The sequence below is a fragment of the Tetrao urogallus genome (assembly GCF_951394365.1).
Source record: "Tetrao urogallus genome assembly, chromosome: 1".
In the NCBI taxonomy this organism is placed as follows: domain Eukaryota; kingdom Metazoa; phylum Chordata; class Aves; order Galliformes; family Phasianidae; genus Tetrao; species Tetrao urogallus.
This window is the reverse complement of record NC_136813.1, coordinates 59232838-59374776: the sequence shown is the minus strand read 5'-3', so window position 1 is coordinate 59374776 and position 141939 is coordinate 59232838. Positions and strand designations below refer to the sequence as shown.

Sequence of the window (141939 nt, the reverse complement as noted above, 5' to 3'; positions counted from 1 at the left end):
TTCTTCTTCACTGTGTGAACTTTTTACAGAGTGAAAGAAGGAAGTGGTTGGCTAAGTCACTTTTTTTTTTCTTTCTTTTTCCCTTTATCACAACTACCAGTAATAACCATGGGGAAAACATGCAAACAGTGAGTATACAGTGTAAAGCTATATAAGGGAGAAGGCTGCTTATTGCGAGCCTGCTGTCAGCGAGGCTACACCCTGTCTGTAAGTGTTCACCCGCTTGTGTTTCTGTCTGTCTCTGCTTGCTGCTTGAATGCAAGCCAAAAGTTTGGCGACATGTTATGTGGTCTTCTAGTTACTTGCAGGGAAAATCTTATGAGCAGGGGCCACGCACAGAACAGTGATATATGCAGTTAGGAAGAGGATAAGTGATAATTTATCCTGCTGGGTTGTATCACTGCTAAAAGCAAACAGCACCGATACAGAGCTGTAATGGAACCCTTCATTGCTCTTGAAATGTGTACCGGTGTTCTCGGTAGTCTTTCAGCTGCTGCTCATCTGGAGGGTTTTTAGGGAAGGCATTTTGTGCTCACCCATGCTTACAGAAGAGAAGATTCAGGGTTGGTTTGCAGATGCACCCCACTGCTCATAGCTTTGGGCAACTACACTGTTATTGGTCATTGGGCTGGGAAAGACGATGTGTTTTGGAAAGACCACCACAGAGTGACTGAAAGTGTGCAACACTCAAAGTGTGATTACGTGGGAGGAAGGGATCAGTCCCAGCTGGTGCAGAAGTTGTCACCTCTGGTGCGATTTGAGGCCGTTCTTTATGTTCAAATTCAGTTGTTCTGCCAGAGAAGCAAACCTCCTCAGCTGGGGCATCAGTGCTTTTTTGGCATATTTGCTCTAATATAGGAGTCCTAGGTATGTTTGTCGTATGCTTTAAAATGTTCTGAAAAATCTGTATGAGGTTGTATTTTTTCTTTGCTCTGCTGAATCCAAAAATAATGTTTTTAGCGTTAAAGAGTGAGTGTTTCCAGTTTACATTATTCATAATTTTTAGGATGAGTTCTGTTTCTTTTGTACTGTGAACTTCTTTTCCTGTATGGAGTTTTTTTTGCAGGGATGCAGAGTATAGATACTAATAACTATGAAACCAAAAAGTGTCTCTCTGTGTGTATATATATATCTATATATACACTAAGATCTTTTGAGTGACTGAAAATTGCACCATACCTATATTTCTTATGTCTTCACGTGCATTCAGTTGTGTTTTCCTAGACACAAGCTGTGTCTTACATTCCTATATTGCGTAGGAGTATCTTATATTCTTACATTGTAAAAGAGTATATTAGTTTTTACTTTTGAAATCATTAACCTCTGGCCTCTTAAAGGTGACAATTTTGGTACATTACTAAGTGATAACGTCTAACAACCACTGCTTTCTACCTTTTTTGGAAATGCTGGTCAGAGCAGAAGACCTCTTTCTATGTGTTATTTTGACAGGCTGAGGGAACTGGGCTTGTTCAGCCTGGAGAAAGGAAGGCTGTGGGGTGACCTCATTGCAGCCTTTCAGTACCTAAAAAGAGCCTACAAATAGGAGGGGAATCAACTCTTTGGAAGGGTAGATAACAGCAGGACAAGGGGAAATGGTTTGAAGTTGAGGGAGGGAAGATTTAGGTTGGATGTCAAGGGGAAGTTCTTTACAGAGAGAGTGGTGAGGTGCTGGAACAGGCTGCCCAGAGAGGCTGTGGATGCCCCATCCTTGGAGGTGTTCAAGGCCAGGTTGGATGGGGTCCCGGGCAGCCTGGTCTAGTATTGAATGTGGAAGTTGGTGGCCCTGCCTGTGGCAGGGAAGTTGGAGCTTGATAATCCTTGAGGTCTCTTCCAACCCAAGCCATTCTATGATTCTATGATCATTTCTAGTGCTACTAATGCAGAAAAAAGAAAGTTTCAAATCTTCATGGAAGCCTAAACTTGCAAGTTGATTCAAGGAGTTGCTCTCCGGGCTGCATTCTTCACTTTCCACCACTTTATGGTTCTGCTTTCTTCTTTCCTCTTTCCTCTTTTCTTCTTCCCTCTTCTTGAGGCTCTGCTCAGCCTTTCATAGCATGTACCTGGGGACTTTTCATTGTTTAGTAAGCCAGCTGCCTTACGGGAGCTTTAACCCCATTTTCTGGGATGTTTTATCCCATTACAATGCATAAGATATTCTGTATATATCTATAGTGGTAAAATGCAAGTGGAAGACAACTTCCTTAAAAATAACGCTCCTCAGGTTATCCTCATGCATCATAAAGAAACAAAGCAGCTAAATCTAAAAAGTTTATTTCTTATTGGATTCGAAAATCTCTTTTGGGAAGAGGCTTTTAATGGCAAGACAGTAAAACCTCTCAAGAAATGCAGATTGGGAATTGCTTGTGTGCCTTACCTGTATTTTCCCATGTGTCCCAGACTTTTAAAAGCAGTTAAAATTCTGAATGTGCTGGCTTTATACCCTCAGCTCCCCGTTTGTTTTGGGTTTTTTTTAACATGTTTATCCCGTGGAGTTCAGTGACAATGTTAGTAATCCTATCTATCTTAACAGTTCAACTGCTTTCCACCTTGACTATCACTCTTCATAATAGGCTTATTTACAAATAGCAAGGAGATCTGGTTTGTGCTGTGTCATATTTTCTTCTTTGCATGCCTGCTCATGCAGTGGTCACCAACTGATACAATTCTAGTAATAATACTAACCATCATTTTCAGCTGCTGGTCTGTCAGTCCTTTCACTTCTCAGCTTGGCTGCTGACTGAATTACTGAAGCACGTTTTGATCCCTCTGCAGCTCTTCCTGGATGCAGAGAGGAATAATGGGACTGAGCAGTAAGGCAGCATTTTCCCAGCAGAGGGAGGTGTTGTAAAGCTCAGCCTCAAGCTGGATTCTGCTTGCCGGAGACAGATGTGTGCTTTACAGCTGAATTTTATGCATTCGTTGGGCAGAAGGTCATGGGGTGCAGAGTCTGGAGGAGGCAGCCAAAAGAACTTGGTTTGTGTCCAGATCAACTGAAGATTTTTTCCCACGCTCACTCTTATATTTTTATATTATTATTCTTGAAATAACATTTGCTGAAAGCTCGATGGCGAGGTGCTGTTGGTATGGCCGGAGCAGGGGCAAGGAGGGCTGCCCATCCTCACCACAGCACCCATGGGTGGCCACCTCACCGGTCCACTGCCCCCTCAAATCCCAAAGTGCTTTGTTGGATTGAGTGAGCCCCTGCTTGTGTGGGTGTTGAGTGCATCACCGTGCAGCTTTTTGCTTTACTTTTTTATGGCAGGGAAGTAGTAGTAGTTTAAAAAGACAGCAGCTACTGGCAAATGGCAGCTCTTGCACTTTTAGACTGTGTAATGGATGTAAATCCAAGTAGGGCTTTGCAGTGGATGAAGTGCCCCACACTTAGTGCAATCCACACATTAAATATGCATACATCAGGCTTGATTGATTGCTAAGTGGAGCAGGGTAAGAAACATCTGAGCAGATGTTGGAGTCCCATTAGACACAAGGAAGGAAGCATGTAATTAGGCAATTATTTAGCTCCTTGAATCAACAGTTTAGGCTCCCACAAAGCTTTGAAATTTTCTTTTCAAGGTTCAAGCGCTTAGATCTGTGGCTTGATTTCTCTCTGCTCGTTTCCTTTTATCTTTATCTTCTCCAGCGCTGGCCCAAGGCATGGGGCAGGATTCTTTGGCACCCAGAGCCATATGCTATATGGACAGCAAACCAGGAGCACAGCTGCTTCTCGTGTCAGTGGGAAGGCTCTCCAAGGAAAAGCATGGAAAAGCGAGCAGTTATTGTTTGTTTGTTTTTGTAATTTTATTTTTAATCTTGACTTTCAAGAGTGTTTTCCTTCCAGACCTTGTGAGAAACAGCCGAAAACCAACACTTTGGATGCATCCCTCTTGAGAAACTCATCCCAGTGATAAGCTGGGTCAGCAATGGGGGATGGAGAAACAATGTGGGTGGAGAAATCTGCACTCCTTTCCGCCCCCACTGCTGCCACCTTTTAACTGTGTGTGCTCTGGAGGCATTTGTATACTCTCCTTGCAATGCTCTTTGGATTTATTTTTTTTGACCTTTTGTGCTGCCCTGTAAACAGCTTTTCCTATCGCTTCGAAAATCTTCAAACTAAATTTGATTGAAATTGGGTGGTCTGTTCAAAGTTAAAAATGCAAGGATGTGCCACTGGAGTGGAAAATAAAGATCAGTAACATTGATAAAGGCTTCCCTGTGTGGAATGAGAATGCTGAAACCTTGTCTTCCCTACTTTCTGTAGTTAATGTGCATTCTCTACGCATAAGAACTCATCAAGTAATGTGCTGAATTAGAAGTATTTGGTGTTTTGGGGTTTTGTTATTATTATTATTATTACTATATCTACATCATGGGCTTTAGCGTCATGAATTATCCTTCTCAGCACAGTGAAATATAACCAGTCTTAACTTGTCTTAAATGATTTTAAAATTGCAAAGTTCTTCTGAATACCCACAAAACAGTAGTATTTCCCCAGCATTTTGAGCACTTTTCTAAACACTTGCAAGGAATAGCAGTTGCAAAACACTTTTCAGGTGCAAGATATCAGTGACATTCAGATGTGACATATCAAGATAAATGCTTTGTAGGGGTTAAGTGAAAACTCAAGCATGACCCTTTTACCACATAATGTGGGATGGATGAAGGACTGCGTCATTTCTGTTTAGGTTTTGTCTTTTGCTGCTTAGACACAGGTGAATATTTCCCTTTAACAAAACACTGAGAGTATGGTTTTCATCATGACCTCATTGGGGCCTTCCAATACTTGAAGGGAGCATGTGAACAGGAGGGGGAATGGCTGTTTATGAGGGTGGATAGTGATAGGACAAGGGGGAATGGTCTTAAACTGAGACAGGGGAGGTTTAGCTTAGATATTAGGAGGAAGTTTTTCACACAGAGGGTGGTGACACACTGGAACAGGTTGCCCAAGGAGGCTGTGGATGCCCCATCCCTGGAGGCATTCAAGGCCAGGCTGGAGGTGGCTCTGGGCAGCCTGGTCTGCTGGTTGGTGACCCTGCACATAGCAGGGGGGTTGAAACCAGATGATCATTGTGGTCCTTTTCAACCCAGGCCATTCTATGATTCTATGATTATGAACCAGACGGTAAGCAGAACTTTTTCTTTGGAGGAAGGAGGAAGGCTGGTTGCTTGAGCGAAGAAGCATGCACTGAAATTTGAAGGATGAATCTTCAAAGTACAGAACATAAAAGGAGGCAATGTATTGTCGGTAGCAAGAGGAGCGGTGGTAACTTGGCCTGTCCTCAAAAATTCCCCTGGAATGTGAAAGATCCAAGTAGCCCCCTCCTATGCAGGAGGAATGTAAGAACGTAATCTCTTAGAATAGAATTATAAACAGAAGGTAGAGGCTGAAAGGCTGGAGAAGGAAGGGGGGCAGTAGGCACTTGCCTGGGGAATTTTTCCTGCAGAGCTGTCTCCAGCTGTGTTGCTTTCGGGAAATGTTTCAGCAAGTTAGTGGGCAAAAGGCATTTGCATTCTCCAACACCTCACTGGAAACCATCTTTACAATGTGTATTTGAAATGGAACTTTGCATTTGAGCAACTTCAGACTTGAAGCCTCCTTTCCCATGAGGATTGCTGCGGGATCCCACAGGGCAGAAAAGGAATCCCACTGGGATTTCTTCCTAATAGATAGATAGCTTGTCTGTGATCTTCTCCTCTTGTCTCCAGGAAGAAAGTCTTTTCTAAAGCAGCTTACACCCCCACTGAGGTGTGCTGTAGAAGCCAGCAAAAAATGCATGCTGCAGAGTTAGTTGACAGCCAGCTCTGTTGTAAAAAACAACCATCTTGCCTTGCTTTAGATTGGAGTGGATTGGATCCCCGGTGGCTTTGTAAAGAGCAATTCTGTTAATTTTTGATGGGCTTATCTCATAATACAAAAGCACACGTTTTAGATTGTTACTGTTTAAAATTAATTGTTTGAACAAAGAGGTATCATTGCTACGCTGGTACTTAAACAAAACCCGTTGATAATGATTAGAGGTTGCTGTGCTGTGGGCGTCTGCCACCTCCATCCTGAGCCCATCACAGCGTTCACATTGCATCAACCCACTGACTGACTGCAGGGAGCAGTCATTTAGCTGAGCTCATCCTATTGTGCACTGAGAAATGATTTGAAGCACTTTGTTTGAATCTGGAATGCAGCGTGTTTAGGCAGATATTGCGACCGGTCTCTCTCATTTTTCTGAGGACAGGAGTATGGCTGTGGAGCTCTTGTTGACATTTCAATGTGTGCAGCCTTTAAACATCATATAAATCACTCTGAATCTCTCCAACCATCATCTGTTTGGCATGTTATGGGATTCCACAGTAATTTCTCTTTTTCCATCTTGCAGTGTTTTAGATTATATTTTGATGACACTCTAGGCTGAAGCACATTCATAATATTATACAGGATTACTGTGCTTCTGTTCTGTCTGGAAATCTTGACATAACTGATAAGGAGGGACTTACTCATTAGTACATATTTTAGACTGCCCTCTGTGACAAGGATTACAATAATGCTCTCTTCTATGTATTCCACTGCAAAGTAAACACTTGAACAATAATCTCTGAAATTCACACCAAATAGATCGTTTCCTTTCCTAGACCAAGTGTTAGGTTTCTCTGCTTTTATTAAATGTGAATTCTTCAAAAAAAAAAAAAAAAAAAGACAATAAAAGACAACAAAAAAAAGCCTCATCCCTTTGCATCACAGAAGTGAGAACTGTGAATTCAGGGTTTGTTTGTGCCGTGAATAAAATCAGAGCAGCGTGAATGTTTTGTCAGTAGCAATGAGGTTTTCTTCAAAAGACTTTCCAGTTCAAATGAAGACTTCCATTACTAATTGAGAAGAGACACACAGCTTGCAAATATCTGCTGGCCATCTTCCTGTCCCACAGGAAACCTTCAGCGGTTTCATTCCTGCTTTGCAACCAACACAGGGACGCTCCATCACTGCAGAATGTGACAAAAGACAGGGGGTTGTGTTCTGGTAGCTGAGAGTAGGGGGGGGGGAAAGGTCATTTTCTGACCAGCACAGTGTCACTGTGCTTCCAGAAGAGTATTTCAGTGCTGATTTCTGAAGTTACCTTGCTGCTGTTTGCTGAATGAATCTCTGTATGAGAGTGTGCTTATGTGCTTGAGTAGCTCCGCATTTTTATAGTGCTTATAAGTTTCTTTGTGTCATAAATTACAGCGGGGAAGAGTTCCTAGCTCCTTGGGGCCCCATGGATTTTCTTTTTTCGCCCCTTTTTTGCTCGATGCTGCCTGGGCTGTGCCATTGGCACCGCACACACCGGAGCTCTCGTGTCGCAACGTGAGCAAAGCAGCGGGGCACCGGGCAGCCTGTGGCGGCCATCCCCGAGGTGTGATCGAGCGATAAAGGAAACGTGGTGCCCTGCAGGAGGGTGTGTACCTATGAGGAACAGGAAGCCAGAGGCGGCTGCCTGCCTGCAGAGGTTCGCGGCTCCGGCAGCGCAGGTGTGCAGACGCCGAGCCTCTTCTCTCCGGGCGTCTTGGCAAGCAGGCTCATCTGGAGGGGAGGAAGACAACCCAAAGCCAAAACACCCCCCCAACAACAACACAAAAGCTCTAGGTAGAGAAATATGACAGCCCTGCAGCTGAAGGAGCTGTCACAGTCAGGTCTGTACAGGAGGAGACGGGATCGCCCGGATAGCGTGGGGCTGCCTGTGTCGCAGGAGGAGAAGCTGAGGTGAGTGCGGAACCAGGGGCAGGGCCGGGGCTGCCAGCAGGCGCAATGCCGGCACGACTATGCTGCACGTGTGCAGTCCTGAAGCACAGGAGGACGTAGCAAGAGGGATATAGGAAGCATGCAGGGACCATGTGGCAGCGTGACTGCCTTCTGCGTGTGGGATGGGTAGCTGCCAGCTGATGGTGGCACCTCTGCCTCCTCTTTGCCAAGCCAGCAGCTTGCCACAGCCTTGCAGCTTTGCTGATTTAGGATTGGTTTTTTTTTGCCATCCAGAGCAAGGGCAGTTGAGCCCCCCAGGCCAGGGATGGAATACTAGGGAAAGTCAGGCTGTCCCCCAGGTCACAGAGGTGTTCTTCGGGGATGGGGCTGAAGGTACAGAATGCAGCCGAGCCACTGGGCCCAGCCATAGGGAGGGAGGGCAAGCAGCAGTTGGTGGCTGTGGCCATCTTCCTGGTGCTATGGCCTCCTGAGCCTGTGTGGGGTTTTCTAAGAGCCTCTGCTCAGAGCAGAAGGAGAAGGGGGTTGTATGTAACATGAGCAAGTGCAGATACACATGCGAAATGTAAAAATGCTGAATTTATTTTTTCTCAGTATGCTTAGCGTACAAGCAACCTGTTTCCACGTCAGGCTCCCCGGAAAATATTCTTGTGTAAATGCTAACAGAAGCGTCGTTGGAGAGGAAGCACTTCCTACGCCCCACTGCCTTTTCTTTGGTTTTATTTTTAGAGTATTTTTCATTGTGGATATTTGTGCATTGCATTGGAGGAGTGTGTAACTTATGTAGGTTTTGTTACTGCACTTTCATTACCAATTCCAGAGAGACAGGCATTCAGAGATTTGTTCTTTTTTTTGTTAGGTGTGCTTAACATCCATTTTGAGTATTAATTCCAAATGAATTTCTTAGATGGGCTTTTAATAGCACTGATTGATAGTATACTCATATGATTACAGAATAATCACACTTAGTAGATAAAGATGCGCACAGACTCTTGGCTATATTTTGTTTAGTTTCCTTTATGCAACACTAGCTGTGAGGAAGAATATATCTTATTAGGGAAGTGAAAACTGCTTTTTACAGCTTATGAAAATAAGCCATGGTGTTTCTCTTGCATACAGCAGCCTGCTCTATGCACACAAAGGTGGGACCCGTTTGTGGGTGGGAATGTGTTGCCTGCACCAGTATGAATCTGAGTGGTTTGATCCTTTCCTGAGCCTCTTCCGGTTCAAGACAAGCAATATGAGACAAGGATTGATCTTGCAAAATAAAATGCAAGCAGAGGAAATGGCAAATCGGGCTACTGGTGAATCAGGTCAGGGCAGAGCACTTGCAGAGGACTGGAGCCCTATTGTGCTTGTCTCTATCTTGAGCAGTGGGTGCTTAGTCAAAGTAGACCTTGCTCCCTCCTAACCTGTTTTTTGTTCTATTTCAGTCCGTGTTGCCAGGTAGCCTTATTTTATGATTTCTGCTGCATTCTCCTCAACAGAAGGCTGTGCTATTGTAACTATAAAATAATGCCATAACAACAGGGCCAGGAGCAATTGGAGTGAAGAGAAATAGTCCTTTGATTTTCTAACACTGGAAAACTCTGGCTTTTATCATGTGCTCCTCCCTCCCCAGCGACAAGGATGCCTGTCCTTAGCACGTGTTTTGGGAGTATCTAGAGTCCACAAGAAAGACAAGAGGTTTCTTTCATGTCTGCTAAATATAGCTTGCCATCCTCATTGGCTTTGTCATGCCCTCCTGTATTTTCTCCCTGCAGCTCTTTCTTCTGTCTCCTTTGAATATTGTGTGAACATGAATCCAGATGTTCTACATAATATCAGCCCTCAGGAGCAGAGTACTGTAAACTTCTTTCTCAGTTAAACTACTGTATTTTTCTAATCCTGGGCCAAAAATGTACTTGACTTGGTCATTTCCTTAGGGTTTCCCATACTTAGGGTGCTGTGCTCTTGCACTGGGCTGGAAAGCAATGTGCTCAATCTCCTAAACATGTACAGTGCTTATGTATTACATTTCCAATAACCTAAGTTTCTTGAAACAGTTTTCTTTACAGCATAAAAATAGGTTTCCATGTCAACATAATTTCATGCTAGGCTGTGTGCTGTGAGATTCTGAGCTCCATAACAGGAAGCTGATCCTCAGCATCTGTGTCCATTCATGTTGCTTCAGCCAAAGGTTTGACCCCATCATTGTCTCTCAGATCTGCTATTTAGTTTATGATGAGTCAGTCTCTGAGCACATTTCCCTCAGTCTTTTCCAGGAAGGACCATGGCGGTATCGCTGGGCTCTTACCGTTAAGTTCTGTAGTTTACACTAGAAGGCTGAAAAATACATTTTTACACTTCACAGAGTCTTTCCAACCATGTGCTGAACGTAGGTGCCAGATCATCTCGAGGGGCATTCACGCAGTGTTGGATATCTGTGGGTCCTGAGGGGGCTGGGGAGCCCCAATCAACCCTGTGGAGGAGAGTGAGGCCATTTCAAGGAAAGCCACTGACAGCCATAAATAGCAGCTCCCAGATCAGTGAGGTAGGGCAGGGCAGATCTCTGAGAGATGGAACAGACACAAAACTTATTGAACTGTGTGCAAGCTGGGAAATCAGCTGCTTTTTAAATTATTATTGATACATTTTCTGAATTGAGGGATAGGCTTATTCTATTCCAGCTATATTAATTTGGTAAATTAAAATAAAAGACATCGCTGATAAATCTTGTCTTGCTCTGTCATTAGAAATGGTGTTCAAAAAATTCCCTAACTGTGCTGAGGTACTCTTTCTTTTCTCAGCAAACAGGATGCAAAGGAAATTGTAAGCATACATTTATCATTAATCATTAGGAGTCACTTAACAGAAGCAGCATGTTCACTATTTTTGCATGTCCCACTTCTATTCTCATGCTCTTTGCAAAATACATAATGATTCCTCTGAAAAAAATGATGCTGTATTCCACAGTGGAATTCAAGGCATTGGGAAAAGCAGGGGCAGTTCTCTTTTTAATACTTACGCTTGTAATAAGTTTCATCAAATTCAAATACAATTGAAAGTGTAAATGACTTTAGAAGAGCTTAGTCTCGTGTTTTTACCAGTGAAATTCAGCGTTAGCTGCAAATAATCTTTGGCAAGCTTCACTCAGTGATTGTTAGTTACCCAAACAGTTCACTGTTCTGTTCTCCTATGCAGAAAGCTCAATAGATACTCTCTACATTAGCAGCGTTAAAGTTTCTGCCCCTTTGTGCTCTACCACTGAAGCTGATGGGTATATCTGTGCAAGTAGGTTGCTGTTTCTGAATTGGCAACTCTGTCTTCCTGCTAGGGCAGTTCAGCCTCCTGCCCTCCTGCACACATTGGCTCCAGGCACGTGGACGTGCCCCAAAATTTCATGCACAAAGGCTGCCTCGCAGATGAAATGGGAAACATAAGCACATTCTTACACCCCACTCAGCCTTGGGGGGATAAACTCTGTGCTGCAAAGCTCACAGAGAATAAAAGTAGGTGAGAATAAAAAGAAATACATGAATACTCCCCCCAGCTGCCAGATAATGGCAGTGTGGTAGGGCCAAGTGTCTCCCTTGCCTTTTGAGATTCTAGGAGTTGTGCAAGCTCAGTAGTCTCCTCAGCCTGCCATCAAGAGCCTATATGTAACAGACAGCAAATTGGTGCAGGTGTTTCAGCCACATGTCGTGCTCAATGACCTCCTGTCCCTGAAGTCAGAAAGAACAGATCTGTAATTGGAAACCTGCTTAATTTAATTTGCACTGACAACATTTCTTAATAGCATCACAAATGTTAACATTTACTTAACCTCTTTCTGCAGAGTAAAGAACTGGCTGGAAGGCTGAGCCCAGAGAGTGGTGGTGAATGGTCTTAAATGCAGATGGTGATCAGTCACAAATGATGTTCCCCTAGGGTTGATATTGGGGCTGGTCCAATTATATGTTTATTGGTGATCTGGACAAGGAGATTGAGTGTGATTTCAGTGAGTTTGCCAAGCTGGGGGGAAGCAGTGATCTGCCTGGGGTTAGGAAGACCCTTCAGAGGAAACTGGACAGGTTGGATCTGTGGACTGAGACCAATTGGATGAAGTTCAACAAGTCCCAGTGGTGGGTCTTGCATTTTGGTCCCAACAACCCCAGGCATTGCTACACGCTTGGGGCAGAGTGGCTAGAATGCTGTGCGGAGGAGAAGGGTCTGGGGGTGTTAGTTGACAGCTGGCTGATTATGAGCCAGCAGTGTGCCCAGGTGACCAAGAAGGCCAGTGGCATCCTGGCTTGTATCAGAATTAGTGTTGTCAGCTAGAGCATGGAGGTGATTGTCCTCAGCTCTGGTGAGGCTGCACCTCAGGTACTATGTTCAGTTCTGGGCCTCTCACTGCAAGAAAGACAGTGAGGCCATGAAGTGTGTCCAGAGAAGGGCAACAGAGCTGTGGAGAGTCTGGAACACAAGTCTTATGGGGAGCAGCTGAGGGAACTGAAATTGTTTAGTCTGGAGAAGAGGAGGCTCAGAGAGATCTCATTGGTCTCTATAATGACCTGAAAGGAAATTGTGGCACAGTGGGGGTCAGCATCTTTGCCTAGGGAACAGTGATAGAATGAGAAGTGTTGAGTTCAGATGCATTTCTTCTCAGAAGGAGTGGGGAGGCAGTGGTGCAGGCTGCCCAAGGAGGGGGTGCAGTCACCATCCCTGGAGGTGTTTAGGAACCGTGTGGATGTGGCACTGAGGGATGTGGTCAGTGAGCATGGAGGGGGTGGGCTGGTGGTTGGACTGGATGATGTTAGAGGTCCTTTCCAACCTTACTGATTCTATCATTCAGTTCAGCTTCCTCGTAGTGCCAGTATTAGTGAATAAAGCAGTAATATTTCAGTATGTTGTTAAAAAAAAAAAAAAAAAAGAAAAAAGAAAAAAAAAATCCAATTTGTTAAATCATCAAAAGCTTGAAAATAAATGTTCAGTCGCAAACAAAAAAAATGCAGTTCATCACTGTGATGGCTAGAAACTCTGTTGGAGTAATACAATTGGGACCTGAAAATATCAATCTGAAGCAGATGCTTTGGAAATCCTGATTAAAAAAACGCTTTGGCTCATCCACTAGATGTTCTAATTGAAAAGAGTACTTGTCCATGTAAATGGTAGCATTGAGTTTTTACTGCTATTAATTATAGTAACTTCCATCCAGCAAAAATGTGTTTCACGGTTCCATTTTAATACTTCCACACTTAGAGCTTGTGAGATATCCAAATGACTAGAGGCCGTGCTTTTCATTTGTGCTTTTCATTTCATTACTTTAGGGGTTAAAATAACGCACACCAAACACACCCTATTTCTCTTGCCTTCTTGCTCACCCCTTGTCTTTCAGATTGCATAATAACTCCAACGCAGTTTTGCTTGACTTGCTCACCGTGACTATAACCTCCTGAGACTCCAAATGACTGGAGGTAAATGCCTGCGTGACAGAAACTACAGCATGCTGCTCCTACGTTTGCTTCATTGTAACAGTCAGCAATTTCCGCAAATTTGTTGAGCTTCAGTGATGATAGCAACTAGGATCTTTGTTGCTCTGAGAGCATTATCTGGGGAAGTATAAATTGTAGTTTTTGGGGTTTTTTTTTTTTTGCATTTGATTTCATCTGTTTTGATAGCATCTTATCAAACATTCTTTCCAGAAAATATAACGTGATTGCTCATTGTTCTTCATTGTAATTTAGTTCTCCTTCGAATGAAGTCCGTCACACTGGACTGAATTTACGCATGGAAATACTCTGCAGAGGAGAGGCTAAATTGTGAAAGCTAATATGTAGACGTCACAATCTATTAAATAGGCAGTCTGCAGGCGCTGGGGAGAACAAGCTTGGAAAGGGTGTAGTACAGGGTTTCTCTCCTGTTTTTCTCTTCCGGTGTCTCTCAGCTGTTCCACATGCCAGGCTGACGGGTGTCCTCGAGGGACCCATGTGCTGTTCCATGATGCTCTCCAGATGCAGAAGCAGCTCTAACAGTGCCCAAGTGCAGGAGACAGAGAAGAGAGCGGGCCTTTTATGGGGCTTCCCTGGGTGGTAATCCCAGCTCGCAGCCAGCAGTGGCTCCAGGGCTCCCCAGACACTCTGTGACATTCTCTGATGCTTTTCCATCTCCTAGCTCCTCCACTCTCAACTTGCACCCAGGAATCTCAGGGTGCTTCCCAAATGCAAGCGATGCTCTGAATTTTGGTGTGCGTTATCCAGTGCCACAGTGCACGTCATTCATTTTTTGTTTGCTCATTTTGTCATAGGAGGTGCAGGCAGTGGGCATTTTTCATCTTTGTATCTGCCATCTTTGTAGAAAGTTCTGGCCTTACGTAGCTCTTGACAGCATTCTGAAGTAATGATTTCATACATATTGTCCTGTGAGCAGTGGTTTCAGATGATGCTGCTCAGCTGTTCCATGAGACTGTATGTTGCTTTGAGATTCATCCTTATATATGAACAAGATGAAGCGTCATAACATTGACAGGAGCCAACGAAAGGGACTTGCTTCATGATTTTTGTGATACTTCCTTGTAGTTTTCCTGCTTTTTCTGCATGCTCTGGTTGTGATAGAGCTAGAAGAAAATTAATTAAAAGTTTTTAGCTATTAGCCTCATAAAAAATAAAAAGAAAGTAACTAATTGGCAGAAAGCCAGCGATACCTGGCAGTATTTCTCAGTTGTGCCTTTCTAAATAAAAGATCCAAGAGATTCAGCTCTTTCAGCAAGGAATGTATGGATGAAGGTGAAGCTGTTGTCTTTTCTAGCCAGTAAAGTCCATGCACACTGTGCTCTTAAACTCTGTTCCTATGCAACTAATAGAAAAATGATACCCACTTGGAGTAGTGACTCAAAACTGCCCTTGCTTATTCTGCTCTTCTTCCGTACGGAAAGTTTGCATTTCAAGCTTTTTGTTTCATGTGATGTTCAGCTTTTGGTATGTTATTTTGCACATTCTTCCTTGATGGCTTCAAAGATGAAGCATACATTATGTTTCTAATATCTTTAATAAGCTGTTCCTTACATGTCATCTTCTTTTCATAAGGTGCATGCCAGCACTGCAGCCTTGGTATAGCTCCGGTAGCAACCTAGCTGCAAGTTAGGAATTTTGCCTGAAGTGTACAAGCAGTTGCTTACTTTTAGACAGCATTCCCTTTTTAAGCTAATCCTCACACTATACCCACACCTTCAGTGTTACGTAGCAAAGAGGAAGGAGGTTTGGTAGGGCTTGAGCCCCCTGATTGAAAGCAAAAAGCCCTGCCTGCACTCTCCGTTCCCTTCTATTCTGCTGAGCAGATTGCCCAGTGAACCCCAGCTTCGCTCCCTCAGATAAGCCTGGTAAATGTGAATTTCTTCCATTTTTCCTCACGAAGTTGCTTCTGGTATCACAAGCGTGTATTGGATTCATTCAGTCCTGCTTCACTCACTTAGGATCCGTCAACTGTTGGGGTGAAAATTTAATTAAAAATTTTTTTTTTAATCTTGCAACTAAGCGTTTGGATTGGAAAATGTTTGGCAAGTGTTGCTATTCAGTAACTGTTACTGGAATTCCTTTGTGCTTACTTGAAGTGTGTGAGACCCATACCCAATAGCTAATAAAATACAGGATGAAGACCCTTGCTTTGCGTTACACAGAATTTTGTGACTGTCGTAATGGAGTATAAGGGTACTGCTATTTTGGATTAGCTTTATTTCTCAATACATGATTCATGCATGACTCTTAGGAACACAAATTGCTTCAGATTATTCTCTTTCATCTGTTGAATGTTAGTGCCAGTGCTTAATTTTGCTGTAATAACTGAAGATGGCTTAGCTGCCTTCCCTCTTGCTGGTTTTAAAGCTGGATGAAACTGCAGTGAACATGTGAAGAAAAAAATGGGAAACCAAACCCCAGAATGACTCACAATTGCAATTTAATTTGTGAGTGAAGCGAATTAAAAGAGGCAGAGCTGAAAAGACGTTTCCTTTACCACGTGCTGCCTTCTACCCCAAACAAATTGTTTAATTCAGGAAGTGAAAAACTTCATCGTTACAAACCTGAGACTAGAAAAGCAGACTTAGTGAAGGTGAAAAAGTTCTTCTGAAGGTGCAGATTAGTGGCAGTATTGAGAAGGATCTGGGAGACGAGCAAGTGCTGTCCCTCAGCACCCAGGCTGAAGGTCAGTCCTTAGCACGTTGTCTCCAGTGCAGACATTGCTATAATAAGAGCATCATTTACAGCCAAAAAGTCTGCTGCTGGCTGTCATTTCAGCCCTATAAGGAACTTCGTGGACATCGTGGAAGTCTTTCCTGGCAGGCTGGATGTTACTTTTAGTCAAGGAATTAATTATAGCTCTTGGGTGAGCTGTTCAGGTCAGAGGGCTCGGTTTGTGAAAGCATTGGTACCAGCCGGTGCAGGTGGACAGTGAGGGCAGGAACAAAGATTGATATCTCCCTTTACTTGAAGGATTCAGGGATGTGTTTGTAGTGAATTTCAGTAGCAGGGGACATGAACTGAATATTAGTGCCAGGAAAATGTTATTTTTGAGAGATTTCCTAAGGTTTGAAATGTCAGGAGATGCAAAGATCAACCTTGTACATTTTTGTGTATTTGGACTTTGAATTTGTTCCTTAAGCAAGGGAGGAGGAGCACACGAACACTTAATTGTAATTTGGTTGCAATTGTCTGACTGCTCTCAATTCTCTTTCACTTTGCTTTCTACTGCTTTGATTTCCAAAGGTTTAAGTGTTATCCTGCCCAAACGCTTTCAAATGTTAGAAGTATATGAAGTTGGTGTTCTGATGTTTACATTCAAATAGAAATATTCTTTCAAGCTTACTGGGCCTGATATTGTCTCCTTGTTGATGAAAATTCATTTTAGAGTGGGTTTCTTTTTTATTATTCTTTCGTTAGGCAAGAGGATAGAAATTATATTATATGAAATGCATTGTTGTAAATGCATCTTTAAAATTTATTGAGTTGGAAGAGTTTGGGTACAGTACATTTAGCCCAGAGAAGTACCCATACAGTTAACTACACAGTAGGCATATGGTAAAAATGACTGTGATCGGATGCCATGTCTCTTGTAGCACAGATTTTCTAGTGCACCTGTGTAACACTTGGCCTTTTTGTTTTGTTTTTATCTCTGTATAAGATGCAAAAATAGTAGCAACGGAAGAAATGGCCCTTTCAAAAAGGATCAAATATCTGTCCTCATTAGAAATCATTTTACACAAATCGTGGCTTCATTTGGTAATGTTTGCAATTAGCAGGAAGACAATACCGTAGGCTGTTTTTTTTTTGTTTGGTTGGTTTTTTTTTGTTTTTAATATTTAATGCAACAGAAAATTACTACAACTAAATATTGCTCTCCCTTTCTATGAACCCTGTTAGAGACTAATTTCTCACTGTGCTTGTATGGCTGATGAAAAAAGCTGTGTGGGAAGGTGCTGCATACCTGATTACTCCAGTCGTGTTCATTTCCTTATGAAGAGATGGAATGTGAACCTTCTCCACTTGCAGAGACCAAAGCATATTTTGGACATGTTTATACTGGAATACGTTTATACTGAAGTATTTGCAACAGATAGAGTTGTCTTTTTGTTTGCCCTGCTTAAACTCCCACCACAGAAGCTTAATCATGCTTTCTGTGGCTAATGCCAAATGATGAAACTTTCAGGACCGCTTGGAATTCACCTGGTTTTTATTGCAGTGGTTTCAAGGTGGTTTTCCATCCTTTTCAACAGAAGCAGAGCAGTGCTGGGCACATGAAAAGCCTACATATTGTGTACATCTTCATTATGGAAAAGATTTACTCCTTATTTCCAATTGCTTGTAGAGATGAACAATTACAACAGGCAGAACCCGGGAGTGTTTTCAATGTCAGTAAAGACCAATTAGCACTTAAAAGGTCAGTGCAGAAATCAGCACGTGGCACTCCAGATTCATGCTGGTTTAATGGCAAAGCTTCTCCTCTAGTTGTTCTGCATTTTGCATGCTACAGTTAAAGTGAAATCACCCCTACCTCTGTGGGAAAGGGAGGGCTGTGTTCTGTTTGCTTATCCATCCCGACGGGGTGCTTGGCTTCCTGAAAGCAGTGGTGATGCAGCAGGTTTGCTCTCAGCCGGCAGCGTTATTTCGGGGCACCGGGCAGACTGCCAAGCAGCAGCTGCCTTTGCCAAGCACCTTGTTTGGAGCAGTGACTGCTGAGCACTTCTATTTGGGGAATGGAGCAAGGCACTCGGCAGGGCTCGCAGCCTCCCAGCCTTCTCTGTAAGAGTCCCTGTCCACTGGCACCAGTGGGCAGCCAGGAAAGTTCTCCTGAGAAAGCAGTTTTTCCTGGTGGGAGCGGAGAAACCACAGAGAGGCACATTTGATTTTCCTACTGTTTTTCACAGCGGCAGTGGTATGCTTCCCCTCCTCTCTGCCTTTTTCTCTCGTTGTCACCTCAGCCATCAGCTTTGGCATCTGCAGAGACCCCCATGTACCAATAGGAGCCACTCTGTCACCTTCCTCCCTACTTACCTCCTCCAATTCAACACTGACCTTCTCCTTGCTCTCCCTACCAAGGCAAGTAGGTCTTGATGCAGCTCTGGGGAATGTCAGCAGCCCCTCCTGGCCTGATGACTCCTCACTCCCTGGTCCATGGCACCTTAGGGTTACGCTGAGCTACTGGTGAAGATACAAAAGGTCTTAGCCTGGTGTAGATCATAGCAGCAAAGTGACAAAAAAAAAAAAAAGAGAGAAGGATGATCAGCTACTCTGCATTTGTGGATTACCAGACTATCCCTGTAGAAATTGTGTTTTGTTTTGGTAGCCGGAAGGCCCTTTTTAAGCTTCCTGGCAAGCTTTTTTATTCCCTCACAGGGAAGGAGTCAGGAGTAACTCCGTTAGCAGCAGTGCCAGAGGTCTGCAGAACAAGTCTGCTCGTGCCAGCAGGCACCTCAGTGAGCACAGAAGAAATGGGTGCTACAGTAGGAGGAGAAGCCTTTCTCTCCAGCACTGCTTCCTGCAGCGGTGCTCCAGCAAGGACATCATGGCCTGTAGCTATGACCCAAGCACTGCTTCCTCTAGAGCTTGTCCCACAGCAGATAAATATAGGGCTTGAGCTCCAGCCTCCTTGGCCTGTTAAAACCTGCAGCTCTCAGTGATTCTGAGATGGATAATCAGACCTGCAGGTGCATAAACACACAGGTCGTGCTTCCTTGGCCCCACCTGCCGTGATGTCTTCTGACACACAGGAACAGCCTTGCTTGGAAGCCACCAAGGGGGGTTAAAGGAAGACCCCTGAGCAAACCCATTTCTGAAATCTGGCTTATTTGGTTTTGCTTTCCAGAAGAAAATCTGTAGCATTGCATTGGCCAGGCCATGGGAAGACAGCGATTTGTGAGCACAGGTTTGTGCTGAGAGCAGCATGTCCTCTGCTGGGCACTCAGTTACTCCAGCCAGTGCTGAGGCATGTGGTCCAGAGCTCACTCAAGGCTCAAGAGTGAATTTCTTAGTTTTTTTAGGTGCTGGAAATGTATGAACAAGTAGTAGCCTTGACTGGGATTTCTGACACATCCTTTGTTATCTTCTATTTCTGATTTCTCTGCTTGTTCCCTCTAGCCTTCTTCCTGTCCTTTTGCACTTTCTTTTGCTCCCTGAAACTTCTCTGGATACCAGCATGCTGTGTGTCACGAGCACAAAATGCATGTGCCTTTGCTGCCTGATCGGTTGCTAACAAAGCTGTGTTCATTTCATGCAAAAGGTAGTTACCCAGGACTGTTTTCCAGAAGCCCTTTTTGGTTTTGTTTGATGTTACATGTTCCTGGAAGCTGCCTGTCCCAAGCAAGGTGGAGCTTGCAGGAGGACAAACCTGCAAGTGGTGATACCATTCCCAGAAAGGAATGCAAGATAGATTTTTGAAGAGAGTGTAACTATAAAATAATTGCAACATTGGGAGGATTTTCTGTGGTGAAGGAATGATTAATTTTCACTCTTGCTTCTTTCTTCCTGGTCTTGCTTTCTTACTTCAGCATTTGAATATATGGGGCATCCTTGTGTTAGGTGATTGTTCTGAACACAGCACAGTGCTGAAAATCGAGCTCCATTTCAGTTCCTTCATCTGCTGCCTGTTATAGCATACTTGCCACTTCAGTTAACAGCCTGTGAGGCAAAACAGAAAACAAACTGTCCCTCTGTATCTATGCTTTCTGTGAAGTGCTGACAAGAAGGAAGATGCCTGTAGATAAATGCAATGTATATGACTTAGAAGATATAAGTGGAGCATTAAAGGGCATTTTTACAGTGTAATTATTATATCCAAGCATGAAACAATATTTACCTAATGACAGAAGCCTCCTCTTCATGCTGGTTAGCTCATGACAAAGCGGTGTTGGAATCCGCCTCCATCCCCTCAGCAGACAGGAGCTGTGGACAGGTTTGCTGAGGTTCATGTTGGCTCACATAGGTTGCTCACAAAACAGCTCTCCGGGCCCAAGAGGATTTCTCCATCAGCAGCCAGCAGCAAAGCCCCTTTCCAGCATCTGGGTGTGCATGACAGCCCGGTGCTGGAATGTGCTCCTCCGCAGCCCAGCTTTTAACTTGAAGCTCTGGCAGGGCGCTGGGTAGCTCTGGCTCAATGACACAGAGCTGCTGAAAGTCAGTCACTTCGTTTAGGAACAAGGGGAAGCCCGGCACATTGTTCTGCTGCCTTTGCCTCCAGCTCCCTCGCGATATAAGCACAGAATATATATACCCGTGATAGCAGCTAGAGAAACATGGACTTCCACCATAGAGGTCACCCCTACGCGATACCAGAGGATGAAGAGATCGCTCACAGGGTCTCTCACAATGCCTACAACTCGGCGGGAAATGAAGGCGAGAAACCAGTGTCGAAACTGCAGCGTAGGCACAGTGACATTAAACTCTACAAAGAGTTTTGTGACTTCTACGCAAAATTGTAAGTCCGCGCTGTTCAGCTCTGGGCTGTAACTGCAGTGACATTACTGGCATACCGTCGCTGTGTTTTTTACCGTCTGGGCTCTGTAAGCCATACTCTAAGGCAGCCTTTACCACAGTTCTGTGCTTGATACGTTGCCAGTTGTAATCATCAACTAAAATTTGAGCTGGTGCCGTGAACTTAATCAGTAATTGCGTCAGAAGTTTTTATTGGGGTTTGAAGCAGGGTTGGTATTTGCCAAGTAGTCTCTGACTTCAGATTGTTTGCTTGTTTTGGGCAAACGTGCAGACTCTTTCACTAATGGAGGACTGTTGCATGCATCACTGTTTTTACATACGTGTTTTTACTTGGATTACATTTTTTCTCTGACAGCACTTAGCATTAAATAACTTATAAGTTTAACATCCTTAATAATCAGGAACTGGTGAGGTGATGGTGAGGCTCATGGTTTATGTTGCGATTACTGCTCATTCAGATTAACTCAGGATGGGTGAAGTGTCTGGCTTTTTTCCCCCTGCAGAAAACATCTGTAATCCGTGTAGCCCATTGGCTAACTGTATGCTTAACTACACTTTATACATACAATCACTGCCGCTTCTCAATATGTTGATCTCTTAAGTGTGAAATAGACTGTTCCTCAGTCTGACCTCCTTCATGAAATTTGGCCACTCACTGTTTTGCTGTAAGGACAGTGAGTATTTTGATGGCAGAGTTGTCTTCTGCAAAGTGCTCCTGAGAGAGAAAAAAAAGATACAGCTAATAATAACTGGTCGGATGTGACCTTGTGTAGGGCTCTTCTGTGGTACAGTGTAAGCAATAGATAAAGCACATTCTTTTTGGAGCTATGTGGTAGGTGTATACTTGCTAACTCGAATGTTGTGCAAGGACTGAATTCAATTCCTGTCAAGCCTGAAGGGAGCCAAGAGGTGTTATCCGCTCAGAGGGCAAGTCTTGGCATCTTACACAGGACCCAGCGCTCCACACTGGCAAATGCAGCAGGAGATATCCAAATCTGTGCCTGTATGTAAAATAATGTCCCAGTAATTGTCCAGACAGTGCTTTTGTCAGTTGTGGTCAGATTGTATGAAACTAGACCATTGTCCTGTATTTGCTCTCTGCTATCAAGTGATATTAGGGCAGAGAAATAACCCTGAAAGGCATAGCTTTGAGAACCCAAGTATTAGTAAGAAGGCACTTGCAAAGGACAAATAAGTGACCCTTTTTTGGTACTAGAGCCTTAAGTGTAAGACAGCTGTACTGACCGTTGCATAAGTGAACACAATCCTAATGAAGTTGCAATCCCCCTGATATTTCCACACTCATTCTATGGTCACATGCCTTTGAGAAGTAATCAAGATTGCTTTTTGAGCTTTTCTTTTTTTTTTTTCATCACCAGTTTGTGTTGCCCTGTACCTGAGTCGTGATGGAGCACCCCAGCTCTGCAGCTAGAGCATTCCCACCTTCTCCTTGTCCTTGGTCTGGTGCTGGGGTGCTATGATCTGCTTTTATGGAGATGAACCCTAACAAACCAACCAAAAATCCTATGACTTTATTATTTCTACAAGTTGTATATGGCTTGAAGTGATTTTACAGATTTGATTGTTTACCTGCTGTGGTTTTCAGTAATCTGCCAGACAAAATATTTTAAACTCTTCCACATTGCTTGCTTATAGCTTTTGAATTAATGTTGTTATATGCTCATATTCTATAATTCTCATATTCTAGAATTATGAATTATTTCAGAATTAACATTTATATTTTCTAGTGTGAAGTCCTCAATTATTGCTAACATTTGCCCTTATTTTCTGTAATTCAAATGTGTTCGATGACTTTTATATTAGTTCTTTGAATTACCTGCCTTTTCTCATCATAAAGAGACAGCAAATTCATCTGTGACAATAATCAGTAGTTATTAGAGCACATTGTGGGGTTGTTATTTCCAAAGTGTTTGGAGCCAGAGGGAAACAACAGTTTTATTTCTAAGGGAGCACCACAAGTCATTGAGTTCACGGAAAAGTTTTCAGTGGGCAGCCTAGCATAAGGCTGATGCCATTGGCTTTGGAAACAAATAGAGAGCCAGAATCAGTTGTACTGCCTTTGGGGCTCATTTTCTTTCTGTTTCTTGTTTCTGTACAGCAACATGGCAAACGCACTCGCAAATGCCATCTGTGAGCGCTGCAGAGGGGGCTTTGCACCAGCAGAGAAAATTGTCAACAGCAATGGTGAGCTGTACCACGAGCAGTGCTTCGTGTGTGCCCAGTGCTTCCAGCAGTTTCCTGAAGGGCTCTTCTATGAGGTAAGCTGGGAGAAGTAACTACAGACTAATCGATACTTTAGCAAGTGTTGTTGAAGAAATGGAGTTCCAAAAGATTATGCCTGTTCCAAAAGATTATGATTCTGTGATTCTGTGATTCCACTCATGGACTGTGTTCCTTTTGTGTTCTTGCTTATTTTGCACTGATTCGCATCCTCTCTTTTCACAGCAGCAATACTTCTCCATTGCTGATTGATTTTAAGATATTATAAAGCTCTGATGATTTTTTTTTTGGGATGAGAGGTGAAGATCCCCATACAAAGTGCTGTTGTTTGATTTAAATGTAATGAAATGGATTGGTGCACTGATAGTCAGGACACCCTGTTGCTGACATGGCTGGGGTAGACAGGGTCCTCAGCTGCTAAATAGGGATGCTTGGATGTGCCACAGGGTTTCAGAGAGAATCCCCCTGAAAAGGAAGCCCGTGCCAGTATTGTAGGGTGCTTGTGCCAGCCAGCTTGCAGGGTTGATTTGGCATTTGGCGTAGTGGTAGCGGCTGCCAGTGTGTGTGGTGGAAGAGAAGGGAATAGACAAGAAAAACACACAGGGGTTTAAAACAAAAATGTAAAATTATTTGCTTTGTGCCATATGTTCTCCAATATTTTGACAAAACTAAGGCCAAAATTAATCATGCCAGGTTAGAGTTTTAGTTCAAAAACATATGTATAACTGTCCCCCAGAGTGTGTGTTTGAGTTACCATTTTCATATGAAAAACCTTAACCTTTTCAGCTTCTAGTTCTCTGCTCCACAACCAATTGCTCTACACTGCTGAGCCTGTAAGACTCTGCCTGGTATAGGGGAGAAGAAAGAAGAAATGTTTATGTGCCTGTTTGAAGTATATCAGTGTGTATAACCTTGTTTAAGTGTGTAACTTAGTGTTATTAGGGCTGAGAAAAGAACTCTTGGAGATTTCTCTCCCTGTGCGTGTTTTTTTTTTCCTTAAAATCTATAGACTGTATATTGTATCAGAAATACAGGAAAAACATTCTTCTTAGAAGAGAGTCATCAAAGGGAAATCCCAGCATCCTGCAGTCTTTAGGAGGTTTATTGCTGAGTGAGTGAGTGAGTGAGTGAGGCCTGCACAGCTTCTGAAATACTGTTTGTAGAGATGACCTGTAAGCCAGTGTGCTGAGATTGAGGTGTGTTGACAGCCAAAATCAGATGATACCTGAGTCAGGTAAACCCAGCATTTAATATACCCCACTCACCTTTCTTTAACCCTAGGTGTAAGGAAGGGTAGATCATGGGAGACAGGGTTTTATCATTATTATTACCTGAAGCTTGTGGATGGCTAGCTGAGGTTCAAACAGATTAAAGGCAGAGTTCTCAAAATTGTCAAATGTTTAGTTGCTTCTGAAAATCCTGTTCTAACCCACTTCACATGCAGTGCCATCATTGTGTCAGGAGCACATTTCATTTTTCACAGTGGTGTTTTTAATTGTACTGTATGGTTTGGAGAAGGAGACTGGGCGAGGAGTGTTAATTGGAAAAGGAGGCTGGCAAAGGGGATTCCTGGTCTTGCTTTCTCTCACCTTGCTTGAGGATCAAAAGGTTTCTCAGTGCAGTAGAGATAGTGTTGAACGATTTGTGGCAAAATGAACCAGCAGTGGTCCATGACACATCAAAAGGTGGGCTGCAAAACAGTAGCAGTTAAGGAAAGACAAAACAAAACACCCCTTAGATACTTACACCTTGCATTATTATTGTTAGTATTCTATGAGTTGCTCCCTGCTTGCAGGCAGGGTGAAGAGTCTGCCGTGACATGTTAAGACCTGAGTCAAATATGAAATGATACATACGTTTTAAAAGTAAAATATCTGTTGATAAAACTGTCTTAAAAGAATAAAATGTATTTTCTCTAAATAATGAGCACTTTGTTCATCATTTTTCTGACTCTCAAATAACAGTGGGACAATCCACGGACCTCTTTCAGAAAGTGGAATGGTCTTTTGAGGCAACCTGTACCTCCTAGAGCACAGATAGAGGTGGGCTGCAATGGAAAGAAAGTCTTAGGTTAGCACCTGGTCTAGGAATGTTACAACCTTTCTGTTGCTCATCAATGACCATAGCTGTGTGACCTATTTGGCAGGGGCAAGCAATCTGATGGTTTTTAGTTACATTGTTAACATTTGTATTCGTTAAGTCAGAAGTGAACACTCAGTGGTTGTTTTGGGAATAAAAGAAGGCTGGTGTACTTATTAGATATGTTTTTGTTTAAATTGCTAATTATTTTTTTTTCAGGTTAGGTTGAGGTTTGCAGTGACTTTGTTCTTGAGAAATGTTACACAGAAAGTGGAAAGTTTAAGTTAAAAAAAAGTGATTATCAAGACTAAGAGAATACCCAAAGACTTATGTGTGGCTTGAACTTCAGGCCATTTTTCTGCCTCAAGTCCTTCTAATGTCTACCACAAGGTCTTGCAGTTTCTCCCTACATCAGCAAGTCTATCTGCTGCTGTTGAAGAGAGGTACTTTCCAGTCTCTGTAAGTGCTCTGACAAGCATCAGAAGATGGTTCATAAATATTACCCAGCCTTCCACCCACATTTATATTGGCGCTTGTGCTTGATGTCTTCTACAGAGTGAATATCCACACTGTGCTAGCCCCTGTGCCTTTTGGGCAGGTTAGAAATGTTTGACAGAGTCCTCTGCACTCTCCAGATATTCCATGCTGCCTTCACAGCTTTCACTTAGCACTGAAGTGGTCCTGAGATTGCAGTGGAAACCTTGGCACAGTTTTTGTGTTGCTCATGGAGAAGTGGAGGCAAGCTTGCTCTTCTTTCATGCAGTGTGGTTTAGCACCTCAGCATGTGAGTTGGGAATATACCAGCTGAGAGCCTTTAGGGGAGAGAGAGGAACAGGAACAGCCCTAAGCAGATAAAGGATAAGCTTAGGTTGGCCAATGGTCAGGAGATGGCTGGCAATGAGTAACTGAGGTGATCTGTTATCTCTGTGAGGAAATAGTGACTGAAGAGGGCAGTCGCTCACTCTACTCAGTGCTAGTGCGGTCTCACTTAGATTACTGTGTGCAGTTTTGGGCACACAGCATAAAATGGACATAAAACTATTAGAGAGTATCCAAAGAAGGGTTACAGAGATGGGGAAGGGTCTGTAGGGCAAGATGTGTGAGGAGCAGCTGAGACCCCTTGGTTTCTTAAGCCCAGAGCAGAGGAGACTGAGGGGGAGTGGGCATAGAACAGGCTGCCCAGGGCAGTGGTCACGGCCCCGAGCTGCCAGAGTTCAAGGAACGTTTGGACAGCACTCTAAAACAAAGGGTCTGATTTTTGGGTGGTCCTGTGTGGAGCCAGGAGATGGACTTAGTGATCCTTGTGGGCCCCTCTCAATTCCAATTGTGGTTGGACTAGATGATCTTGCAGGTCGTTTCCAACCTTGCGATTCTATGATTCTATGATTCAGGATATTCTATGGTTCTAAGGAAGAAAAGATATCTTCCTTGGACTGGCTTAATGAACGCTTTAAAAAGATGCATGTGGGGATGTGGACAGGTCATGTGTTTTTCTGAGCAGGTTCCCCGTGGGTAAACACATGCATTGTTGTTAGCCCTGCATTAGATGATGTTTATTCTGTGCCCAGTTCAGCTAAGCTAGAGTTTCTTGGAAAAGACTTGGGGAGTTTAAATATTCTTCCTGTGCCTATCGCAAGCATTGCAGAGTTTCCCCAGTTAGTCATTAAACCGCTTATCACATTTGCACTCAAGTGCTGCCATAAGTTTTCATGCTCTGCTCCACCGTGGTGAGGCAGAACCGGTTAGGCTACTCAGGAAGCAAAGCTGGTATCTCTGCAGAATGCAACAGAAGGCTGCTTTCTCTGCAGTTGCCATCAGAGAGTTTTATAACAGACAGCAGTGCACGGTCCAGTACTGACAGTGGAATAACAGCCCATTTGCATGGGCAGCTTTGGTGGCACCTTGCCCAGAGGGACTGGTTTGCCCCATTGCAATTACTCAGTGGGCTTTTTCACAAGACCTTGCTACTCTGGACTTCAGAAATAGACCTCCCTAGAGGTCCTTCCCAGTGGGAACTGTGGGCACCTTGCTTTCAAACAGAGGTGAATACTACTTGTAGCACAGCCATTTGTTAAAAACCCTTTTGAGACCCTTATGAGCCTCCCAGGAGCCCTTGGGCATCTCTCTGCACTGTTTCAGAAAAACGCCAGCCTCCTCTGTGCTGTGCTGGGGGAGGGAAGATGGAAGGGTTTAGAGACGCGCATCCCACAGTAGAAGAAATGCAACAAAATCCTTATGAAGCTACCTTTTTGTTTTTATGTTTCTAATAATCTGTAACAGAATAAAAGGAAAGTGCAGCTGCAGTGAACTTCTCACATTTATTTCTATTCCATTTCAATCTGGAGTGTGTTCTTTAATTGAGCTTTACCAGAAACTACCCTAGAGGAAGCATCTGTAAAATAATCGGGTTCTGTGCAAGTCTTTCCAAATTATAGGTTAGTAAAGATGTGGAAATCAGCTGGAGGTAATGTTGTGGTGGAGTGTCCTATGCAGAACCATAGAATTAACGGACCTCCACCATACAACAGTCCAATGATCTTGCTGTTAAAATCTATGCTGTGTCATTTGTCTCAAAAATTTAAGACTTTCTCTAATGAAGAAGCTGCTGGATCACCCACAAATGCTGCACAAACAAGCCAAGAATATTGAAAATAGAAACAAAAGCAAATAGTAACCAACCTGCCTGACAGAAACCTGTTTTGTCTGCCCAGATCAATTTGTGGCTCTGAAATCCAAGCAAACATGTGCATCTCCCAATGTACCAGCTGTTTACACAAGGCTGGAAGCTTTCTGGTGGTGGTTTTTTTTTTCAGATTAAAAAGAATTACATTTGGCAGGAAGCAAGCACAGTTCTCAATGAACTAATAGTTACCATTACTCTTTGAGACACTAATAGTCCTCTGTCTCTTAATTAAAAAAAAAAAAAAACAACAAAGAACAACACAAACAATACTTCCAATTAAAAAGTCATCTGTTTTAGAGTATTAAAAGCCCTTGATGAATTGCTAGAATAGGCTTCTGGAAGGAGACCATGCAGCATGCATCTTTCTGATCCTTGTGTGAGATTCAGGCTGGGCACAACAATTAAGTTTCTGATCTTACATTTTCAGTGATTTCAAAGTGGTGATGGTGGCTGCATGAAATCCTGCCAGTGGTTCTGTATATTGCACTGTATTACTGTACTTATGTTTTATTTGATCCTTGAAATTTCAGAGTGCAAAAGGATATATATGGCTGTATTTTCTATCCATGCATCAAAACTTAATTTGTGGGTCATATGTTACGCTATTTGCTTTGTTTTGTGTTAGATTCAGTACAAAGAAAGGAGTGGGATTTTCCTGCTGTGCTTCTTTCCAGGTTTTTTTAACTTAAGACATTCAAATCCAAACATATCTAATATTATCTGTCTGGTTTTAACATGCTGGCTGGCATATGTGTGTACCAGTGATGTGCCTGAAGGTATCTAAACATTTCCCATTGCTTTAGGACATACTTGTCTACATGTTCTTACATATTCCTCAGTTAGATTGCTAGTGCAGTGCCATACAATTTTTTTTCCAGATGGTTTTTTTCTTTTCCTGTATGAGCATGACCTGCAACTGAACTTCTCTAAGCTCTGAGAAAATTCAGCTCTAAATCACTTCAGATCAGCTCCTTATTCCAGCCGATTCAGAGAATTTTGTTCTTTAAAATTTCCTCAAACAAACACTGTGAAGGAAAGGCATGATTTCTTTTTGTGTTTTGCCCGCAGTGCTCCATGAATTGCAAAGTTTCTGTCCCTGGGTGTTCTTCCTTCCCCTAGACTTACTTCCTCCAGTGTGCTGGGCCAGTCTTACAGGAAACACAGAGTGAGGAAGGGATCAAATGGGTTCAGGGAAAATGCTTCCCCCCAGGAAAAGTTTTCAAAAGCTAATTTCCTGCATAGAATTCTGTCTGCATCAGATTTTCGTTAGTCTCTCAAAATTCAGGCGTCTGTGGTGATATAAAAGAAGGTGGGTTACACTCTCAGCAATATTAAAGGAACGGTGTTGTATTAACAACAGTATCTGAATTAAGGTGGGTGAATTTCATGCCTGTTTTTCTAGCACACGGTCAGGTTTGCTTATAGTGCAGCTCCTTATCCTCTACTATTCAGTTGCTTGTGAAAACAACCTGCTGTGTGACAGTATTTATGTCAAGGGCATGCTCCTAACCTCTCTTGCCTTGTTTTCCATTTGCAGTTTGAAGGGAGGAAGTACTGCGAACATGATTTTCAAATGCTTTTTGCCCCTTGCTGCCATCAGTGTGGTAAGTTTTACATTCAGGTGAAATATTTCACACTGATCACAAATGGGAAGTCAACATATGTTGCCGGGGGAAGATGTACAGCCCTGTTGTATCTCCTCTGGGAGATGGCCCCACAAAGCAGAGGAACTTTCAGAATGAACTTCAGTGAACTTAGGGAGCTGCTTTTCCTAAAGGTCATCAAACAGTAGGTTTAAAAAAAAAAAGGTTGCATTATTTGCATGAGTAGTTGAACTGTTCATCCAGTGAGTCAATGAGCAGCCCATTCATGAGCTCCTGATTTTCTGCATCCACATGCATGTACTCACGTGTTCCTTCTCATGCAGCTGAAACCCTCTCGCAACTCTTAATTTGTTTTGACCACTGTAACCTATCCATGCTGTCCTCCTCTATAGAAGCAGAGGCAGTCTTTATCATCTAGTGATATCACCAGCTTTCTATTTTTGACACAAATTCCTTTAAGTCTTCAGCATCTGTTGTCTACCCTGTGTAACACTGAGGTCTGCGTTTTATTTGCTGCTATTGAGTAAATGCTTGCATGTCTGCTACACTGTAATCAAATGCAAGTTTTCTTTTACACCATATTTTCTGTGTGTGAGACATTTTGCTTGGTCAGGGTTGAGAAGTCATTGCTGTACCCTTGCTTGATCAGGTATGGAAGCTCTTATTTTTCTGAGGCACCTGGGCAAGCTGCTACAACTTTCACTTAGGAAGTCCTTTCCCTTGTGCAGAGGGTGTGGTTGGATGCTGGAAGGATGGGAAGCAGATGTTCTGGACCTTCGGATTTACAGCTGCAGATTTGAACAAGCAGGGGAAGAGGAAGAGCTCAGTGGTGATATCTGAGTGAACTTGAAGTGTGTGACAAACCAGAAGGAACTGCTTTGTTCCTTCTACAGTCCAGTCACTTCCCAAGCGTGAGGGACCTTTGTGTTCCTCCAGTTACTCTGCAGTCTCCCTTCTTTGTTCTCTTCCTGCTCTTGTGTGCCACAGCTTCCCCTTTCCCTTTACTGCTCTTGGCCTGGAAAGGACTTTTGTGAATCCTCCTTTCTAACCCCTTGAAACACAAAGCACAGCTCTTCCTGCATACCAGCATTGTCCATACATGGCAGAGCTCTGTTCCTCTCCTGTTGCTGATCTGCTCCTGTCACTGATCTGCTCCTAGCTTCCCTTTGGTGAGTTTGGCAGAGGGAACTTCACCTCTGCGGCACTCAGAGAGACCAGAAACTGTTCTGGGCTCTGGCAAGTTAATGGAGGAGCTACACCATGTATCTTCAGGACTTTTCCTGCCCAGCTGCCACAGCCCATTAGTTTCTGTTGCTTCTGCTCTGAGTCCTTATAGCACCAACTCTCTTAAAATCTCATCAGTTTTATGTACTGACTTGTTCCAACGGATGAGTTAAAAGAAAGTGAATTTGCTGGAGGGTGTGACTGGCTGGCTGGGCTGCCTTCCAGGTCACTGCTCACTTTCCTGCAGCACTGCATGGATCCGGCCTGGAACTGGGCTTTTCCAGTTTTTGAATTTAGTAAGAGTAGCCAAAATCAACAGGGTTGTTGTCAGCACTGATGCCTCAAGCTTTCCCTACGCTTCTAGAGAGCATCCAATTTTATTCTTGAAAAGCTATGACTTCATGGGAATGAATAGCATGCCCCAGACTTGCATGCTAGACTTCATTTCGTTGGTATCTGTTATCTGCCTGATGGCTTCTCTTTGACAGCTGTTTGATTAGTAGGCTCTTTAGAGCCAGGATTCAGCCTTTCACAGCACCAGGAAGCTGAGCTCTTGACATGTCTTAGGCAGTGTTTGCACTGCTCAGGGGCCATGGCTGCATGTGCACGCTTGGCATGGCTGTGCAGTAGAGAATATGAAATGGGAGGCACTGGAAAAGTGAGAAAACTACCAGGACAGGACTATGCGATAGATCAGAAATGGGTGTGTGTGTTGGATTTACTGTTTAGTAAGTGCATTCTCCTACTGTATCTTTGTACTTTGACTCCAGTTTTCTTGCAGTAGGGTCAAGGCCACTCAAACTCAGTTCTGTTGTGCTTTGAATTTGGAGCCCTTTCAAGGCTTGATTATAGACACAGCGGAGTAGAAGTCAACACTGTGTCAAGGACAGTTCCAAAATATCCTTTTCTGGTAGAAGAGAGAAGCAAAAATGATTATGGAATTCTATGATTTAGTTGCAGGCTTCTTTTAACTTTGTGTAGCATGGTATTTTACATCCTGTTACTGTATTTCCTACAGGTGAGTTCATTATTGGCCGTGTTATTAAAGCTATGAACAACAGTTGGCATCCGGAATGCTTCTGCTGTGATATCTGCCAACAAGTATTGGCAGATATTGGATTTGTCAAGAATGCTGGCAGGTGGGTCTTCACCCTTCCTTCTGTCACTGATCATGAGGAAAGTGAAATGAAAGCTGGGGGGGATGTAGAGGTTATGGTTCCTACAGCTTTCCTGCTGGGATGGAGTAACTGTAGTGTCTTTTATGAGAAGAAGTTCTAAGAATGCATCATAAAACTGAGAGTGGATATCTTAAAATATGCACATAGAATATTAACTACTGACCTACTTCTTCACCGGATGTCAAGTGTGTGTGTTGTGCCTGGTGGTGTTTCAGGATCGGTAGGATACTGTGATAGACACTTAGAAATGAATCAGATGCAGAAGGATTGTCATTTTTAAATAGGTGTTTCTTTTTCCAGCATGGGTTCCCAATTTGAGTCCAGTTTATCACCCTATTCATTAATGAATGCTCTCACTTCAGTGGGATCCTTCATGGATTTTTTAAAGTAGACTATGTAGCCATTGATTTCATACTTTTAATGTGATACACATAGTTATTTACAGAGTTGGGGCCAGTTTTGTCATCCAGCTTCCAATCTAAATGTTTACGAGTTTGAGGGTAAAGCATGAAATTGAAAGGAATTGAACAAACGATACTTCTGTGGTGACAGAAAGTAATATGCCTTCTTCTGAACTTGGCTTTGCCTACCAAAGAAGTTGTTTTAAAGCCTTTCTTCTACTCCACAAAAGAACTGGTAGAAATGAGTTTCTATTAGATGCTTGATTTCTATTTTTTACCTAGTAACAGGTGCTGGTACTTACCTGTCTTCTTTTATGTCGTTGCAGACATCTCTGCCGTCCCTGCCATAACAGGGAAAAAGCCAGAGGCCTGGGAAAGTACATTTGCCAGAAGTGCCACGCCATTATTGACGAGCAGCCCCTCATTTTCAAAAATGATCCCTATCACCCTGATCATTTCAACTGTGCAAACTGCGGGTAACTTGAGTTCCACGTGAGAAAACAGGAGAATGCTGGTTTTATTTGTTTCCCCACTTCCATGTTAAAGTGGAAACCAGTCCTGTACAGCAGGCAAAAGGGATGAGTTCTGAGTGCCTTGCTACTAGATACGTGTCTGGTTACGTCTCCTGGGGTGGTAGAATTGGACCTTGCATTCAAACAGCGGGTGATCTGTTGGGAAGTGAGGAAAGACTGTAATGTGCAGCACAGAGTCTCTTAGAAAATAGGAAATGTGGGCACAAACTTGCTTATGGCAGCAAAGTCATTGACATTATTTTTCTGCTATAAAGGGTAGAAAGGTGGTCTTTTTGGGCTGCTTCAGTCATTACCTTGCCTATGTTCTTTCTTTTCATTTGAGTTGCCCAGAGTATGCTTTTCTTTTAAGCTTTCTCTCACCTCATTTTGTCAGCTTCTGCAGCTGCGGAATACGTAGCTGCATGTTTCTACATCCCCCACTGATGCGTGGATCAGGGGGCATTGTAGGATGTAGCACACGTTATTTGTTGTTTATTTTGTACTGCAAAGGAAGCTATCATTTCAGGATCATAGCAGAGGCTGATTTGAAAAACAACAGTAGTATTGTGCCAGTGCTATTGTCAGCTTATGTTATTCTTTCTCTGCTGTTTGATATCATGGAGAAAATGCAGGGGAGTACATTTTCCTTTCAGTTACATTTATGTAAATCCAAGAAAGATACTGGTGCGAAGAGAGGCAGAATGCAAGCCAGGCATGACTACAGCTTTCTAACTGTGTGAAAAAAGTTCAGTAGCTATTTTCAGAGAGATTTGATGCATCCTGCATAGCAGGCTTTCCTTAGTTTTCTGTGGAATCCATCAGTCTTGTTTAAAAAAATAATCATATTGAACTGGCATATTTGATGCTGCTGAATACATTATTGTAGTAGAAATACAGTTCCTAAAACAAGTGCTCAAAATTAAATGATCTCTGCAGAAGCTCTTGAGTTGAACTTGTTCGGTTCCTTTCTTCATGCTCTCAATTAATGAATTTCTGAACAGGAAGGAACTTACTGCTGATGCTCGTGAGCTGAAGGGAGAATTATATTGTTTACCCTGCCATGACAAAATGGGCGTCCCCATCTGTGGAGCATGTAGAAGACCAATTGAAGGACGTGTGGTGAATGCTATGGGCAAACAGTGGCACGTGGAGGTAAACATCAGCTGACACGTTGTCTTTCACAAATGTAAATGTTAACTTACTTGACTGGAATGTCCTCGATCAGTTTCCATGAAAGGATTAGAAAAGTATGCAGCAGTGGTCAGCAAATGCATCTCCTAATCCCATTTTCAACCTTCTTGTGTCTGATCTTCCACTGAGAAAAGTCTTCTGCATGCGGAGCTAAAATCAGTAGTCCAAGGAAGCATTGCAAGGTCCATGTAGGGGAAAATGTCATCAAGTGAGAAGCAGGAGATACAGAAAGGCCGTCAAGTTCTGTGACAAACGTAATGCTAGTGGGCATTGTGATATTTCTGTGGTTTCCATTTACTTGCCATGTAAATATTTCTAAAGCAGTTTAGGTGACAGTTCCTTTTTCAAGTCCATGTGCAAGATTTAGTCCTTAATCTTCCATTGAAGTTATGAAGATAAGCAGTCTTTGTTGTGAAATTCTCCTCCAGCAAGTGCTTTCTTCACAAGATGTATCAGTGGTGAAAATTATTTGATCTGACTTTATTCTGTCATTAATAACATATCAGAACCACCTCAGTGCATTTTTTTTTCTTTTTTGGAAGTTTTGGGTTGAAAAGTTGAAAGACAGTAAAAGGAATGTTATTTTAGTGATCTAAAGCACAAAACAAGTGGTAATTCTTATTTTCAAGATGGCGCAGTGACTCAGAAGGCTTTGGTCCTGTTCAGTAGGGATTGTTTGTTTGCTTTCTCAAAAAAAACCCACCGTTATTTACAAGAAATCCAAAATAAATCCCTAATTTTCTTCATAGCATTTCGTTTGTGCAAAATGTGAGAAGCCATTCCTGGGTCATCGTCATTACGAGAGAAAAGGCCTGGCCTATTGTGAAACCCACTACAATCAGGTAAGGTTGCATGTTTTTGAAAACTGTAATTTTTAAACTCACCAACAGATTTTATGAATGGGAGATGGAAAGTGAGAGAGATTGTTTTCTTATGATCACCTGTGAGTATAAAGTTAACTAGTAGGTGTTCCACTGCAGGCAGTTTATATGGGTTTCTCTATAGGTAAGTTTTGCATTGAAAAAAGAAAACTGTGGGTAATTGATAAAGGAAAGCTGGGCTAATCAGAATGTAGTTGTTCTTCAAGCTTAGGGTTTCTTATGTTGAGCCGTTCCGAGCTTTTACACACCTCTAAGATCAGAGCAGCTGATGACACTCAGGCTTTCCCAAGAACATAAAGACCATTTGCCACTCAGGAGCTGTGGTTTAACACAAAGCCTTTGTGTAGCGTGGCCTTCCTTACAGCTGCAATTCGAAGTTGACTGTGTGTTAAGATAGACTGCATCAAGCAGCTCTGTCATCCACTTGCTGAAGACCAACAAAGACAAAATTTGTCAGAGGGCACCACCTAGTGACCAGGTGCATTTAAAGAAGAGATACATGGAGTTGCACCGTTTGCCTCCAGACTCCCTTGATTGTGCAGTCCAGCACCATAACGGATGGACCTTTCTTCTGTGGAAGCCAAGTGCAAGGTGTCACGTACACATCTTTGCTTGGATAAATCAGGGAGGATTGCATGTGGGAGTTGTAAGGCATCTGCTGATTACAGATGGATCCTAAATCTGTCAGTGACGAAGGGCAGGTGATTGAAATATTGCTGGCATCCCTGCAGACAATAAATGCCATGACATTGTTAGCAATAGCACTGCAGTCATGATAGAGCAAGAAAGTACACCGGGCAGGAGCTGTGTGTTGAAGGGATGTACAGATGTTCAGCTGGATGGTTACTAAAAGTGTGTGTGTGACTCTGCATTGCTGAATTTCAAACGTTCAGAATGAGGGAAACAGCAAAACAAAACCATATTCGTAGAGGGTCAAGGAGATGTAAGGAAATGTTTTCATCCTTAATATTATAAAGACTTTTTATGATAAGATGATGCAAGATTGAATTGAAAACCAAAATCAGACTTGCCATCGTTCTCCTTTATTTAAACTGAAATAAACAGGAAAGTGATTGAAATGCAGTTGAGAAATTACTGTCAATAAAATCATGACATTAAAAATTCATTGCTTCTCCTTCCTCTTCAGCTGTTTGGTGATGTGTGTTTCCATTGCAATCGTGTGATTGAAGGAGATGGTAAGCAGTTCTCTAGCTTTTTTCTTAACGATACGTTTTGATGAAAGTTCTTTCTAAAAGTGGAAGGAAGGTCCTTTGTTGAATCCCTCACTGCTCCCATTAAAGCACAAGGAAGAAACTCAAATAGATGTGATTAGTCAGAGGCCAAAGGGGAAGAAGACCTTACAGCAGGTGTTCCATGATGATGGAAGATCAAACAGGAGCTAAAGAGAACTGTGGTCAGCTGGAAACCTTTTAGTAATAACCAAAGGCCAGGGATGTTGAGAGATTCCGGTCGTGAGTGGTGTTCCCCAGGGGTCGGTGCTGGGGCCTGTCCTCTTCTATATCTTTATTGATGACCTCGATGAGGGCATCGAGTGCACCCTCAGTAAATTCGCAGATGACACCAAATTGGCTGGAAGCGTGGATCTGCCTGGGGGTAGCGAGGCCCTACAGTGGGATCTGGACAGGCTGGAGAGCTGGGCTGAAGCCAATAGGATGAGTTTCAACAAGGCCAAATGCCGGGTCCTGCACTTCGGCTACAACAACCGCAGGTGACGCTACAGGCTTGGGATGGTGTGGCTGGAGGACTGCGTAGAGGAAACGGACCTGGGGGTATTGATTGATGCTCGGCTGAACATGAGCCGACAGTGTGCCCAGGTGGCCAAGAAGGCCAATGGCATCCTGGCTTGCATCAAAAACAGTGTTGCAAGCAGGAGCAGAGAGGTGATTGTTCCCCTATATTCAGCACTAGTGAGGCCGCACCTCGAGTACTGTGTCCAGTTTTGGGCCCCTCACTGCAAGAAAGATATTGAGGCCCTGGAACGTGTTCAGAGGAGGGCAACAAAGCTGGTGAGGGGTCTGGAACACAGGCCATATGAGGAGAGGCTGAAGGAGCTGGGAATGTTCAGCCTGGAGAAGAGGAGGCTCAGGGGAGACCTCATTGCTCTCTATAACTTCCTGAAGGGAGGTTGTAGTGAGCTGGGGGTCGGCCTCTTCTCTCGTGTCATTAGTGATAGGACCAGAGGGAATGGCTTCAAGCTACGGCAGGGGAGATTCAGGCTGGACATTAGGAAGTATTACTTTTCAGAAAGGGTGGTCAGGCACTGGAATGGACTGCCCAGGGAGGTGGTGGAGTCACCGAGCCTGGGGGTGTTCAAGGAAAGGCTGGATGTTGTGTTGAGGGACATGGTTTAGTGGGAGCTATTGGGAATAGGTGAACGGTTGGACTGGATGATCTCTTAGGCCTTTGCACAGGAGGCTTCCTGTCCCCACCAGCTTTCAAAAGGGACACGTACAACTGTGAGGATGACCACATAGGCATCTCCTCGAGTGAATTTAGGGATCATGACTTAGATTTGGGAAAATATTTAGATACTGAACAATTGAGGTGGACTTTGTGAGGGATTTTTTTGTTTTTAAGTGCCTACCTTCCATTGTTTCAGTTTGGTTCCTGGAGATATTCACCTATCTGTCACAGGCACCTGTCTTTTGAAAATAGAGGCTGATAATAATTTCACAGAACCAGGAAGGAATTGTACCTGAAAAGATCTGGGAAGCCATAACTGGAAGCGCCTCAATTTTGAGGAGGAGTGATTGTTTTGTAGGCTTTTTGGACTATCATCAATGATAAAATGCCATAAGGCAAATCATTCCACGTGCAGTCACATTATTTTGTTCCTAGCTACACGTGCCTGAAGTAAACACTGTAACACATCTTAGCCTCACCTAAGCCAAAGCCATTCTCGAAGTGGGAGGAAGCCTCTGCTACATGAAAGGAGCCATAAAGTAGTTCACAGCCATGTAAATACAGGGTGAGACCTACATTCCAGAAATGTGCTTTCCCCACACTTTGGGACTGGACTCTACCTGCAGAACAACAGTCCAGAAGCGCTGTCCTCTGCACTGAGATCCTGAATGAAGAGAGCTGGGGCTTGGGGTGAATGAGTAAATGCAGCCTTGTCTGATCTTCACATCTCTGTGTGTTGTCATGTCATGCCATATAATCTGACTCTCGATATTGTACATTTCAATCACTGAACTGAATATGAAGTAGTAATTATTTTCATTGTGCATCCTCAATTATTCTACATTTCTTCTTTCATTTCTACACACAAATTTGACACTGCTGTCACAAATGATGAGTATCCAATTTTGTTTTTCCTCTCTGTCTGGTGAAACAAACTCTTGTGGCAGCAGTTTTTTAAGAGACTGCATTATTGATTGAGATCTCTTGTAAGCAGACTTTCCTTTGACTGGTATTATGTTGGCAAGCAGCGGAAGAAATATAAGCATATGTGGATGTGATTGCCCCGTAGTGTGGGAAAAGAAGTTTGGCTTTACAAAGTTCTGGTTCTGTTTGCTGCTGACTAAATGTAAGAGAAGAACATTGTCCTGAGTCATAGAACTGTAGCATCTTAGAATGGCCTGGGTTGAGAAGGACCACAGCGATCATCTGGTTTCAACCCTGCTGCTATGTGCAGGGTCACCAACCAGCAGACCAGGCTGCCCAGAGCCACATCCAGCCTGGCCTTGAATGCCTGCAGGCATGGGGCATCCACAGCCTCCTTGGGCAACCTGTTCCAGTGCGTCACCGACCTCTGTGTGAAAAACTTCCTCCTAATATCTAACTTAAACCTCCCCCATCTCAGTTTAAAACCATTCCCCCTTGTCCTGTCACTATCCACCCTCGTAAAAAGCCGTTCCCTTTCCTATTTATGCACTCCCTTCAAGTATTGGAAGGCCACAATGAGGTCTCCCCAGAGCCTTCTCTTCTCTAGCTGAACAAGCCCAGTTCCCTCAACCTTTCTTCGTGGGAGAGGTGCTTCAGCCCCCTGATCATTTTAGTGGCCTTCCTCTGGACCGGTTCCAAGAGCTCCGCATGGAGCTTTAGAACCTTAGTCAGAATCCTTGATCTATGGTTGGAAACAGAAGCAACATTTGGCAGGGAAAGGTGCCAAGGTATACTGGAAGAGAGGAGTAACTGAAAACTGAGGTACAGAACAAAAAGAAGACACTTCCTCTCCAAAGCAGAGCTGCGTGCCCTCTGTGCGACGGCTTTATCATGGCTTGAGTCCCACTGTGCAACAATCAGGTGTGCCTTCCAGGTCTTGCCTCGTTATTGTTGCAGACCTTAATGCTTGCTACAAGATTCAAATGATTGTTTTTCACATTTCACAAACATTTGAGCTTAACTGTTACTTTTTTTGGTAATGCTAATGATTTACTCTTTTTTTTTTCCTTGCTCTAGTTGTATCTGCTCTGAATAAGGCATGGTGTGTGAACTGTTTTGCTTGTTCAACCTGCAACACTAAGTTAACGCTCAAGTAAGTCAGTCCATAGGTGTGATGCCTTCAAACCATATCAGTGGTTCTCTTTACAATATTGGATGTTGCTGTAGGTTTAACTGTTACAGTACAAAAGCCGTCGGAACAACACTGAGACAATGTGCCTGTGCCTTCTTCTTGCTCTATTTACTGATTTACATCTCTTTCAGCTGCCCGTTCCGTTCTTCCTTCAGTTCAGTCTTCTTAATTCTTGTCCTTTTTCGTCCTTTATTTTTTCCGCCTTTAACTCTGAAGAGATAAGTTTGTTGAAATTGATCTAAAACCTGTCTGCAAACACTGCTATGAGAAAATGCCAGACGAATTTAAGCGACGCCTTGCCAAACGGGAACGTGAAGCGAAGGAGAAAGAGAAGCAGAAAAAGAAAAAGCCCATCTGTTTGTAAACTGTTTTTCTTCTCACCACCACCTGTGCTCCTTTCTTCTTTGGTCAGTGCTACAGATGCTTTTACTTACAGTTTTTGCATGCGTCCATGCTTCACAGCCAAATATTTTTCACAAAGCTGCAACTTGAAATACTGCTATGTTATTATTTTAAGCTTAGTTTGCTTAGCAATACAGCTGAGTTTGAAAGATTTTTTCAGAGACACAGTTATAAATGGGGCATAACTCAGAGTATTTCAGTCACGGTCTGCAATGTGTATAAGCTTCTGAAAGTAATTTCATACCTATGTATAAAGTGCAGTTGCATTTTTTTTGTCTGCATGCATTTAATACAACCTTTATTTTGTTCAGGATCCCTTCCACTAAGACTTTGTTTTCTTGCTATGTCATTTTAGAAATAAATTTGTGGAGTTTGATATGAAGCCTGTCTGCAAAAAGTGCTATGAGAAGTTTCCTCTAGAGCTGAAGAAAAGACTGAAGAAATTAGCTGAAACTGTGGGAAGGAAGTGAAGACTTCTTCTGCTCTCCCCTTTCCTTACGAAAATGTTGTATCTGTTCCTCGGGAGGGACTCTGAGGCTGTAATCAGACAACAGATCACAGTGCGTGCCTTTCATCTTGAAATTCTCCATTCTCTCTGTGAGTACACGTACAAATACAGATTTGTTGATAAACAGACCACGCTTCTGTCAACTCACCTGAGAGGTTTCTGACCCTGATCATGCACCCATACAAGAGGGCCATTGAGCACAGTAATCTCTGAGGAATTTTAGATTGAGAAAATATGCTTGTGAGTACCTGCAAAAGCGCATTGTGCAAACAGGCCCAACGTTATGGGCATGCAGTGTCATTTATATTAATGAAAATATCGGCATGCCAATGAAGCATGCATACAAAATTCCCCGTGGCCTGGGCAAGAAACCAAACATACCTCATTTCCCGGAAAACAGAATGCTTAGATTTCAGGTCCAATAGTCCCACTGAGGAGCCTTGTTGAAGGTGGTTTGAAAAGTACCGCATTTCTAAACGCAGTCACTGTACAAATGACCTGCTTCCCATAGTTTGTACTTAACGCTGAATCTCTGTACATCAGCCTTAGCATGAAATGTCTGTATGAAGTCTAATTCCCACTGCAAGAAACAAGGATACTCAGATGTACTTGAATTTTGCTGTATTCCATTCAGAATAACACATTAACTTTTATATAAGCTTTTGCCTTTGATTTACTTTTTGTGCCTTATTCTGCCGGACCATATGTAACAGTGTTCCATTCAATATATATCTATAGTTTTATTTTTCTTTCTTATTTTTGTGCAGATACTCTGTATGAGGTATTTTCAAAAGATAACAAAATTTGCCTTAATTATCCAGGATGCAAGAGGAACTTTGCTTCGGGTGTGAACACCTGAGGTTGAAGTTTAGCTTCTAGGCTTCCCTGACTTCTGGAACAGCAATGAAAATGCGTATTTGAGTTAACTGGCAATATTACTTTTACACTGTGAGTGTAAATATGTGAAGTTTGATCCTACTGGGATCTGTTTCTTCAGCCATCTTCAAGAACTGTGCTCACAAATCGTCAGAATTCACTGTAGTGTGCTTGTGATTGCTTTATACTGTTGACTTCTGTCCATGAAAGTTTGCTTTTCTCTTTTCTGTCAACAATACCATTACTTAGGAATTCTTGATGGTACTGTTATCAAGTATGCAAACCTTTTTTTTTTTTTTCATATTAGAAACACAATTTTTATATAATTACTTCATAGCAAGCAAAATTTTCTTTCCTGTTTATGGAAAAACAAATGCTTTGGAACATCTTTCCAGTGTCATCAATAAAGGCTAACGTTATTAAAACCTGTATCACCTCTTTTATGTGAGTACTGGAGATGGGTGGAAAAGCATTTAGGCAGCCTTCCTTCACTATGCTTCTACCTGTGACTATCTATGTAAAACTCTTTTACTCTCCTGACTTAGAGGAGACATCTGCCTGTCCTAGAAATGCACTTTAGTTTTTAGGTTTAAAAAATAAATTATCATTTGTTTCATAACCAACAGCTCGATTCTTCTGGATATTTTCTGAGTGGCACTGTCACCAGGTTTTCTGAAAGAAAGTAAGTTCAAAAGCACATCTTCCTCCCAGATTTTGCTCTCTACTCTTTTCACTGTAGTGTAACTTTCATCCCAGACTTCCACTTTAGTGCTAGGTAGGGTATTTTTTACTTCGTGATTTATACAGTTATCCCATGCAATAACAGTTCAGGAGCAGAATGCAGTCATTGCTGTGTTCATGACTGAAAATTCCCCCCCCAAAAATGTATGTAAGAAGCGTAATAGTAACACTGTTGAGATTTTGGACTGTGACATGGATTCAGCCCATCAGTAGTCAACAATGGTTCCTTTACATTGTAATTCAGTTCAAGTGTGTTTGTTTTGTTTTGCTTTTCCACATTATGCTGACCATATGCACAGCCTCACTGCTGAGAGAGCAGGGAACAATCCCTAACTTGAGGCTGCACAGTAAGCTCTGCCTCGCAAGGTTACATCCACACCTCACTCACAGTGTGTAGCCATCAGTCTCCCCTGGGCTCTGTGGCAGTCCTGGGGCCCTAACACAATGTTTTCTGCTCTTTCTTCAAGTTACTGATAGTGAACACGATGTGCAGTAGCAGCAAGGCAGTGGTTTCTGTGGCATTAACACAGGTGTGTTTGAGACCCCACAAATAGCATCAAGGCTGTCTTGGGGCTTCAAAGCCTGTTGCATCCCATAAAGATTTCAGAAGGAAGGGACTGTCAGGTAGTCCAAACATCTGCTCCAGGCAAGTGTGACTTTCAAAGCTTCATCAGTACTACAAGTTTTACCTAGCCAAGTTCTGAGCATCTCCAAGGAAGAGATGATTTCACAGGCCTCTGTGGGCAATAGTTCCAGTATTTAATGACCTTCGTGATGAAGTTTTTTTCCTGTATTCTTGTTTTCCCAGTGGAATGTTGCTCAAATTCACACTGCTCACTCAGCAGCTGTCTTCAGAGTAAACTGTCATTGAAGTAATACCCATGGATATTGTCATCAAGAGCATTAATTAAAAGAAGTGCAAAACAGAGCCAGGGAGCGAGCTAGCAATTAGGCAGCCTGGACAATTACAGGTCTGGTGTTGAAGTTCACTTCCTGGCCCGTCAGTACTGTAAATATTTCACATAGATGTACGTGCTTTGAGGCTGATTTTATTACAAGAAAGACATTGAGACCCTGCAGTGTGTTCAGAGAAAGACAGCGAAGCTGTGAAGAGTCTGGAGCACAAGTTTTACAGGGAGCAGCTGAGGGAAGTGGGGTTGTTCAGTCTGGAAAAGAGGATGCTCAGGGGAGACCTTATCACTCTCCTGATAAAGTGATGAACCGAAAGGAGGTTGTGGCGAGGTAAGGATTGGCCTCCCAGAGATAGGATGGGAGGGAATGGCCTCAAGTTGCACCACGGGAGGTTCAGATTGGATATTGTTAAAAATTCATCCTCAGAAAGAGTGGTGAAGCAGTGGCACAGGCTGCCGGGGAGGAGATGCAGTCACTGTTCCTGGAGATGTTCAACAACTGTAGATGTGGCACTGTCACATCCCGCCCACAAGAGGAGGGGAAAGGTGACCAGATTCATGAATACCCCCAGCTAGATTAAGGCAGAACAATGCACAGATTTCACAATACATCAACTTTAATGAAAATCTACGTCCTACAATTATCCCATAATACTGGCACTCTACCAGAGCACTTTAGAAAGCCCAGGGGAGGTACCTGCAGGAGGAAGGACCTGCGCCTAAAGCCTTTCTGCCTCTGGCAGCTGCAAGCCCTGTGCTCAGTTCCTATCGAGGTAGTCAGTGTTGCTTGGGTACAGCAGCAGCCGTAGGGCTTAGCAGTGGTGGGCGGGGTGCATTTGTGATTCTCTCCCCATGAGTGAGACTTCACTAACTTGCAGCTTGGTGGCCCCACTTTGCTTAGAACCGGCAGAAAAAGAGATCAGCCCCTCCAGTGAGCAGCAGCCAGGACTCCCTGGCAGGAACTAAAGCACGGGGCGGCGCCGGTGCTCAGAACCACAAAACTCCGAACATCGCTTTTTAAGCCCCGTCTTCTGGGTTGGCGCATCTCGCCATCTTACAAGCTGCTTCGGACAGAAACCAAGTATTTCTGCTACTCGCGGTGCCTGGAACCCAGAGCTCAAAACTCGTCGTCTATGAATCCAAACAATAAGGCCTGATCGGCGGCTGGCGGGTGACGCTGACATTCGCGGTGACGCAGCACGTCCTTACAGGTGAGGAAAGCACCTCAGCACGGCCTCGCGCGGCGCTGTTTCCTAAGACCGCTCGAGGGCGGACAGGCTGAGGACGGCACCGGCGGCGCGCCGAGCGGAAGCCCGCGCCGAGCGGCGTCACGCTCCGCAACTCAGATTCCCGCCGCCGCGACACCCAACCGCGCACCAGCCGCTCACACTGCGCGTGCGCCGTGCGCGCGTTCGGCGCGTGCGCCGCCCCACGCCGGGACTGTGACGTCGCGCGTCGCCGCGATCGGCCGCGGAGGGCGTTGCGGCGTGTGTGGAGCGGGAACTTGCGTAGCGTACGAGTGCCGGCCTTCCGCCGCTTGCTCTTTCTCGTGGTGAGGCTCGGCGCGGTTACCGACGACGAGCGCCGGCCGGACGGCCGGGCTCGGCGCCATGCTACGACGCACGAAGCCCGAGGTGGAGAGATACGTCGCCTCCGTGCAGGCCGCCGCCTCCTCTCCTAGAGAGGTGAGTGCTCGGGGCCCGGCCGGCAGCGCCGGCGGCGCTCCCGCGGCCTGCCCGGGGCCGCGGTGTGGTCCGCTCCCCGCCCGCCGCGTCCTTCCACTCCTCCCGCGGGTGCCGGGCCCGAGGGGTGTCCGCGGGCTTTGCCGGGGCCCGGGATGGCCGTCGGGGGCCGTCGGGCCCGGTGCGCGGGAAAGGCGCCGGGCTGCCCGGCCGGGCGGCGCTTTGCGGCCTCCTCCGTCGGGTACGGGGCGGGGGGGTCGTGGCGTTCCCGCTGCCGGGTGCTCTGGTGAGTCAGAGCTTGCTGAGGGGCTCGTGGAGTCGTGTGGGTGGGGAGTCGAAGCCGAGGGAGGCTGCTGGGAGGGAGGCCGCGGATATACTTCCTTGGAAGCGTGGTTTGCTACCGCTGCGCGCCTCTTGAAGCTGGTGAGCCCTCGGTAACTTCCGAAAGAGCGCAGCGGCGTGGTGAAGTACGGATCCATCCTGTTCTGTGGGAATAGAATGGCGTGGGTTGAAAAGGGCCACCATGATCATCTAGTTTCAACCCCGTGCTCTGTGCAGGATCGCCAGCCACCAGACCAGGCTGCCCAGGGCCACATCCAGCCTGGCCTTGAATGCCGGCAGGGACGGGGCATCCACAGTCTCCATGGGCAGCCTGTTCCAATGCGTCACCACCTTCTGTGTGGAAAAACTTCTTCCTTATATCGAACCTAAATCTCTCCCATCTCAGTTTAAAACCATTCCCCCTTGTCCTGTCACTATCTATTCCCCCCCACATCCACATTCCCCCTCCTGTTTATATGCTCCCTTCAAGTACTGGAAAGCCCCAATGAGGTCTCGCCAGAGTTCCCGAGCTTCCAGCCTTCCCTCTCTTGAGGAAGCCAAATAGGGAATGCAGTCTGTTAAGCTTCTGAATTTCTTTGGTGTGTTGTGTGGCTGTTATTCCCATCTGTGTGAGACAGCGTTGTGAAACGTCAGTAATAAGAGAGGGAGTGGTGGGGGGAAATAGCTTTGCTGCTGTGCGTTAGTAACTGGGCAGGCAGATGATTCCCTGCTATCTGGAAAATGGTGTGCAGGTCACGGTGAGCTGACTGATGAGGTTCATAGGAGCAGTTTCATCCGGAAAGGTCCCGCTCTGCTGCTTTGGATTGGTTTTATTGCAGACGTGGAATATTCAGCAGTTGTGTAATGTGAATGCACACCGTGATGCAGCAGGGCCTTGATGTGAGTGTAAGGCCCGCATGAATCCTCCTTTTGATCTTCTTCAACAGCAGCGGAGTTGTCCCTTCACTGTGTTTGGTTGATTTTGATGCTGTTTAGGCAGCACAATGTTGAATGTATCGCTGCTAAATTTGGAGATAATCTTCAACAGTGTTGGTATTCTTGTGGAGCTCAGCGAAAAAATATTGCCTCTCCTTTAGTAGTGCTCAAGGCCAACTGCTGCGGGCTTGGTTTCATGTTTTCAGTGATGCTTGTAACTGGCTGTATAGCACAGTCAGTGATGGAAGTAGTTACTGGTTTTTCTGCAGTGTTGATTTTGGAGGGGAGGGTTGTACGAGGCTGTAAGCATTTCTTTTGAAGTTTCTTTCCAACCCTGTTTCCAAGGAGATGTCAAGCATGATTGCACTCTGTGCATGTCAGTGTATCCATGTTTTACTTCACAATACAGACTGAAAAGTAGGAGACTGGTGTTCCTTTGAATCTACTTGTAAAAATTTTTCAGGAGTAACCTGGGGGTAGGAAGGGGATAGGAGACTAAATTCAAGTGTCTTTAGATTGTAGAAATTTGTTTCACATCTGGAGTCCTCGGTGTAACTAGTTCCAGTACTCCTGATTCTCAAACAGAGGCTACTGTGGCAGTGATACGTGGATCCCAGGTTTTAGGTTTGTCTCCTGGTTCATGTTTACCATGAAGTTTTTGCTCATGACTTCCTAGTTCTCGAGCTCATTCACACAGGTAAAAAAAAAAAAACAAAACGTTTCTTCAGTGCAGTAATTTAGTGCTGATGTTATGAGTCCAAGTGAACTTGAACTTGAGGACTCTGTGAGTGAAAGGTGAAACATACCTCTCCAGAGGTATTGACTGAAGGGCAGAACAAGGAAATAAAAGTGAAGATTTTAAAAAAAAAAAAGGAGGACAGGCAAGAGATGAAGGTGACAGAAGCATGAACAGGAGGAGCTGGACTCTTAATTTGTGGCATCTGTTTTCTTCTGCAACGTAGATACATTGCAAGAAGAAAAGCTTATCTGTAGCTGGCGCCATTCTTCTTCTCTGTTTAGTCAGAAGTGTTTATGAAATGCCAGTAACCCCAGTTTTGCTTTGGTAGAAGCCTTTGCCAGTTATTGGGAACAAACATTATTTTCTTAATCCTGTATCTTTCACAAACAAAGCCCTGAATAGGAGGAGTGAACTGGAGCTGGTAACTGTGAAGAAACTGTTAGAAATATGATGCATCCCTGAAAAGAAAGGTCTCCCTGTTCAATTACTTGAGAAGTACTGTATGTCTAAAATGTACCTGTCGTGTTTTCTTTCCTTCAGAGATCGTTGAAAGGATTCCTTTTTGCTAAGCTGTATTTTGAGATAAAAGAATATGAACTTGCTAAAAGGTAATAAATGTTACGTATGTTGTTGTGTTCTTTAACATGTGATAGAAAAGCTAAGTGTAGTGGAGCGGAGAAATCAAGACCATTATCATGCTGTTCTGAGGTAGCAGTAACTGGGAGAATTGGATGCCGTTTAAATCTGCCTAAAAGAGCAGCCTAAAGGATGGGTAGTCATAGTGTGCTGTAAGAACTCACCTGGTTGGAATGTCTTTTATGCCACTGCGTTCCGTCCTTCGTGCAGTTTCTGTGAACTACTGCTTTATTTAATGAAGGCCAGTACTTGCAGGCAAATATGTAGAATCTGTCCATGTAGAAACAATGTTGTTCCTTACTTGAAGGTCTAGATCAAGCACCTAGAACTAGATATGGCTGGATGTCCTGTATGACAGATTACATTCCCACATTAGCTACAGGCTGTGGGGGGTCTTGTATTACTGAGCAGTACTGATCCTTCTGTTTTGTTTTTTTTGTTTTATTTACTCTGTAGGTATATTTCTACTTATCTCAGTGTCCAAGAGAGAGATCCCAAAGCTCACAGGTTTCTGGGACAGATTTACGAAGCTCAGGATAACATAGAAAAAGCTTTTGGGTGTTACAAGGTAAGCACTTCCCTCACGTCCCTGATGTCCTGCTTTATTCCATCTGAAATGGACTTGATCTTTGTGCTGCCTGCTCTGATATTCTTCCCACTGGACGAAGAATCTGTGACCCCTGTAGAATTCTGTAGTAGGGATTATGGTAACAGCAGTAATGCAGCTGCTGCTGAAAGACTGGACTGAGAGTGTTTCTCAGTTGCGCAGTTTGTTTTTTGTTGGTGGTGGGCTTTCTGTTTGTTTGTTTCCTCAGAGGCAGAGGGAGCAGGGCAAACACAGTTTTGATTAGGCAAGTGTATCAATGTGAAATTCAGTCCAGGTTTCATTGTTTGGGCTTTGGGGAGGGAGAGGATATGCACAAAAGTCTTGTTGCCACTCAGTGGAGTACTGTCAGTCTTTGTGACTTAATTCTGATTTTCAGAAGCCTCCGTATTGGGTTAGACTAGAGATACTCCTCGTGCAGTGGTCTGAGTAGAGCAGCAGCTGGTGGTAGAGGCAGAGGAGCTGTTTTGGCATAATTTCTCTTGTGGTGTTCTGGATTCCAGCAGTTGTCTGGGTGTTAGAAACCAAGGGTGGCCTTTCAAAAAGGAGGTTTTTCTGAAAGTAGTGAGAAAATACTTACTGATAGTTCTAACTTGACTTGCTGGGTCTGTTTATTGGGGGGCATATTTTCTTTCTTGTTCTGTATGGACTGCAAGATCAAGTTACCAGTAACCTTTTTTCTTGTGTTTGTGCATGGGAAACCCAGCGTTCTGTGGAGCTGAATCCAATGCAGAAAGATCTTGTGCTGAAGATTGCAGAGTTGCTGTGTAGTAACAACATCACTGATGGAAGAGCCAAGTACTGGGTTGAGAAAGCTGCCAGGCTCTTCCCTGGGAGTCCTGCTGCTTACAGACTGAAGGTAAATTGCAGCTCCTAATCTCTGTTCTGTGCCTAGTAGAAACTTCAGTTTCTGTAACTGATGGGAAAACCATGTTAGTAATAGTATCCAAGAAGTCAAGGTTAGATTAATGTTGCCTCTATTATGTGACTGCACTGCTTTCTAGGGTTTTTTTTTTATTTGAATTAAAAGCTGTAGAACGTAGGAGATGCTGTTATTCCTGAATACTGTGTAAATGCTTTCAGTCATACTATCTCACTTTTGTGCAGGCATTAGTTTTCTGTAGTGCAACAGCAATGAAATGGAAGTCTTGAGAGGCTTGTGCTTTGGGGTTTTGTGTGTGGTGTTTGCTGGGTTTTTTGTGTTTTGTATTTTTGTTTTTTAGGCTGTTCTGTATCAAGGTGTGCCATCTTTGAACCAAATGATTTGATGCTCTTAACTTAGCATCTTACTTAGCATCTATGTGATGCAAACTCTAAAGTGGTTTGGTTGTTTTTTCCTGACTTCTAAAATGTTGTAAAACACTGTAGGCCCCAACAGCTTTTCAGAGTAGTTTGAGTAATGTAGTCTGTAGTGGCAGTGAGAAAACAGGTAATGTAGTTGCTGAAAAGGCTCTCGTGGAGAATGAAATGTGAACACGTTGCCTTTGTATTTAATAGGAGCAGTTACTGGAACATAAAGGTGAAGATGGATGGAATCAGCTCTTTGATATGATTCAGACAGAACTCTATGCGAGACCAGATGATATCTACCTGAACATCAGACTGGTTGCTCTCTACCGTTCAAATAATAGGTTAAGAGATGCTGTGCTTCATTGTCAGGAGGCAGAGAAGAAAATACCAGTAGACTCAAGCTTGGAATGGTGTTCATGTGTCATAAAGACATTTGAGGTATTTAATCATATTTTGACCCTGCCATCATCTCGCGTGCCCTTGCAACTGGTGTTATTCTCTTAGTAACGTTACAGTGGCAGCTAATGCTCAAGTGCCTTAATTCCTTCAAGTGTGATGTTTGCCAAAACCAGTGATTTACTTGGGATTTTCTTAAATCTTATGGAATTGTTTAGTTTCTAGCTGAAGTACTAAGTTAGATACAGCAGCTGTGTCAGGGAGGAAATTGCTCAGGCAAATTGTTTATGGACTTTTGCTGCTGAAGAGTATGTTAATGTCTCACCTGGGAAACTGGATTGTGGAGCAGCGTGTTCTGGAGAAGCTCTTGCCTTCATAGGAGGAGGGTGGTTCCTTATTCTCTGATGAACTTTATTCTTTAGGAATACCTTGAATCAGTTCGAGACTTGGAATCTGATAAAAATAATTGGAGAGCTATCAAGAAAGATCATCTGCTGGCCTATGCTAGCTTTGTTAAAATGACACTTGCTTCCAGAGATGTTCGAGAAAGCAGAGAGGCACTTGAAAGGTATCGTTTTAACTTTTCTGTTTGTAAAAAAAAAGAAAAAGAAAAGAAATTGAGTATTTTTTTCTGGGTCACAGAACATCCAGCAGACATAATTTTCACTGAGTAGCCATTTTGTGAATTGGAGGGGAGTTCCTCTGTAGTAGCCACAAAGAAAAAAATGTTACTAGGCTTGATCTCCAAGCTATGTGTCTGCCTGAGCTACAAGCCTTAGAGACGACTCAGTGATAGCCTGTGCCAGTTATCTTTTTTCACTGCAGCATGAGAGTGTTGTTCTTGACTTCAGCTGGTTTACATTTCACAGGCACTTGTGGGTCAGCTTTGTCCTGGTCAAGTCAATACAACGCATACTGAAATAACGAACAATTTCCCATGTCTAGTATAAATGGGAGATAGGAAGCCACCTGCATTCTCCTTGAGGGAAAACTGATAGGGTCAGCTAATCCAGCTGACTTCAGACTGGGTCATGTGTGCCACAGCTGGAATAGTACGAAACAATGTTTGTAGCCAGTTAATTTAAGATTTGTGTTCCTTTATTTCCATTACTTTCTCTTTTGTACTGACTGCTGTTGTTTTCACTTCAGTAAACAGTGTTCAGAGCTCTAGGAGCTCAAGACTGTTGTCCTGCTCTCTTGTGCAACTCAGGTTTAAGCTACAGAGATGGCAGTAGCAGTTGAATTATCAAGTCACTTCATTCATGGCTAAATAACACTGGCCTGAAGCACGCGATGGATTTTATCAGGGCTTTGTTGAAAATGAATTTTGTCTCCGTTCTAGTTTTGATCGTGTGCTTCACTCTGTGAAACCATATGTGAATGGACCTGATGAGCTGTCTCGCACCTTCCTTGAAATGAAAGGACACTTCTACATGCATGCTGGAACTTTCCTGCTGAAAATGGCCCAGAACAGCGAGGCGCAGTGGAGAGATGCATGTGAACTTGCAGCATTGTGTTATCTGAAAAGTTTCTATGTGAGTCACTGTTCAGTTTGTGCTTGTAGTTGTTGCGGTTCTTGAACACTCTCGCTGTACGTGCACTGAACACCTGTATTCCAAAGATTAACTGCTGTTTTTAAGGCTGTCTCCTCACCAAATCTTCCTCTTCCACAATTCTTTAAAAGATTGCAACTGATGTGAAGAAGGTTCTCTTCAACTGTTTCACTTGTCAGAAGTAAGATGACTCTTAAAGGCTAATGAGTGTATTTCCTGCAGGGTGTGCCCTTTTCTGTAAACAGCTGAAATAACTGATATCAGGGTTATTGGTGTGGGAGAGAGGGGGATGACCTGAGTAGCTCTCACACACTTACTGCATAGATAGCAGAGCTGGATCAAGCTTGTGTGCTCTTGCAGGTATTTGCAGTTGGTTGATGACTCACCTAGTGTCTTGTTCAGGAAAGAAACAACCTTGTTTTGTAACTTTTAAGGCTAACTGAAGTGATTTCCTTTTTGTTGTGAAGAAGCTGTAACAATTCTTTCTTCCACAGGTACCTAAACCAAAGTCCAAACTAATAAAAGGAGATCCTGCTGGGCAAGATATGCTGGAAATGTTGGCCTGTGACCGAAAGAGCCAGTCTGGTAATAAAAATTAATAATTACAAATGCTCCATAGTTCCATTTTAGTTTTATGAGTAGTTGATTTCAGAGTTAATGTCTTGTTAAAGAACACGTTTGGTGTCTTGAAATATGCTATAAAACTTTGTATATTTCGGCTACGTATGAAAAGCAAAACAGCAGCTTAATCCTGACATGTAATGGACTTTTTATCTCCAGGACATTAAGGATAGAATTTAACATTTAATGTCTCTTAGACTGCTGGTTTCTGCCTGCTAGTATACTATTTGCAAGCAGTGCTGGTCCCAAGTATAAAAGAAAATATTGCTCTTTCTCTGTCACTTTTGTTCCCTTCTTTGTTGCAACAGGTTTGCTGCTGTTTTGTTTTGTTTTTAAAGCAGAGGCAGTCTTTTTCAGTCTTCACTGTCTCTTGGGCTCTAGATGAAAACAAAGAAAACACCAGGCATCAGGCTGAATTCATCCTGAATAGATGAGATTGACAGCTACTTATTTTGAAGACAACTGTAGTGCTCATTATAATAAAAATACATAGTAATTTTGGAGAACTGGATTTTAAAATGCTTTGGGACTGCTGTCAGCCCATAGACTAAAACACTGGCTTAATTATAGGGAGAGTGTAACTTAGAAATTTGTAAACATCATAAGGGGAAATCTTGCTTCCCAGCCTCAGGTAGCAAAAGCAGCCCACTGCATCAAATATTGTTGAGTGTTCTTCTGTGACATTGTGTTTTCTAGGTCACATGTTGCTGAACTTAAGCCACGGCAAGGAAGACTTTTTGAAAGAGATTGTGGAATCTTTTGCAAACAAAAGTGGTTTATTTACGTTGTTTGAAAGCCTGTTTGGGAGTGGAGCTTCTAGAGAGAGATCTTTCCTTGGCACAGATGATGTGGGAAACGTCAGTACACAAGCACCAGTTCAAGGAGAACTGAGTAAATATGATATTGGTAAGAGATGTTACTGAAACTCAATATAAACATGACTGTGTTAGAGGTTCTTGTACAGATGCATCATTTGCAACAAAAGACAAGTGTCTGTAATAGCTGCTCCTCGTTGCTCTCATCAGAGAGTGATTTGTAAGGTTTCACTTTCAGCTGTAGCTGAGAGGCAGTATCATCATGCCAGGTTCTGAAGAATTTCTCACATACTTCCTGCTTCCACACTGTTGTCTTCTGGTCTGTTCTGATTCGTTTCTAGTTGAAGCTGCCTGTTTAGCTTTTCGTGTTTGTACACTTGTAAGTGCTAATAGGAAGGCACATACTTCTTCATGTGTGATCTGTGAATACAGGTTACAATGAAAGGTTACATAAAAATGAAATAATTCCAGGACGAGTTGTGAGCTAGTGAAATCTTTCCGTTTTTAAGCTGAACTTAATGATGAGGGCTTGCTTTGAATTTGAGTGTAACAAGAGTAGAATGCTAGCAGTCTTCTACTTAGCTGTTAGTGGTCAAAAATATATGTAGACTATTCAAACTAAAACTACCGATCAGAGTGCAAAGCAATAAGGCTTATGGCCTTTCTCTTGTTGAATATATACGTATTTTACATATTAAAATAAAAGTTTATGCTATTATGGTCTCTCTGAAGAAGTTTGTTCATGTTTTTAAATACAAAATTAAAAATAAAAAAAAAAAATTATTGCATTAATTCTTAGTTCCTTCTTGTTAGACAGAGGCCGAGAGGTGGGAGGAGGTTGCTGGGGAAGCCCTTCCATGGGAGAAATATTCAGAGCTCCTTCTCTTGTAATGAAACCCAGCTTTCAGATGCAGGTCTTCCTAACTGGGACGCAGATCCTAGCATCTTACACCCTTTGTTTTTGCACAGGTGCTGTTCGAATGCACAGTGGCAGTCTCCAGCACCTTGTTTGGCTTGGCTTGCAGTGGAATTCTATGTCAGTGTTATTCCCGCTGCGCAAAGTATTAAAACGGCTTTTTCACTTGCCACAAGAAACATCAAGACTTGAAACAGATGCTCCTGAATCCATCTGCCTGCTGGACCTGGAAGTAAGTAAACTTTCCCAGTTCTTCAATGCACTTAAACGCAAGGTTTTGGGTACCTAATACTTTGTTTGTTTATTCTTACACAAACAGGTTTTTTTACTTGGAATGGTGTTCACCAGCAACTTACAATTGCAAGAGAAGTTTAATACTCACTACGGCACACATCAACCTCCATTCTTACCATTGCTGCTGTGCAAACAGTACTATACTGAGAAGCAGAGATCCTGGTGGGATGCAGTTCGTACTCTGATGCAGAAAAAAACCACGTAAGGCTTCTTCAGTTTGGAAAGATTTGAACCAAACTTGTAGACAGCTTCTGAATTGATTCCCACAGGTTGTGTACAACGAGTTCCTTTTGTTTGACGTAGTTTGAGCATTAAAGGTTTGGTGCTGTAGGGGTGAGATGCTTAAGAGCTTTCCAAAAACGGGCTTTACGTTTCTAATATTGTGTTTGTCAAGAGCCAGCTTAGGACTAAAACTGCTTGTTGTATTCGTCAAAGAAATAATGTGTGAACAGATTAAAAGAGAGGGACTAATAATTGAGGAATATTTCTTCTAATATTCAGGCCAGGCTCAGCAACAAGACTGAAGCTTCTTGTACAGCATGGATTAAGTACTCTGCGAGCCCTGGAGAAGCACGGCCTTCAGCCTGCCTTAATTATCCACTGGGCAAGAAGCCTGCAGAAAACAGTAAGTGAAGATTATTTGTGAATAAGTACCATCTGTTTTTCTCTAGTTCTGCAAACTTAATTGGCCAAATAAAATCAGATGAGAATGTAGTATTGAGAGCTGCTGCTAATTTTGATAGGATGACTAGAGCAACTAATTTATCTGACAAGTTCTCTCTCCCTCACTACTCTCTTAACAACGCAGTTAAAAATGATGTATTTCCTACCTGTGTGTTACTTTCTGTGACTTCCTGATGTACATCACAAGCATCAGAGAAAAATTCATGAAACTTGTCAAGACAACAACTGCATCAGAGAAGAAAAAGTATGAATAAGAAAGCGTGAATAACATTTTGTTTGCATTTTCTGCAATAGTTTCAATTTCTCCAACAGGGCACTAGCCTTACCTCCTTCTACGACCAGAAAGAATATATTGGAAGAAGTGCCTACTACTGGAAGAAAGCTTTGCTTGCTTTGAAAATTATCAAAAAGCACAAAAGTATTCCTGAGCCTACTGATCCTCTGTTCAACCATTTCCATAGTGTGGACATTCAGGTACAGATTGATTATTCAGAGATGAGAGTAAGAGGGGTTTTATGTCACAGTCTTACACGTAAATTGGTTGTGGGTTTTTTTATAGTGTTTTTTGGTTGTTTTCTGTTTGTGGTTCGGTTGGTTTTGCGTGTTGTTAAGGTTTGTTTTTTTGTCATTGTATTGCTAATGCTAAGATTTGGTAGTATCTTTCTGTGGAACTGTTCAGCTTTAAAACTATCAGAGTGGAAGGCACTGAACTCCCTTAGTACCAGCTTTATGGAAAAGCTGTTTTTCTGTATCGCAGGAAATCTAGTAATATTATTAACCTCCTCCTGTCTGATTGCTTACTAGATGTCTACAGTTACTGACTGTTCCAATGTGCACATACACATTACGTGTGAGTTGTCTTTTGCTTTGGCTGTAGGTCTTTCAGGTTGCAGCCTATGAAGAAGAGGCACATATAGCATTTGCAATGTTGGACGCGGTTGAAGGCAAAACGGATGATGCTTTATTAGCATTTGAAGCTATTAAGAACGTGGTTTCATACTGGAATCTTGCCATAGTAAGTCTGTAAAGTGCGTTACCTGAAAATGCTTTTCTTTTGCTTGCATTCTGACCAATTCTTATTAATCAATGTACTGTTGCGTAGCTTTGCCAAAGAAAGGCAGAGGAGATTGAGAGCGATGATATGTTGCCAGAAGAACAAGAAGAGCACAAAACCTATCTTCTTAAAAGAAAGCATTACCTGATGAAGATCATCGATGAAAGCTCCTCTGATCCATCAGCAGCTGACAAAGTAAGTAATTCCTGCTTAACATCTTGTTTGGAGAGATGGAGTGGTTTAGCTTACTGTTGCAAAATGAGACCATTTGCTTTCGAGTCAGACTTCTCAAAACAGATTTTGCTTCCTGACAAGTTAGGCTTATGGTGTTTCATCAAGGCAAATAAATGTCTTTACTCCAGTATGTGGTATATCCTGGGAAGGTTCTGTGAAGGTATCAGACTATGAAATGTTTTTGATTCTCTGCAGATGACGGCTTTTGTGTAAACAAATAGCTTTTGCTCACTGTCTTTGTGAGGTTGATAGTTTCCAAATAGAATTAATGCTTGTGTGAATTGTCCTCTTACCTTAATTGTAGCAGATGTAGGGCTTTCCTGGGAAGGAAAGAACAACAAAAAAGCCTAGAATTTCTGTAGTGAAAGCCTTGTGTACTGTTCAGCCATAGATCAGAACACAGTCTCTTCCTCAGATCAAGAATTGCAATCACGACTTGTGTTTCAAATTTTTAGCTGCCAGTATCTATTGAAACTGTAACGGAAATGCTGAATGCAGTGATCCAGGAGCTTGGGGAGAATGATGAAGAGGAAAGTTTTGCCTCCGGAAATATCTCACAAGCTGCACATCTGGAAGTAAAGCATTCAATTCCATCACCTAAGAAATTATCTTTCTCACCAACTAATACCTACAAGGTATATTAGCCAATTACTCTTCTAGGCATGTGTTACATTTGTATAAAAAACCGAAGTTCTATAATAAGCTGTGTTTTTTTCCAGTTTTCTCCTAAAACTCTTCCTCAGTGGGCAGAAGATCATAAGTCCTTACTTCAGAAGCTCTGTCAGCAAGTGGAAGATTTAAAGGTAAACAATTCATGGAGGTGGTGATGCTTCTAAGGACTGCCTGTTCAGATAGTTTTGCTTTCTTCAGCTTAGCTATTGTCCTCTTTGGTTCTGGGTTATTTATTTCTGGCTTCAGGGACCAATCTCAGCTGTGTACACCATAGGCAGATGGTGGATTATTGCAGCAGTTAACTTTTCTTTTTTGTCTCAGACCTTGAAGATGCTTTTAAATAACAGGGGAGTAGGGATCATTGCTTAGGTTTCCTCAAATAGCTGTGTAATACGTTTATACTCTCTTAACTGAAATGCTTCTTGAATAGAATGAAATGCAGGAAATGAAACTGAACAGTTCCAACCTAAGTGTATCATCTCATCGGTGGCCTGCTGAAAGCTATGGAACTGATGCTATGCCAGATGGTTATCAGAGAGCACAAAATCTTCATGAAGCTCCTTTAACGGGTAAGTTGATGCTGAATTTTGATTAGACACTTAGTTGTACCGAGTAAGACTTGTTAAAATCTTTCTGCAATGTTGTTTGACGAATGAGCAGAACTGATCCTCGGGGGATGTTAATTGAAATCAGTAACACAAATTGGATATAAATTCTTTTCTCGGTGTTCATTTTCAGTTGCTACCACTGGCCCATCTGTGTACTATAGCCAGTCACCTGCTTATAACTCACAGTATCTTCTAAGGACTGCTGCAACCAATGTAACACCAACAAAGGTGAGGACAAATGTATCTGCTCAAGCAATTTTGACCGACTTATTGAAAACGACTGCTTTTGATTCTGGGTGTAGTTGGGTAGAAGTACTGCAGTTCCCTAGGTAGCATTTAGTAAACTTGAGCTCTGCTGGAGACGGGCAGAAAGATCCATTATCAGCTATTGTTTGCGACGTGTGGTTTGGGAGAAACAGCCAGCAAAATGTTTTTAACGTGCCTAATATATGTTCTCTGCTCTGTGTCTGTGATGTTCTTTTCCCCAAAACAGCATGGGAACTTGGTGGTTTTTACTCTATGTTTTGTTTGTTTTCTAATAATAACAATAACGAGTCCATTCAGCTTACGCTTCCCCTCAGTCCACGTTTTCAGATACCATCCAAGTTTTGAACATATGATTTTAGTTTAGACGGATTAGAGTCAAAATGTAATTGTAAAGCTCACCTTGTTATTAAGAGTACATGTTGGGTGGGCTTTAGCAGCCTGAGAGCTTTTTCTCCTTTTCCACAGCGAAGTGATTGTGTGTTTTCTTTAGGCGCCTGTCTACGGCATGAACAGACTTGCACCTCAGCAACATATATATGCTTATCAACAGCCGATCCACACCCCACCTCTGCAGAACACTTGTGCCGGTGTGTTTCCTCAAGACATCTATGCTACACCTTTGCGTTTTGATGCTCCTGCTGCTGGAATCATTTCACCTCGTGGAGGCGATGATTACTACAACTACGGTGTTCCACAGGCGAGCACCAATCCACCACTACCTGAACCAGGCTATTTTACAAAACCTTCGGTTGCACCCACAGCTTTAAAACCTGCGGAATCCAAAGGGGTGGAATTTTCAAAAGCTAAATTTGGGCAGCAGGGAGCAGCTGAAGGGTCAAAGCCGCCTCAGCCAACAACCTTTAAATTCAACACTAACTTCAAATCTAATGATGGGGACTTCACCTTTTCTTCTCCTTTAGCTGCCACAAAATGTGTTGCCTTCCAGAATCCGAGCAAAACTAATTCAGAAGTATCTCCTCAACAGTTTTCCTTTAAACTGGAACGACTAGATGCTCCAAAGACCACTCAGAATGACTTGGGAACTGCTTTTTCTCTGAAAGGTCAGTGGAACTGCTCTGTACGCCTCACCCAGAGCAAAGCAAATGATGGAAACTGTCGTTCTTGTCAGAGTCCTAACTCTCAAGGTCAACCACATGTGCCAGCCTCTGCTGTTCAGGCGCTTCCTGCTCCCAGCTTTGGTTCTGCTACTGACGCAAGTAAACCACAGAAGAATGCATTTGCAGAGCTTTTTGCTAAAAAGGATGGACAGTGGGATTGTAATAAGTCAAAGACATTCACATTTGGAAATACTTCAGCCACCGGTTCCCTCTTTGGATTCAGCTTTAATCCTCCAAGAAAAAGCACAGATGCTATTTCAGCATCTCAGAAAGCAGAACAGAAAAAAGTGGGAGTAGCTGAACCATCCAAAAGCTGCAGTGCATCTCAGAAACCTTCGGACAGCAAGGCATCCAATGTGGCTCCCTCAGCACAAGATGGACCCTCCAACTTCTCATTTAAAATTCTGGAAAAAGGTGAGTGTTAATTGAACAAGGAGCTTATTCAAGTGTGCAACTCGTTAATGCCAGTCATTGTGTTATTTCTTCTGTCTGAATAATATGTAGTTCCTTTCAGTTCTAATGCCCATATGTGAATCTTCAAATTCTAGACTTTCAGCTGGAGTGCATATTCAGGTTTGAGGTTATTTGCACATAAAGATACAAACATGCCTTGTACAGGATTTGGTGTTACTCTGTAGTGAGAGAGAATTGCCGGTAGGATTGTGGAATCTTGATGAGGTGTTGAAAATGTCAGGGTTAAGTGCTGAAAGTGCATTTTTTGAGTTGAACTGGTAATGTATGTGCACAGGCCTCGCTCTGACTGGTAAGCTATAGAACAGCCCTTGTGCTTAAGCTTAAACTCGAATTATCTCTGTGGCTGTGTGGATGGGTATTCTGAAACTACACTCAGTGCATTTGCTTGAAGACTTCCATGAATGGTCTGTGCAATTCCTGATGCACAGTCTAGCTTTTCTTAGCTTGAAAAGAGATCCTGTGATTACATCCTCAGTTACACAGGCTCTGATACTAGCTGAAAGCTGAGCTTGCAGAAGCAGTGGCTGCCCTGTGTTCCCCGTAATGTGCTCAGGTATCTTTGTGCAGTGACAGGGATTTGCTGGCGTCGTACTGATAGAGGACTTCATGCACTGCTTCCTACAATTGCAGGGCTGTTTCACCAGATGGTGCGTCTTAATATCTATAGCAGTCTCTGTCGTATGAAGGCAAACTGTTTCTTAACTGTAATACACTAAGTGAGATGCTAGAGATGTTGACTGCAGTTTATTCATAGGGGTTGGATAAGCTTGTATAGCATTCAATGTGAGTTTTCCTACTGTGATGTGTCAATGTGGAATGCTTCCAGAGCATGGATAGGAATAAGGTTTGTTTTACCCCCTTGAAAATTTCAGTTAAACGTTTCTCTCCACGCCCTTTATTTTCTAGGATTTAATTTTAGCCTTTTTAAATCTAATCCAATGGCCTTTTGGACAAGCACATCTTCCTTGCAACCTGCTAGTAAAGGTATTTACACGCTGCACTGAATGTGTGATGAAAAACACTTGAGCAGGCACAGCCAGCAGCCGGCGTGTGGCAGAGCAGTTGGCTCCTAATCCTGACAGTTAACATGCATGCTGGAGGAGAGCACTTCAGATTGTCTGAGTCCTGTATTTGTGCTGCAGGAGAATGTCTGTAGCCTGTGATGTGTGAGCACAGTGGATGGCCCTGTTTAGGCTTTGGCTTTGGTTTGCCTTCTGTTCTCAAGGTATTCAGAAATCTGCCTTGCGCTTCTCCTTCACAGTTTGACTGATCACGCATGCAGGATCCCTAGAATTCCTCCTTACTAAAGGAATTGTGTTCTGCTTTTCTTACTCTTGCAGTGTGCATCTCTTCCTGCCTGAAGTCTTCCATGTTACTGATGTATACTTGAAGATTTCAAGGCATGTTGACTAGCAAAATTTGAATTTAGTATTGAATTTGTATTTAGGTCTGTTGGAAATATTGAATTCAATTTCCTGATTACCAGCATTAACTTCTACATTTGTGCAGAGGAGCACATAAGTTGTCATAAGAAGAAAATTGAGCTTCAAATTCTGCTGCGTGGCTTAATGCACACCTAAACTGGAGCATGTTATCATGTGGGCTGACTTTCTGAAGCAGTCAATCTATTAGAAACAGCCAATATCTGGATATTGATGTGCTTATGGACTACTTATTATTAATCGTTAACCTGTGTGTTTCTCTTCAACTTTGACTTCTAAATTACAGATAGAAACAAACAAACAAAAAAACCACCTCCCGTACAGGTGACCCTTAAACTGATACATCCTTCTTCTCTGCTTCCATTCTTGTACAACAACTTGACATCTTCAGGTTTAACCTTTGATTGTCATGGTTATTCTGTTTGTACTCAAAAAGCTTCTTCATATTGAGAAAGGAAGAGAAGAAGTTACATAATAAAATCAGTAGTGACGTATTTCTTCTTGCTGTAAAAGCTAGTTAAATTTCAGAAGGCTGAGAGCAGTGTTTTAGTTGCTTCCGTAGCACGGAACTACAAGATCATTCCTGTAACAAGTTTCACTAGTAGCAGTTATGGCGAAAAGTTGAGATGAGTTGGAAGCACGGATTTCCCAGAATTAATTTGAGATCAGTTCAGTTCAGTTGCTGTTCAGTATCGTCTGGAATTTCAAATGCTCAAAGCTCAGCAGTAGTACGTGTTGCTGCAGACAGCTTTACATTTATTACTCTATTTTTCAGTCCTAGGTTTTGCTTCTCCTCTGTACATGATACCCATCTGGCTCTTCCCTGTAGCTGTATTCTGTTTGGCGTAAGGCCGTAAATAATTCTTGAACAATATACAAATGCTGACCTGTTCTTGATCTAGGACTTAAAGGTCATAAGATCTAGTTGGGCATGCAGATTAGAACTTCTTACGTCCCAGCACGATCTGTAATTTTTTCCTAGTGTTCTCTAATTCTGGTAGTCATCCAGAGGGAGAAACAAGAAGAACGTAGGTTTCGTCTGTTTCTAGCTGTCAGAGTATAAATTTGATTCTGTAACATGGGCAGTGGGAAGCTGATGTTGCTGCTGTTGTGAAATGTTTAATTTTCATGTTTTGTTGTATTTCTATACAAAGCTGAGAAGACAGCTGACCCCTCAGATGCTGCAGCATCCGATGATGTTGTGATCGTGTACGAGCTCACACCTACCCCAGAGCAGAGAGCTCTCGCAGGCTTTCTTAAGCTACCTTCAACCTTCTTCTGTTACAAGAATAAGCCTGGATATGTGAGTGAAGAGGATGATGGTAAGGAATGTCAAAGTTGATTGCCCTTAGTGTTGCATTTTTTGTAGGGGACGTGCATTGTACTAGAATCAACAGGCTCTAATATTGTTGATACTGATGACAGCTGTCATCTTCCTTTTGGCCAATGACCCTCCGTCTCCCTTCCCCACCCTGCTTTGTGATTCTCCGAATAAAACGAACACAGTGCTTGTTTTCTGAAAGTGTGAAACCTGTGCCATGAATGTAGGCAGAGAAAGTGTCAGTAGTGTAATAAGGCACTGGTACATAAATAAGAATTGAAAGCTTGCTTGCTGATATGTCAAGCTCTTAAAAGACTTGCAGAAGTCTTGTGTGCTTGACAAGGCTTGTGAGTCTGACGGGCTTAACAAATTTAGACTTCTTTGTATTTGGAAGATCCCTGAGAACTCATACTTGTTTCCTGTGTTTTAAGATGAAGACTATGAAACAGCAGTTAAGAAACTTAATGGAAGACTGTATCCCAGCAATGAAAAAGAAAAAAGGAAATGGCAAGGTATGTCTGAAAACACAGTGGTTGATCTTTAATTTTTTAGATGCTGAAGCTGAATCTCTAAATCTGGAGGACGCTAGAGTGGATAAGTGAATTTGGATAGGTCTGTAAATGAGGTTTGCTTTCTTTGGCTGACTTTCTGTGTACTAAAAAAAGGTGGCATATATTGAGCTACGAGAAATACAAGTAAGTGTCAAAGGAAGCTAGTAGTAGTAGTGGCAGTTGCAAGATTGCAATCATTATTGCATGGAGGCTCTTTGATACAACAGAAAACCACAGTAGGACAAATGTACAGTTCTTTAGCTCCCTTGTGACTGAATGAGTGACTTTTTTGTAATAGCATCATTATTTTAAGTTTTAAACTTCAGATGTTCTGAGTTTCATTAGGTTAGTTTATAATGGATATGTAGGAAATGATCACAGCCTTAAGCTGTCTGAACAGCTGTTTTCCACTGATTTTTGTTCTTTGCAGTAGGCACTCCAGTGAAACAGGAATCGGAGAGGGAATGTGTTACTACTTCTGAAACTAAACCTCCTGAGAAGAAGGCTGAAGAAGAAACTCCGCAGGTCACTTCCACATCTGTCTGTGGCATTGGTAGTAATGCGGAAGATGCCTGTCCAGAAGGCTCTCAGAAAGAAGCTGACGCTCCGAAAAAGAAAGTACGAGTCAAGTATCTATGAAAAGTTTTGGCAATAAATTTGCAGTGTTCTTCTTAGTCAGTTTTCACTTAGTGAGCAATCAAATATTCAGCAAATTAAAAGCTACTTGACTTGTTTGACTGAGTGTCAAGTCTGTTCTGGCGTTGGAACTAAGGTACAGATCTTGCATTTCTCAGGGAGAGAAAGGAAACCGCTTTACCTCCTAAAGTAGAAACAGCTTTGGCTAGTAGAATTCCTCCTAGCAGGTATGTGAGAGTTCAGTGATTTCAGAGAAATTCCCAAGAGAAGGGGTGCTTGTTTTGGAATCATACTGCTTCAAAGGTACTTCAGTCTCTTGTCAAGTTGAACTTGAGTGTGTGTGTGTTAAGAATAATGAAGAATGTCTGAAACCTTCCAGCAACAATTCTTGGGTTTTTTTTTCCCATCTGTTCGCTTCTCATTCCCTGTTAGTTACCTATTTTGAAACCTTCGTAAAGCTGTAAGAAAGTTGGAGCCTGAGAACTTAGCATCGTGAGTTTTCTGCACTGCTGTTGTAATGAAATGAAGAAATTGACAGCATGGGAGGGAGGGGGGGCAAAGGGGGAATGTGGCTTTTTGGGAGGCAGTGGTTATTCTTAGCGTCCAGACTGAATGTGGTCTGAATATGAGGCTCTCCTGGCTTATGTGCTTACTTATTAATCTCAGGAGAGTGAAGTTACAAGCTCAGCTGACACAGTCTCTACGAGTGAGGAAGAATTACATACTCCATCAACTAGTGAAGCAACGGCGGTATTTGTGCAGTCAGCTGCTAGCAGTGAAGAAGCAGATTCCACAGAAACTGCTCACGTATCACAGAGTTTGCCAGGAGGTGATGATAAGCCCGTGGACCTGTCAACTAAAAAAGAAAGTGATTCTGAACGTTCTGAGTCAGCACAAGGTAAAGTTGGGAGAATGTAAGGGTTTGTTTGGGTCTTTTTGTGTGTGGGGGGGTGTGTGTACAACCTTAAGTTTGCTTTTTTATTGGATAGTTTAATTTAGCCATTGCATTGAACAGATGCAGCAGTGAATTTGAAGCACAAGTATTGGTCTAGTGAAAATATGCAGGGGAATGAAAATACTTGTGCCTATCAAATTCTAGTATGTTCAGATGACTCTAGTACAGACCACTGCTACTCTCAGTTGTATGATTTATACTTAGGTTAGTGTATTGTTTCATACCATGTGAGTACTTACTCAAGCTGTGTGGACTTGCTGAGTCTCAGAAATAGCATGCTGAAACTCAGTCTTGAGCAGTTTTTTGGACTGTAGTAAAAAGTGTCAATATGAGAATCAGGTGCAAATATGAAAGCTTCTCCAGTATTTTCTTACAACTGTATGACATCAAAGATGTTTTCCTCAAAGAAAGAGAAAAACATTTGACTTCTCCATCTTTGACAGAACACAAACCCATCTCGTTTGGCTTTGGTCACGCTTCGGGCTTGTCGTTTGCGGATCTGGCTTCCCAGAACTCTGGAGACTTTGCTTTTGACTCTAAAGGTGAGTTAAGCTTAAGCCTCTGGTACAGATACACATCTGGGTTTGTGCTTCCCACGATAAATCTCTGTGCACCAGATTTCTACGTATTGTTAAACAATGTAAATGTGTGTCATCTTTGTTGTTGTGGACAAGTTTAAAATGCAGATGTCTTAATTGTAGATAAAAACTTCAAATGGGGGGTTAGTAGAATGGTTAAACAAGACTAACCGTGCACAGATGAACAGTATGTAGTGCCCTTTAATTGGAACAGCTAATCTGATGAAGGCTGCAAAACGTCTTTCTCTTTCTTCAGTATCTTGTCTGCCTTGCCTCAGCTGTTAATCACATGATGACTTCTGTGGTTTTCTTTCTTGCCTCACCTGCTCTTTTTCTCCTTCAGTGTCACTTCTCCCACCAGAAATGCTTGTCATCACGTATTTCTCCCGTTCTTTCAAGTTTTCTTTAGCTTTGGAAGATGTGTCAACTCGAGGCTGTTAAAAAGAGTAATGTGTCCATATAAAGTGAGGAGGATATGCAGCTGTGAGGCCTCCATTTATTTTCAGTTGATAGTTATTCTGACAAATGCCCCTATTAAATTATTTAAGTCTTCAAAAGGGCAACACCTGAAATGCTAACAGTGCTGTTATTATTTAGTACATCATTCAGCAGACCTAAAATTTTACTGGGAAATAATCCAGAACACTTGATAGCTTAAAAAAAAAAACAACAACAAAACACAAAAGTTGCTGTGCAGCATGGGGATGTAGTGTTGCATTGCTAAAAGGAATTTCAAGCACTGCAATTTGTCGGGTCTTATATTTAGAGAAGGCAGGGCTTTGCATTCACTTCAGTGCATGATGAGTGTCTGTAGAGCTGTGGGTACAAAACCACTTTAGAAAGGAACACACTGGATAATTTAGCATTACCTGATGTCAGAATTGTAACAGTGTTCTTGGTGACGCCGTCTGGAGAAGTCACACAGTACTGTGCTGTGTTTTAGGTGGAGGTAAAGTCTGGAGAAGAAGATGAAGAAATTCTCTTCAAAGAGAGAGCGAAACTTTACAGGTGGGACAGAGATGCTACTCAGTGGAAGGAGCGTGGTGTTGGAGAGCTTAAGATCCTTTTCCATACGCAGAAGAAATATTACAGGATCCTTATGAGAAGGGACCAAGTTCTGAAAGTGTGTGCAAACCATGTCATCACCAAAGAAATGAACTTAGTGCCCTCTGATACATCAAACGATGTTTTAATTTGGACAGCTACAGATTATGCTGGTGAGTTGGTTGAGTGGTTTTTGCAGTTTTTTCAGTATCTTCTGCAGTTTGTTGGGCTTTGTTTTACCCTGGAAATTCTACAGAAGAAAAGCTACTGATCTCTGGCTACAGTGAGTAGAGCTAAGGAAATCTCTTCTTGGATTTGTTTTTCAGATGATGAAGTGAAAGTGGAACAATTTGCAGTCAGATTTAAAGTTCAAGAACTGGCTAATTCTTTCAAGAGGAGATTTGAAGAATGCCAGCAAAGCTTGTCAGAGCTACAGAAGGGCCACCTCTCTCTGGCAGCAGAACTGTCAAAGGACACCAACCCTGTTGTGTATTTTAACGTTTCTGCCAAGGATGAACCTTTAGGACGCATAACCATGGAGCTGTTTTCAAATATTGTCCCTCGAACAGCTGAAAACTTGTTCCAACGGATGAGTTAAAAGAAAGTGGATTTGCTGGAGGGTGTGACTGGCTGGCTGGGCTGCCTTCCAGGTCACTGCTCACTTTCCTGCAGCACTGCATGGATCCGGCCTGGAACTGGGCTTTTCCAGTTTTTGAATTTAGTAAGAGTAGCCAAAATCAACAGGGTTGTTGTCAGCACTGATGCCTCAAGCTTTCCCTACGCTTCTAGAGAGCATCCAGTTTTATTCTTGAAAAGCTATGACTTCATGGGAATGAATAGCATGCCCCAGACTTGCATGCTAGACTTCATTTCGTTGGTATCTGTTATCTGCCTGATGGCTTCTCTTTGACAGCTGTTTGGTTAGTAGGCTCTTTAGAGCCAGGATTCAGCCTTTCACAGCACCAGGAAGCTGAGCTCTTGACATGTTTTAGGCAGTGTTTGCACTGCCCAGGGGCCATGGCTGCATGTGCATGCTTGGCATGGCTGTGCAGTAGAGAATATGAAATGGGAGGCACTGGAAAAGTGAGAAAACTACCAGGACAGGACTATGCGATAGATCAGAAATGGGTGTGTGTGTTGGATTTACTATTTAGTAAGTGCATTCTCCTACTGTATCTTTGTACTTTGACTCCAGTTTTCTTGCTGTAGGGTCAAGGCTACTCAAACTCAGTTCTGTTGTGCTTTAAATTTGGAGCTCTTTCAAGGCTTGATTATAGACACAGCGGAGTAGAAGTCAACACTGTGTCAAGGACAGTTCCAAAATATCCTTTTCTGGTAGAAGAGAGAAGCAAAAATGATTATGTAATTCTAGTGATTTAGTTGCAGGCTTCTTTTAACTTTGTGTAGCATGGTATTTTACATCCTGTTACTGTATTTCCTACAGGTGAGTTCATTATTGGCCGTGTTATTAAAGCTATGAACAACAGTTGGCATCCGGAATGCTTCTGCTGTGATATCTGCCAACAAGTATTGGCAGATATTGGATTTGTCAAGAATGCTGGCAGGTGGGTCTTCACCCTTCCTTCTGTCACTGATCATGAGGAAAGTGAAATGAAAGTTGGGGGGGATGTAGAGGTTATGGTTCCTACAGCTTTCCTGCTGAGATGGAGTAACTGTAGTGTCTTTTATGAGAAGAAGTTCTAAGAATGCATCATAAAACTGAGAGTGGATATCTTAAAATATGCACATAGAATATTAACTACTGATCTACTTCTTCACCGGATGTCAAGTGTGTGTGTTGTACCTGGTGGTGTTTCAGGATTGGTAGGATACTGTGATAGACACTTAGAAATGAATCAGATGCAGAAGGATTGTCATTTTTAAATAGGTGTTTCTTTTTCCAGCATGGGTTCCCAATTTGAGTCCAGTTTATCACCATATTCATTAATGAATGCTCTCACTTCAGTGGGATCCTTCATGGATTTTTTAAAGTAGACTATGTAGCCATTGATTTCATACTTTTAATGTGATACACATAGTTATTTACAGAGTTGGGGCCAGTTTTGTCATCCAGCTTCCAATCTAAATGTTTACGAGTTTGAGGGTAAAGCATGAAATTGAAAGGAATTGAACAAACGATACTTCTGTGGTGACAGAAAGTAATATGCCTTCTTCTGAACTTGGCTTTGCCTACCAAAGAAGTTGTTTTAAAGCCTTTCTTCTACTCCACAAAAGAACTGATAGAAATGAGTTTCTATTAGATGCTTGATTTCTATTTTTTACCTAGTAACAGGTGCTGGTACTTACCTGTCTTCTTTTATGTCGTTGCAGACATCTCTGCCGTCCCTGCCATAACAGGGAAAAAGCCAGAGGCCTGGGAAAGTACATTTGCCAGAAGTGCCACGCCATTATTGACGAGCAGCCCCTCATTTTCAAAAATGATCCCTATCACCCTGATCATTTCAACTGTGCAAACTGCGGGTAACTTGAGTTCCACGTGAGAAAACAGGAGAATGCTGGTTTTATTTGTTTCCCCACTTCCATGTTAAAGTGGAAACCAGTCCTGTACAGCAGGCAAAAGGGATGAGTTCTGAGTGCCTTGCTACTAGATACGTGTCTGGTTACGTCTCCTGGGGTGGTAGAACTGGACCTTGCATTCAAACAGCGGGTGATCTGTTGGGAAGTGAGGAAAGACTGTAATGTGCAGCACAGAGTCTCTTAGAAAATAGGAAATGTGGGCACAAACTTGCTTATGGCAGCAAAGTCACTGACATTATTTTTCTGCTATAAAGGGTAGAAAGGTGGTCTTTTTGGGCTGCTTCAGTCATTACCTTGCCTATGTTCTTTCTTTTCATTTGAGTTGCCCAGAGTATGCTTTTCTTTTAAGCTTTCTCTCACCTCATTTTGTCAGCTTCTGCAGCTGCGGAATACGTAGCTGCATGTTTCTACATCCCCCACTGATGCGTGGATCAGGGGGCATTGTAGGATGTAGCACACGTTATTTGTTGTTTATTTTGTACTGCAAAGGAAGCTATCATTTCAGGATCATAGCAGAGGCTGATTTGAAAAACAACAGTAGTATTGTGCCAGTGCTATTGTCAGCTTATGTTATTCTTTCTCTGCTGTTTGATATCATGGAGAAAATGCAGGGGAGTACATTTTCCTTTCAGTTACATTTATGTAAATCCAAGAAAGATACTGGTGCGAAGAGAGGCAGAATGCAAGCCAGGCATGACTACAGCTTTCTAACTGTGTGAAAAAAGTTCAGTAGCTATTTTCAGAGAGATTTGATGCATCCTGCATAGCAGGCTTTCCTTAGTTTTCTGTGGAATCCATCTGTCTTGTTTAAAAAATAATCATATTGAACTGGCATATTTGATGCTGCTGAATACATCATTGTAGTAGAAATACAGTTCCTAAAAGAAGTGCTCAAAATTAAATGATCTCTACAGAAGCTCTTGAGTTGAACTTGTTCGGTTCCTTTCTTCATGCTCTCAATCAATGAATTTCTGAACAGGAAGGAACTTACTGCTGATGCTCGTGAGCTGAAGGGAGAATTATATTGTTTACCCTGCCATGACAAAATGGGCATCCCCATCTGTGGAGCATGTAGAAGACCAATTGAAGGACGTGTGGTGAATGCTATGGGCAAACAGTGGCACGTGGAGGTAAACATCAGCTGACACGTTGTCTTTCACAAACGTAAATGTTAACTTACTTGACTGGAATGTCCTCGATCAGTTTCCATGAAAGGATTAGAAAAGTATGCAGCAGTGGTCAGCAAATGCATCTCCTAATCCCATTTTCAACCTTCTTGTGTCTGATCTTCCACTGAGAAAAGTCTTCTGCCTGCAGAGCTAAAATCAGTAGTCCAAGGAAGCATTGCAAGGTCCATGTAGAGGAAAATGTCCCCAAGTGAGAAGCAGGAGATACAGAAAGGCCGTCAAGTTCTGTGACAAACGTAATGCTAGTGGGCATTGTGATATTTCTGTGGTTTCCATTTACTTGCCATGTAAATATTTCTAAAGCAGTTTAGGTGACAGTTCCTTTTTCAAGTCCATGTGCAAGATTTAGTCCTTAATCTTCCATTGAAGTTATGAAGATAAGCAGTCTTTGTTGTGAAATTCTCCTCCAGCAAGTGCTTTCTTCACAAGATGTAACAGTGGTGAAAATTATTTGATCTGACTTTATTCTGTCATTAATAACATATCAGAACCACCTCAGTGCATTTTTTTTTCTTTTTTGGAAGTTTTGGGTTGAAAAGTTAAAAGACAGTAAAAGGAATGTTATTTTAGTGATCTAAAGCACAAAACAATAGTTGTAATTCTTATTTTCAAGATGGCGCAGTGACTCAGAAGGCTTTGGTCCTGTTCAGTAGGGATTGTTTGTTTGCTTTCTCAAAAAAAACCCACCGTTATTTACAAGAAATCCAAAATAAATCCCTAATTTTCTTCATAGCATTTCGTTTGTGCAAAATGTGAGAAGCCATTCCTGGGTCATCGTCATTACGAGAGAAAAGGCCTGGCCTATTGTGAAACCCACTACAATCAGGTAAGGTTGCATGTTTTTGAAAACTGTAATTTTTAAACTCACCAACAGATTTTATGAATGGGAGATGGAAAGTGAGAGAGATTGTTTTCTTATGATCACCTGTGAGAATAAAGTTAACTAGTAGGTGTTCCACTGCAGGCAGTTTATATGGGTTTCCCTATAGGTAAGTTTTGCACTGAAAAAAGACAACTGTGGGTAATTCATAAAGGAAAGCTGGGCTAATCAGAATGTAGTTGTTCTTCAAGCTTAGGGTTTCTTATGTTGAGCCGTTCCGAGCTTTTACACACCTCTAAGATCAGAGCAGCTGATGACACTCAGGTTTTCCCAAGAACATAAAGACCATTTGCCACTCAGGAGCTGTGGTTTAACACAAAGCCTTTGTGTAGCGTGGCCTTCCTTACAGCTGCAATTCGAAGTTGACTATGTGTTAAGATAGACTGCATCAAGCAGCTCTGTCATCCACTTGCTGAAGACCAACAAAGACAAAATTTGTCAGAGGGCACCACCTAGTGACCAGGTGCATTTAAAGAAGAGATACATGGAGTTGCACCGTTTGCCTCCAGACTCCCTTGATTGTGCAGTCCAGCACCATAATGGATGGACCTTTCTTCTGTGGAAGCCAAGTGCAAGGTGTCACGTACACATCTTTGCTTGGATAAATCAGGGAGGATTGCATGTGGGAGTTGTAAGGCATCTGCTGATTACAGATGGATCCTAAATCTGTCAGTGACGAAGGGCAGGTGATTGAAATATTGCTGGCATCCCTGCAGACAATAAATGCCATGACATTGGTAGCAATAGCACTGCAGTCATGATAGAGCAAGAACGTACACCGAGCAGGAGCTGTGTGTTGAAGGGATGTACAGATGTTCAGCTGGATGGTTACTAAAAGTGTGTGTGTGACTCTGCATTGCTGAATTTCAAACGTTCAGAATGAGGGAAACAGCAAAACAAAACCATATTTGTAGAGGGTCAAGGAGATGTAAGGAAATGTTTTCATCCTTAATATTATAAAGACTTTTTATGATAAGATGATGCAAGATTGAATTGAAAACCAAAATCAGACTTGCCATCGTTCTCCTTTATTTAAACTGAAATAAACAGGAAAGCGATTGAAATGCAGTTGAGAAGTTACTGTCAATAAAATCATGACATTAAAAATTCATTGCTTCTCCTTCCTCTTCAGCTGTTTGGTGATGTGTGTTTCCATTGCAATCGTGTGATTGAAGGAGATGGTAAGCAGTTCTCTAGCTTTTTTCTTAACGATACGTTTTGATGAAAGTTCTTTCTAAAAGTGGAAGGAAGGTCCTTTGTTGAATCCTTCACTGCTCCCATTAAAGCACAAAGAAGCATTCTCTCTATCAGAAACTCAAATAGATGTGATTAGTCAGAGGCCAAAGGGGAAGAAGACCTTACAGCAGGTGTTTCATGATGATGGAAGATCAAACAGGAGCTAAAGAGAACTGTGGTCAGCTGGAAACCTTTTAGTAATAACCAAAGGCCAGGGATGCTGAGAGATGCACAGGAGGCTTCCTGTCCCCACCAGCTTTCAAAAGGGACACGTACAACTGTGAGGATGACCACATAGGCATCTCCTCGAGTGAATTTAGGGATCATGACTTAGATTTGGGAAAATATTTAGATACTGAACAATTGAGGTGGACTTTGTGAGGGATTTTTTTGTTTTTAAGTGCCTACCTTCCATTGTTTCAGTTTGGTTCCTGGAGATATTCACCTATCTGTCACAGGCACCTGTCTTTTGAAAATAGAGGCTGATAATAATTTCACAGAACCAGGAAGGAATTGTACCTGAAAAGATCTGGGAAGCCATAACTGGAAGCGCCTCAATTTTGAGGAGGAGTGATTGTTTTGTAGGCTTTTTGGACTATCATCAATGATAAAATGCCATAAGGCAAATCATTCCACTGATGGTGTGGGAAAAGAAGTTTGGCTTTACAAAGTTCTGGTTCTGTTTGCTGCTGACAAAATGTAAGAGAAGAACATTGTCCTGAGTCATAGAACTGTAGCATCTTAGAATGGCCTGGGTTGAGAAGGACCACAATGATCATCTGGTTTCAACCCCTCTGCTATGTGCAGGGTCACCAACCAGCAGACCAGGCTGCCCAGAGCCACATCCAGCCTGGCCTTGAATGCCTGCAGGGATGGGGCATCCACAGCCTCCTTAGGCAACCTGTTCCAGTGTGTCACCGCCCTCTGTGTGTAAAACTTCCTCCTAATATCTAACTTTTACCTCCTCCATCTCAGTTTAAAACCATTCCCCCTTGTCCTGTCACTATCCACCCTCGTAAAAAGCCGTTCCCTTTCCTATTTATGCACTCCCTTCAAATATAGGAAGGCCACAATGAGGTCTCCCCAGAGCCTTCTCTTCTCTAGCTGGACAAGCCCAGTTCCCTCAACCTTTCTTCGTGGGAGAGGTGCTTCAGCCCCCTGATCATTTTAGTGGCCTTCCTCTGGACCGGTTCCAAGAGCTCCGCATGGAACTGTAGAACCTTAGTCAGAATCCTTGATCTATGGTTGGAAACAGAAGCAACATTTGGCAGGGAAAGGTGCCAAGGTATACTGAAAGAGAGGAGTAACTGAAAACTGAGGTACAGAACAAAAAGAAGACACTTCCTCTCCAAAGCAGAGCTGCGTGCCCTCTGTGCGACGGCTTTATCATGGCTTGAGTCCCACTGTGCAACAATCAGGTGTGCCTTCCAGGTCTTGCCTCGTTATTGTTGCAGACCTTAATGCTTGCTACAAGATTCAAATGATTGTTTTTCACATTTCACAAACATTTGAGCTTAACTGTTACTTTTTTTGGTAATGCTAATGATTTACTCTTTTTTTTTTCCTTGCTCTAGTTGTATCTGCTCTGAATAAGGCATGGTGTGTGAACTGTTTTGCTTGTTCAACCTGCAACACTAAGTTAACGCTCAAGTAAGTCAGTCCATAGGTGTGATGCCTTCAAAATATATCAGTGGTTCTCTTTACAATATTGGATGTTGCTGTAGGTTTAACTGTTACAGTACAAAAGCCGTCGGAACAACACTGAGACAATGTGCCTGTGCCTTCTTCTTGCTCTATTTACTGATTTACATCTCTTTCAGCTGCCCGTTCCGTTCTTCCTTCAGTTCAGTCTTCTTAATTCTTGTCCTTTTTCGTCCTTTATTTTTTCCGCCTTTAACTCTGAAGAGATAAGTTTGTTGAAATTGATCTAAAACCTGTCTGCAAACACTGCTATGAGAAAATGCCAGACGAATTTAAGCGACGCCTTGCCAAACGGGAACGTGAAGCGAAGGAGAAAGAGAAGCAGAAAAAGAAAAAGCCCATCTGTTTGTAAACTGTTTTTCTTCTCACCACCACCTGTGCTCCTTTCTTCTTTGGTCAGTGCTACAGATGCTTTTACTTACAGTTTTTGCATGCGTCCATGCTTCACAGCCAAATATTTTTCACAAAGCTGCAACTTGAAATACTGCTATGTTATTATTTTAAGCTTAGTTTGCTTAGCAGTACAGCTGAGTTTGAAAGATTTTTTCAGAGACACGGTTATAAATGGGGCATAACTCAGAGTATTTCAGTCACGGTCTGCAATGTGTATAAGCTTCTGAAAGTAATTTCATACCTATGTATAAAGTGCAGTTGCATTTTTTTTGTCTGCATGCATTTAATACAACCTTTATTTTGTTCAGGATCCCTTCCACTAAGACTTTGTTTTCTTGCTATGTCATTTTAGAAATAAATTTGTGGAGTTTGATATGAAGCCTGTCTGCAAAAAGTGCTATGAGAAGTTTCCTCTAGAGCTGAAGAAAAGACTGAAGAAATTAGCTGAAACTGTGGGAAGGAAGTGAAGACTTCTTCTGCTCTCCCCTTTCCTTACGAAAATGTTGTATCTGTTCCTCGGGAGGGACTCTGAGGCTGTAATCAGACAACAGATCACAGTGCGTGCCTTTCATCTTGAAATTCTCCATTCTCTCTGTGAGTACACGTACAAATACAGATTTGTTGATAAACAGACCACGCTTCTGTCAACTCACCTGAGAGGTTTCTGACCCTGATCATGCACCCATACAAGAGGGCCATTGAGCACAGTAATCTCTGAGGAATTTTAGATTGAGAAAATATGCTTGTGAGTACCTGCAAAAGCGCATTGTGCAAACAGGCCCAACGTTATGGGCATGCAGTGTCATTTATATTAATGAAAATATCAGCATGCAAATGAAGCATGCATACAAAATTCCCCGTGGCCTGGGCAAGAAACCAAACATACCTCATTTCCCGGAAAACAGAATGCTTAGATTTCAGGTCCAATAGTCCCACTGAGGAGCCTTGTTGAAGGTGGTTTGAAAAGTACCGCATTTCTAAACGCAGTCACTGTACAAATGACCTGCTTCCCATAGTTTGTACTTAACGCTGAATCTCTGTACATCAGCCTTAGCATGAAATGTCTGTATGAAGTCTAATTCCCACTGCAAGAAACAAGGATACTCAGATGTACTTGAATTTTGCTGTATTCCATTCAGAATAACACATTAACTTTTATATAAGCTTTTGCCTTTGATTTACTTTTTGTGCCTTATTCTGCCGGACCATATGTAACAGTGTTCCATTCAATATATATCTATAGTTTTATTTTTCTTTCTTATTTCTGTGCAGAAACTCTGTATGAGGTATTTTCAAAAGATAACAAAATTTGCCTTAATTATCCAGGATGCAAGAGGAACTTTGCTTCGGGTGTGAACACCTGAGGTTGAAGTTTAGCTTCTAGGCTTCCCTGACTTCTGGAACAGCAATGAAAATGCGTATTTGAGTTAACTGGCAATATTACTTTTACACTGTGAGTGTAAATATGTGAAGTTTGATCCTACTGGGATCTGTTTCCTCAGCCATCTTCAAGAACTGTGCTCACAAATCGTCAGAATTCACTGTAGTGTGCTTGTGATTGCTTTATACTGTTGACTTCTGTCCATGAAAGTTTGCTTTTCTCTTTTCTGTCAACAATACCATTACTTAGGAATTCTTGATGGTACTGTTATCAAGTATGCAAACCTTTTTTTTTTTTTTCATATTAGAAACACAATTTTTATATAATTACTTCATAGCAAGCAAAATTTTCTTTCCTGTTTATGGAAAAACAAATGCTTTGGAACATCTTTCCAGTGTCATCAATAAAGGCTAACGTTATTAAAACCTGTATCACCTCTTTTATGTGAGTACTGGAGATGGGTGGAAAAGCATCTAGGCAGCCTTCCTTCACTATGCTTCTACCTGTGCCTATCTATGTAAAACTCTTTTACTGTCCTGACTTAGAGGAGACATCTGCCTGTCCTAGAAATGCACTTTAGTTTTTAGGTTTAAAAAATGAATTATCATTTGTTTCATAACCAACAGCTCGATTCTTCTGGATATTTTCTGAGTGGCACTGTCACCAGGTTTTCTGAAAGAAAGTAAGTTCAAAAGCACATCTTCCTCCCAGATTTTGCTCTCTACTCTTTTCACTGTAGTGTAACTTTCCTCCCAGACTTCCAATTTAGTGCTAGGTAGGGTATTTTTTACTTTGTGGTTATATACAGTTATCCCATGCAATAACAGTTCAGGAGCAGAATGCAGTCATTGCTGTGTTCATGACTGAAAATTTCCCCCCAATAATGTATGTAAGAAGCGTAATAGTAACACTGTTGAGATTTTGGACTGTGACATGGATTCAGCCCATCAGTAGTCAACAATGGTTCCTTTACATTGTAATTCAGTTCAAGTGTGTTTGTTTTATTTTGCTTTTCCACATTATGCTGACCATATGCACAGCCTCACTGCTGAGAGAGCTGGGAACAATCCCTAACTTGAGGCTGCACAGTAAGCTCTGCCTCGCAAGGTTACATCCACACCTCACTCACAGTGTGTAGCCATCAGTCTCCCCTGGGCTCTGTGGCAGTCCTGGGGCCCTAACACAATGTTTTCTGCTCTTTCTTCAAGTTACTGATAGTGAACACGATGTGCAGTAGCAGCAAGGCAGTGGTTTCTGTGGCATTAACACAGGTGTGTTTGAGACCCCACAAATAGCATCAAGGCTGTCTTGGGGCTTCAAAGCCTGTTGCATCCCATAAAGATTTCAGAAGGAAGGGACTGTCAGGTAGTCCAAACATCTGCTCCAGGCAAGTGTGACTTTCAAAGCTTCATCAGTACTAAAAGTTTTACCTAGCCAAGTTCTGAGCATCTCCAAGGAAGAGGTGATTTCACAGGCCTCTGTGGGCAATAGTTCCAGTATTTAATGACCTTCGTGATGAAGTTTTTTTCCCGTATTCTTGTTTTCCCAGTGGAATGTTGCTCAAATTCACACTGCTCACTCAGCAGCTGTCTTCAGAGTAAACTGTCATTGAAGTAATACCCATGGATATTGTCATCAAGAGCATTAATTAAAAGAAGTGCAAAACAGAGCCAGGGAGCGAGCTAGCAATTAGGCAGCCTGGACAATTACAGGTCTGGTGTTGAAGTTCACTTCCTGGCCCGTCAGTACTGTAAATATTTCACATAGATGTACGTGCTTTGAGGCTGATTTTATTACAAGAAAGACATTGAGACCCTGCAGTGTGTTCAGAGAAAGGCAGCGAAGCTGTGAAGAGTCTGGAGCACAAGTTTTACAGGGAGCAGCTGAGGGAAGTGGGGTTGTTCAGTCTGGAAAAGAGGATGCTCAGGGGAGACCTTATCACTCTCCTGATAAAGTGATGAACCGAAAGGAGGTTGTGGCGAGGTAAGGATTGGCCTCCCAGAGATAGGATGGGAGGGAATGGCCTCAAGTTGCACCACGGGAGGTTCAGATTGGATATTGTTAAAAATTCATCCTCAGAAAGAGTGGTGAAGCAGTGGCACAGGCTGCCGGGGAGGAGATGCAGTCACTGTTCCTGGAGATGTTCAACAACTGTAGATGTGGCACTGTCACATCCCGCCCACAAGAGGAGGGGAAAGGTGACCAGATTCATGAATACCCCCAGCTAGATTAAGGCAGAACAATGCACAGATTTCACAATACATCAACTTTAATGAAAATCTACGTCCTACAATTATCCCATAATACTGGCACTCTACCAGAGCACTTTAGAAAGCCCAGGGGAGGTACCTGCAGGAGGAAGGACCTGCGCCTAAAGCCTTTCTGCCTCTGGCAGCTGCAAGCCCTGTGCTCAGTTCCTATCGAGGTAGTCAGTGTTGCTTGGGTACAGCAGCAGCCGTAGGGCTTAGCAGTGGTGGGCGGGGTGCATTTGTGATTCTCTCCCCATGAGTGAGACTTCACTAACTTGCAGCTTGGTGGCCCCACTTTGCTTAGAACCGGCAGAAAAAGAGATCAGCCCTTCCAGTGAGCAGCAGCCAGGACTCCCTGGCAGGAACTAAAGCACGGGGCGGCGCCGGTGCTCAGAACCACAAAACTCCGAACATCGCTTTTTAAGCCCCGTCTTCTGGGTTGGCGCATCTCGCCATCTTACAAGCTGCTTCGGACAGAAACCAAGTATTTCTGCTACTCGCGGTGCCTGGAACCCAGAGCTCAAAACTCGTCGTCTATGAATCCAAACAATAAGGCCTGATCGGCGGCTGGCGGGTGACGCTGACATTCGCGGTGACGCAGCACGTCCTTACAGGTGAGGAAAGCACCTCAGCACGGCCTCGCGCGGCGCTGTTTCCTAAGACCGCTCGAGGGCGGACAGGCTGAGGACGGCACCGGCGGCGCGCCGAGCGGAAGCCCGCGCCGAGCGGCGTCACGCTCCGCAACTCAGATTCCCGCCGCCGCGACACCCAACCGCGCACCAGCCGCTCACACTGCGCGTGCGCCGTGCGCGCGTTCGGCGCGTGCGCCGCCCCACGCCGGGACTGTGACGTCGCGCGTCGCCGCGATCGGCCGCGGAGGGCGTTGCGGCGTGTGTGGAGCGGGAACTTGCGTAGCGTACGAGTGCCGGCCTTCCGCCGCTTGCTCTTTCTCGTGGTGAGGCTCGGCGCGGTTACCGACGACGAGCGCCGGCCGGACGGCCGGGCTCGGCGCCATGCTACGACGCACGAAGCCCGAGGTGGAGAGATACGTCGCCTCCGTGCAGGCCGCCGCCTCCTCTCCTAGAGAGGTGAGTGCTCGGGGCCCGGCCGGCAGCGCCGGCGGCGCTCCCGCGGCCTGCCCGGGGCCGCGGTGTGGTCCGCTCCCCGCCCGCCGCGTCCTTCCACTCCTCCCGCGGGTGCCGGGCCCGAGGGGTGTCCGCGGGCTTTGCCGGGGCCCGGGATGGCCGTCGGGGGCCGTCGGGCCCGGTGCGCGGGAAAGGCGCCGGGCTGCCCGGCCGGGCGGCGCTTTGCGGCCTCCTCCGTCGGGTACGGGGCGGGGGGGTCGTGGCGTTCCCGCTGCCGGGTGCTCTGGTGAGTCAGAGCTTGCTGAGGGGCTCGTGGAGTCGTGTGGGTGGGGAGTCGAAGCCGAGGGAGGCTGCTGGGAGGGAGGCCGCGGATATACTTCCTTGGAAGCGTGGTTTGCTACCGCTGCGCGCCTCTTGAAGCTGGTGAGCCCTCGGTAACTTCCGAAAGAGCGCAGCGGCGTGGTGAAGTACGGATCCATCCTGTTCTGTGGGAATAGAATGGCGTGGGTTGAAAAGGGCCACCATGATCATCTAGTTTCAACCCCGTGCTCTGTGCAGGATCGCCAGCCACCAGACCAGGCTGCCCAGGGCCACATCCAGCCTGGCCTTGAATGCCGGCAGGGACGGGGCATCCACAGTCTCCATGGGCAGCCTGTTCCAATGCGTCACCACCTTCTGTGTGGAAAAACTTCTTCCTTATATCGAACCTAAATCTCTCCCATCTCAGTTTAAAACCATTCCCCCTTGTCCTGTCACTATCTATTCCCCCCCACATCCACATTCCCCCTCCTGTTTATATGCTCCCTTCAAGTACTGGAAAGCCCCAATGAGGTCTCGCCAGAGTTCCCGAGCTTCCAGCCTTCCCTCTCTTGAGGAAGCCAAATAGGGAATGCAGTCTGTTAAGCTTCTGAATTTCTTTGGTGTGTTGTGTGGCTGTTATTCCCATCTGTGTGAGACAGCGTTGTGAAACGTCAGTAATAAGAGAGGGAGTGGTGGGGGGAAATAGCTTTGCTGCTGTGCGTTAGTAACTGGGCAGGCAGATGATTCCCTGCTATCTGGAAAATGGTGTGCAGGTCACGGTGAGCTGACTGATGAGGTTCATAGGAGCAGTTTCATCCGGAAAGGTCCCGCTCTGCTGCTTTGGATTGGTTTTATTGCAGACGTGGAATATTCAGCAGTTGTGTAATGTGAATGCACACCGTGATGCAGCAGGGCCTTGATGTGAGTGTAAGGCCCGCATGAATCCTCCTTTTGATCTTCTTCAACAGCAGCGGAGTTGTCCCTTCACTGTGTTTGGTTGATTTTGATGCTGTTTAGGCAGCACAATGTTGAATGTATCGCTGCTAAATTTGGAGATAATCTTCAACAGTGTTGGTATTCTTGTGGAGCTCAGCGAAAAAATATTGCCTCTCCTTTAGTAGTGCTCAAGGCCAACTGCTGCGGGCTTGGTTTCATGTTTTCAGTGATGCTTGTAACTGGCTGTATAGCACAGTCAGTGATGGAAGTAGTTACTGGTTTTTCTGCAGTGTTGATTTTGGAGGGGAGGGTTGTACGAGGCTGTAAGCATTTCTTTTGAAGTTTCTTTCCAACCCTGTTTCCAAGGAGATGTCAAGCATGATTGCACTCTGTGCATGTCAGTGTATCCATGTTTTACTTCACAATACAGACTGAAAAGTAGGAGACTGGTGTTCCTTTGAATCTACTTGTAAAAATTTTTCAGGAGTAACCTGGGGGTAGGAAGGGGATAGGAGACTAAATTCAAGTGTCTTTAGATTGTAGAAATTTGTTTCACATCTGGAGTCCTCGGTGTAACTAGTTCCAGTACTCCTGATTCTCAAACAGAGGCTACTGTGGCAGTGATACGTGGATCCCAGGTTTTAGGTTTGTCTCCTGGTTCATGTTTACCATGAAGTTTTTGCTCATGACTTCCTAGTTCTCGAGCTCATTCACACAGGTAAAAAAAAAAAAAAACAAAACGTTTCTTCAGTGCAGTAATTTAGTGCTGATGTTATGAGTCCAAGTGAACTTGAACTTGAGGACTCTGTGAGTGAAAGGTGAAACATACCTCTCCAGAGGTATTGACTGAAGGGCAGAACAAGGAAATAAAAGTGAAGATTTTAAAAAAAAAAAAGGAGGACAGGCAAGAGATGAAGGTGACAGAAGCATGAACAGGAGGAGCTGGACTCTTAATTTGTGGCATCTGTTTTCTTCTGCAACGTAGATACATTGCAAGAAGAAAAGCTTATCTGTAGCTGGCGCCATTCTTCTTCTCTGTTTAGTCAGAAGTGTTTATGAAATGCCAGTAACCCCAGTTTTGCTTTGGTAGAAGCCTTTGCCAGTTATTGGGAACAAACATTATTTTCTTAATCCTGTATCTTTCACAAACAAAGCCCTGAATAGGAGGAGTGAACTGGAGCTGGTAACTGTGAAGAAACTGTTAGAAATATGATGCATCCCTGAAAAGAAAGGTCTCCCTGTTCAATTACTTGAGAAGTACTGTATGTCTAAAATGTACCTGTCGTGTTTTCTTTCCTTCAGAGATCGTTGAAAGGATTCCTTTTTGCTAAGCTGTATTTTGAGATAAAAGAATATGAACTTGCTAAAAGGTAATAAATGTTACGTATGTTGTTGTGTTCTTTAACATGTGATAGAAAAGCTAAGTGTAGTGGAGCGGAGAAATCAAGACCATTATCATGCTGTTCTGAGGTAGCAGTAACTGGGAGAATTGGATGCCGTTTAAATCTGCCTAAAAGAGCAGCCTAAAGGATGGGTAGTCATAGTGTGCTGTAAGAACTCACCTGGTTGGAATGTCTTTTATGCCACTGCGTTCCGTCCTTCGTGCAGTTTCTGTGAACTACTGCTTTATTTAATGAAGGCCAGTACTTGCAGGCAAATATGTAGAATCTGTCCATGTAGAAACAATGTTGTTCCTTACTTGAAGGTCTAGATCAAGCACCTAGAACTAGATATGGCTGGATGTCCTGTATGACAGATTACATTCCCACATTAGCTACAGGCTGTGGGGGGTCTTGTATTACTGAGCAGTACTGATCCTTCTGTTTTGTTTTTTTTGTTTTATTTACTCTGTAGGTATATTTCTACTTATCTCAGTGTCCAAGAGAGAGATCCCAAAGCTCACAGGTTTCTGGGACAGATTTACGAAGCTCAGGATAACATAGAAAAAGCTTTTGGGTGTTACAAGGTAAGCACTTCCCTCACGTCCCTGATGTCCTGCTTTATTCCATCTGAAATGGACTTGATCTTTGTGCTGCCTGCTCTGATATTCTTCCCACTGGACGAAGAATCTGTGACCCCTGTAGAATTCTGTAGTAGGGATTATGGTAACAGCAGTAATGCAGCTGCTGCTGAAAGACTGGACTGGGAGTGTTTCTCAGTTGCGCAGTTTGTTTTTTGTTGGTGGTGGGCTTTCTGTTTGTTTGTTTCCTCAGAGGTAGAGGGAGCAGGGCAAACACAGTTTTGATTAGGCAAGTGTATCGATGTGAAATTCAGTCAAGGTTTCATTGTTTGGGCTTTGGGGAGGGAGAGGATATGCACAAAAGTCTTGTTGCCACTCAGTGGAGTACTGTCAGTCTTTGTGACTTAATTCTGATTTTCAGAAGCCTCCGTATTGGGTTAGACTAGAGATACTCCTCGTGCAGTGGTCTGAGTAGAGCAGCAGCTGGTGGTAGAGGCAGAGGAGCTGTTTTGGCATAATTTCTCTTGTGGTGTTCTGGATTCCAGCAGTTGTCTGGGTGTTAGAAACCAAGGGTGGCCTTTCAAAAAGGAGGTTTTTCTGAAAGTAGTGAGAAAATACTTACTGATAGTTCTAACTTGACTTGCTGGGTCTGTTTATTGGGGGGCATATTTTCTTTCTTGTTCTGTATGGACTGCAAGGTCAAGTTACCAGTAACCTTTTTTCTTGTGTTTGTGCATGGGAAACCCAGCGTTCTGTGGAGCTGAATCCAATGCAGAAAGATCTTGTGCTGAAGATTGCAGAGTTGCTGTGTAGTAACAACATCACTGATGGAAGAGCCAAGTACTGGGTTGAGAAAGCTGCCAGGCTCTTCCCTGGGAGTCCTGCTGCTTACAGACTGAAGGTAAATTGCAACTCCTAATCTCTGTTCTGTGCCTGGTAGAAACTTCAGTTTCTGTAACTGATGGGAAAACCATGTTAGTAATAGTATCCAAGAAGTCAAGGTTAGATTAATATTGCCTCTATTATGTGACTGCACTGCTTTCTAGGGATTTTTTATTTGAATTAAAAGCTGTAGAACGTAGGAGATGCTGTTATTCCCAAATACTGTGTAAATGCTTTCAGTCATACTATCTCACTTTTGTGCAGGCATTAGTTTTCTGTAGTGCAACAGCAATGAAATGGAAGTCTTGAGAGGCTTGTGCTTTGGGGTTTTGTGTGTGGTGTTTGCTGGGTTTTTTGTGTTTTGTATTTTTTTTTTAGCCTGTTCTGTATCAAGGTGTGCCATCTTTGAACCAAATGATTTGATGCTCTTAACTTAGCATCTTACTTAGCATCTATGTGATGCAAACTCTAAAGTGGTTTGGTTTTTCTTTTCCTGACTTCTAAAATGTTGTAAAACACTGTAGGCCCCAACAGCTTTTCAGAGTAGTTTGAGTAATGTAGTCTGTAGTGGCAGTGAGAAAACAGGTAATGTAGTTGCTGAAAAGGCTCTCGTGGAGAATGAAATGTGAACACGTTGCCTTTGTATTTAATAGGAGCAGTTACTGGAACATAAAGGTGAAGATGGATGGAATCAGCTCTTTGATATGATTCAGACAGAACTCTATGCGAGACCAGATGATATCTACCTGAACATCAGACTGGTTGCTCTCTACCGTTCAAATAATAGGTTAAGAGATGCTGTGCTTCATTGTCAGGAGGCAGAGAAGAAAATACCAGTAGACTCAAGCTTGGAATGGTGTTCATGTGTCATAAAGACATTTGAGGTATTTAATCATATTTTGACCCTGCCATCATCTCGCGTGCCCTTGCAACTGGTGTTATTCTCTTAGTAACGTTACAGTGGCAGCTAATGCTCAAGTGCCTTAATTCCTTCAAGTGTGATGTTTGCCAAAACCAGTGATTTACTTGGGATTGTCTTAAATCTTATGGAATTGTTTAGTTTCTAGCTGAAGTACTAAGTTAGATACAGCAGCTGTGTCAGGGAGGAAATTGCTCAGGCAAATCGTTTATGGACTTTTGCTGCTGAAGAGTATGTTAATGTCTCACCTGGGAAACTGGATTGTGGAGCAGCGTGTTCTGGAGAAGCTCTTGCCTTCATTGGAGGAGGGTGGTTCCTTATTCTCTGAACTTTATTCTTTAGGAATACCTTGAATCAGTTCGAGACTTGGAATCTGATAAAAATAATTGGAGAGCTATCAAGAAAGATCATCTGCTGGCCTATGCTAGCTTTGTTAAAATGACACTTGCTTCCAGAGATGTTCGAGAAAGCAGAGAGGCACTTGAAAGGTATCGTTTTAACTTTTCTGTTTTTAAAAAAAAAGAAAAGAAATTGAGTATTTTTTTCTGGGTCACAGAACATCCAGCAGACATAATTTTCACTGAGTAGCCATTTTGTGAATTGGAGGGGAGTTCCTCTGTAGTAGCCACAAAGAAAAAAATGTTACTAGGCTTGATCTCCAAGCTATGTGTCTGCCTGAGCTACAAGCCTTAGAGACGACTCAGTGATAGCCTGTGCCAGTTATCTTTTTTCACTGCAGCATGAGAGTGTTGTTCTTGACTTCAGCTGGTTTACATTTCACAGGCACTTGTGGGTCAGCTTTGTCCTGGTCAAGTCAATACAACGCATACTGAAATAACGAACAATTTCCCATGTCTAGTATAAATGGGAGATAGGAAGCCACCTGCATTCTCCTTGAGGGAAAACTGATAGGGTCAGCTAATCCAGCTGACTTCAGACTGGGTCATGTGTGCCACAGCTGGAATAGTACGAAACAATGTTTGTAGCCAGTTAATTTAAGATTTGTGTTCCTTTATTTCCTTTGCTTTCTCTTTTGTACTGACTGCTATTGATTTCACTTCAATAAACAGTGTTCAGAGCTCTAGGAGCTCAAGACTGTTGTCCTGCTCTCTTGTGCAACTCAGGTTTAAGCTACAGAGATGGCAGTAGCAGTTGAATTATCAAGTCACTTCATTCATGGCTAAATAACACTGGCCTGAAGCACGCGATGGATTTTATCAGGGCTTTGTTGAAAATGAATTTTGTCTCCGTTCTAGTTTTGATCGTGTGCTTCACTCTGTGAAACCATATGTGAATGGACCTGATGAGCTGTCTCGCACCTTCCTTGAAATGAAAGGACACTTCTACATGCATGCTGGAACTTTCCTGCTGAAAATGGCCCAGAACAGCGAGGCGCAGTGGAGAGATGCATGTGAACTTGCAGCATTGTGTTATCTGAAAAGTTTCTATGTGAGTCACTGTTCAGTTTGTGCTTGTAGTTGTTGCGGTTCTTGAACACTCTCGCTGTACGTGCACTGAACACCTGTATTCCAGAAATTAACTCCTGTTTTTAAGGCTGTCTCCTCACCAAATCTTCCTCTTCCACAGTTCTTTAAAGGATTTCAACTGATGTGAAGAAGGTTCTCTTCAATTGTTTCGCTTGTCAGAAGTAAAATGACTCTTATGAGTGTATTTCCTGCAGGGTGTGCCCTTTTCTGTAAACAGCTAAAATAACTGATATCAGGGTTATTGGTGTGGGAGAGAGGGGGATGACCTGAGTAGCTCTCACACACTTACTGCATGGATAGCAGAGCTGATGATCTTAACTTAGCATCTTACTTGTGTACAGAGCTTGTGTGCTCTTGAAGGTATTTGCAGTTGGTTGATGACTCACCTAGTGTCTTGTTCAGGAAAGAAACAACCTTGTTTTGTAACTTTTAAGGCTAACTGAAGTGATTTCCTTTTTGTTGTGAAGGAGCTGTAACAATTCTTTCTTCCACAGGTACCTAAACCAAAGTCCAAACTAATAAAAGGAGATCCTGCTGGGCAAGATATGCTGGAAATGTTGGCCTGTGACCGAAAGAGCCAGTCTGGTAATAAAAATTAATAATTACAAATGTTCCATAGTTCCATTTTAGTTTTATGAGTAGTTGATTTCAGAGTTAATGTCTTGTTAAAGAACACGTTTGGTGTCTTGAAATATGCTATAAAACTTTGTATATTTCGGCTACGTATGAAAAGCAAAACAGCAGCTTAGTCCTGACATGTAATGGACTTTTTATCTCCAGGACATTAAGATAGAATTTAACATTTAATGTCTCTTAGACTGCTGGTTTCTGCCTGCTAATATACTATTTGCAAGCAGTGCTGGTCCCAAGTATAAAAGAAAATATTGCTCTTTCTCTGTCACTTTTGTTCCCTTCTTTGTTGCAACAGGTTTGCTGCTGTTTTGTTTTGTTTTTAAAGCAGAGGCAGTCTTTTTCAGTCTTCACTGTCTCTTGGGCTCTAGATGAAAACAAAGAAAACACCAGGCATCAGGCTGAATTCATCCTGAATAGATGAGATTGACAGCTACTTATTTTGAAGACAACTGTAGTGCTCATTATAATAAAAATACATAGTAATTTTGGAGAACTGGATTTTAAAATGCTTTGGGACTGCTGTCAGCCCATAGACTAAAACACTGGCTTAATTATAGGGAGAGTGTAACTTAGAAATTTGTAAATATCATAAGGGGAAATCTTGCTTCCCAGCCTCAGGTAGCAAAAGCAGCCCACTGCATCAGATATTGTTGAGTGTTCTTCTGTGACATTGTGTTTTCTAGGTCACATGTTGCTGAACTTAAGCCACGGCAAGGAAGACTTTTTGAAAGAGATTGTGGAATCTTTTGCAAACAAAAGTGGTTTATTTACGTTGTTTGAAAGCCTGTTTGGGAGTGGAGCTTCTAGAGAGAGATCTTTCCTTGGCACAGACGATGTGGGAAACGTCAGTACACAAGCACCAGTTCAAGGAGAACTGAGTAAATATGATATTGGTAAGAGATGTTACTGAAACTCAATATAAACATGACTGTGTTAGAGGTTCTTGTACAGATGCATCATTTGCAACAAAAGACAAGTGTCTGTAATAGCTGCTCCTCGTTGCTCTCATCAGAGAGTGATTTGTAAGGTTTCACTTTCAGCTGTAGCTGAGAGGCAGTATCATCATGCCAGGTTCTGAAGAATTTCTCACATACTTCCTGCTTCCACACTGTTGTCTTCTGGTCTGTTCTGATTCGTTTCTAGTTGAAGCTGCCTGTTTAGCTTTTCGTGTTTGTACACTTGTAAGTGCTAATAGGAAGGCACATACTTCTTCATGTGTGATCTGTGAATACAGGTTACAATGAAAGGTTACATAAAAATGAAATAATTCCAGGACGAGTTGTGAGCTAGTGAAATCTTTCCGTTTTTAAGCTGAACTTAATGATGAGGGCTTGCTTTGAATTTGAGTGTAACAAGAGTAGAATGCTAGCAGTCTTCTACTTAGCTGTTAGTGGTCAAAAATATATGTAGACTATTCAAACTAAAACTACCGATCAGAGTGCAAAGCAATAAGGCTTATAGCCTTTCTCTTGTTGAATATATACGTATTTTACATATTAAAATAAAAGTTTATGCTATTATGGTCTCTCTGAAGAAGTTTGTTCATGTTTTTAAATACAAAATTAAAAATAAAAAAAAAAAATTATTGCATTAATTCTTAGTTCCTGCTTGTTAGACAGAGGCAGACAGGTGGGAGGAGGTTGCTGGGGAAGCCCTTCCATGGGAGAAATATTCAGAGCTCCTTCTCTTGTAATGAAACCCAGCTTTCAGATGCAGGTCTTCCTAACTGGGACGCAGATCCTAGCATCTTACACCCTTTGTTTTTGCACAGGTGCTGTTCGAATGCACAGTGGCAGTCTCCAGCACCTTGTTTGGCTTGGCTTGCAGTGGAATTCTATGTCAGTGTTATTCCCGCTGCGCAAAGTGTTAAAACAGCTTTTTCACTTGCCACAAGAAACATCAAGACTTGAAACAGATGCTCCTGAATCCATCTGCCTGCTGGACCTGGAAGTAAGTAAACTTTCCCAGTTCTTCAATGCACTTAAACGCAAGGTTTTGGGTACCTAATACTTTGTTTGTTTATTCTTACACAAACAGGTTTTTTTACTTGGAATGGTGTTCACCAGCAACTTACAATTGCAAGAGAAGTTTAATACTCACTACGGCACACATCAACCTCCATTCTTACCATTGCTGCTGTGCAAACAGTACTATACTGAGAAGCAGAGATCCTGGTGGGATGCAGTTCGTACTCTGATGCAGAAAAAAACCACGTAAGGCTTCTTCAGTTTGGAAAGACTTGAACCAAACTTGTAGACAGCTTCTGAATTGATTCCCATAGGTTGTGTACAACGAGTTCCTTTTGTTTGACGTAGTTTGAGCATTAAAGGTTTGGTGCTGTAGGGGTGAGATGCTTAAGAACTTTCCAAAAACGGGCTTTACGTTTCTAATATTGTGTTTGTCAAGAGCCAGCTTAGGACTAAAACTGCTTGTTGTATTCGTCAAAGAAATAATGTGTGAACAGATTAAAAGAGAGGGACTAATAATTGAGGAATATTTCTTCTAATATTCAGGCCAGACTCAGCAACAAGACTGAAGCTTCTTGTACAGCATGGATTAAGTACTCTGCGAGCCCTGGAGAAGCACGGCCTTCAGCCTGCCTTAATTATCCACTGGGCAAGAAGCCTGCAGAAAACAGTAAGTGAAGATTATTTGTGAATAAGTACCATCTGTTTTTCTCTAATTCTGCAAACTTAATTGGCCAAATAAAATCAGATGAGAATGTAGTATTGAGAGCTGCTGCTAATTTTGATAGGATGACTAGAGCAACTAATTTATCTGACAAGTTCTCTCTCCCTCACTACTCTCTTAACAACGCAGTTAAAAATGATGTATTTCCTACCTGTGTGTTACTTTCTGTGACTTCCTGATGTACATCACAAGCATCAGAGAAAAATTCATGAAACTTGTCAAGACAACAACTGCATCAGAGAAGAAAAAGTATGAATAAGAAAGCGTGAATAACATTTTGTTTGCATTTTCTGCAATAGTTTCAATTTCTCCAACAGGGCACTAGCCTTACCTCCTTCTACGACCAGAAAGAATATATTGGAAGAAGTGCCTACTACTGGAAGAAAGCTTTGCTTGCTTTGAAAATTATCAAAAAGCACAAAAGTATTCCTGAGCCTACTGATCCTCTGTTCAACCATTTCCATAGTGTGGACATTCAGGTACAGATTGATTATTCAAAGATGAGAGTAAGAGGGGTTTTATGTCACAATCTTACACGTAAATTGGTTGTGGGTTTTTTTATAGTGTTTTTTGGTTGTTTTCTGTTTGTGGTTCCGTTGGTTTTGTGTGTTGTTAGGGTTTGTTTTTTTGTCATTGTATTGCTAATGCTAAGATTTGGTAGTATCTTTCTGTGGAACTATTCAGCTTTAAAACTATCAGAGTGGAAGGCACTGAACTCCCTTAGTACCAGCTTTATGGAAAAGCTGTTTTTCTCTATCGCAGGAAATCTAGTAATATTATTAACCTCCTCCTATCTGATTGCTTACTAGATGTCTACAGTTACTGACAGTTCCAATGTGCACATACACATTACGTGTGAGTTGTCTTTTGCTTTGGCTGTAGGTCTTTCAGGTTGCAGCCTATGAAGAAGAGGCACATATAGCATTTGCAATGTTGGACGCGGTTGAAGGCAAAACGGATGATGCTTTATTAGCATTTGAAGCTATTAAGAACGTGGTTTCATACTGGAATCTTGCCATAGTAAGTCTGTAAAGTGCATTACCTGAAAATGCTTTTCTTTTGCTTGCATTCTGACCAATTCTTATTAATCAATGTACTGTTGCGTAGCTTTGCCAAAGAAAGGCAGAGGAGATTGAGAGCGATGATATGTTGCCAGAAGAACAAGAAGAGCACAAAACCTATCTTCTTAAAAGAAAGCATTACCTGATGAAGATCATCGATGAAAGCTCCTCTGATCCATCAGCAGCTGACAAAGTAAGTAATTCCTGCTTAACATCTTGTTTGGAGAGATGGAGTGGTTTAGCTTACTGTTGCAAAATGAGACCATTTGCTTTTGAGTCAGACTTCTCAAAACGGATTTTGCTTCCTGACAAGTTAGGCTTATGGTGTTTCATCAAGGCAAATAAATGTCTTTACTCCAGTGTGTGGTATATCCTGGGAAGGTTCTGTGAAGGTATCAGACTATGAAATGTTTTTGATTCTCTGCAGATGACGGCTTTTGTGTAAACAAATAGCTTTTGCTCACTGTCTTTGTGAGGTTGATAGTTTCCAAATAGAATTAATGCTTGTGTGAATTGTCCTCTTACCTTAATTGTAGCAGATGTAGGGCTTTCCTGGGAAGGAAAGAACAACAAAAAAGCCCAGAATTTCTGTAGTGAAAGCCTTGTGTACTGTTCAGCCATAGATCAGAACACAGTCTCTTCCTCAGATCAAGAATTGCAATCACGACTTGTGTTTCAAATTTTTAGCTGCCAGTATCTATTGAAACTGTAACGGAAATGCTGAATGCAGTGATCCAGGAGCTTGGGGAGAATGATGAAGAGGAAAGTTTTGCCTCCGGAAATATCTCACAAGCTGCACATCTGGAAGTAAAGCATTCAATTCCATCACCTAAGAAATTATCTTTCTCACCAACTAATACCTACAAGGTATATTAGCCAATTACTCTTCTAGGCATGTGTTACATTTGTGTAAAAAACTGAAGTTCTATAATAAGCTTTGGTTTTTTTCCAGTTTTCTCCTAAAACTCTTCCTCAGTGGGCAGAAGATCATAAGTCCTTACTTCAGAAGCTGTGTCAGCTAGTGGAAGATTTAAAGGTAAACAATTCATGGAGGTGGTGATGCTTCTAGGGACTGCCTGTTCAGATAGTTTTGCTTTCTTCAGCTTAGCTATTGTCCTCTTTGGTTCTGGGTTATTTATTTCTGGCTTCAGGGAACAATCTCAGCTGTGTACACCATAGGCAGATGGTGGATTATTGCAGCAGTTAAGTTTTCTTTTTTGTCTCAGACCTTGAAGATACTTTTAAATAACAGGGGAGTAGGGATCATTGCTTAGGTTTCCTCAAATAGCTGTGTAATACGTTTATACTCTCTTAACTGAAACGCTTCTTGAATAGAATGAAATGCAGGAAATGAAACTGAACAGTTCCAACCTAAGTGTATCATCTCATCGGTGGCCTGCTGAAAGCTATGGAACTGATGCTATGCCAGATGGTTATCAGAGAGCACAAAATCTTCATGAAGCTCCTTTAACGGGTAAGTTGATGCTGAATTTTGATTAGACACTTAGTTGTACCGAGTAAGACTTGTTAAAATCTTTCTGCAGTGTTGTTTGACGAATGAGCAGAACTGATCCTCGGGGGATGTTAATTGAAATCAGTAACACAAATTGGATATAAATTCTTTTCTCGGTGTTCGTTTTCAGTTGCTACCACTGGCCCATCTGTGTACTATAGCCAGTCACCTGCTTATAACTCACAGTATCTTCTAAGAACTGCTGCAACCAATGTAACACCAACAAAGGTGAGGACAAATGTATCTGCTCAAGCAATTTTGACTGACTTATTGAAAACGACTGCTTTTGATTCTGGGTGTAGTTGGGTAGAAGTACTGCAGTTCCCTAGGTAGCATTTAGTAAACTTGAGCTCTGCTGGAGACGGGCAGAAAGATCCATTATCAGCTATTGTTTGCGACGTGTGGTTTGGGAGAAACAGCCAGCAAAATGTTTTTAACGTGCCTAATATATGTTCTCTGCTCTGCGTCTGTGATGTTCTTTTCCCCAAAACAGCATGGGAACTTGGTGGTTTTTACTCTATGTTTTGTTTGTTTTCTAATAATAACAATAATGAGTCCATTCAGCTTACGCTTCCCCTCAGTCCACGTTTTCAGCTACCATCCAAGTTTTGAACATGTGATTTTAGTTTAGACGGATTAGAGTCAAAATGTAATTGTAGAGCTCACCTTGTTATTAAGAGTACATGTTGGGTGGGCTTTAGCAGCCTGAGAGCTTTTTCTCCTTTTCCACAGCGAAGTGATTGTGTGTTTTCTTTAGGCGCCTGTCTACGGCATGAACAGACTTGCACCTCAGCAACATATATATGCTTATCAACAGCCGATCCACACCCCACCTCTGCAGAACACTTGTGCCGGTGTGTTTCCTCAAGACATCTATGCTACACCTTTGCGTTTTGATGCTCCTGCTGCTGGAATCATTTCACCTCGTGGAGGCGATGATTACTACAACTACGGTGTTCCACAGGCGAGCACCAATCCACCACTACCTGAACCAGGCTATTTTACAAAACCTTCGGTTGCACCCACAGCTTTAAAACCTGCAGAATCCAAAGGGGTGGAATTTTCAAAAGCTAAATTTGGGCAGCCGGGAGCAGCTGAAGGGTCAAAGCCGCCTCAGCCAACAACCTTTAAATTCAACACTAACTTCAAATCTAATGATGGGGACTTCACCTTTTCTTCTCCTTTAGCTGCCACAAAATGTGTTGCCTTCCAGAATCCAAGCAAAACTAATTCAGAAGTATCTCCTCAACAGTTTTCCTTTAAACTGGAACGACTAGATGCTCCAAAGACCACTCAGAATGACTTGGGAACTGCTTTTTCACTGAAAGGTCAGTGGAACTGCTCTGTACGCCTCACCCAGAGCAAAGCAAATGATGGAAACTGTCGTTCTTGTCAGAGTCCTAACTCTCAAGGTCAACCACATGTGCCAGTCTCTGCTGTTCAGGCGCTTCCTGCTCCCAGCTTTGGTTCTGCTACTGACGCAAGTAAACCACAGAAGAATGCATTTGCAGAGCTTTTTGCTAAAAAGGATGGACAGTGGGATTGTAATAAGTCAAAGACATTCACATTTGGAAATACTTCAGCCACCGGTTCCCTCTTTGGATTCAGCTTTAATCCTCCAAGAAAAAGCACAGATGCTATTTCAGCATCTCAGAAAGCAGAACAGAAAAAAGTGGGAGTAGCTGAACCATCCAAAAGCTGCAGTGCATCTCAGAAACCTTCGGACAGCAAGGCATCCAATGTGGCTCCCTCAGCACAAGATGGACCCTCCAACTTCTCATTTAAAATTCTGGAAAAAGGTGAGTGTTAATTGAACAAGGAGCTTATTCAAGTGTGCAACTCGTTAATGCCAGTCATTGTGTTATTTCTTCTGTCTGAATAATATGTAGTTCCTTTCAGTTCTAATGCCCATATGTGAATCTTCAAATTCTAGACTTTCAGCTGGAGTGCATATTCAGGTTTGAGGTTATTTGCACATAAAGATACAAACATGCCTTGTACAGGATTTGGAGTTACTCTGTAGTGAGAGAGAATTGCCGGTAGGATTGTGGAATCTTGATGAGGTGTTGAAAATGTCAGGGTTAAGTGCTGAAAGTGCATTTTTTGAGTTGAACTGGTAATGTATGTGCACAGGCCTCGCTCTGACTGGTAAGCTATAGAACAGCCCTTGTGCTTAAGCTTAAACTCAGTTATCTCTGTGGCTGTGTGGATGGGTATTCTGAAACTACACTCAGTGCATTTGCTTGAAGACTTCCATGAATGGTCTCTGCAATTCCTGATGCACAGTCTAGCTTTTCTTAGCTTGAAAAGAGATCCTGTGATTACATCCTCAGTTACACAGGCTCTGATACTAGCTGAAAGCTGAGCTTGCAGAAGCAGTGGCTGCCCTGTGTTCCCCGTAATGTGCTCAGGTATCTTTGTGTAGTGACAGGGATTTGCTGGCGTTGTACTGATAGAGGACTTCATGCACTGCTTCCTACAATTGCAGGGCTGTTTCACCAGATGGTGCGTCTTAATATCTATAGCAGTCTCTGTCGTATGAAGGCAAACTGTTTCTTAACTGTAATACACTAAGTGAGATGCTAGAGATGTTGACTGCAGTTTATTCATAGGGGTTGGATAAGCTTGTATAGCATTCAATGTGAGTTTTCCTACTGTGATGTGTCAATGTGGAATGCTTCCAGAGCATGGATAGGAATAAGGTTTGTTTTACCCCCTTGAAAATTTCAGTTAAACATTTCTCTCCACGCCATTTATTTTCTAGGATTTAATTTTAGCCTTTTTAAATCTAATCCAATGGCCTTTTGGACAAGCACATCTTCCTTGCAACCTGCTAGTAAAGGTATTTACACGCTGCACTGAATGTGTGATGAAAAACACTTGAGCAGGCACAGCCAGCAGCCGGCGTGTGGCAGAGCAGTTGGCTCCTAATCCTGACAGTTAACATGCATGCTGGAGGAGAGCACTTCAGATTGTCTGAGTCCTGTATTTGTGCTGCAGGAGAATGTCTGTAGCCTGTGATGTGTGAGCACAGTGGATGGCCCTGTTTAGGCTTTGGCTTTGGTTTGCCTTCTGTTCTCAAGGTATTCAGAAATCTGCCTTGCGCTTCTCCTTCACAGTTTGACTGATCACACATGCAGGATCCCTAGAATTCCTCCTTACTAAAGGAATTGTGTTCTGCTTTTCTTACTCTTGCAGTGTGCATCTCTTCCTGCCTGAAGTCTTCCATGTTACTGATGTATACTTGAAGATTTCAAGGCATGTTGACTAGCAAAATTTGAATTTAGTATTGAATTTGTATTTAGGTCTGTTGGAAATATTGAATTCAATTTCCTGATTACCAGCATTAACTTCTACATTTGTGCAGAGGAGCACATAAGTTGTCATAAGAAGAAAATTGAGCTTCAAATTCTGCTGCGTGGCTTAATGCACACCTAAACTGGAGCATGTTATCATGTGGGCTGACTTTCTGAAGCAGTCAATCTATTAGAAACAGCCAATATCTGGATATTGATGTGCTTGTGGACTACTTATTATTAATCGTTAACCTGTGTGTTTCTCTTCAACTTTGACTTCTAAATTACAGATAGAAACAAACAAACAAAAAAACCACCTCCCGTACAGGTGACCCTTAAACTGATACATCCTTCTTCTCTGCTTCCATTCTTGTACAACAACTTTACATCTTCAGGTTTAACCTTTGATTGTCATGGTTATTCTGTTTGTACTCAAAAAGCTTCTTCATATTGAGAAAGGAAGAGAAGAAGTTAGATAATAAAATCAGCAGTGACGTATTTCTTCTTGCTGTAAAAGCTAGTTAAATTTCAGAAGGCTGAGAGCAGTGTTTTAGTTGCTTCTGTAGCACGGAACTACAAGATCATTCCTGTAACAAGTTTCACTAGTAGCAGTTATGGCGAAAAGTTGAGATGAGTTGGAAGCACGGATTTCCCAGAATTAATTTGAGATCAGTTCAGTTCAGTTGCTGTTCAGTATCGTCTGGAATTTCAAATGCTCAAAGCTCAGCAGTAGTACGTGTTGCTGCAGACAGCTTTGCATTTATTACTCTATTTTTCAATCCTAGGTTTTGCTTCTCCTCTGTACATGATACCCATCTGGCTCTACCCTGTAGCTGTATTCTGTTTGGCGTAAGGCCGTAAATAATTCTTGAACAATATACAAATGCTGACCTGTTCTTGATCTAGGACTTAAATTTCAAAGGTCATAAGATCTAGTTGGGCATGCAGATTAGAACTTCTTACGTCCCAGCACAATCTGTAATTTTTTCCTAGTGTTCTCTAATTCTGGTAGTCATCCTGAGGGAGAAACAAGAAGAACGTAGGTTTCGTCTGTTTCTAGCTGTCAGAGTATAAATTCGATTCTGTAACATGGGCAGTGGGAAGCTGATGTTGCTGCTGTTGTGAAATGTTTAATTTTCATGTTTTGTTGTATTTCTATACAAAGCTGAGAAGACAGCTGACCCCTCAGATGCTGCAGCATCCGATGATGTTGTGATCGTGTACGAGCTCACACCTACCCCAGAGCAGAGAGCTCTCGCAGGCTTTCTTAAGCTACCTTCAACCTTCTTCTGTTACAAGAATAAGCCTGGATATGTGAGTGAAGAGGATGATGGTAAGGAATGTCCAAGTTGATTGCCCTTAGTGTTGCATTTTTTGTAGGGGACGTGCATTGTACTAGAATCAACAGGCTCTAATATTGTTGATACTGATGACAGCTGTCATCTTCCTTTTGGCCAATGACCCTCCGTCTCCCTTCCCCACCCTGCTTTGTGATTCTCCTAATAAAACGAACACGATGCTTGTTTTCTGAAAGTGTGAAACCTGTGCCATGAATGTAGGCAGAGAAAGTGTCAGTAGTGTAATAAGGCACTGGTACATAAATAAGAATTGAAAGCTTGCTTGCTGATATGTCAAGCTCTTAAAAGACTTGCAGAAGTCTTGTGTGCTTGACAAGGCTTGTGAGTCTGACGGGCTTAACAAATTTAGACTTCTTTGTATTTGGAAGATCCCTGAGAACTCATACTTGTTTCCTGTGTTTTAAGATGAAGACTATGAAACAGCAGTTAAGAAACTTAATGGAAGACTGTATCCCAGCAGTGAAAAAGAAAAAAGGAAATGGCAAGGTATGTCTGAAAACACAGTGGTTGATCTTTAATTTCTTAGACGCTGAAGCTGAATCTCTAAATCTGGAGGACACTAGAGTGGATAAGTGAATTTGGATAGGTCTGTAAAGGAGGTTTGCTTTCTTTGGCTGACTTTCTGTGTACTAAAAAAAGGTGGCATATATTGAGCTACTAGAAATACAAGTAAGTGTCAAAGGAAGCTAGTAGTAGTAGTGGCAGTTGCAAGATTGCAATCATTATTGCATGGAGGCTCTTTGATACAACAGAAAACCACAGTAGGACAAATGTACAGTTCTTTAGCTCCCTTGTGACTGAATGAGTGACTTTTTTGTAATAGCATCATTATTTTAAGTTTTAAACTTCAGATGTTCTGAGTTTCATTAGGTTAGTTTATAATGGATATGTAGGAAATGATCACAGCCTTAAGCTGTCTGAACAGCTGTTTTCCACTGATTTTTGTTCTTTGCAGTAGGCACTCCAGTGAAACAGGAATCGGAGAGGGAATGTGTTACTACTTCTGAAACTAAACCTCCTGAGAAGAAGGCTGAAGAAGAAACTCCGCAGGTCACTTCCACATCTGTCTGTGGCATTGGTAGTAATGCGGAAGATGCCTGTCCAGAAGGCTCTCAGAAAGAAGCTGACGCTCCGAAAAAGAAAGTACGAGTCAAGTATCTATGAAAAGTTTTGGCAATAAATTTGCAGTGTTCTTCTTAGTCAGTTTTCACTTAGTGAGCAATCAAATATTCAGCAAATTAAAAACTACTTGACTTGTTTGACTGAGTCTCAAGTCTGTTCTGGCGTTGGAACTAAGGTACAGATCTTGCATTTCTCAGGGAGAGAAAGGAAACCGCTTTGCCTCCTAAAGTAGAAACAGCTTTGGCTAGTAGAATTCCTCCTAGCAGGTATGTGAGAGTTCAGTGATTTCAGAGAAATTCCCAAGAGAAGGGGTGCTTGTTTTGGAATCATACTGCTTCAAAGGTACTTCAGTCTCTTGTCAAGTTGAACTTGAGTGTGTGTGTGTGTTAAGAATAATGAAGAATGTCTGAAACCTTCCAGCAACAATTCTTGGGTTTTTTTTTCCCATCTGATCGCTTCTCATTCCCTGTTAGTTACCTATTTTGAAACCTTCGTAAAGCTGTAAGAAAGTTGGAGCCTGAGAACTTAGCATCGTGAGTTTTCTGCACTGCTGTTGTAATGAAATGAAGAAATTGACAACATGGGAGGGAGGGGGGGCAAAGGGGGAATGTGGCTTTTTGGGAGGCAGTGGTTATTCTTAGCGTCCAGACTGAATGTGGTCTGAATATTAGGCTCTCCTGGCTTATGTGCTTACTTATTAATCTCAGGAGAGTGAAGTTACAAGCTCAGCTGACACAGTCTCTACGAGTGAGGAAGAATTACATACTCCATCAACTAGTGAAGCAACGGCGGTATTTGTGCAGTCAGCTGCTAGCAGTGAAGAGGCAGATTCCACAGAAACTGCTCACGTATCACAGAGTTTGCCAGGAGGTGATGATAAGCCTGTGGACCTGTCAACTAAAAAAGAAAGTGATTCTGAACGTTCTGAGTCAGCACAAGGTAAAGTTGGGAGAATGTAAGGGTTTGTTTGGGTCTTTTTGTGTGTGGGGGGGTGTGTGTACAACCTTAAGTTTGCTTTTTTATTGGATAGTTTAATTTAGCCATTGCATTGAACAGATGCAGCAGTGAATTTGAAGCACAAGTACTGGTCTAGTGAAAATATGCAGGGGAATGAAAATACTTGTGCCTATCAAATTCTAGTATGTTCAGATGACTCTAGTACAGACCACTGCTACTCTCAGTTGTATGATTTATACTTAGGTTAGTGTATTGTTTCATACCATGTGAGTACTTACTCAAGCTGTGTGGACTTGCTGAGTCTCAGAAATAGCATGCTGAAACTCAGTCTTGAGCAGTTTTTTGGACTGTAGTAAAAAGTGTCAATATGAGAATCAGGTGCAAATATGAAAGCTTCTCCAGTATTTTCTTACAACTGTATGACATCAAAGATGTTTTCCTCAAAGAAAGAGAAAAACATTTGACTTCTCCATCTTTGACAGAACACAAACCCATCTCGTTTGGCTTTGGTCACGCTTCGGGCTTGTCGTTTGCGGATCTGGCTTCCCAGAACTCTGGAGACTTTGCTTTTGACTCTAAAGGTGAGTTAAGCTTAAGCCTCTGGTACAGATACACATCTGGGTTTGTGCTTCCCACGATAAATCTCTGTGCACCGGATTTCTACATATTGTTAAACAGTGTAAATGTGTGTTATCTTTGTTGTTGTGGACAAGTTTAAAATGCAGATGTCTTAATTGTAGATAAAAACTTCAAATGGGGGGTTAGTAGAATGGTTAAACAAGACTAACCGTGCACAGATGAACAGTATGTAGTGCCCTTTAATTGGAACAGCTAATCTGATGAAGGCTGCAAAACGTCTTTCTCTTTCTTCAGTATCTTGTCTGCCTTGCCTCAGCTGTTAATCACATGATGACTTCTGTGGTTTTCTTTCTTGCCTCACCTGCTCTTTTTCTCCTTCAGTGTCACTTCTCCCACCAGAAATGCTTGTCATCACGTATTTCTCCCGTTCTTTCAAGTTTTCTTTAGCTTTGGAAGATGTGTCAACTCGAGGCTGTTAAAAAGAGTAATGTGTCCATATAAAGTGAGGAGGATATGCAGCTGTGAGGCCTCCATTTATTTTCAGTTGATAGTTATTCTGACAAATGCCCCTATTAAATTATTTAAGTCTTCAAAAGGGCAACACCTGAAATGCTAACAGTGCTGTTATTATTTAGTACATCATTCAGCAGACCTAAAATTTTACTGGGAAATAATCCAGAACACTTGATAGCTTAAAAAAAAAAAACAACAACAAAACACAAAAGTTGCTGTGCAGCATGGGGATGTAGTGTTGCATTGCTAAAAGGAATTTCAAGCACTGCAATTTGTCGGGTCTTATATTTAGAGAAGGCAGGGCTTTGCATTCACTTCAGTGCATGATGAGTGTCTGTAGAGCTGTGGGTACAAAACCACTTTAGAAAGGAACACACTGGATAATTTAGCATTACCTGATGTCAGAATTGTAACAGTGTTCTTGGTGACGCCGTCTGGAGAAGTCACACAGTACTGTGCTGTGTTTTAGGTGGAGGTAAAGTCTGGAGAAGAAGATGAAGAAATTCTCTTCAAAGAGAGAGCGAAACTTTACAGGTGGGACAGAGATGCTACTCAGTGGAAGGAGCGTGGTGTTGGAGAGCTTAAGATCCTTTTCCATACGCAGAAGAAATATTACAGGATCCTTATGAGAAGGGACCAAGTTCTGAAAGTGTGTGCAAACCATGTCATCACCAAAGAAATGAACTTAGTGCCCTCTGATACATCAAACAATGTTTTAATTTGGACAGCTACAGATTATGCTGGTGAGTTGGTTGAGTGGTTTTTGCAGTTTTTTCAGTATCTTCTGCAGTTTGTTGGGCTTTGTTTTACCCTGGAAATTCTACAGAAGAAAAGCTACTGATCTCTGGCTACAGTGAGTAGAGCTAAGGAAATCTCTTCTTGGATTTGTTTTTCAGATGGTGAAGTGAAAGTGGAACAATTTGCAGTCAGATTTAAAGTTCAAGAACTGGCTAATTCTTTCAAGAGGAGATTTGAAGAATGCCAGCAAAGCTTGTCAGAGCTACAGAAGGGCCACCTCTCTCTGGCAGCAGAACTGTCAAAGGACACCAACCCTGTTTGTATTTTAACGTTTCTGCCAAGGATGAACCTTTAGGACGCATAACCATGGAGCTGTTTTCAAATATTGTCCCTCGAACAGCTGAAAACTTCAGGGCCCTGTGCACGGGGGAGAAAGGCTTTGGATTCAAGAATACCACGTTTCGGCCTGGAAAGGACTTTTGTGAATCCTCCTTTCTAACCCCTTGAAACAGAAAGCACAGCTCTTCCATACATAGCATTGTCCATACATGGCAGAGCTCTGTTCCTCTCCTGTTGCTGATCTGCTCCTGTCACTGATCTGCTCCTAGCTTCCCTTTGGTGAGTTTGGCAGAGGGAACTTCACCTCTGCGGCACTCAGAGAGACCAGAAACTGTTCTGGGCTCTGGCAAGTTAATGGAGGAGCTACACCATGTATCTTCAGGACTTTTCCTGCCCAGCAGCCACAGCCCATTAGTTTCTGTTGCTTCTGCTCTGAGTCCTTATAGCACCAACTCTCTTAAAATCTCATCAGTTTTATGTACTGACTTGTTCCAACGGATGAGTTAAAAGAAAATGGATTTGCTGGAGGGTGTGACTGGCTGGCTGGGCTGCCTTCCAGGGCACTGCTCACTTTCCTGCAGCACTGCATGGATCCGGCCTGGAACTGGGCTTTTCCAGTTTTTGAATTTAGTAAGAGTAGCCAAAATCAACAGGGTTGTTGTCAGCACTGATGCCTCAAGCTTTCCCTACGCTTCTAGAGAGCATCCAGTTTTATTCTTGAAAAGCTATGACTTCATGGGAATGAATAGCATGCCCCAGACTTGCATGCTAGACTTCATTTCGTTGGTATCTGTTATCTGCCTGATGGCTTCTCTTTGACAGCTGTTTGGTTAGTAGGCTCTTTAGAGCCAGGATTCAGCCTTTCACAGCACCAGGAAGCTGAGCTCTTGACATGTTTTAGGCAGTGTTTGCACTGCCCAGGGGCCATGGCTGCATGTGCATGCTTGGCATGGCTGTGCAGTAGAGAATATGAAATGGGAGGCACTGGAAAAGTGAGAAAACTACCAGGACAGGACTATGCGATAGATCAGAAATGGGTGTGTGTGTTGGATTTACTATTTAGTAAGTGCATTCTCCTACTGTATCTTTGTACTTTGACTCCAGTTTTCTTGCTGTAGGGTCAAGGCTACTCAAACTCAGTTCTGTTGTGCTTTAAATTTGGAGCTCTTTCAAGGCTTGATTATAGACACAGCGGAGTAGAAGTCAACACTGTGTCAAGGACAGTTCCAAAATATCCTTTTCTGGTAGAAGAGAGAAGCAAAAATGATTATGTAATTCTAGTGATTTAGTTGCAGGCTTCTTTTAACTTTGTGTAGCATGGTATTTTACATCCTGTTACTGTATTTCCTACAGGTGAGTTCATAATTGGCCGTGTTATTAAAGCTATGAACAACAGTTGGCATCCGGAATGCTTCTGCTGTGATATCTGCCAACAAGTATTGGCAGATATTGGATTTGTCAAGAATGCTGGCAGGTGGGTCTTCACCCTTCCTTCTGTCACTGATCATGAGGAAAGTGAAATGAAAGTTGGGGGGGATGTAGAGGTTATGGTTCCTACAGCTTTCCTGCTGAGATGGAGTAACTGTAGTGTCTTTTATGAGAAGAAGTTCTAAGAATGCATCATAAAACTGAGAGTGGATATCTTAAAATATGCACATAGAATATTAACTACTGATCTACTTCTTCACCGGATGTCAAGTGTGTGTGTTGTACCTGGTGGTGTTTCAGGATTGGTAGGATACTGTGATAGACACTTAGAAATGAATCAGATGCAGAAGGATTGTCATTTTTAAATAGGTGTTTCTTTTTCCAGCATGGGTTCCCAATTTGAGTCCAGTTTATCACCATATTCATTAATGAATGCTCTCACTTCAGTGGTATCCTTCATGGATTTTTTAAAGTAGACTATGTAGCCATTGATTTCATACTTTTAATGTGATACACATAGTTATTTACAGAGTTGGGGCCAGTTTTGTCATCCAGCTTCCAATCTAAATGTTTACGAGTTTGAGGGTAAAGCATGAAATTGAAAGGAATTGAACAAACGATACTTCTGTGGTGACAGAAAGTAATATGCCTTCTTCTGAACTTGGCTTTGCCTACCAAAGAAGTTGTTTTAAAGCCTTTCTTCTACTCCACAAAAGAACTGATAGAAATGAGTTTCTATTAGATGCTTGATTTCTATTTTTTACCTAGTAACAGGTGCTGGTACTTACCTGTCTTCTTTTATGTCGTTGCAGACATCTCTGCCATCCCTGCCATAACAGGGAAAAAGCCAGAGGCCTGGGAAAGTACATTTGCCAGAAGTGCCACGCCATTATTGACGAGCAGCCCCTCATTTTCAAAAATGATCCCTATCACCCTGATCATTTCAACTGTGCAAACTGCGGGTAACTTGAGTTCCACGTGAGAAAACAGGAGAATGCTGGTTTTATTTGTTTCCCCACTTCCATGTTAAAGTGGAAACCAGTCCTGTACAGCAGGCAAAAGGGATGAGTTCTGAGTGCCTTGCTACTAGATACGTGTCTGGTTACGTCTCCTGGGGTGGTAGAATTGGACCTTGCATTCAAACAGCGGGTGATCTGTTGGGAAGTGAGGAAAGACTGTAATGTGCAGCACAGAGTCTCTTAGAAAATAGGAAATGTGGGCACAAACTTGCTTATGGCAGCAAAGTCATTGACATTATTTTTCTGCTATGAAGGGTAGAAAGGTGGTCTTTTTGGGCTGCTTCAGTCATTACCTTGCCTATGTTCTTTCTTTTCATTTGAGTTGCCCAGAGTATGCTTTTCTTTTAAGCTTTCTCTCACCTCATTTTGTCAGCTTCTGCAGCTGCGGAATACGTAGCTGCATGTTTCTACATCCCCCACTGATGCGTGGATCAGGGGGCATTGTAGGATGTAGCACACGTTATTTGTTGTTTATTTTGTACTGCAAAGGAAGCTATCATTTCAGGATCATAGCAGAGGCTGATTTGAAAAACAACAGTAGTATTGTGCCAGTGCTATTGTCAGCTTATGTTATTCTTTCTCTGCTGTTTGATATCATGGAGAAAATGCAGGGGAGTACATTTTCCTTTCAGTTACATTTATGTAAATCCAAGAAAGATACTGGTGCGAAGAGAGGCAGAATGCAAGCCAGGCATGACTACAGCTTTCTAACTGTGTGAAAAAAGTTCAGTAGCTATTTTCAGAGAGATTTGATGCATCCTGCATAGCAGGCTTTCCTTAGTTTTCTGTGGAATCCATCAGTCTTGTTTAAAAAAATAATCATATTGAACTGGCATATTTGATGCTGCTGAATACATTATTGTAGTAGAAATACAGTTCCTAAAACAAGTGCTCAAAATTAAATGATCTCTGCAGAAGCTCTTGAGTTGAACTTGTTCGGTTCCTTTCTTCATGCTCTCAATTAATGAATTTCTGAACAGGAAGGAACTTACTGCTGATGCTCGTGAGCTGAAGGGAGAATTATATTGTTTACCCTGCCATGACAAAATGGGCGTCCCCATCTGTGGAGCATGTAGAAGACCAATTGAAGGACGTGTGGTGAATGCTATGGGCAAACAGTGGCACGTGGAGGTAAACATCAGCTGACACGTTGTCTTTCACAAATGTAAATGTTAACTTACTTGACTGGAATGTCCTCGATCAGTTTCCATGAAAGGATTAGAAAAGTATGCAGCAGTGGTCAGCAAATGCATCTCCTAATCCCATTTTCAACCTTCTTGTGTCTGATCTTCCACTGAGAAAAGTCTTCTGCCTGCAGAGCTAAAATCAGTAGTCCAAGGAAGCATTGCAAGGTCCATGTAGGGGAAAATGTCATCAAGTGAGAAGCAGGAGATACAGAAAGGCCGTCAAGTTCTGTGACAAACGTAATGCTAGTGGGCATTGTGATATTTCTGTGGTTTCCATTTACTTGCCATGTAAATATTTCTAAAGCAGTTTAGGTGACAGTTCCTTTTTCAAGTCCATGTGCAAGATTTAGTCCTTAATCTTCCATTGAAGTTATGAAGATAAGCAGTCTTTGTTGTGAAATTCTCCTCCAGCAAGTGCTTTCTTCACAAGATGTATCAGTGGTGAAAATTATTTGATCTGACTTTATTCTGTCATTAATAACATATCAGAACCACCTCAGTGCATTTTTTTTTCTTTTTTGGAAGTTTTGGGTTGAAAAGTTAAAAGACAGTAAAAGGAATGTTATTTTAGTGATCTAAAGCACAAAACAAGTGGTAATTCTTATTTTCAAGATGGCGCAGTGACTCAGAAGGCTTTGGTCCTGTTCAATAGGGATTGTTTGTTTGCTTTCTCAAAAAAAACCCACCGTTATTTACAAGAAATCCAAAATAAATCCCTAATTTTCTTCATAGCATTTCGTTTGTGCAAAATGTGAGAAGCCATTCCTGGGTCATCGTCATTACGAGAGAAAAGGCCTGGCCTATTGTGAAACCCACTACAATCAGGTAAGGTTGCATGTTTTTGAAAACTGTAATTTTTAAACTCACCAACAGATTTTATGAATGGGAGATGGAAAGTGAGAGAGATTGTTTTCTTATGATCACCTGTGAGTATAAAGTTAACTAGTAGGTGTTCCACTGCAGGCAGTTTATATGGGTTTCTCTATAGGTAAGTTTTGCATTGAAAAAAGAAAACTGTGGGTAATTGATAAAGGAAAGCTGGGCTAATCAGAATGTAGTTGTTCTTCAAGCTTAGGGTTTCTTATGTTGAGCCGTTCCGAGCTTTTACACACCTCTAAGATCAGAGCAGCTGATGACACTCAGGCTTTCCCAAGAACATAAAGACCATTTGCCACTCAGGAGCTGTGGTTTAACACAAAGCCTTTGTGTAGCGTGGCCTTCCTTACAGCTGCAATTCGAAGTTGACTGTGTGTTAAGATAGACTGCATCAAGCAGCTCTGTCATCCACTTGCTGAAGACCAACAAAGACAAAATTTGTCAGAGGGCACCACCTAGTGACCAGGTGCATTTAAAGAAGAGATACATGGAGTTGCACCGTTTGCCTCCAGACTCCCTTGATTGTGCAGCCCAGCACCATAACGGATGGACCTTTCTTCTGTGGAAGCCAAGTGCAAGGTGTCACGTACACATCTTTGCTTGGATAAATCAGGGAGGATTGCATGTGGGAGTTGTAAGGCATCTGCTGATTACAGATGGATCCTAAATCTGTCAGTGACGAAGGGCAGGTGATTGAAATATTGCTGGCATCCCTGCAGACAATAAATGCCATGACATTGTTAGCAATAGCACTGCAGTCATGATAGAGCAAGAAAGTACACCGGGCAGGAGCTGTGTGTTGAAGGGATGTACAGATGTTCAGCTGGATGGTTACTAAAAGTGTGTGTGTGACTCTGCATTGCTGAATTTCAAACGTTCAGAATGAGGGAAACAGCAAAACAAAACCATATTCGTAGAGGGTCAAGGAGATGTAAGGAAATGTTTTCATCCTTAATATTATAAAGACTTCTTATGATAAGATGATGCAAGATTGAATTGAAAACCAAAATCAGACTTGCCATCGTTCTCCTTTATTTAAACTGAAATAAACAGGAAAGTGATTGAAATGCAGTTGAGAAATTACTGTCAATAAAATCATGACATTAAAAATTCATTGCTTCTCCTTCCTCTTCAGCTGTTTGGTGATGTGTGTTTCCATTGCAATCGTGTGATTGAAGGAGATGGTAAGCAGTTCTCTAGCTTTTTTCTTAACGATACGTTTTGATGAAAGTTCTTTCTAAAAGTGGAAGGAAGGTCCTTTGTTGAATCCCTCACTGCTCCCATTAAAGCACAAGGAAGAAACTCAAATAGATGTGATTAGTCAGAGGCCAAAGGGGAAGAAGACCTTACAGCAGGTGTTCCATGATGATGGAAGATCAAACAGGAGCTAAAGAGAACTGTGGTCAGCTGGAAACCTTTTAGTAATAACCAAAGGCCAGGGATGTTGAGAGATTCCGGTCGTGAGTGGTGTTCCCCAGGGGTCGGTGCTGGGGCCTGTCCTCTTCTATATCTTTATTGATGACCTCGATGAGGGCATCGAGTGCACCCTCAGTAAATTCGCAGATGACACCAAATTGGCTGGAAGCGTGGATCTGCCTGGGGGTAGCGAGGCCCTACAGTGGGATCTGGACAGGCTGGAGAGCTGGGCTGAAGCCAATAGGATGAGTTTCAACAAGGCCAAATGCCGGGTCCTGCACTTCGGCCACAACAACCCCAGGTGACGCTACAGGCTTGGGGTGGTGTGGCTGGAGGACTGCGTAGAGGAAACGGACCTGGGGGTATTGATTGATGCTCGGCTGAACATGAGCCGACAGTGTGCCCAGGTGGCCAAGAAGGCCAATGGCATCCTGGCTTGCATCAAAAACAGTGTTGCAAGCAGGAGCAGAGAGGTGATTGTTCCCCTATATTCAGCACTAGTGAGGCCGCACCTCGAGTACTGTGTCCAGTTTTGGGCCCCTCACTGCAAGAAAGATATTGAGGCCCTGGAACGTGTTCAGAGGAGGGCAACAAAGCTGGTGAGGGGTCTGGAACACAGGCCATATGAGGAGAGGCTGAAGGAGCTGGGAATGTTCAGCCTGGAGAAGAGGAGGCTCAGGGGAGACCTCATTGCTCTCTATAACTTCCTGAAGGGAGGTTGTAGTGAGCTGGGGGTCGGCCTCTTCTCTCGTGTCATTAGTGATAGGACCAGAGGGAATGGCTTCAAGCTACGGCAGGGGAGATTCAGGCTGGACATTAGGAAGTATTACTTTTCAGAAAGGGTGGTCAGGCACTGGAATGGACTGCCCAGGGAGGTGGTGGAGTCACCGAGCCTGGGGGTGTTCAAGGAAAGGCTGGATGTTGTGTTGAGGGACATGGTTTAGTGGGAGCTATTGGGAATAGGTGAACGGTTGGACTGGATGATCTCTTAGGTCTTTTCCAACCTTGGTGATTCTATGATTCTATGCACAGGAGGCTTCCTGTCCCCACCAGCTTTCAAAAGGGACACGTACAACTGTGAGGATGACCACATAGGCATCTCCTCGAGTGAATTTAGGGATCATGACTTAGATTTGGGAAAATATTTAGATACTGAACAATTGAGGTGGACTTTGTGAGGGATTTTTTTGTTTTTAAGTGCCTACCTTCCATTGTTTCAGTTTGGTTCCTGGAGATATTCACCTATCTGTCACAGGCACCTGTCTTTTGAAAATAGAGGCTGATAATAATTTCACAGAACCAGGAAGGAATTGTACCTGAAAAGATCTGGGAAGCCATAACTGGAAGCGCCTCAATTTTGAGGAGGAGTGATTGTTTTGTAGGCTTTTTGGACTATCATCAATGATAAAATGCCATAAGGCAAATCATTCCACGTGCAGTCACATTATTTTGTTCCTAGCTACACGTGCCTGAAGTAAACACTGTAACACATCTTAGCCTCACCTAAGCCAAAGCCATTCTCGAAGTGGGAGGAAGCCTCTGCTACATGAAAGGAGCCATAAAGTAGTTCACAGCCATGTAAATACAGGGTGAGACCTACATTCCAGAAATGTGCTTTCCCCACACTTTGGGACTGGACTCTACCTGCAGAACAACAGTCCAGAAGCGCTGTCCTCTGCACTGAGATCCTGAATGAAGAGAGCTGGGGCTTGGGGTGAATGAGTAAATGCAGCCTTGTCTGATCTTCACATCTCTGTGTGTTGTCATGTCATGCCATATAATCTGACTCTCGATATTGTACATTTCAATCACTGAACTGAATATGAAGTAGTAATTATTTTCATTGTGCATCCTCAATTATTCTACATTTCTTCTTTCATTTCTACACACAAATTTGACACTGCTGTCACAAATGATGAGTATCCAATTTTGTTTTTCCTCTCTGTCTGGTGAAACAAACTCTTGTGGCAGCAGTTTTTTAAGAGACTGCATTATTGATTGAGATCTCTTGTAAGCAGACTTTCCTTTGACTGGTATTATGTTGGCAAGCAGCGGAAGAAATATAAGCATATGTGGATGTGATTGCCCCGTAGTGTGGGAAAAGAAGTTTGGCTTTACAAAGTTCTGGTTCTGTTTGCTGCTGACTAAATGTAAGAGAAGAACATTGTCCTGAGTCATAGAACTGTAGCATCTTAGAATGGCCTGGGTTGAGAAGGACCACAGCGATCATCTGGTTTCAACCCTGCTGCTATGTGCAGGGTCACCAACCAGCAGACCAGGCTGCCCAGAGCCACATCCAGCCTGGCCTTGAATGCCTGCAGGCATGGGGCATCCACAGCCTCCTTGGGCAACCTGTTCCAGTGCGTCACTGACCTCTGTGTGAAAAACTTCCTCCTAATATCTAACTTAAACCTCCCCCATCTCAGTTTAAAACCATTCCCCCTTGTCCTGTCACTATCCACCCTCGTAAAAAGCCGTTCCCTTTCCTATTTATGCACTCCCTTCAAGTATTGGAAGGCCACAATGAGGTCTCCCCAGAGCCTTCTCTTCTCTAGCTGAACAAGCCCAGTTCCCTCAACCTTTCTTCGTGGGAGAGGTGCTTCAGCCCCCTGATCATTTTAGTGGCCTTCCTCTGGACCAGTTCCAAGAGCTCCGCATGGAGCTTTAGAACCTTAGTCAGAATCCTTGATCTATGGTTGGAAACAGAAGCAACATTTGGCAGGGAAAGGTGCCAAGGTATACTGGAAGAGAGGAGTAACTGAAAATTGAGGTACAGAACAAAAAGAAGACACTTCCTCTCCAAAGCAGAGCTGCGTGCCCTCTGTGCGACGGCTTTATCATGGCTTGAGTCCCACTGTGCAACAATCAGGTGTGCCTTCCAGGTCTTGCCTCGTTATTGTTGCAGACCTTAATGCTTGCTACAAGATTCAAATGATTGTTTTTCACATTTCACAAACATTTGAGCTTAACTGTTACTTTTTTTGGTAATGCTAATGATTTACTCTTTTTTTTTTCCTTGCTCTAGTTGTATCTGCTCTGAATAAGGCATGGTGTGTGAACTGTTTTGCTTGTTCAACCTGCAACACTAAGTTAACGCTCAAGTAAGTCAGTCCATAGGTGTGATGCCTTCAAACCATATCAGTGGTTCTCTTTACAATATTGGATGTTGCTGTAGGTTTAACTGTTACAGTACAAAAGCCGTCGGAACAACACTGAGACAATGTGCCTGTGCCTTCTTCTTGCTCTATTTACTGATTTACATCTCTTTCAGCTGCCCGTTCCGTTCTTCCTTCAGTTCAGTCTTCTTAATTCTTGTCCTTTTTCGTCCTTTATTTTTTCCGCCTTTAACTCTGAAGAGATAAGTTTGTTGAAATTGATCTGAAACCTGTCTGCAAACACTGCTATGAGAAAATGCCAGACGAATTTAAGCGACGCCTTGCCAAACGGGAACGTGAAGCGAAGGAGAAAGAGAAGCAGAAAAAGAAAAAGCCCATCTGTTTGTAAACTGTTTTTCTTCTCACCACCACCTGTGCTCCTTTCTTCTTTGGTCAGTGCTACAGATGCTTTTACTTACAGTTTTTGCATGCGTCCATGCTTCACAGCCAAATATTTTTCACAAAGCTGCAACTTGAAATACTGTTATGTTATTATTTTAAGCTTAGTTTGCTTAGCAATACAGCTGAGTTTGAAAGATTTTTTCAGAGACACGGTTATAAATGGGGCATAACTCAGAGTATTTCAGTCACGGTCTGCAATGTGTATAAGCTTCTGAAAGTAATTTCATACCTATGTATAAAGTGCAGTTGCATTTTTTTTGTCTGCATGCATTTAATACAACCTTTATTTTGTTCAGGATCCCTTCCACTAAGACTTTGTTTTCTTGCTATGTCATTTTAGAAATAAATTTGTGGAGTTTGATATGAAGCCTGTCTGCAAAAAGTGCTATGAGAAGTTTCCTCTAGAGCTGAAGAAAAGACTGAAGAAATTAGCTGAAACTGTGGGAAGGAAGTGAAGACTTCTTCTGCTCTCCCCTTTCCTTACGAAAATGTTGTATCTGTTACTCGGGAGGGACTCTGAGGCTGTAATCAGACAACAGATCACAGTGCGTGCCTTTCATCTTGAAATTCTCCATTCTCTCTGTGAGTACACGTACAAATACAGATTTGTTGATAAACAGACCACGCTTCTGTCAACTCACCTGAGAGGTTTCTGACCCTGATCATGCACCCATACAAGAGGGCCATTGAGCACAGTAATCTCTGAGGAATTTTAGATTGAGAAAATATGCTTGTGAGTACCTGCAAAAGCGCATTGTGCAAACAGGCCCAACGTTATGGGCATGCAGTGTCATTTATATTAATGAAAATATCAGCATGCAAATGAAGCATGCATACAAAATTCCCCGTGGCCTGGGCAAGAAACCAAACATACCTCATTTCCCGGAAAACAGAATGCTTAGATTTCAGGTCCAATAGTCCCACTGAGGAGCCTTGTTGAAGGTGGTTTGAAAAGTACCGCATTTCTAAACGCAGTCACTGTACAAATGACCTGCTTCCCATAGTTTGTACTTAACGCTGAATCTCTGTACATCAGCCTTAGCATGAAATGTCTGTATGAAGTCTAATTCCCACTGCAAGAAACAAGGATACTCAGATCTACTTGAATTTTGCTGTATTCCATTCAGAATAACACATTAACTTTTATATAAGCTTTTGCCTTTGATTTACTTTTTGTGCCTTATTCTGCCGGACCATATGTAACAGTGTTCCATTCAATATATATCTATAGTTTTATTTTTATTTCTTATTTTTGTGCAGATACTCTGTATGAGGTATTTTCAAAAGATAACAAAATTTGCCTTAATTATCCAGGATGCAAGAGGAACTTTGCTTCGGGTGTGAACACCTGAGGTTGAAGTTTAGCTTCTAGGCTTCCCTGACTTCTGGAACAGCAATGAAAATGCGTATTTGAGTTAACTGGCAATATTACTTTTACACTGTGAGTGTAAATATGTGAAGTTTGATCCTACTGGGATCTGTTTCTTCAGCCATCTTCAAGAACTGTGCTCACAAATCGTCAGAATTCACTGTAGTGTGCTTGTGATTGCTTTATACTGTTGACTTCTGTCCATGAAAGTTTGCTTTTCTCTTTTCTGTCAACAATACCATTACTTAGGAATTCTTGATGGTACTGTTATCAAGTATGCAAACCTTTTTTTTTTTTTTCATATTAGAAACACAATTTTTATATAATTACTTCATAGCAAGCAAAATTTTCTTTCCTGTTTATGGAAAAACAAATGCTTTGGAACATCTTTCCAGTGTCATCAATAAAGGCTAACGTTATTAAAACCTGTATCACCTCTTTTATGTGAGTACTGGAGATGGGTGGAAAAGCATCTAGGCAGCCTTCCTTCACTATGCTTCTACCTGTGCCTATCTATGTAAAACTCTTTTACTGTCCTGACTTAGAGGAGACATCTGCCTGTCCTAGAAATGCACTTTAGTTTTTAGGTTTAAAAAATGAATTATCATTTGTTTCATAACCAACAGCTCGATTCTTCTGGATATTTTCTGAGTGGCACTGTCACCAGGTTTTCTGAAAGAAAGTAAGTTCAAAAGCACATCTTCCTCCCAGATTTTGCTCTCTACTCTTTTCACTGTAGTGTAACTTTCCTCCCAGACTTCCACTTTAGTGCTAGGTAGGGTATTTTTTACTTCGTGATTTATACAGTTATCCCATGCAATAACAGTTCAGGAGCAGAATGCAGTCATTGCTGTGTTCATGACTGAAAATTCCCCCCCCAAAAATGTATGTAAGAAGCGTAATAGTAACACTGTTGAGATTTTGGACTGTGACATGGATTCAGCCCATCAGTAGTCAACAATGGTTCCTTTACATTGTAATTCAGTTCAAGTGTGTTTGTTTTATTTTGCTTTTCCACATTATGCTGACCATATGCACAGCCTCACTGCTGAGAGAGCTGGGAACAATCCCTAACTTGAGGCTGCACAGTAAGCTCTGCCTCGCAAGGTTACATCCACACCTCACTCACAGTGTGTAGCCATCAGTCTCCCCTGGGCTCTGTGGCAGTCCTGGGGCCCTAACACAATGTTTTCTGCTCTTTCTTCAAGTTACTGATAGTGAACACGATGTGCAGTAGCAGCAAGGCAGTGGTTTCTGTGGCATTAACACAGGTGTGTTTGAGACCCCACAAATAGCATCAAGGCTGTCTTGGGGCTTCAAAGCCTGTTGCATCCCATAAAGATTTCAGAAGGAAGGGACTGTCAGGTAGTCCAAACATCTGCTCCAGGCAAGTGTGACTTTCAAAGCTTCATCAGTACTACAAGTTTTACCTAGCCAAGTTCTGAGCATCTCCAAGGAAGAGATGATTTCACAGGCCTCTGTGGGCAATAGTTCCAGTATTTAATGACCTTCGTGATGAAGTTTTTTTCCTGTATTCTTGTTTTCCCAGTGGAATGTTGCTCAAATTCACACTGCTCACTCAGCAGCTGTCTTCAGAGTAAACTGTCATTGAAGTAATACCCATGGATATTGTCATCAAGAGCATTAATTAAAAGAAGTGCAAAACAGAGCCAGGGAGCGAGCTAGCAATTAGGCAGCCTGGACAATTACAGGTCTGGTGTTGAAGTTCACTTCCTGGCCCGTCAGTACTGTAAATATTTCACATAGATGTACGTGCTTTGAGGCTGATTTTATTACAAGAAAGACATTGAGACCCTGCAGTGTGTTCAGAGAAAGACAGCGAAGCTGTGAAGAGTCTGGAGCACAAGTTTTACAGGGAGCAGCTGAGGGAAGTGGGGTTGTTCAGTCTGGAAAAGAGGATGCTCAGGGGAGACCTTATCACTCTCCTGATAAAGTGATGAACCGAAAGGAGGTTGTGGCGAGGTAAGGATTGGCCTCCCAGAGATAGGATGGGAGGGAATGGCCTCAAGTTGCACCACGGGAGGTTCAGATTGGATATTGTTAAAAATTCATCCTCAGAAAGAGTGGTGAAGCAGTGGCACAGGCTGCCGGGGAGGAGATGCAGTCACTGTTCCTGGAGATGTTCAACAACTGTAGATGTGGCACTGTCACATCCCGCCCACAAGAGGAGGGGAAAGGTGACCAGATTCATGAATACCCCCAGCTAGATTAAGGCAGAACAATGCACAGATTTCACAATACATCAACTTTAATGAAAATCTACGTCCTACAATTATCCCATAATACTGGCACTCTACCAGAGCACTTTAGAAAGCCCAGGGGAGGTACCTGCAGGAGGAAGGACCTGCGCCTAAAGCCTTTCTGCCTCTGGCAGCTGCAAGCCCTGTGCTCAGTTCCTATCGAGGTAGTCAGTGTTGCTTGGGTACAGCAGCAGCCGTAGGGCTTAGCAGTGGTGGGCGGGGTGCATTTGTGATTCTCTCCCCATGAGTGAGACTTCACTAACTTGCAGCTTGGTGGCCCCACTTTGCTTAGAACCGGCAGAAAAAGAGATCAGCCCTTCCAGTGAGCAGCAGCCAGGACTCCCTGGCAGGAACTAAAGCACGGGGCGGCGCCGGTGCTCAGAACCACAAAACTCCGAACATCGCTTTTTAAGCCCCGTCTTCTGGGTTGGCGCATCTCGCCATCTTACAAGCTGCTTCGGACAGAAACCAAGTATTTCTGCTACTCGCGGTGCCTGGAACCCAGAGCTCAAAACTCGTCGTCTATGAATCCAAACAATAAGGCCTGATCGGCGGCTGGCGGGTGACGCTGACATTCGCGGTGACGCAGCACGTCCTTACAGGTGAGGAAAGCACCTCAGCACGGCCTCGCGCGGCGCTGTTTCCTAAGACCGCTCGAGGGCGGACAGGCTGAGGACGGCACCGGCGGCGCGCCGAGCGGAAGCCCGCGCCGAGCGGCGTCACGCTCCGCAACTCAGATTCCCGCCGCCGCGACACCCAACCGCGCACCAGCCGCTCACACTGCGCGTGCGCCGTGCGCGCGTTCGGCGCGTGCGCCGCCCCACGCCGGGACTGTGACGTCGCGCGTCGCCGCGATCGGCCGCGGAGGGCGTTGCGGCGTGTGTGGAGCGGGAACTTGCGTAGCGTACGAGTGCCGGCCTTCCGCCGCTTGCTCTTTCTCGTGGTGAGGCTCGGCGCGGTTACCGACGACGAGCGCCGGCCGGACGGCCGGGCTCGGCGCCATGCTACGACGCACGAAGCCCGAGGTGGAGAGATACGTCGCCTCCGTGCAGGCCGCCGCCTCCTCTCCTAGAGAGGTGAGTGCTCGGGGCCCGGCCGGCAGCGCCGGCGGCGCTCCCGCGGCCTGCCCGGGGCCGCGGTGTGGTCCGCTCCCCGCCCGCCGCGTCCTTCCACTCCTCCCGCGGGTGCCGGGCCCGAGGGGTGTCCGCGGGCTTTGCCGGGGCCCGGGATGGCCGTCGGGGGCCGTCGGGCCCGGTGCGCGGGAAAGGCGCCGGGCTGCCCGGCCGGGCGGCGCTTTGCGGCCTCCTCCGTCGGGTACGGGGCGGGGGGGTCGTGGCGTTCCCGCTGCCGGGTGCTCTGGTGAGTCAGAGCTTGCTGAGGGGCTCGTGGAGTCGTGTGGGTGGGGAGTCGAAGCCGAGGGAGGCTGCTGGGAGGGAGGCCGCGGATATACTTCCTTGGAAGCGTGGTTTGCTACCGCTGCGCGCCTCTTGAAGCTGGTGAGCCCTCGGTAACTTCCGAAAGAGCGCAGCGGCGTGGTGAAGTACGGATCCATCCTGTTCTGTGGGAATAGAATGGCGTGGGTTGAAAAGGGCCACCATGATCATCTAGTTTCAACCCCGTGCTCTGTGCAGGATCGCCAGCCACCAGACCAGGCTGCCCAGGGCCACATCCAGCCTGGCCTTGAATGCCGGCAGGGACGGGGCATCCACAGTCTCCATGGGCAGCCTGTTCCAATGCGTCACCACCTTCTGTGTGGAAAAACTTCTTCCTTATATCGAACCTAAATCTCTCCCATCTCAGTTTAAAACCATTCCCCCTTGTCCTGTCACTATCTATTCCCCCCCACATCCACATTCCCCCTCCTGTTTATATGCTCCCTTCAAGTACTGGAAAGCCCCAATGAGGTCTCGCCAGAGTTCCCGAGCTTCCAGCCTTCCCTCTCTTGAGGAAGCCAAATAGGGAATGCAGTCTGTTAAGCTTCTGAATTTCTTTGGTGTGTTGTGTGGCTGTTATTCCCATCTGTGTGAGACAGCGTTGTGAAACGTCAGTAATAAGAGAGGGAGTGGTGGGGGGAAATAGCTTTGCTGCTGTGCGTTAGTAACTGGGCAGGCAGATGATTCCCTGCTATCTGGAAAATGGTGTGCAGGTCACGGTGAGCTGACTGATGAGGTTCATAGGAGCAGTTTCATCCGGAAAGGTCCCGCTCTGCTGCTTTGGATTGGTTTTATTGCAGACGTGGAATATTCAGCAGTTGTGTAATGTGAATGCACACCGTGATGCAGCAGGGCCTTGATGTGAGTGTAAGGCCCGCATGAATCCTCCTTTTGATCTTCTTCAACAGCAGCGGAGTTGTCCCTTCACTGTGTTTGGTTGATTTTGATGCTGTTTAGGCAGCACAATGTTGAATGTATCGCTGCTAAATTTGGAGATAATCTTCAACAGTGTTGGTATTCTTGTGGAGCTCAGCGAAAAAATATTGCCTCTCCTTTAGTAGTGCTCAAGGCCAACTGCTGCGGGCTTGGTTTCATGTTTTCAGTGATGCTTGTAACTGGCTGTATAGCACAGTCAGTGATGGAAGTAGTTACTGGTTTTTCTGCAGTGTTGATTTTGGAGGGGAGGGTTGTACGAGGCTGTAAGCATTTCTTTTGAAGTTTCTTTCCAACCCTGTTTCCAAGGAGATGTCAAGCATGATTGCACTCTGTGCATGTCAGTGTATCCATGTTTTACTTCACAATACAGACTGAAAAGTAGGAGACTGGTGTTCCTTTGAATCTACTTGTAAAAATTTTTCAGGAGTAACCTGGGGGTAGGAAGGGGATAGGAGACTAAATTCAAGTGTCTTTAGATTGTAGAAATTTGTTTCACATCTGGAGTCCTCGGTGTAACTAGTTCCAGTACTCCTGATTCTCAAACAGAGGCTACTGTGGCAGTGATACGTGGATCCCAGGTTTTAGGTTTGTCTCCTGGTTCATGTTTACCATGAAGTTTTTGCTCATGACTTCCTAGTTCTCGAGCTCATTCACACAGGTAAAAAAAAAAAAAAACAAAACGTTTCTTCAGTGCAGTAATTTAGTGCTGATGTTATGAGTCCAAGTGAACTTGAACTTGAGGACTCTGTGAGTGAAAGGTGAAACATACCTCTCCACAGGTATTGACTGAAGGGCAGAACAAGGAAATAAAAGTGAAGATTTTAAAAAAAAAAAAGGAGGACAGGCAAGAGATGAAGGTGACAGAAGCATGAACAGGAGGAGCTGGACTCTTAATTTGTGGCATCTGTTTTCTTCTGCAACGTAGATACATTGCAAGAAGAAAAGCTTATCTGTAGCTGGCGCCATTCTTCTTCTCTGTTTAGTCAGAAGTGTTTATGAAATGCCAGTAACCCCAGTTTTGCTTTGGTAGAAGCCTTTGCCAGTTATTGGGAACAAACATTATTTTCTTAATCCTGTATCTTTCACAAACAAAGCCCTGAATAGGAGGAGTGAACTGGAGCTGGTAACTGTGAAGAAACTGTTAGAAATATGATGCATCCCTGAAAAGAAAGGTCTCCCTGTTCAATTACTTGAGAAGTACTGTATGTCTAAAATGTACCTGTCGTGTTTTCTTTCCTTCAGAGATCGTTGAAAGGATTCCTTTTTGCTAAGCTGTATTTTGAGATAAAAGAATATGAACTTGCTAAAAGGTAATAAATGTTACGTATGTTGTTGTGTTCTTTAACATGTGATAGAAAAGCTAAGTGTAGTGGAGCGGAGAAATCAAGACCATTATCATGCTGTTCTGAGGTAGCAGTAACTGGGAGAATTGGATGCCATTTAAATCTGCCTAAAAGAGCAGCCTAAAGGATGGGTAGTCATAGTGTGCTGTAAGAACTCACCTGGTTGGAATGTCTTTTATGCCACTGCGTTCCGTCCTTCGTGCAGTTTCTGTGAACTACTGCTTTATTTAATGAAGGCCAGTACTTGCAGGCAAATATGTAGAATCTGTCCATGTAGAAACAATGTTGTTCCTTACTTGAAGGTCTAGATCAAGCACCTAGAACTAGATATGGCTGGATGTCCTGTATGACAGATTACATTCCCACATTAGCTACAGGCTGTGGGGGGTCTTGTATTACTGAGCAGTACTGATCCTTCTGTTTTGTTTTTTTTTGTTTTATTTACTCTGTAGGTATATTTCTACTTATCTCAGTGTCCAAGAGAGAGATCCCAAAGCTCACAGGTTTCTGGGACAGATTTACGAAGCTCAGGATAACATAGAAAAAGCTTTTGGGTGTTACAAGGTAAGCACTTCCCTCACGTCCCTGATGTCCTGCTTTATTCCATCTGAAATGGACTTGATCTTTGTGCTGCCTGCTCTGATATTCTTCCCACTGGACGAAGAATCTGTGACCCCTGTAGAATTCTGTAGTAGGGATTATGGTAACAGCAGTAATGCAGCTGCTGCTGAAAGACTGGACTGGGAGTGTTTCTCAGTTGCGCAGTTTGTTTTTTGTTGGTGGTGGGCTTTCTGTTTGTTTGTTTCCTCAGAGGTAGAGGGAGCAGGGCAAACACAGTTTTGATTAGGCAAGTGTATCGATGTGAAATTCAGTCAAGGTTTCATTGTTTGGGCTTTGGGGAGGGAGAGGATATGCACAAAAGTCTTGTTGCCACTCAGTGGAGTACTGTCAGTCTTTGTGACTTAATTCTGATTTTCAGAAGCCTCCGTATTGGGTTAGACTAGAGATACTCCTCGTGCAGTGGTCTGAGTAGAGCAGCAGCTGGTGGTAGAGGCAGAGGAGCTGTTTTGGCATAATTTCTCTTGTGGTGTTCTGGATTCCAGCAGTTGTCTGGGTGTTAGAAACCAAGGGTGGCCTTTCAAAAAGGAGGTTTTTCTGAAAGTAGTGAGAAAATACTTACTGATAGTTCTAACTTGACTTGCTGGGTCTGTTTATTGGGGGGCATATTTTCTTTCTTGTTCTGTATGGACTGCAAGGTCAAGTTACCAGTAACCTTTTTTCTTGTGTTTGTGCATGGGAAACCCAGCGTTCTGTGGAGCTGAATCCAATGCAGAAAGATCTTGTGCTGAAGATTGCAGAGTTGCTGTGTAGTAACAACATCACTGATGGAAGAGCCAAGTACTGGGTTGAGAAAGCTGCCAGGCTCTTCCCTGGGAGTCCTGCTGCTTACAGACTGAAGGTAAATTGCAACTCCTAATCTCTGTTCTGTGCCTGGTAGAAACTTCAGTTTCTGTAACTGATGGGAAAACCATGTTAGTAATAGTATCCAAGAAGTCAAGGTTAGATTAATATTGCCTCTATTATGTGACTGCACTGCTTTCTAGGGATTTTTTATTTGAATTAAAAGCTGTAGAACGTAGGAGATGCTGTTATTCCCAAATACTGTGTAAATGCTTTCAGTCATACTATCTCACTTTTGTGCAGGCATTAGTTTTCTGTAGTGCAACAGCAATGAAATGGAAGTCTTGAGAGGCTTGTGCTTTGGGGTTTTGTGTGTGGTGTTTGCTGGGTTTTTTGTGTTTTGTATTTTTTTTTTAGCCTGTTCTGTATCAAGGTGTGCCATCTTTGAACCAAATGATTTGATGCTCTTAACTTAGCATCTTACTTAGCATCTATGTGATGCAAACTCTAAAGTGGTTTGGTTGTTTTTTCCTGACTTCTAAAATGTTGTAAAACACTGTAGGCCCCAACAGCTTTTCAGAGTAGTTTGAGTAATGTAGTCTGTAGTGGCAGTGAGAAAACAGGTAATGTAGTTGCTGAAAAGGCTCTCGTGGAGAATGAAATGTGAACACGTTGCCTTTGTATTTAATAGGAGCAGTTACTGGAACATAAAGGTGAAGATGGATGGAATCAGCTCTTTGATATGATTCAGACAGAACTCTATGCGAGACCAGATGATATCTACCTGAACATCAGACTGGTTGCTCTCTACCGTTCAAATAATAGGTTAAGAGATGCTGTGCTTCATTGTCAGGAGGCAGAGAAGAAAATACCAGTAGACTCAAGCTTGGAATGGTGTTCATGTGTCATAAAGACATTTGAGGTATTTAATCATATTTTGACCCTGCCATCATCTCGCGTGCCCTTGCAACTGGTGTTATTCTCTTAGTAACGTTACAGTGGCAGCTAATGCTCAAGTGCCTTAATTCCTTCAAGTGTGATGTTTGCCAAAACCAGTGATTTACTTGGGATTGTCTTAAATCTTATGGAATTGTTTAGTTTCTAGCTGAAGTACTAAGTTAGATACAGCAGCTGTGTCAGGGAGGAAATTGCTCAGGCAAATCGTTTATGGACTTTTGCTGCTGAAGAGTATGTTAATGTCTCACCTGGGAAACTGGATTGTGGAGCAGCGTGTTCTGGAGAAGCTCTTGCCTTCATTGGAGGAGGGTGGTTCCTTATTCTCTGAACTTTATTCTTTAGGAATACCTTGAATCAGTTCGAGACTTGGAATCTGATAAAAATAATTGGAGAGCTATCAAGAAAGATCATCTGCTGGCCTATGCTAGCTTTGTTAAAATGACACTTGCTTCCAGAGATGTTCGAGAAAGCAGAGAGGCACTTGAAAGGTATCGTTTTAACTTTTCTGTTTTTAAAAAAAAAGAAAAGAAATTGAGTATTTTTTTCTGGGTCACAGAACATCCAGCAGACATAATTTTCACTGAGTAGCCATTTTGTGAATTGGAGGGGAGTTCCTCTGTAGTAGCCACAAAGAAAAAAATGTTACTAGGCTTGATCTCCAAGCTATGTGTCTGCCTGAGCTACAAGCCTTAGAGACGACTCAGTGATAGCCTGTGCCAGTTATCTTTTTTCACTGCAGCATGAGAGTGTTGTTCTTGACTTCAGCTGGTTTACATTTCACAGGCACTTGTGGGTCAGCTTTGTCCTGGTCAAGTCAATACAACGCATACTGAAATAACGAACAATTTCCCATGTCTAGTATAAATGGGAGATAGGAAGCCACCTGCATTCTCCTTGAGGGAAAACTGATAGGGTCAGCTAATCCAGCTGACTTCAGACTGGGTCATGTGTGCCACAGCTGGAATAGTACGAAACAATGTTTGTAGCCAGTTAATTTAAGATTTGTGTTCCTTTATTTCCTTTGCTTTCTCTTTTGTACTGACTGCTATTGATTTCACTTCAATAAACAGTGTTCAGAGCTCTAGGAGCTCAAGACTGTTGTCCTGCTCTCTTGTGCAACTCAGGTTTAAGCTACAGAGATGGCAGTAGCAGTTGAATTATCAAGTCACTTCATTCATGGCTAAATAACACTGGCCTGAAGCACTCGATGGATTTTATCAGGGCTTTGTTGAAAATGAATTTTGTCTCCGTTCTAGTTTTGATCGTGTGCTTCACTCTGTGAAACCATATGTGAATGGACCTGATGAGCTGTCTCGCACCTTCCTTGAAATGAAAGGACACTTCTACATGCATGCTGGAACTTTCCTGCTGAAAATGGCCCAGAACAGCGAGGCGCAGTGGAGAGATGCATGTGAACTTGCAGCATTGTGTTATCTGAAAAGTTTCTATGTGAGTCACTGTTCAGTTTGTGCTTGTAGTTGTTGCGGTTCTTGAACACTCTCGCTGTACGTGCACTGAACACCTGTATTCCAGAAATTAACTCCTGTTTTTAAGGCTGTCTCCTCACCAAATCTTCCTTTTCCACAGTTCTTTAAAGGATTTCAACTGATGTGAAGAAGGTTCTCTTCAATTGTTTCGCTTGTCAGAAGTAAAATGACTCTTATGAGTGTATTTCCTGCAGGGTGTGCCCTTTTCTGTAAACAGCTAAAATAACTGATATCAGGGTTATTGGTGTGGGAGAGAGGGGGATGACCTGAGTAGCTCTCACACACTTACTGCATGGATAGCAGAGCTGATGATCTTAACTTAGCATCTTACTTGTGTACAGAGCTTGTGTGCTCTTGAAGGTATTTGCAGTTGGTTGATGACTCACCTAGTGTCTTGTTCAGGAAAGAAACAACCTTGTTTTGTAACTTTTAAGGCTAACTGAAGTGATTTCCTTTTTGTTGTGAAGGAGCTGTAACAATTCTTTCTTCCACAGGTACCTAAACCAAAGTCCAAACTAATAAAAGGAGATCCTGCTGGGCAAGATATGCTGGAAATGTTGGCCTGTGACCGAAAGAGCCAGTCTGGTAATAAAAATTAATAATTACAAATGCTCCATAGTTCCATTTTAGTTTTATGAGTAGTTGATTTCAGAGTTAATGTCTTGTTAAAGAACACGTTTGGTGTCTTGAAATATGCTATAAAACTTTGTATATTTCGGCTACGTATGAAAAGCAAAACAGCAGCTTAGTCCTGACATGTAATGGACTTTTTATCTCCAGGACATTAAGATAGAATTTAACATTTAATGTCTCTTAGACTGCTGGTTTCTGCCTGCTAATATACTATTTGCAAGCAGTGCTGGTCCCAAGTATAAAAGAAAATATTGCTCTTTCTCTGTCACTTTTGTTCCCTTCTTTGTTGCAACAGGTTTGCTGCTGTTTTGTTTTGTTTTTAAAGCAGAGGCAGTCTTTTTCAGTCTTCACTGTCTCTTGGGCTCTAGATGAAAACAAAGAAAACACCAGGCATCAGGCTGAATTCATCCTGAATAGATGAGATTGACAGCTACTTATTTTGAAGACAACTGTAGTGCTCATTATAATAAAAATACATAGTAATTTTGGAGAACTGGATTTTAAAATGCTTTGGGACTGCTGTCAGCCCATAGACTAAAACACTGGCTTAATTATAGGGAGAGTGTAACTTAGAAATTTGTAAATATCATAAGGGGAAATCTTGCTTCCCAGCCTCAGGTAGCAAAAGCAGCCCACTGCATCAAATATTGTTGAGTGTTCTTCTGTGACATTGTGTTTTCTAGGTCACATGTTGCTGAACTTAAGCCACGGCAAGGAAGACTTTTTGAAAGAGATTGTGGAATCTTTTGCAAACAAAAGTGGTTTATTTACGTTGTTTGAAAGCCTGTTTGGGAGTGGAGCTTCTAGAGAGAGATCTTTCCTTGGCACAGACGATGTGGGAAACGTCAGTACACAAGCACCAGTTCAAGGAGAACTGAGTAAATATGATATTGGTAAGAGATGTTACTGAAACTCAATATAAACATGACTGTGTTAGAGGTTCTTGTACAGATGCATCATTTGCAACAAAAGACAAGTGTCTGTAATAGCTGCTCCTCGTTGCTCTCATCAGAGAGTGATTTGTAAGGTTTCACTTTCAGCTGTAGCTGAGAGGCAGTATCATCATGCCAGGTTCTGAAGAATTTCTCACATACTTCCTGCTTCCACACTGTTGTCTTCTGGTCTGTTCTGATTCGTTTCTAGTTGAAGCTGCCTGTTTAGCTTTTCGTGTTTGTACACTTGTAAGTGCTAATAGGAAGGCACATACTTCTTCATGTGTGATCTGTGAATACAGGTTACAATGAAAGGTTACATAAAAATGAAATAATTCCAGGACGAGTTGTGAGCTAGTGAAATCTTTCCGTTTTTAAGCTGAACTTAATGATGAGGGCTTGCTTTGAATTTGAGTGTAACAAGAGTAGAATGCTAGCAGTCTTCTACTTAGCTGTTAGTGGTCAAAAATATATGTAGACTATTCAAACTAAAACTACCGATCAGAGTGCAAAGCAATAAGGCTTATAGCCTTTCTCTTGTTGAATATATACGTATTTTACATATTAAAATAAAAGTTTATGCTATTATGGTCTCTCTGAAGAAGTTTGTTCATGTTTTTAAATACAAAATTAAAAATAAAAAAAAAAAATTATTGCATTAATTCTTAGTTCCTGCTTGTTAGACAGAGGCAGACAGGTGGGAGGAGGTTGCTGGGGAAGCCCTTCCATGGGAGAAATATTCAGAGCTCCTTCTCTTGTAATGAAACCCAGCTTTCAGATGCAGGTCTTCCTAACTGGGACGCAGATCCTAGCATCTTACACCCTTTGTTTTTGCACAGGTGCTGTTCGAATGCACAGTGGCAGTCTCCAGCACCTTGTTTGGCTTGGCTTGCAGTGGAATTCTATGTCAGTGTTATTCCCGCTGCGCAAAGTGTTAAAACAGCTTTTTCACTTGCCACAAGAAACATCAAGACTTGAAACAGATGCTCCTGAATCCATCTGCCTGCTGGACCTGGAAGTAAGTAAACTTTCCCAGTTCTTCAATGCACTTAAACGCAAGGTTTTGGGTACCTAATACTTTGTTTGTTTATTCTTACACAAACAGGTTTTTTTACTTGGAATGGTGTTCACCAGCAACTTACAATTGCAAGAGAAGTTTAATACTCACTACGGCACACATCAACCTCCATTCTTACCATTGCTGCTGTGCAAACAGTACTATACTGAGAAGCAGAGATCCTGGTGGGATGCAGTTCGTACTCTGATGCAGAAAAAAACCACGTAAGGCTTCTTCAGTTTGGAAAGACTTGAACCAAACTTGTAGACAGCTTCTGAATTGATTCCCATAGGTTGTGTACAACGAGTTCCTTTTGTTTGACGTAGTTTGAGCATTAAAGGTTTGGTGCTGTAGGGGTGAGATGCTTAAGAACTTTCCAAAAACGGGCTTTACGTTTCTAATATTGTGTTTGTCAAGAGCCAGCTTAGGACTAAAACTGCTTGTTGTATTCGTCAAAGAAATAATGTGTGAACAGATTAAAAGAGAGGGACTAATAATTGAGGAATATTTCTTCTAATATTCAGGCCAGACTCAGCAACAAGACTGAAGCTTCTTGTACAGCATGGATTAAGTACTCTGCGAGCCCTGGAGAAGCACGGCCTTCAGCCTGCCTTAATTATCCACTGGGCAAGAAGCCTGCAGAAAACAGTAAGTGAAGATTATTTGTGAATAAGTACCATCTGTTTTTCTCTAATTCTGCAAACTTAATTGGCCAAATAAAATCAGATGAGAATGTAGTATTGAGAGCTGCTGCTAATTTTGATAGGATGACTAGAGCAACTAATTTATCTGACAAGTTCTCTCTCCCTCACTACTCTCTTAACAACGCAGTTAAAAATGATGTATTTCCTACCTGTGTGTTACTTTCTGTGACTTCCTGATGTACATCACAAGCATCAGAGAAAAATTCATGAAACTTGTCAAGACAACAACTGCATCAGAGAAGAAAAAGTATGAATAAGAAAGCGTGAATAACATTTTGTTTGCATTTTCTGCAATAGTTTCAATTTCTCCAACAGGGCACTAGCCTTACCTCCTTCTACGACCAGAAAGAATATATTGGAAGAAGTGCCTACTACTGGAAGAAAGCTTTGCTTGCTTTGAAAATTATCAAAAAGCACAAAAGTATTCCTGAGCCTACTGATCCTCTGTTCAACCATTTCCATAGTGTGGACATTCAGGTACAGATTGATTATTCAAAGATGAGAGTAAGAGGGGTTTTATGTCACAATCTTACACGTAAATTGGTTGTGGGTTTTTTTATAGTGTTTTTTGGTTGTTTTCTGTTTGTGGTTCCGTTGGTTTTGTGTGTTGTTAGGCTTTGTTTTTTTGTCATTGTATTGCTAATGCTAAGATTTGGTAGTATCTTTCTGTGGAACTATTCAGCTTTAAAACTATCAGAGTGGAAGGCACTGAACTCCCTTAGTACCAGCTTTATGGAAAAGCTGTTTTTCTCTATCGCAGGAAATCTAGTAATATTATTAACCTCCTCCTATCTGATTGCTTACTAGATGTCTACAGTTACTGACAGTTCCAATGTGCACATACACATTACGTGTGAGTTGTCTTTTGCTTTGGCTGTAGGTCTTTCAGGTTGCAGCCTATGAAGAAGAGGCACATATAGCATTTGCAATGTTGGACGCGGTTGAAGGCAAAACGGATGATGCTTTATTAGCATTTGAAGCTATTAAGAACGTGGTTTCATACTGGAATCTTGCCATAGTAAGTCTGTAAAGTGCATTACCTGAAAATGCTTTTCTTTTGTTTGCATTCTGACCAATTCTTATTAATCAATGTACTGTTGCGTAGCTTTGCCAAAGAAAGGCAGAGGAGATTGAGAGCGATGATATGTTGCCAGAAGAACAAGAAGAGCACAAAACCTATCTTCTTAAAAGAAAGCATTACCTGATGAAGATCATCGATGAAAGCTCCTCTGATCCATCAGCAGCTGACAAAGTAAGTAATTCCTGCTTAACATCTTGTTTGGAGAGATGGAGTGGTTTAGCTTACTGTTGCAAAATGAGACCATTTGCTTTTGAGTCAGACTTCTCAAAACGGATTTTGCTTCCTGACAAGTTAGGCTTATGGTGTTTCATCAAGGCAAATAAATGTCTTTACTCCAGTGTGTGGTATATCCTGGGAAGGTTCTGTGAAGGTATCAGACTATGAAATGTTTTTGATTCTCTGCAGATGACGGCTTTTGTGTAAACAAATAGCTTTTGCTCACTGTCTTTGTGAGGTTGATAGTTTCCAAATAGAATTAATGCTTGTGTGAATTGTCCTCTTACCTTAATTGTAGCAGATGTAGGGCTTTCCTGGGAAGGAAAGAACAACAAAAAAGCCCAGAATTTCTGTAGTGAAAGCCTTGTGTACTGTTCAGCCATAGATCAGAACACAGTCTCTTCCTCAGATCAAGAATTGCAATCACGACTTGTGTTTCAAATTTTTAGCTGCCAGTATCTATTGAAACTGTAACGGAAATGCTGAATGCAGTGATCCAGGAGCTTGGGGAGAATGATGAAGAGGAAAGTTTTGCCTCCGGAAATATCTCACAAGCTGCACATCTGGAAGTAAAGCATTCAATTCCATCACCTAAGAAATTATCTTTCTCACCAACTAATACCTACAAGGTATATTAGCCAATTACTCTTCTAGGCATGTGTTACATTTGTGTAAAAAACTGAAGTTCTATAATAAGCTGTGTTTTTTTCCAGTTTTCTCCTAAAACTCTTCCTCAGTGGGCAGAAGATCATAAGTCCTTACTTCAGATGCTCTGTCAGCAAGTGGAAGCTTTAAAGGTAAACAACTTTGGAGGAGGTAATGCTTCTAAGGACTGCCTGTTCAGATAGTTTTGCTTTCTTCAGCTTAGCTATTGTCCTCTTTGGTTCTGGGTTTTTTATTTCTGGCTTCAGGGACCAATCTCAGTTGTGTACACCATAGGCAGATGGTGGATTATTGCAGCAGTTAACTTTTTTTTTTTTTGTCTCAGACCTTGAAGATGCTTTTAAATAACAGGGGAGTAGGGATCATTGCTTAGGTTTCCTTCAAATAGCTGTGTAATACGTTTATACTCTCTTAACTGAAACGCTTCTTGAATAGAATGAAATGCAGGAAATGAAACTGAACAGTTCCAACCTAAGTGTATCATCTCATCGGTGGCCTGCTGAAAGCTATGGAACTGATGCTATGCCAGATGGTTATCAGAGAGCACAAAATCTTCATGAAGCTCCTTTAACGGGTAAGTTGATGCTGAATTTTGATTAGACACTTAGTTGTACCGAGTAAGACTTGTTAAAATCTTTCTGCAGTGTTGTTTGACGAATGAGCAGAACTGATCCTCGGGGGATGTTAATTGAAATCAGTAACACAAATTGGATATAAATTCTTTTCTCGGTGTTCGTTTTCAGTTGCTACCACTGGCCCATCTGTGTACTATAGCCAGTCACCTGCTTATAACTCACAGTATCTTCTAAGAACTGCTGCAACCAATGTAACACCAACAAAGGTGAGGACAAATGTATCTGCTCAAGCAATTTTGACTGACTTATTGAAAACGACTGCTTTTGATTCTGGGTGTAGTTGGGTAGAAGTACTGCAGTTCCCTAGGTAGCATTTAGTAAACTTGAGCTCTGCTGGAGACGGGCAGAAAGATCCATTATCAGCTATTGTTTGCGACGTATGGTTTGGGAGAAACAGCCAGCAAAATGTTTTTAACGTGCCTAATATATGTTCTCTGCTCTGCGTCTGTGATGTTCTTTTCCCCAAAACAGCATGGGAACTTGGTGGTTTTTACTCTATGTTTTGTTTGTTTTCTAATAATAACAATAATGAGTCCATTCAGCTTACGCTTCCCCTCAGTCCACGTTTTCAGCTACCATCCAAGTTTTGAACATGTGATTTTAGTTTAGACGGATTAGAGTCAAAATGTAATTGTAAAGCTCACCTTGTTATTAAGAGTACATGTTGGGTGGGCTTTAGCAGCCTGAGAGCTTTTTCTCCTTTTCCACAGCGAAGTGATTGTGTGTTTTCTTTAGGCGCCTGTCTACGGCATGAACAGACTTGCACCTCAGCAACATATATATGCTTATCAACAGCCGATCCACACCCCACCTCTGCAGAACACTTGTGCCGGTGTGTTTCCTCAAGACATCTATGCTACACCTTTGCGTTTTGATGCTCCTGCTGCTGGAATCATTTCACCTCGTGGAGGCGATGATTACTACAACTACGGTGTTCCACAGGCGAGCACCAATCCACCACTACCTGAACCAGGCTATTTTACAAAACCTTCGGTTGCACCCACAGCTTTAAAACCTGCAGAATCCAAAGGGGTGGAATTTTCAAAAGCTAAATTTGGGCAGCCGGGAGCAGCTGAAGGGTCAAAGCCGCCTCAGCCAACAACCTTTAAATTCAACACTAACTTCAAATCTAATGATGGGGACTTCACCTTTTCTTCTCCTTTAGCTGCCACACAGCCTGCTAATGGAGCTTTTAACAGCAGTGAACGCCTTTTGAAGCTTTTAACATCAGACAAACCTTTACAAGATGAGAGGTGCATTGAACAAAAAGGAGTTAACAGTCATGCAAATGGCCAAAGAAATGTCTTCAGTTTCAGCAATAAGCATACCTCAGGTGTCTCTCTTACAGACAGCGTGGCACAAAATGTGCATAAAAACCTGTCTTTTGAGAAGAGTGAAATGTTTAACTTCCAAGAACCAAGCAAGCAATTATTTACGACTTCAAATTCTGACTTGGCCAATAGAAGTCATGAAACAGAGGGAGGAAGCACCCATGGTGGTGATGAGGATGATGATGGACCTCATTTTGAACCTGTGGTGCCACTCCCTGACAAGATTGAAGTAAAGACAGGCGAGGAAGATGAAGAAGAGTTCTTCTGCAACAGAGCTAAACTGTTCCGGTTTGATGCAGAATCTAAAGAATGGAAAGAAAGAGGTATTGGAAATGTGAAAATACTGAAACACAAAGTATCTGGCAAATTCCGTCTCTTAATGAGAAGGGACCAAGTACTAAAAATCTGTGCAAATCACTACATAAATACTGATATGAAATTAACTCCAAATGCTGGATCAGATAGATCATTTGTATGGCATGCTTTAGATTATGCAGATGAGCTGCCAAAGCCAGAACAGCTTGCAATTCGATTTAAAACACCAGAGGAAGCAATGCTTTTCAAAAGTAAGTTTGAGGAGTGTCAGAATATGTTAAAAACGTCAGGATCAAGTGCTGATGCATCCTTGACTCGGAGCACTGGAACTGCTAAAGAGGCAACAAGTCAAGATACCAAGGAATCTTGCGGGTCAACATTAGGGATCTTGAACTCCGTATTTCGGTTCTCAAAAGATAGTGTGACCAGCGAATCTGACAGCAAAGGCAGTTTTACGTCAACGTCAACTGCCCCTACCACTTTTTCATTTGGAAAGGAAGCCATACAAACCTATTCCTCTGGCGGATTTGGACAGTCTCCCTTGAAGAAGAATCAGTGGGAGTGTAAAGTATGTTTAGTTCCGAACGAAGCAACTGCTAAGAACTGTGTCTCATGCCAAAGCCCAAATCCAGATGTGTGGGACACACATGGCACCCCAGTAAGTGAATCTGCTGCAAGTTTCAAAGCCAGCAGTAGTGCCACACAGGACAAATTAGGATCTGCCTTTGCTAAAAAGGAAGGTCAGTGGGACTGTAGTATCTGTTCAGTCAGGAATGAACCCACTGCCACAAAATGTGTTGCCTGCCAGAATCCAAGCAAAACTAGTTCGGAAGTATCTCCTCAACAGTTTTCCTTTAAACTGGAACGACTAGATGCTCCAAAGACCACTCAGAATGACTTGGGAACTGCTTTTTCACTGAAAGGTCAGTGGAACTGCTCTGTATGCCTCACCCAGAACGAAGCAAATGATGAAAACTGTCGTTCTTGTCAGAGTCCTAACTCTCAAGGTCAACCACATGTGCCAGTCTCTGCTGTTCAGGCGCTTCCTGCTCCCAGCTTTGGATCTGCTACTGAGGCAAGTAAACCACAGAAGAATGCATTTGCAGAGCTTTTTGCTAAAAAGGAAGGACAGTGGGATTGTAATACTTGTTTTGTAAGGAACGAAGGTTCCTCACCAGCTTGTGTAGCTTGCCAAACACCAAATCCATCTAGTAAGCCTACCAGTGATGTTTCATTGTTGACTTCTGACTTGAAAAGTAAATCATCTGAACCTGTTGGAGGACAACTGGGAACGGGTTTTAAGTGTGAATTCTTAGGAAAAAGCTTTAAGTTTGGTCATGCTGATCAAGGGAAAACACCAGCATTTACATTTCAGAATCTTGGAGAGGCTGAAGCAAAGCCTGCAAAGGAAGGATTCAACTTTTCAATGTTGGTGCCTCCAGGTGGATTTAAATTTGGCATCCAGGAATCCAATAAAAATACTAGTAAGAAAGATGATCCACCCAAGGAGTGTACAACAGACTTGAAAAACATTGACGAAAAAGACAAAAATGAACTGCCTTCAAGTAGTGGAGTTACACTCCGATCTGAGGAAACAGCAGACAAGGACAAGGGTGAGTTTACTTTTGGCCAAAACAGCAGTAGTACTTTTACTTTTGCTGATCTTGCAAAAAGTACCCCCAGTGAAGGCTTTCAGTTTGGCAAAAAAGATCCTAACTTTGAAGGCTTCTCAGGTGCAGGTGAACAGCTGTTTTCTTCAAAGGTTTCTCAGACTGGTCACAGAGCAAGCACCTCTGCTGATCTTGGTGAGAAGGATGACGATGTGTACAAGACTGAGGACAGTGATGATATTCATTTTGAACCGATAGTTCAGATGCCTGAAAAAGTAGAACCGTTTACAGGAGAGGAGGATGAGAAAGTGCTGTACTCCCAAAGAGTGAAGCTATTCAGGTTTGATCCAGAAACGAGCCAGTGGAAAGAACGTGGGGTTGGCAACCTGAAGATTCTTAAAAATGAAGTGAATGGCAAAGTAAGGATACTAATGCGACGCGAGCAGGTACTGAAGGTATGTGCAAATCACTGGATCACAACAACTATGAACTTGAAACAGCTGTCGGGCTCAGACAAAGCATGGATGTGGATGGCCAGTGACTTCTCTGATGGCGATGCAAAGCTGGAACAGCTGGCAGCGAAGTTCAAAACACCAGAGCAGGCTGAGGAGTTCAAACAGAAGTTTGAAGAGTGTCAGAAGCTACTGCTAGATATACCACTGCAGACACCCCATAAACTTGTCGATACAGGCAGGACAGCTCAGCTTATACAGAAAGCAGAAGAAATGAAGACCGGCTTAAAAGATCTCAAAACGTTTCTGACGGATGACAAAACTAAACTAGCAGAAGAAGAAAACGTAAACTCTGCCTGTGCTGGCAGCACTTCTGATTCTGTTACAGAGCCACACGCTGAAGGTACTGGGCCTGCTGTGGAGTGGAGCAACTGTGAGTTGCGTGAGGAAGCATTGGATGACAGCTTAAGTAGCTCTGTGTATGCATCACCTCTTGCAAGCAGCCCTGTAAGGAAAAATCTGTTTAGATTTGGAGAGTCTACAGCAGGCTTCAATTTCAGCTTTAAATCTGCCTTGAGTCCATCCAAATCTCCTGCCAAGCAGAACCAGAGTGGAACATCTGTGGGCACGGATGAAGATTCTGATCTTACTCAAGAGGAGGAGAGAGATGGGCAGTACTTCGAACCCGTAGTACCTCTGCCTGACCTTGTGGAAGTGACTAGTGGCGAGGAAAATGAGCAAGTTGTCTTCAGTCATAGAGCTAAACTCTATAGATACGATAAAGACACAAATCAATGGAAGGAGAGAGGTATTGGGGATATCAAGATACTGCAGAACTATGACAGCAAACAAGCACGTATAGTAATGAGAAGGGATCAGGTACTAAAACTCTGTGCCAACCACAGAATAACACCAGATATGAATATGCAACAAATGAAAGGATCTGACAGAGTATGGGTGTGGACCGCATGCGATTTTGCAGACGGGGAAAGGAAAGTAGAGCTGCTAGCAGTGCGGTTCAAACTGCAGGATGTTGCAGACTCATTTAAGCAAGCTTTTGATGAAGCAAAGCAAGCCCAAGAGAAAGGCACATTGATAACGCCTCACGTTTCTCGTACCAATACAGCAAAAGAATCTCCTTGTGGTAAGAACGCTGTAGCTGTACTGGAAGAAACTACCAGAGAAAGAACTGACCTCAGCCATAGTGATGATACTTCTGACACTGTTGTAGAAGCTTTAGAGGTATCGAGAAGTACCTCTGAAACGCCACCCAAAACAGTGGTTTCTCCTCCAAAGTTTGTATTTGGATCTGAATCTGTCAAGAGCATTTTCAGTAATGAGAAGTCAAAGACATTCACATTTGGAAATACTTCAGCCACCGGTTCCCTCTTTGGATTCAGCTTTAATCCTCCAAGAAAAAGCACAGATGATATTTCAGCATCTCAGAAAGCAGAACAGAAAAAAGTGGGAGTAGCTGAACCATCCAAAAGCTGCAGTGCATCTCAGAAACCTTCGGACAGCAAGGCATCCAATGTGGCTCCCTCAGCACAAGATGGACCCTCCAACTTCTCATTTAAAATTCTGGAAAAAGGTGAGTGTTAATTGAACAAGGAGCTTATTCAAGTGTGCAACTCGTTAATGCCAGTCATTGTGTTATTTCTTCTGTCTGAATAATATGTAGTTCCTTTCAGTTCTAATGCCCATATGTGAATCTTCAAATTCTAGACTTTCAGCTGGAGTGCATATTCAGGTTTGAGGTTATTTGCACATAAAGATACAAACATGCCTTGTACAGGATTTGGAGTTACTCTGTAGTGAGAGAGAATTGCCGGTAGGATTGTGGAATCTTGATGAGGTGTTGAAAATGTCAGGGTTAAGTGCTGAAAGTGCATTTTTTGAGTTGAACTGGTAATGTATGTGCACAGGCCTCGCTCTGACTGGTAAGCTATAGAACAGCCCTTGTGCTTAAGCTTAAACTCAGTTATCTCTGTGGCTGTGTGGATGGGTATTCTGAAACTACACTCAGTGCATTTGCTTGAAGACTTCCATGAATGGTCTCTGCAATTCCTGATGCACAGTCTAGCTTTTCTTAGCTTGAAAAGAGATCCTGTGATTACATCCTCAGTTACACAGGCTCTGATACTAGCTGAAAGCTGAGCTTGCAGAAGCAGTGGCTGCCCTGTGTTCCCCGTAATGTGCTCAGGTATCTTTGTGCAGTGACAGGGATTTGCTGGCGTCGTACTGATAGAGGACTTCATGCACTGCTTCCTACAATTGCAGGGCTGTTTCACCAGATGGTGCGTCTTAATATCTATAGCAGTCTCTGTCGTATGAAGGCAAACTGTTTCTTAACTGTAATACACTAAGTGAGATGCTAGAGATGTTGACTGCAGTTTATTCATAGGGGTTGGATAAGCTTGTATAGCATTCAATGTGAGTTTTCCTACTGTGATGTGTCAATGTGGAATGCTTCCAGAGCATGGATAGGAATAAGGTTTGTTTTACCCCCTTGAAAATTTCAGTTAAACATTTCTCTCCACGCCATTTATTTTCTAGGATTTAATTTTAGCCTTTTTAAATCTAATCCAATGGCCTTTTGGACAAGCACATCTTCCTTGCAACCTGCTAGTAAAGGTATTTACACGCTGCACTGAACGTGTGATGAAAAACACTTGAGCAGGCACAGCCAGCAGCCGGCGTGTGGCAGAGCAGTTGGCTCCTAATCCTGACAGTTAACATGCATGCTGGAGGAGAGCACTTCAGATTGTCTGAGTCCTGTATTTGTGCTGCAGGAGAATGTCTGTAGCCTGTGATGTGTGAGCACAGTGGATGGCCCTGTTTAGGCTTTGGCTTTGGTTTGCCTTCTGTTCTCAAGGTATTCAGAAATCTGCCTTGCGCTTCTCCTTCACAGTTTGACTGATCACGCATGCAGGATCCCTAGAATTCCTCCTTACTAAAGGAATTGTGTTCTGCTTTTCTTACTCTTGCAGTGTGCATCTCTTCCTGCCTGAAGTCTTCCATGTTACTGATGTATACTTGAAGATTTCAAGGCATGTTGACTAGCAAAATTTGAATTTAGTATTGAATTTGTATTTAGCTGTTGGAAATACTGAATTCAATTTCCTGATTACCAGCATTAACTTCTACATTTGTGCAGAGGAGCTGAGAGAAATGAGAGCCACATTTAGCTAGTTTATATGTATTTGCTTCATATATAGTATGGAATCCACCTTTGCTACTGATAAAGCTTTTGCTGATGTAACCGACCTGTTTACCTCCAGAATCCCTAACCATGCTATTACACCTTTAGTTTGTGTCATTTTAAGATGTTTTAAACTGTGCTTCTTGCAAGTCTTCTTGCTAATCAGAGCTCCTCATGGGGAGCATCTTTCAGTCAATGGTTTCTGAGTTTTGCTTGAGCAGCTCAAAAGAAATTGAACCCCAAGTTATTTGCCACGGAGATGCAAAAAAACAGAACTTTCCTGAGGTTTTGTTTTTTTTAGCTTTTTTCACAAGCTTTCCCCAAGTGCTCAGCAGCTGAAGTTCACAGTTATGTCAGTTGTGTGTTACCCTGTCACTTCATGTGTAAGGATTTAAGCCTTAGTGCTTTTCACTTCATGTGAAGCAGCTATTTACTGACATTGAGAGGGAGTAAAAACAGACTGGTTAGATATTAAGTCTATCTGGTCTTTATGTCAAAGCTGAAATAAAAGTGAAATGTTCCAACTGTTGTACATGATGTTGCTCTTTCTTTTGTTCCTTTTATCTACTAAGAATTTTTTGTTTGGGTTTTGTTTTCCCCTTGACTGGAAAGTTCTGTTATGACAAAACCAACCAAAGCCAACAGTCTTTCAATATACTGTGTGCACTCTTGGCACTGCTTCAGTGGCAATCTATGAAGATAAATTCAAGCTGCTTGCAGCTTATATAAGTAAGAAAAATTACTTTTCTTGCAGGGAGGCTGAATGAGAACTGATGTAAGTGATCTAGCAAACGTCTTGCTCAGCCTTAATATTCTGAGGGTCAACACAGGTTTTAATCCTTACTGTTGCTGTTTTTGTCACTTCTTTGAGTAGATTTTGGGAGCACTGTGATCTTAATCAGCTTCTGGTCGATTTGTGGAGAGCTTTACCTGTGGGTTGATCTGAACTGGCTTAGTGTGTTTCTAATGTGTTTCTTCTGTTCAGCTGCTTTGCACTAAGGTTCTGTTCAGCTTGTTCAGCTAGTTTGCACTGAGTTCATCTGTGATGAACTGGATGTGAACTTGCTTGACTGCTTAGCTGATCTGAGTGAATAAAGCACCTCCTTACAGGCAGCATACCTGCCTACTGTTGTAGCATGGTACTAGATGCCACCAATTCTGATTTAAATCAGCTGGAGTTACTTTGTATGTGTGTAAAGTTCTGAGAAAATATATTAAATCATCTCTAGCTTTTCCATCTTAAGAATTCAAATTTGTTGTTCAGGAACCTCATTATATATCTGCTTTGGATGTCAGCTCAGAAGAGCAATTGAGATCTGAAATGACCAAAAAGGATTACTTTATAGGACTGTAGAAGGAAACTGAAGCAGTTAACTTCTAATGGGAGTCAGTCAATGGGCACAGAAAGGCTGGGAAAGGAATACTTAAAAGCACTGTTAAAATTGAACTGGTACTTAGTACTTCAGATACTGCCTTTTCTCCAGTACTACTCACATTGCTTTTTCACTGCTGGAAGGAAGTAGTGGAAGCAGGAAAATCAGTGTTCCTTGGGAAGCAAGAAGTACTCTGTTTCCTGTCTGAAGCTTCAGGTTCCACTTTGCCCTTGTTGTGCCATCAAGTTGGCAAACAAGTTGTCATAAGAAGAAAATTGAGCTTCAAATTCTGCTGCATAGCTTAATGCACACCTAAACTGGAGCATGTTATCATGTGGGCTGACTTTCTAAAGCAGTCAATCTATTAGAAACAGCCAGTATATGGATATGGATGTGCTTATGGACTACTTATTATTAATCGTTAACCTGTGTGTTTCTCTTCAACTTTGACTTCTAAATTACAGATAGAAACAAACAAACAAAAAAACCACCTCCCGTACAGGTGACCCTTAAACTGATACATCCTTCTTCTCTGCTTCCATTCTTGTACAACAACTTGACATCTTCAGGTTTAACCTTTGATTGTCATGGTTATTCTGTTTGTACTCAAAAAGCTTCTTCATATTGAGAAAGGAAGAGAAGAAGTTACATAATAAAATCAGTAGTGACGTATTTCTTCTTGCTGTAAAAGCTAGTTAAATTTCAGAAGGCTGAGAGCAGTGTTTTAGTTGCTTCCGTAGCACGGAACTACAAGATCATTCCTGTAACAAGTTTCACTAGTAGCAGTTATGGCGAAAAGTTGAGATGAGTTGGAAGCACGGATTTCCCAGAATTAATTTGAGATCAGTTCAGTTCAGTTGCTGTTCAGTATCGTCTGGAATTTCAAATGCTCAAAGCTCAGCAGTAGTACGTGTTGCTGCAGACAGCTTTACATTTATTACTCTATTTTTCAGTCCTAGGTTTTGCTTCTCCTCTGTACATGATACCCATCTGGCTCTTCCCTGTAGCTGTATTCTGTTTGGCGTAAGGCCGTAAATAATTCTTGAACAATATACAAATGCTGACCTGTTCTTGATCTAGGACTTAAATTTCAAAGGTCATAAGATCTAGTTGGGCATACAGATTAGAACTTCTTACGTCCCAGCACGATCTGTAATTTTTTCCTAGTGTTCTCTAATTCTGGTAGTCATCCTGAGGGAGAAACAAGAAGAACGTAGGTTTCGTCTGTTTCTAGCTGTCAAAGTATTAATTTGATTCTGTAACATGGGCAGTGGGAAGCTGATGTTGCTGCTGTTGTGAAATGTTTAATTTTCATGTTTTGTTGTATTTCTATACAAAGCTGAGAAGACAGCTGACCCCTCAGATGCTGCAGCATCCGATGATGTTGTGATCGTGTACGAGCTCACACCTACCCCAGAGCAGAGAGCTCTCGCAGGCTTTCTTAAGCTACCTTCAACCTTCTTCTGTTACAAGAATAAGCCTGGATATGTGAGTGAAGAGGATGATGGTAAGGAATGTCAAAGTTGATTGCCCTTAGTGTTGCATTTTTTGTAGGGGACGTGCATTGTACTAGAATCTACAGGCTCTAATATTGTTGATACTGATGACAGCTGTCATCTTCCTTTTGGCCAATGACCCTCCGTCTCCCTTCCCCACCCTGCTTTGTGATTCTCCTAATAAAACGAACACGATGCTTGTTTTCTGAAAGTGTGAAACCTGTGCCATGAATGTAGGCAGAGAAAGTGTCAGTAGTGTAATAAGGCACTGGTACATAAATAAGAATTGAAAGCTTGCTTGCTGATATGTCAAGTTCTTAAAAGACTTGCAGAAGTCTTGTGTGCTTGACAAGGCTTGTGAGTCTGAAGGGCTTAACAAATTTAGACTTCTTTGTATTTGGAAGATCCCTGAGAACTCATACTTGTTTCCTGTGTTTTAAGATGAAGACTATGAAACAGCAGTTAAGAAACTTAATGGAAGACTGTATCCCAGCAATGAAAAAGAAAAAAGGAAATGGCAAGGTATGTCTGAAAACACAGTGGTTAATCTTTAATTTCTTAGATGCTGAAGCTGAATCTCTAAATCTGGAGGACACTAGAGTGGATAAGTGAATTTGGATAGGTCTGTAAATGAGGTTTGCTTTCTTTGGCTGACTTTCTGTGTACTAAAAAAAGGTGGCATATATTGAGCTACGAGAAATACAAGTAAGTGTCAAAGGAAGCTAGTAGTAGTAGTGGCAGTTGCAAGATTGCAATCATTATTGCATGGAGGCTCTTTGATACAACAGAAAACCACAGTAGGACAAATGTACAGTTCTTTAGCTCCCTTGTGACTGAATGAGTGACTTTTTTGTAATAGCATCATTATTTTAAGTTTTAAACTTCAGATGTTCTGAGTTTCATTAGGTTAGTTTATAATGGATATGTAGGAAATGATCACAGCCTTAAGCTGTCTGAACAGCTGTTTTCCACTGATTTTTGTTCTTTGCAGTAGGCACTCCAGTGAAACAGGAATCGGAGAGGGAATGTGTTACTACTTCTGAAACTAAACCTCCTGAGAAGAAGGCTGAAGAAGAAACTCCGCAGGTCACTTCCACATCTGTCTGTGGCATTGGTAGTAATGCGGAAGATGCCTGTCCAGAAGGCTCTCAGAAAGAAGCTGACGCTCCGAAAAAGAAAGTACGAGTCAAGTATCTATGAAAAGTTTTGGCAATAAATTTGCAGTGTTCTTCTTAGTCAGTTTTCACTTAGTGAGCAATCAAATATTCAGCAAATTAAAAACTACTTGACTTGTTTGACTGAGTCTCAAGTCTGTTCTGGCGTTGGAACTAAGGTACAGATCTTGCATTTCTCAGGGAGAGAAAGGAAACCGCTTTGCCTCCTAAAGTAGAAACAGCTTTGGCTAGTAGAATTCCTCCTAGCAGGTATGTGAGAGTTCAGTGATTTCAGAGAAATTCCCAAGAGAAGGGGTGCTTGTTTTGGAATCATACTGCTTCAAAGGTACTTCAGTCTCTTGTCAAGTTGAACTTGAGTGTGTGTGTGTGTGTGTGTGTGTGTTAAGAATAATGAAGAATGTCTGAAACCTTCCAGCAACAATTCTTGGGGTTTTTTTTTCCCATCTGTTCACTTCTCATTCCCTGTTAGTTACCTATTTTGAAACCTTCGTAAAGCTGTAAGAAAGTTGGAGCCTGAGAACTTAGCATCGTGAGTTTTCTGCACTGCTGTTGTAATGAAATGAAGAAATTGACAACATGGGAGGGAGGGGGGGCAAAGGGGGAATGTGGCTTTTTGGGAGGCAGTGGTTATTCTTAGCGTCCAGACTGAATGTGGTCTGAATATTAGGCTCTCCTGGCTTATGTGCTTACTTATTAATCTCAGGAGAGTGAAGTTACAAGCTCAGCTGACACAGTCTCTACGAGTGAGGAAGAATTACATACTCCATCAACTAGTGAAGCAACGGCGGTATTTGTGCAGTCAGCTGCTAGCAGTGAAGAGGCAGATTCCACAGAAACTGCTCACGTATCACAGAGTTTGCCAGGAGGTGATGATAAGCCTGTGGACCTGTCAACTAAAAAAGAAAGTGATTCTGAACATTCTGAGTCAGCACAAGGTAAAGCTGGGAGAATGTAAGGGTTTGTTTGGGTCTTTTTGTGTGTGTGGGTGTGTGTACAACCTTAAGTTTGCTTTTTTATTGGTTAGTTTAATTTAGCCATTGAACAGATACAGCAGTGAATTTGAAGCACAAGTATTGGTCTAGTGAAAATATGCAGGGGAATGAAAATACTTGTGCCTATCAAATTCTGGTATGTTCAGATGACTCTAGTACAGACCACTGCTACTCTCAGTTGTATGATTTATACTTAAGTTAGTGTATTGTTTCATACCATGTGAGTACTTACTCAAGCTGTGTGGACTTGCTGAGTCTCAGAAATAGCATGCTGAAACTCAGTCTTGAGCAGTTTTTTGGACTGTAGTAAAAAGTGTCAATATGAGAATCAGGTGCAAATATGAAAGCTTCTCCAGTATTTTCTTACAACTCTATGACATCAAAGATGTTTTCCTCAAAGAAAGAGAAAAACATTTGACTTCTCCGTCTTTGACAGAACACAAACCCATCTCGTTTGGCTTTGGTCACGCTTCGGGCTTGTCGTTTGCGGATCTGGCTTCCAAGAACTCTGGAGACTTTGCTTTTGGCTCTAAAGGTGAGTTAAGCTTAAGCCTCTGGTACAGATACACATCTGGATTTGTGCTTCCCACGATAAATCTCTGTGCACCGGATTTCTACATATTGTTAAACAATGTAAATGTGTGTCATCTTTGTTGTTGTGGACAAGTTTAAAATGCAAATGTCTTAATTGTAGATAAAAACTTCAAATGGGCAAACACAGGAGCAGCTGTTTTTGGAGTACAGCCAGCCAGTAAGGCAGACGAAGAAGAAGGTGGTAGTGATGATGAGGTGGTACACAGTGATGATATCCACTTTGAGCCAATTGTCTCCTTACCAGAGGTGAGGGAACTTTCAGGACTTAAAAAGTGTTAAGATAAATGTATCTGCTAACAGCAGGTTTAAGTAGAACAAAGGAAGATTTACCTTTCCTTTCTGTCTTTTGTGCTTTGTTGTCTATTTCTTTACGTTCTGTATTTTTTTTTTACTCTGCCTGTGTGGGTGCACCTTGCTGTTCTGAATCTTAGTACAGCTTTGCACTGGGGAAGTGCAAATCAATTAATGATGCAAACTTGAATATTTTATTTCTTGAGACAGTGTTGGTCATATAGATCTGTACATGTAACTTCAAAAAGTTTAAAAACTAATTCATCATAGTGTATGTGAAAAATGATGTGGAGGGGGAGCTTGAATAATGGCAATACAACTCTGTGACTTTTGTATTGATGACCTGTACTTGAGTTCTGTGAAAGCCTTCCAAATTGATGGGGTTGCATGTGCATGATGAGTGTCTGTAGAGCTGTGGGTACAAAACCACTTTAGAAACCACTTCATCTGCTGTAGGGAACCTGCTTTGGCAGGGGGGTTGGACTCGATGATCTATGGAGGTCCATTCCAACCCCTACGATTCTGTCTGATTCTGTCTGTCTGATTCTGAGAAAGGAACACACTGGATAATTTAGCATTACCTGATGTCAGAATTGTAACAGTGTTCTTGGTGACGCCGTCTGGAGAAGTCACACAGTACTGTGCTGTGTTTTAGGTGGAGGTAAAGTCTGGAGAAGAAGATGAAGAAATTCTCTTCAAAGAGAGAGCGAAACTTTACAGGTGGGACAGAGATGCTACTCAGTGGAAGGAGCGTGGTGTTGGAGAGCTTAAGATCCTTTTCCATACGCAGAAGAAATATTACAGGATCCTTATGAGAAGGGACCAAGTTCTGAAAGTGTGTGCAAACCATGTCATCACCAAAGAAATGAACTTAGTGCCCTCTGATACATCAAACAATGTTTTAATTTGGACAGCTACAGATTATGCTGGTGAGTTGGTTGAGTGGTTTTTGCAGTTTTTTCAGTATCTTCTGCAGTTTGTTGGGCTTTGTTTTACCCTGGAAATTCTACAGAAGAAAAGCGACTGATCTCTGGCTACTGTGAGTAGAGCTAAGGAAATCTCTTCTTGGATTTGTTTTTCAGATGGTGAAGTGAAAGTGGAACAATTTGCAGTCAGATTTAAAGTTCAAGAACTGGCTAATTCTTTCAAGAGGAGATTTGAAGAATGCCAGCAAAGCTTGTCAGAGCTACAGAAGGGCCACCTCTCTCTGGCAGCAGAACTGTCAAAGGACACCAACCCTGTTGTGTATTTTAATGTTTCTGCCAACGATGAACCTTTAGGACGCATAACCATGGAGCTGTTTTCAAATATTGTCCCTCGAACAGCTGAAAACTTCAGGGCCCTGTGCACGGGGGAGAAAGGCTTTGGATTCAAGAATACCACGTTTCACAGAATAGTTAGTGACTTCATATGTCAGGTAAGCTTAATGTGAAGAATTCATTCTCTCAAACCATTGAGAGATTGAAACCCATCTTTGCTAACAGTGCTGCAAACTAGGAGATAAGGAATGGCACAAGCATCTTGTGCTGCCCTAAGCCAAATGCTTTAGAGTTTCTTAGTGCTGCTATGTTAATAGGGAAAAAAATAAAGAAGAAATTTCTTAGCATGGACAAGGGACAGAAGTTGCAAGGAAATCAAGGCTTTCCAAAACTAACATTCAACCTTCCTTTCTACAGAAGAGAAACTTTCGTATTCTCACATGCTAACAGCACCTACTTGTCAGGCTTCTATTGACTTTTGGAAGTACGCTTTGTATTTTACGTAACCCCCACTGTGAAATTAATACTTCAGTTATTTCAGACACTCACATCTCAGCCAAAGGAGTGCTGTAGATCTCATGTCATGTATGATAGGCTTTGTCCTTAAATTACTCAGATTTCCCACTTACAGTATCAGCTTGCTTTGTGTGTGAAACCCATGCAGACAGCACTGGTTTTGCATGTTAGCATTAACAAGTCTTTCGTAAATTCTGAAGGCGTGGAAGATTGATCTCTGTTCATATATACCTTCTCTTCTTTTTCTAATATTCTCACAACTAATTTAATGTGAATTATAATGACTTGAAACAGATAAAATAGACCAACCTCCTACGTGCTATACTAATGCTTTTGCATATCACTACATCTTTGAAGACAGAGCATGTGCTTTTTAACTCAGAATTATAGTATTATACAAATAACTAGTCACCAGAATTAAAAACTGTCCACTCTTGATTAGATATTACCTGAATCTGAAGCATGTCTGTTACTGCTCTTTTCTTTATTTTTGCCTTTCTGTGGAGCAAAGGAGCTTTGCTTGTTCATTTAGGATGTAATCTTGTTTCGGGTTATTCTACATGCTGTAAGTAACTTTCTTGAAAGCATGCTATAGAATGTTCATCCAGACAAAATGTGAGCTGTTATCCACGTTTGCTCTGCCCAGACTTCTCTCCAGATTTCTTGCCTTTCAGAATTTTCTTGAAATATTGTACATGGTCACCTTTGTGCACATAGTCAAATAATCACAAGCCAAAAACTTGCTATCATGTGCAAGGGCAAAAACACTGCTCACTATCTGTAGCTGCTGTCCTGAACAGGCAGTAATCAGGAGTCTTTGTGCCTCAGTGAGATAATGCAGGTGCCAGATGGAAGGGCAAAATGATGTAGAAAGCAGACTGTGAAAGAGTAGTGTAGGGGTGTGGAGCAGGAAGGTAAAATGCTGCGCTCGGTAAAAATGAGAAACTTCATGCTAATGCTTTGTTACCATGATCAAAGCTGATGAAGCTGAGGTGTCCCTATAGCCAAGTAAATGTGGTGCCCCTGAAAAGTAATGTTGAGGTTTACTCATGTTCTTCCAAATGGAATTCTGTCTTACTGAAAGAGAACGTTGTTAGTTGATGTTTTGGGACTTGTAAAATAATTCTGTCTACTTGTTTTTTTTTTTTTCCAAAGGGAGGTGATATAACAAACCATGATGGAACAGGTGGACGATCAATTTATGGAGAAGCATTTGAAGATGAGAATTTTGAAGTGAAACATACTGGCCCTGGCTTGCTGTCAATGGCAAATAGGGGCAGGGATACAAACAACTCTCAGTTCTTCATAACGCTCAAAAAAGCAGAACACTTGGACTTTAAACACGTGGTATTTGGATTCGTGAAGGATGGAATGGATGTCGTGAAAAAGATTGAATCCTTTGGTTCTCCTAAAGGGCTAGTAAATGGAAGAGTTGTCATTACAGACTGTGGGCAAACATAGAATTATGGCTTTGAGTATACAGATGTTCTAGTGGTATGAATTGGTATTTAGATGTTATTAACTAATTATTTCAACTTCTTAAAAATGGACACTTCTGATGTATAAATGTAAAATTACAGCTTATAGTTTTTTTTGTGTTCAAATTGGGTTTTTTTTTTTTTTTGCATGTTAAATAAAGTTCAGACACTGGCATATTTCAGGTGTATTTGTGTTATCCTGACATTTGTATTGAATGTCAAATTTTAAAAATTAAATCTTAGTCTTGTTAAAATA

The 141939-nt window shown here is 42.5% G+C and overlaps 6 protein-coding genes across 11 annotated transcripts in view; all 6 read left to right on the top strand.

Annotated features, from left to right (window-relative positions):
- Positions 1–40067, top strand: part of LOC306948376 (LIM and senescent cell antigen-like-containing domain protein 1) — a gene marked incomplete at both ends in the record, with an annotated part of 67138 nt that extends 27071 nt beyond the window's left edge. The window contains 10 exons of one of the 6 annotated variants that reach the window (XM_079537999.1): positions 7620–7726; positions 22781–22940; positions 29202–29268; positions 31511–31631; positions 32398–32547; positions 33585–33735; positions 34524–34616; positions 35803–35851; positions 39081–39156; positions 39953–40067. In XM_079537999.1, the coding sequence (XP_079394125.1) occupies positions 7620–7726; positions 22781–22940; positions 29202–29268; positions 31511–31631; positions 32398–32547; positions 33585–33735; positions 34524–34616; positions 35803–35851; positions 39081–39156; positions 39953–40067 (1089 nt within the window). Of the gene's footprint in view, positions 1–7619; positions 7727–20462; positions 20645–22780; positions 22941–29201; positions 29269–31510; positions 31632–32397; positions 32548–33584; positions 33736–34523; positions 34617–35802; positions 35852–39080; positions 39157–39411; positions 39560–39952 lie in introns of those variants that run through there. The other 5 variants (XM_079537998.1, XM_079537997.1, XM_079537996.1 and 2 more) reach the window with 5 other exon arrangements.
- Positions 40068–44243: 4176 nt separating this feature from the next.
- On the top strand, positions 44244–99176 carry LOC306951804 (E3 SUMO-protein ligase RanBP2-like; the record flags this gene model as incomplete). Its single annotated transcript, XM_079542356.1, has 30 exons — positions 44244–44318; positions 46852–46919; positions 47404–47515; positions 48258–48410; positions 49049–49279; positions 49660–49805; positions 50580–50772; positions 51285–51375; positions 52108–52317; positions 53196–53374; positions 53462–53637; positions 53938–54061; positions 54433–54594; positions 54998–55135; positions 55223–55369; positions 55864–56043; positions 56128–56211; positions 56511–56649; positions 56819–56916; positions 57446–58487; positions 59454–59531; positions 61144–61311; positions 61742–61822; positions 62292–62479; positions 63164–63395; positions 63896–63994; positions 64430–64494; positions 64974–65247; positions 65401–65667; positions 99070–99176. 30 exons carry the CDS (start codon positions 44244–44246, stop codon positions 99174–99176), a joined length of 5307 nt encoding a protein of 1768 aa, XP_079398482.1.
- LOC306953333 (LIM and senescent cell antigen-like-containing domain protein 1) lies at positions 66092–72968 on the top strand (the record flags this gene model as incomplete). The annotated part of the gene is made up of 8 exons (XM_079544227.1): positions 66092–66227; positions 66519–66639; positions 67406–67555; positions 68592–68742; positions 69533–69625; positions 70812–70860; positions 72490–72565; positions 72821–72968. 8 exons carry the CDS (start codon positions 66092–66094, stop codon positions 72966–72968), a joined length of 924 nt encoding a protein of 307 aa, XP_079400353.1.
- On the top strand, positions 77653–99024 carry LOC306953231 (E3 SUMO-protein ligase RanBP2-like; the record flags this gene model as incomplete). The annotated part of the gene is made up of 27 exons (XM_079544101.1): positions 77653–77727; positions 80263–80330; positions 80815–80926; positions 81669–81821; positions 82456–82686; positions 83064–83209; positions 83978–84170; positions 84703–84793; positions 85525–85734; positions 86613–86791; positions 86879–87054; positions 87355–87478; positions 87850–88011; positions 88415–88552; positions 88640–88786; positions 89281–89460; positions 89546–89629; positions 89929–90067; positions 90237–90334; positions 90864–91905; positions 92871–92948; positions 94568–94735; positions 95166–95246; positions 95716–95903; positions 96590–96821; positions 97322–97420; positions 98828–99024. The coding sequence occupies 27 exons, from the start codon at positions 77653–77655 to the stop codon at positions 99022–99024; spliced, it is 4791 nt and encodes a 1596-aa protein (XP_079400227.1).
- Positions 99177–99934: 758 nt separating the features above from the next.
- Positions 99935–108438, top strand: LOC306951708 (LIM and senescent cell antigen-like-containing domain protein 1; the record flags this gene model as incomplete). The annotated part of the gene is made up of 8 exons (XM_079542236.1): positions 99935–100070; positions 100362–100482; positions 101249–101398; positions 102436–102586; positions 103375–103467; positions 104654–104702; positions 107960–108035; positions 108291–108438. 8 exons carry the CDS (start codon positions 99935–99937, stop codon positions 108436–108438), a joined length of 924 nt encoding a protein of 307 aa, XP_079398362.1.
- Positions 108439–113122: 4684 nt separating this feature from the next.
- Positions 113123–141666, top strand: LOC306951446 (E3 SUMO-protein ligase RanBP2-like; the record flags this gene model as incomplete). Its single annotated transcript, XM_079541948.1, has 30 exons — positions 113123–113197; positions 115733–115800; positions 116286–116397; positions 117140–117292; positions 117926–118156; positions 118534–118679; positions 119448–119640; positions 120173–120263; positions 120995–121204; positions 122083–122261; positions 122349–122524; positions 122825–122948; positions 123320–123481; positions 123885–124022; positions 124110–124256; positions 124751–124930; positions 125015–125098; positions 125400–125538; positions 125708–125805; positions 126335–130898; positions 131864–131941; positions 135222–135389; positions 135820–135900; positions 136370–136557; positions 137257–137488; positions 137982–138080; positions 138240–138385; positions 139086–139359; positions 139513–139847; positions 141361–141666. The coding sequence occupies 30 exons, from the start codon at positions 113123–113125 to the stop codon at positions 141664–141666; spliced, it is 9177 nt and encodes a 3058-aa protein (XP_079398074.1).
- Positions 141667–141939: the final 273 nt, after the last annotated feature.